We start from the raw sequence: 117,890 nt of genomic DNA, 5'->3' as shown, positions 1-117,890 counted from the left end.
GACGAATATAAGGAGCACATGCAGAAAATACCAGTGCAAACACAAATTTTCTAGAAGAATGGGCATACTATATTTTACTGCACCCTTATAATCAGTGTTGCCAATTTTCCAAGACCTGAAAAAGCACGGTTCAGAAAAAGATAGAAACCGCTAAAAACAATTTAATATAGCTAAAAAAATTTCTACACATTTTATTAAACATTTTTATTTTATTACAAAAAGTTTAAGGTAACTTGGAGGAACTATATAATTGTGGCAGCATTTATTTTCTCTGCGCAAACCATATCTGTAACAATTACAAAATTATATTATATAATTATCAATTTATAAATAAAGTTTACAGCATACAAATTACCTTATGTGCAATTATAAGTTTAAGGTACCAATATGAATTCTGTTCCTCAGTTTTGTTTTAACTATATTCATTTGGCTGAATAGATGATCAACCTCTGTATTGGACCATGGCACAGTCAATAGTTTTATCGCAAAAGATGCCATTCGAAGAAATATGTAATTGCCTGCTGCATCCTTGTAATTTAAAACTTCAGCCCAAAAGCTGACGCTGTCTGCATTATTTAACCAATTTATTAAATGAATATTATTATATTGAGTTAACATTTAATCAATTTTCAAGATAAAATAGCAAAATTCCCGCTAGCCGCTATATTGCACATTTCCCCGCATTTCGCAATTAAAAAACGCCAGAACTGACAGGAAAATAGCTACACTTGCAAAACTGCTTATAATCCCAGTCTGCTAAGCTTGTGAAGACAACTCCCACAACTCCGACTGTGTCCTGCTAATATAAAAAAAATTGTGGAAACTGTGGAAACACTACAGCAAACTACATAGTTGCTAAATCATCCATCTGGCATACAGCTGATGCCAGCGCCCTAAAATCAAGAATAAAAACCATTGTGTAATTTGAAAAAATTCAAAATATTTCACCCGAAAAATGGACATATCGAGAATTCTTGATAGTTTGTTTTTAATTTTTATTACTTTTCTTTTACCAATAGCTTTGGTGCTTAAGATTTATTTTTATTGTATATATAAACAAATAGAAGAATTTTGTAATTGTAAGAAAATTCTAAATTCTTATATACTTAACATCTATCTTATCTTTAAGAAAGGTTTTTAGATTTTAAGAGATTTCATAGAAATTAATTCTAATAATTCTAAAGATAAATTATCGAACGACTTGTTTCTATGTAGTCGACATCTGAAAGTATATTTATAAATACAAAATTAATCAATTTAAATTTCTGATGAACCAAATAAAAATGTACAGAGTCTTATTTTAACAAAAAAAAAAAAAACAATAAAGGATTTTAAATCGGAACCAGTCCAGGTAGTTAACATATTTTAAACGGTTATATTTTTATACATTTTGAACTTTTACTTCTACTTATACCTATTTTTCAAGTGCGACAGGAACTTTGATGTTTTGCCGCTCCGCTTTAGGCTGCGTTCATTTTCACTCCGTTTTAATTTCGGGGCCTGTAAGAAATATCAAAAATATATTTAAACAGAAAAAGCGATATTAATGTATCATGTGTATATTGATATTTTGATATATTTTCACATCACTAGAAATCATGCAAAGCCGAGACTGAAAGCATTCAGAAGTCAATAGAACATAACTATGTACATATATCAAAAAAAGGGAGAACGCTGTAGTCGAGTACTCGTACTATCTGATACCCGTTACTCAGCTAGTGGAAGTGCGAAGGAGAGACTTCAACAGTAACAGTTTTTGGTGGTTTGTGGGCATAAGAGTGGGCGTGGCAAAAAGTTTTTTGGCAAACCGAGAGAAATGTACAAGACTAACAAAATGTGAACAAATATCAAAACATTTTTGAAAAGTGTGGACGTGGTAGTTTCGGGCGGTTTTTGGGCGTTAGGATGGGCGTGGCACCTTTGGGCGGTTTGAGGGAGTCAAGTGGGGAGTCAACATGTGTCTATCTGTCTCGAGTCTGCATGCCGAATCTTAACTTTCTAGCTTTAATAGTTCCTGAGATCTCGACGTTCATACGGACGGACAGACGGACATGGTCATATCGACTCGGCTATTGATCCTGATTAAGAATATATATACTTTATATGGTCGGAAACGCTTCCTTCTGCCTGTTACATACTTTTCAACGAATCTAGTATACCCTTTTACTCTACGAGTAACGGGTATAAAGACCCAGCGCAATTTTGTTAGCTGGGTCGCCGAGTCGATTTGGCTATGTCCGTCTGTCCGTCCGTCTGTCCGTCTGTCCGTCTGTCCGTCTGTCCGTCTGTCCGTCTGTCCGTCCGTCTGTCCGTCTGTCTGTCCGTATGAACGTCGTATCGATTTGTCAAAAAACTTTTTGCCACGCCCACTCTAACGCCCACAAACCGCCCAAAGCTGCCACGCCCACACTTTTGAAAAATGTTTTAATATTTTTTCATTTCTGTATTGGTGTTGTAAATTTGTATCGATTTGTTAAAAAACTTTTTGCTACGCCCACTCTAACGCCCACAAACCGCCCAAAGCTGCCACGCCCACACTTTTGAAAAATGTTTTGATATTTTTTCATTTTTGTATTAGTCTTGTAAATTTCTATCGATTTGCCAAAAAACTTTTTGCCACGCCCACTCAACCGCCAAAACTGTCAGTGTTGAAGACCTCCTTCGCACTTCCACTAGCTGAGTAACGGGTATCATATAGTCGGGGAACTCGACTATAGCGTTCTCTCTGGTTTTTCTCTGGAATCTACATGCTTAATCTCATAGTTATAGTTTCTGAGATCTAGACATTCATATGGATGGAAAGACGGACACGGGCAGTAAGACTCCATTTTTGATCCTGATCAATAATATATCTACTTCATATGATCGGAAACGCTTCCTTCTAACTATTACGTACTTTTGAACAAATTAAGTATACCCTTTTAGTAACGGGTATAAAAATGTCCAGTTTAGAATGTTATTGCCCAGCGCCCTATTATCCTAAAAGTATGCTCACAATATGGAATATAAGTGTACATATGCAGTGGTGCCACTAAGTAGACAATGGTCTAACGCCGCCGAACGGCAAAAAGGTCGAACTGCATCGTGGACTAGAGGGACTCCGTTGGATCTGGATCGTCGCATTCTATAAAACTCACTAAGTAAAATCCTTGGCTTCATAATTAAATTATTTCTTCTGGGAAGACTTTTAATTTAATTTAAAAGTGGTTAACCACTAAATTAGTATATCAACTGTTACTTCATTTAATTGTTTAACTTTTCGGACGAGTCCTAGCCAGGACGTAGGGCTACAAATGCTATTATCCTACCTAATTTTCAATTGTCAACAAAAATTTTTTAAGCTTTACTAACGTAATAAAACAAATAGATCAGGTAATTTTGAATCAAATAACCTTAAAGACCGTCTGATGATATATATACGCTACTTTCAAACCCACCCAAAATAATATGAGCCGTAAACAATTCAGTTTAGATTCCAGTTCACTTTCTCGCACTGCGCATGTTCAGACTTTCGGGGTGGGGCTTATGGTTTGTTGTGCACTGTCTGCATATGGCAACCCTTAGCTCGATGGTGGTGCGTTGTGGCCGTTAATTTTATGTCAGTTCCGTTCTGTTTGGTTTCGTTCAGTTCGAATTGGGTATAATTCGCGTGAGGCTGAGTCTTCATGGAACGCGGCGGTCACATAACAAACTTTCGGAAAAACCACCCACATGTGTGTACATGTGTGTATAACCGTGCATGCGTAGAGAATTTTCTAGCCGAAGGTTTCAGTTGTGAAAACAGACAAGGCGCTGTGACGGATCCTCTAGGTTTTTATTAGTTTGATCCAGTTAAAAGCTGCCTTATTTTTAAAAAACATATCCTTTTTAGACAGATTCGTAAATACATTATCTGTTTCGAATTAGAACTTGGATTAGAAACCAGTCAAGAAACCGAACGAAATTACCATCAAAAATCTTTATTCTGATTTGTGTAATAACTAATGGTATTCATAAATTTGGTTTGAAATGCGCAAAGGAAGACGGATCCGCCTTTATAAAGATCTAGTTTTAAAGTTATTTAGCTTTTAGGTAAGGCAACCGGTAGTAGCAGCTTAATTATAGAAATCAACATCTAAGCCAATTTGTCCCTACCGAAAAATTGGAAAAATATTAGAAAGTGCAAGCCACCCCCCACCCTTTGCCCTCTGCGTATGTGTAAGTACGAACAAATACTTACGTGTACCTATGTTTATGTGTTTACAAAGCAACCCTTAAGGTCGCGCGACGATGGCAACGACAAAAAATATTTTGTACAAATAATAACAAATATACCACTACGAAGCAGATTCGAGAAAGCAAGGACTTGATTGAAAATGTTTAATGTATGGTTTAGGAAAATGTGTTATTATTGCTTGTCTTTTATTTATTTTAACTACAAGCTTTTAAAAATTATTAAAAGTTATGTAAAAAAGACTTAACTCTTCGAAAGCTATAAGCTTTTAAACACTAGTGAAAGTTATATAAAAACACACCATTTCGAAAGCTTAATAAATTGGTTATACATTTTTATTCGTATATAGATGCACTTGAATGGTACCGTAACTCAAGCGTCATCTTGTAAGGAATGGATTCCTTAAATGAGATAATTGACCACCAAACATTTAGCCAGGAGTTAGTTGAAGATGCATCGGAGTTCATCACTGTGGGTCAACAATCGGAGCACACGTCACGTGAGCAGCATATTTCTGAGAAGGATCTGACTATGTCTATGCAAGACATTATTTCCTGTCCCAGAACAGACGCTTTGAGTGGAGGGGTGAAACACCGCCCCGAATCTGCATCTAGGTCGGGATCTGCATCGGGACCCAATTCCGTTGTCATGGTTATAGACTCACTGGGACAAGATAACAGGCAACCATCATATCAAATTGTGCCTCAGCAATTGCAGCAAAGAACAATGTCAATGCCATTCGGACTACTCCAGCAGGATAGGCATCATTTGCAGCATGAGCGTGATGTGAATACCAGCCCAGTGGACTTTGTATCCCCCGACATTAATTTGGATGGGCTGACCGTAGACGCCATCTCCCAGACGGTGCACTCCCAAGAAATGGCGATAAAGCAGGAGCAAAAGCTTCTTATTGTGCAATCCAAGAGTCAGGATCAAAGCCACAGGGGCGTTCGAATGCTTGTAGACGTTTCGAGTGTAAATGCAGGCCTTGGTGTGGATGATATAGATGAGATTTCCTCCGATAACGTTGGCTGCGACGACGAAGGAGTTACGCTGAGCCAGCACCACCAGCATATTTTGGAACAGGAGGAACAATTTGGCATGACAAGCCACCATCCGCATCACCAACATCATACTCAGGTCCTCCATAGTTTGCACCAAAGATCAACTCATTCGGAAATGGGACTGGAGAGTGCACATGGGGAAGTTCTATCGGTTATCGTCCATTCACAAGACAGCGACAAGGAGGACGGCGAGGAAAATGGTGATGGGGATGCAGAAGGAGATGCAGATAATGAAGACGATGATGAACGCGACTCGCGGAGTCGTGAGCAGTTGCTTAGTCACAGCTCGTATCAGACGCTGACCTCGGTAAATGATCGCTTATCTTCGCCTGGGTTTAGTCAAACCTCTTATGCTACACTCACCCCCATTCAACCTCTTCCGCCTATATCAACGATGTCCGAGAAGTTCGCGTACTCTGGCCACATCTCGGGAGGAGACAGTGGCGACACGGATGTCAATGGAGATGATGGAGGTAGAGGAGTCACTGAGGTTGGAGAGGTCATTACCCAATCCAGCGAGGCTGTAGGGACTGTTTCAATATCTAGTAGCAATGCTACCTCCTCTGTATGCTCCAACAATGATTGCAGTTCTTTTTCTGCCCTCACCATGCCCATGGGAAGTGGCCACTTGAGTCTGGGTGTTTTAAGTGGCGTCCAGTCACCATTTTCCCCATACGAAAAGCTATCTTCGTTGATTTCCTCTCCGCCTAATAACTACCTGGTCTCGTGCGATCTACATGCTTCAGTTCCTGGACGCGTTATGTCATCGCACTTGCAGCTAAGTCACAACGGGAAAAAGGAGTCTGGAATGACTCACGAACACACACATGGTCCTGCTGATATCAATGGTGGGAAGTTTTCCTATACTGGTCACATATCCGGAGGTGAAAGCGGAGATACTGATGTTAACGGTGAGAAGTTCTCTTTCTCTGACCATATCTCCGGGGATAGCGGAGATGAAGATGTCAATAGGGAAAAGTTTATATATTCAGACCACATATCTGAAGGAAATAACGGCCCCGACGTCAATGGCGGAACGTAAGTATTTTTTTTGAAGCTACTCTGGTCGTCATAGGTCTTTTGAGTTTGACGTTACTCAGGAAGTGTATAAAAAGCATTTCACCTCCGTAATTTTTTTTTTTTTTAAACTGACATTCGAATAGTTTAAATATTAAATCTTAGATATTAAGCGTGATGTATTTATGAAATATGGCAAGTTTTAGCGCAATATTTGTTACATAGGACTTTATGCCACGTATTTGGCAATATGGACTGTGCAGTGAATGCACCCCCATTTTAAGCAATACTATTTAAAACGATATGTAATATATTTTTTTAGGAATTGGCTCCAGATACACTCTGAGAGGGAAGTGCGTCTCCATATGCCTGTGCCGGCTGAGCTGGAAGCGAGGTTTCACATTTCTTCAGAGCGAAGGACTCGACTCAACGTTCCACCTGCGCGTGGATCCTTAAACCGACATCATGCTCCGAACGCTCCTATCTGCCCCGCGAATTGGAAGGCGGATGATTGGAAACACAGCAACGCTGGAATTGTTAGTTTGACCGCCGATATTCCCGTGGTTGTGTCCCTTACTCCAACACCGCCTCCGATAACAGACGACTCGGTGAGCGAAATTAAACTAAACGAGCGATTATCACCAGGACACAGACAACAGTACTTCCTGGACAAAAGCCAAGAACCCAGTTCCGTAATAGTAGAACAGTGCAGTCCGGGCATTCATGGCACCCCGCACTCGGCGGGTGCCATTCACCAGCAGTCTCAATCAGGTCTCGGAAACGAGTTTCAAGGCAGCAGCCAGCAGGCCAAAGTTTCAGCATGTGCCTCACCAAAGGCGACAGTTTCCTCTGGAGGAGGAGGTTCCAGCCGCAATGCAAATGCCAGTGACATGGAGGAGATCAACACTAAGGATCTGGCACAGCGCATCTCAGCCGAGCTCAAGCGATACAGCATTCCACAGGCGATATTCGCACAACGGGTACTCTGCCGATCGCAAGGCACCTTGTCCGATCTTCTACGCAACCCAAAGCCGTGGTCTAAGCTGAAGTCCGGTCGAGAGACGTTTCGCCGAATGTTCAAATGGCTCCAGGAGCCCGAGTTTCAGCGCATGTCTGCTCTGCGGATGGCCGCTGCCCAAATTCCTCAGCGAGCTCCTTTGAGCTCTGCAGTGACACTTGGGTCTGCAACAGGTTCAAGCAGCTCCACCGGAACCATGCCAACGGAAGTTGAGTCCCATGGCGGCCCTACGATGAACTCAAATGGTAAGAACATTTTGAGTTTCAAGCAAATTGATTTTTCACTACACATTCATTTGAGAAGTATATTATATAGGTATTAAATAAGTACATTAACTAAACACCTACTTTAATTAAAAAAAAATATTTTCTTAGCCGTTTCTCGTACATCTACAGTACATGACTAAGGCATTAGACGAAAAATATACCTAAGAGATACTATTTATTTTATTTATTTAGTCAAAGGTAAAATCACTTTTTACTAAAGATTTTTACTATTTGTTATCTCGTTAATAGATAGATAATAGTTAGATCGTTAATTGATAGATTTACCATTACCATAATTGTGAAAATTCTCAGCAGCTATAGATTTGAGATTAGGCATACAGTTTCCAGAGACATAGACGCAGCGCAAGTTTATTGAGTAATGTTGCCACGCCCTCTCTAACGCCTACAAACCGCTCAAAACTGCCACCCCACAACTTTAAAAAAATGTTTTAATTTTTTTTCATTCCATTCCATAAATTCATTCCATATTCCATAAAATTTTAATTTTTCTTGTTCCCACTTCCACTAGCTGAGTAACGGATATCTAATAGTCGGGGAACTGGACTATAGTATTTTTCATCTTTTTCATCATAAATTGATTGCGTTCCATGTACAAAAGATATTTTAATTTAATTACAGAAAGGGTATATAGCTTTGTCTTGTCCATGTCCTTTCTTATAATAATATATTGAAATCAAAACTACTTTTTGTATTGCACTAATTAATGTCTTAATCTGTTCATCTGGGTTTTGGGCTAACATCAGTTCTCACCAACGAATCGGCTTCCTCGCCCGCATCTACACCTGTCACAAGCGTTTTGGTTGGCAGCGTCGTAAGCTGTCGTCGAAAGGAAGAGCCGCAGATGGAACAAATGCCTCAGCCGAAAAAGCCGCGATTGGTCTTCACCGACCTACAGCGACGAACATTACAAGCTATTTTCAAAGTATGTATAAATATTAGCTTTTTAAACCAAGGTATTGATTGGCTTTCTGAATGTTTACAAAATGTTGAGTCTTTTGTTTATAATAAATCCTTAAAATAATCATGTTATGATGATTAAAATAAATATAATGTTTGCCGCTTATTGTCAAGAGTTTTCGCTTTTAGAATTAATATGCTTTGAAAATACAATTAATAAATACTTAAATGGTTTTGGAAGTTAATAATCAATTATTACTTTACAGGAAACTAAAAGACCTTCAAAGGAGATGCAAGTGACCATTGCAAGACAGCTGGGGCTAGAGCCTACTACAGTGGGAAATTTTTTTATGAACGCCCGAAGAAGGTCAATGGATAAGTGGCGGGATGATGAATCCAAAAGCACTATGCATATGGTACATAACCGACAGCAACCACAAGAAGGACAGGAGAAAGATAATGGCCACACTCATACACAATCGCAAAATGGTCATAATCACACTCAAAATCATACCATCAATAATAGCATGACGCATGACCACTACTCAAATCTCCACACAACAGCTATGTCGCCTCTTGGAGCTTTTGATGAAGAGGCTGATATGGACTTGGAACTGGAAAGTCACGACTTTGATTTAGTGGACGCCGATGACCATGGGGATGCCAATGATCCAAACGGCGACATGTTGTGACAGCATAGCCAAAGCACACGTCGAACGATTACCAAGCCCAAAGTATTAGCTCCGAAGTCTTCGACTCACTACTTCAACAGTACCCGCATTCAGTCTCGTACGCACATGGTTTCTCCAAGAAGAGCTATGGATGTCAATATGGGTCGCATTGTCAGAAAGGAAAACGAAGGTATTAACAACGGGAGCTTTGACGATAACCGGGGTGAGGTCGCGTCGGACCATTTGCTTGATGCCGGACATGTTCCAGATGAAAAGATTACAATAAAGCAAAGCTTTCGCCAAGAAGTACTCGATAAGGAGGCCCATATCTTCATTGATGATATAGCTATTCCAAATTGCTTGGATGATCTGAAGGTAATGATTGTCTGTTAAGGGCAGCCGTACAATCTTCATACTTACGATCTCATTGCATACTGAAACTTTAGTTGTCCAAAAGATTTAGCAAGATTTTCTTTTATACGACAAAAGTTTATTTTAAACTCATATATTTTTAAAGCTGTAAATATATCAAATTTCAATCAATTCTAAATTATGAATTGAGATTTTATTTGTAAAATGTTTGGATCTGATTAACTGCTTCTCTGTTTATGAATTTTTTGATTTTCAAGAAGTAAGGCTAAGAAGGAAAACTTCCGTAGATAAGAATATATTATCCTCTAAAGAGGAAGAATAGTTTCATTTTTAGATGTATGCAATAAAGTACCTACATACCAATAGTCGTCTAGCTATATCGTCTGTATGAAAGTCAAGTCTCCTGAACTATAACAGCTAGTAAGATGAGATTAGGAAAGCAGATTTTAGTGATACCTACGCAGTGCCCATATACACAGTAAAAACCTCACCCTCACACCTTTTAAATAATGTTTTGGTTTTTTAATAAGGTATATTTATCTTGCCAATACCTACCGATATGCTAATAACATTGTGGTTACTCCCACTTTAAAGCGGAAAAACAATTGAGCGAATAACTAAAAAGTTATGACCAATTAGGTAACTGCCACTACGCGGTGGTTACTCTCGAAAAGAGTCTTTTTCCTGCTCCTCCCTCGCAGGGAGTGCCAATATCTGATAGTCGGAATATTTGGCTATAGCTACTTTTCATTTGTTTATGAATCGAAAACAAATTTTACACGCTAAAGCTGCAAAAGTACAAAACTTTTTTTTGCTTTTTATTATAAAATTTCTTGTCATTATGTTAATCATTCTGTAGCCCACTTTTACATACAGCCTTTACATCTTTAAAGTTTAACTGAGTACGCGGAATATTTATAAGTGATTGTAGTTACGCCGAATAATCCTACCGCACCAAGATCTACTTTCGCTACTGCAAAATTTTGAAGGGCCTTGAGCAAACATTATGGGCCACTATCATTGTGTAACATGATATGTGTAGATAGACATGTTTAAAAATTGTACATTTCACAGATATAATATTCCCCACTTGCACTGTAGGTACTTCACAGAATATACCCAGACAGTCAGTTAAGCTTTGAGGAAGCAACTTTGTCGTGTTTCTGCGTACCTATTTATATGTTTAAAAATAATATCCCTGTTTTTTTAACTTAATGAAAGGGAATGAATTGGCCTTAGGCAAAAAGATAAGATGTCATTGGAAAAACGGAAAGGTGTATGTATGTAGATATTAGATTGAATAAAATTGATGATATGTAAATTTAAGAACGCGATATAAAACAAACATCTTAATATGTAAAGAAAACTGTATCTAGTCAAATTTATAAGATAACACATTTCACACAAATATAATGTAGAATTATTTATTCAACTATCTATTTTATTAAACTCATCCACATTATAAAAGCCTATATTGTTCCTTCGTGTTTACCTTTTTGGAAGAAATATTCGGGCCAAAAAATGAATTTAAAATGTCAATACTTAAAATCGATATGGCTAACAATTAATACTTTATTTTTTAATGTAAAAAAGTGTACATAGAAAAATATTCTAAAATCCTTCCAGTTAAGTTTGAGTATAGACTTTTCATAAAAAGCCAGGCGGGCTGCAATAAAAAAACGCAATAAATTCATTTTGAAACAATACCAAAAATTTTAAAAGTACTCAAATGTCATTAAAGTCACTATGTTAATATCTCTAGGACGTATTATGAATAAGAATATGCCTCTTGATGTATGTTAGTCAATTTAGTTTAAATAAAATTTAGTAAACTACCGCAATAAAGAGGTCGGTATGTCTAGGCACATTATTAATTTAGGTATATATGTAAAGATCCAGGCAATGCAATATTAAATTAAAGCAAACTTAATTGAGTATTATTACTGGTGAGAGTAAGGTGAAAGAGGAGCACGCGGAGCAGATGGTGAAACTACCGAATTTGCAAAATGCGATCAGCTGCGACAAAATAAAAGCCACCTGCAAAAAAAAAATCCAATTTTTGGAAGAGTTGATAAATGACCTCGACTGAACCAGTCAAAACACAGACAAAACAACAAAGCACGCTATAGTCGATTTCCTCGGCTATCTGATACCCGTTACTTGCTAGTGGGTGTTCTAGCAATCTATTTAAAAATGTTTTTGTCATAGCTATATAAATTATCAAGGTAAATATTAAAATCAAAACAATCCGAAAATTTTTATAAATATGGGCGTGACAGTTTTGGGCGGTTTGTGGGCGTTACTGTGGGCGGCAACATCAGATAACAGACTATCGCTATTTCTATGTCTCTGGGATAATGCTTTATAATCGAGGCATTCATAAATTCCTTTACAGTAACAACAAAAAAATGTTCAAAAGTGTGGGTGTGGCTACGCGGTAAAGCGTTAGAGTAGACGAGTCAATAAGCGTTTTAACAAATTAATAGAAATTTACAAGCCCAATAAAAAAGACAGAACGCTGTAGTCGAGTTCCCCGACTATCTGATACCTGTTACTCAGCTAGTGGAAGTGCGATGGAGAAATTTTCAGACTGATGGTTGTGGGCGTTAAAGTGGGCGTGGCAAAACGAATTTTGAAAAATCGAGAGAAATTTACAAGACTTACAAAAATATCAAAACATTTTTTAAAAATGTTGGCGAGGGAGTTTTGTGCGGTTGGTGTGCGTTAGGGTGGGCGTGGCAAAAAGATTTTTGGCAAATCGATAAAAATTTACAAGACTAATAAAAAAATAGTAAAACATTTTTTAAAACTGTGGGCGTGGCGGCTTTGGGCGGTTTGTGTACGCTTGCGCTGCGTCTCTGTCTCTAGAATCTGTATACTTAATCTTAACCTTCAAGCTTTTATAGTTTCTGAGATCTCAACGAACAGACGGACGGACGGGCCAGATCGACTAGACTATTGATCCTGATCAAGAATAAGTATACTTTATATTCTCTTTAACGAAAATAGTATAACCTTTTGCTCTACGAATACTCTACGTGAAACGGGTATAACTGAGTTGAAAAGACATATATTTTTATTTGTAAGAAGTCCAGCATTCAAATAATTGGTGTTAATAACACTTAGTAACGATTTATTGTATACAACTTTTGTGTGTGCATTCATACTCATATAAGAACAATCTAACATGTAAGTGCGAATTTTTTAATCCTAAGACTTGAACAATATACAATCCGTTACAAGTACTAGTTTGGATAAGGTACTTCAGTAGAGAAACAAGTTAGGATTCAAGCATAAGCCGTAGTTTTAATGTTAATGCCTCAGATGCTCATACAGGCTTAGAAACTTAACAAAAACTGTTAACTTCTGTGAGCATTTATAATGCAACTATCTATAATTTGAACTAATCTATCTATAATAACAAGCGATAAAATCACGGTCCTGATATTGCACGATGACTCGATCCTCAAATTTTTAGGTGCTCAAAGTCGAATTGTTTTTTTCACACAGATGACGTCACATTTTGGCCGCTATCGATCGTCAGACTAGATGCGCGCATACTTAGCGATGCCAATGATAAGTTGCTGTGGTAAATGACTTTCGGAGACAGCAGAGTGCTATTTTCGGTATCTAGAGCTGGATTGTTAACGTGGCAAAACGCGGCCGATGGTAAAAGGATGTCGGAGCTTATCCCTAGGAGTCCGTCGATCGACAAAGCATTCCCATTGAAGGTGGAAGCGGCTCCGCCTCTGTCGGAGCTATCACTTTCAGTCGGAACGCTGCCGCAGAGATGTGTGCGCGAGCTGACCAGCTTGTTGCAAGCGGGGCATGATCGCGGGGCATTTTTCTCCCGCCGTCGTAAGATTTCGTAGGCACATCTGCAAGGAGAAATCAGGAAAAATTAAAATAAAATATTGTTTTGAACTGATCCAAAGTATGAAAGAAAGCGAAAACAAGTTGGATCTGTTACTGATAAAGTCTGCAATAAATAAAAATGTATAGGGTGTACAGCTGTCACCTAGTTTTTCAGATGAGTATTGAGCAGCTTATCAAATTATTGTATACTTTGTCGAATTTTGGTGCTTGTGGACGCCCGACAGATATGAAATATGCAATAAAACAAACGTGCATCTCTTAGGTTACTATTAAGAAATTCTATTACGACATTTTTATTTTTTGTGAGATCGGAAACGTTGTCTTTTAAATACTTTTCACGGAACCTAGTTTTAAAATATTAATTTTAAAGAAAAATATCTATAAACTTACCTTGCATGAAGAATGTGTGAACAGGGTAGAGCTTCCAAGTTTTCCGGACGAAGACCAAACAACTCCCCACACGCTCCGCAATTTAAGCCTAGCGCAGCATCTGTTTGATTAGCTAATCTAAAATGGTTGTTGTATTGATCCTCGTCGCCTAGTGCCCGGTAGATCAATGCCAGTCGGCAACGAATTCTGCGAACCAGAAACTAAACAACCAGCACATACATATTTATATATTTGACTAGGCATATCAAGCATTTATCTTATTTGTATTACCTTGGCCCCAATTGAGCTAGCAACTTCCAAAAGCCTAGTGTTAAATTCTAGTGGCCTGCAGTTGCAAATCTTGTTCTGTAGACGGAGTGTTTCCAAACAACGAGCGGCTCCGTCCATAGCCTCCATTTGGGCCATACGATCTCCTAAGCTTGCTGACGTACCCATAGCCTGTTCATATTGCCGGAATGCACGCTGAAAAATGTTTTTATTATTGTTTTAACATTAAAGCAAGATAGAATTGTATAGTCGAGTTCCACGACTATCAGATACTCGTTACCTAGCTAGTGGAACTAGTGCGGACAAGAAATTTGACAGTTTGGGGTGGTTTGTGGAATTTAGCAGGGGCGTTGCTAAAGTGTTCTTGATATACCGATACAAATTTGCAAAACAAGTAATTACAAGAAAACAAATCAAAACAAAATAAGTGCCCAAAAACATTTTGCCAGGCCCGCTATAACGACCACAAGCCGCCCAAAAATGCCACGCCCACACTTTTGAAACATGTTTTGATATTTTTTCATTTTTGTATTAGTCTTGTAAATTTCTATCGATTTGCCAAAAAACTTTTTGCCACGCCCACTCTAACGCCCACAAACCGCGAAAAGCTGTCAATGTTGAAGACTCTCCTTCGCACTTCCACTACCTGAGTAACGGGTATCAGATAGTCGGGGAACTCGACTATAGCGTTCTCTCTTGTTTAACTTAAGCCTATCAGCTCCCCAACTAAAGCGAATGCTTGCTATCCAACGCCGATACTCCAATGAGGAGGTATGGACAAGACATCACTGGCTGTTCAAGTTTATTGATATGCACAGTGGCAGTTGAGCTCGAAGTAATGTAAGCATATTCTACCCTAGAACGGACAAAAGCAGAGTGCACGGATAGACGAAAGTACGGTATATCGGTATTTCGCCTAGCAAACCCAAGCATTGCATACGCCTTCGGAAGAATATAATTCAAAAGAGCAGAAAACTGGGTGCAAAATCTCATCTAACAAGGACAAAGGTTCATTATTTATGGAGTAAGAAGAAGCAATTGTTGACAAGCATATGATATATGTAACAACATTGCATTTATTTATATTTAAAGACAGTTTATTTTTAGTGCACAAATTGCAAATTCTGTTCAAATCAGACTGAAGCGAGTCACTAATAGTTTTGTTGTCATAAAGATTTTGAGATCATCTGCGTTTAGCAGTATAATCGTTGAGATCTCAGGAACTACAAAAGCTAGAAAGAGATTATGAATGCAGATTCCAGAGAAATAGACGCAGCGCTAGTTTTTTAACTAATGGTGCCATGCCTCCTCAAACGCCCACAAAACGCCCCAAACTGCGACGCCCCACTTTTGAAGAAATTTTTAATACATTTTTATTTTAATATTAGTTTTTTTAATTTTTATCGATTTGCAGACGGCCACTCACACGCCCAGAAACCATCAAAAACTTTCTCGCCAACACTTGTGAAAAATGTTAAATATTTTATTTTTATTTTTTTCCCCAATTTTTGTTTTTTTCCCAATTTCTACCGATATTCCAAAAAAAATGTTGCATTTTCTCGTTCGTACTGCCACCAGCTGAGTAACGGATATCTGATAGTCGGGGAACTCGACTAAATTTTGATTTTAAATTTATCAATATATGACGACTGTATCATATAGCTGCCAATGGGGAATAGTAGAAATAAAATCATAGTTTCTTATTTGGTGAAAATAATAATAATTATATAATAAACATAATAATAGGAATTAGATATCTTGCATTGGCTGCAAGGCATACGAAAATATACAAGCAGCAATTTGCCTGTGTAAAAGAAGTATAATTCCTTTTATTAGTGGCTACAAAATAATAATACAGTTTTAAAAAATTCGAACAAAATTCAAGTTACACTTTTAAAACATTCATGAGCATTCGTGACCGTCAGAAACATTATAAAAAGTGTACACTCAACGCGAAATACTTACATCCATGTCCATTTTCTTTCGGTAAATGTCGCCCATGACGCGAATACTTCGCGTGTAAGTAGCCTGGTCTCCAGAAATAAGTGAAAGCTTGGTGGCCTCCTGAAACGAAACAATGATACAGGATGAACACATCTGAAGTTTAGTTGATAAATAGGCTTGACAATACCTTACAATAATCTTGTGCATCTCCAAGCTCACCCTGCTTTCGGAGAGACACCGCCATTCGCAATAGAGCTGCTCTATGGTGGCATGAGTTTAGGTCACCGAGTTGGAGGGATCGTGATAAGTCGTAGGCTTTAGAAGCGTATGTAGCACTTTTATCGTAATCCTGAAGGCGTCCGAAAAGCTCAGAGAGCGCGACATACACTTGTAACTCTAGTGATGGATCTCCAATAGCTGTAGCAATTTTGTAGGCACCCTGCAAGCCCTCCAAAGCCCTAGAGAACCCACCCATTTCTAGGTATACTCGTGCAACCGTCAAATGAACAAGTCCACTTCTGCATTTAGTACCGCACTCATTGTAAAGTGAGTGCCTGGCATAGCTCAGCGATCGCTCCAAGCCTCCTAAGCTGGCGTGTGCCCTGCTAAGGTTTAAGTACGTCTCAGCTCGCATATTTGGCGAATCCAGCTCCTCTGAAATTCTAAGACAATTTAAAATGAAAAAAACTGAAAACATTTCCCAAATTTGTGGGCGTTGCAGTTTTGGCCGGTTTGTGTAAAATGTACAAGACTTATAAAAATAAAAAATAAATTAGAACATGTTTCAAAAGGGGGGCCGTGATCTGTATGCCTAATTTCAATTTTTAGCTTTAATAGTTTCTGACATATCGACTTTTATATGGACGGACAGGCAGTCAAGGCCAGGTCCACTCGGCTATTGATATTGATAAAGAAATTATATATTTTTAATATGGGCGGAACGCTTCCTTATACCGATCTTCAGATCCTGGCCCAAAGTAATATAATATGTTCAGCCTTATTATTCTTGGTGGCCAAGTGTAAAATAATTTGGCTTTTTTTATTTAAGGATACGGATACATAACTATTTAGAACTCAAATGTATAAATATACATTGTTATTTAAAAAAATTTCAAATAATGCTATAGCTGCTGTGGCTACTGTTTTAGTTACGAAAAAACTAAACTCATTTTTACATTTTATTCATTGTAAACAAAACGCGCCGTTCTATCGAGAGTGCTTGATAGCTCAAGAAATATATTAAATTATATATTTCTTGGACGGTATTTGGTATTTTTTCGCTATTCATATGCCAAAAAATTGTATAATTTCTTGTTTACACTTCAACTATTTAAGTAACTTGTGTCTTAAGAAATATAAAATCAATGTCAAGATCTCTTCGCTAAAAAATATTATTGAAAATAAGATCTCAAAACTCACCCTAGCTGCTGATGACTAAATTCTATTGCTTCACGAAATTTTCCCCAGTCCATATGTGCTTGATATAGGTATCCCAGTAGCTGAAAGCAGTCCTCTCTTTGGGAGGTCCCTTTTAGTGCACTACGCCAAGTGCGTACGGCCTCCGTTTGATTGTTTTGCTCATATAGACGTCGTCCTCGCTCGATCTGGAGAAGAATATATCTAAATTGGTGATATTTATATATATTTCTATGTGTCATACCTTGCGTTTAGCTATGTACTGTCTTAGGCTTTGCTGGCATGACAAAAAGCAACTGATAATAGAACCTGATCGTAATAGCGCCTGGCTAGTCCATACAGAACGGGATCCTACGTCAGGGCTAGATCCATATCCCGCCAATCTCGAAAAACTCTCATCTAATTGACACAAGTCTGTAAATATATAACTATATAACAATTGCTAAAACATTGATAAAACTCCTGTTCTGTTAAAAATTCGTATAAAGCTTCAGCAAAAATCCGAATAACCGGTTTATAATTAAAAAGTGTTCACTAAAGTTTCATTTTGATTATGAGCAAAGTGCATATTTTTTACACATAGCCTAGTGGTGGAATAAAGTGAAACCTCTTCTAACAACAGCAATGCTTGGTCAGCATTAATTGGGCATGCTCGTTGTGGTTCTGGTCATCTGTTATAAAGTGAAACAAAAGAGAACGGTATAGCCGAGTTCTTTGAAATTAGCAAAACAAATACAAAAATAAATAAAAAAGATTTTCAAAAGTGTATAAGTGAAAGTATTGGGAGGGTTGTGGTCGTTAAAGTGGGTTTGACCAAATTTAAAAATGATTAAAACATTTTTTAAAAGTGTGGGCGTGAGAAATTGGGAAAAACAATAATGACACGAAAAATGCGGGCGTTTTAATTTACAAGACAGATAAAAATATGAAAAAATATCCAAACATTTCGCAAAAGGGTTAGGAAACTTTTGGAGACAAATTTACGCACCGTCCAGTTTAAAGTCTCTAGAAACTACACGCTTAATCTCAACATCTTAGCTTTTCTAGTTCCTGAGATCGAGGCGTTCATACGGACGGAAATGGCTAGTTCGACTGGGCTATTAATCTACATACATACATATGTATATACTTCGTTTCTTTTGCCTGTTATGCATACCTTATTGCTCTATGAGTAACAGGTATAAGGAACTAAAACGCTTAACGTTCAAAAACAACGATAAATAATATCAAAAAAATGGTGTATACCAGACTAGCACAGTTTACGATAAAAAAAAAAGCGAAAGTAGGTACATTCGCAATTTTATCGCGTTGAAAAATTCTAACTGAAATCAGTATTCCCTCCACGTTCGAAAGTTATGGCTGAAAATTGGTTTCAATCACAGTGCCCTTTTTTGAATACCACGATTTGTACATGATTATATGGACAAAACAAATGTTGTGGTTGGGTTTTTTTTGTGTCATACAACGTATAGCGTATGGAGTTTAAGATTTAAAAGAGATGAACACCCATACCCTAATAAAAGCACACCTAATATATTATAAATACTTATTAAATACTTTTAGAGAAGTAATATTCAAACCGTTTGAATTTTCCAATAGGTAACGAGATCCATCAGGTGATGTAAGTAAACGTGTTGCAGATAGATTCTGGCTTGGTGGGATGCTAGGGGAAACATTATATGATGCGAAAGCAAATATATAAACATAAGATAATAGTTTTTAAAAAGGATAAATGTATTTAAATACCTAAGCAGATCCTTGGAATTAATGCTCTCCCATGACATGACAGGCTTCTTTTTTCTCAATCTTTTCGGATCGTACTGAAAATAAAATATTAAATGATTACATTTTTTTATAATGTTACATAGGCGTACTAATACAAATAAATACTTTGTTTGCAATTTGCCATAATGGTCTGATCAAGATCAAGTTACGTTCAGTTGTATAAGACTTCTCCCGATCAACAGCCATTGAACAAATATCAAAACATTTTTTAAAAGTGTGGGCGTGGCAACATGAATCGACAAACTTGCGCTGCGTCTATGTCTCTGGAGTCTGTATGGTTAGTCTCAACTTTCTAGCTTTTGTAATTCCTGAGATCACAGCGTTCATACGGACGGACAGACAGACGGACGGACAGACGGACATGGCCAGATCGACTCGGCTATTGATCCTGATCAAGAAATATATATACTTTATATGGTCGGAAACGCTTCCTTCTGCCTGTTACATACTTTTCAACAAATCTAGTATACCCTTTTACTCTACGAGTAACGGGTTTAAAAACGTTGATTCAAATGTAATATAAATTAGGTACATAAATAAAAAAACATGCAAATAACTATACATAAAAGATACAAATGTCCAGTTTTGACGACAACCGATGTACCTTGAACAAGCAAAAAATTCTTGTTCCGTACAGGAGTTATATGAGTGACCTTGCTCCAGTATTAGCTTATTTCATTGTCACAAATATTTGTGGAATGTTCTGTAATAGCTTTCCAAAAATGAAGTACATGCTCTATTGTCCTGTTTTTACTTCTAAAAGATCGTTCATGCGTTTTACGAAAAACCCGAATGTAATATTACAGCATACCTTTCTTGAAAATATGCAAGAAGAATTTCTTCTTATAACTGTGCGTCCGACAATGTAATAGTCCAGTTGGAGGTTAACGCATCTTGTTCTTGTTGGTGTTCAGCGATTTGACGGAGGCTGCGCGGTGAAAAATTTAATTTTTGTAGATGGTTCAGTGGAACCAGTCTCAACCAGTTCACTCCACCACCTCAACAATAAAAACAAAAAAGGGAAAAAATAAAAAATACTAAACTAACTTCTCTGAATAACACTCAACGAAACTGGTATATGTTTTATTTCAGTTTTCACCTTTCGATTCTATGCCAGCTACATATGTATGTATTAGATGAAGTGAACCGAACTGGCCCACTGTGACTTACATATATGTATATTGCCTGTTATAAAAGAAACTTTTGGAGAAATTTACAAATACAAATAGCTTTAAAAGGGGAAACGCCCTTTAGAGGCTTTGCAAAATCTTTTTTTTTTTTTTTAATCGATATTGCCTCAGAATATCATGTCAGGTTTAAACGCTAATTCTCGAAATTCTGAAGGTGATGCCTTCCGGAAGTTACTGGCGCCGAGCTAGCCCCTCCTTGACGCAAATTGTAAACACCATTTTCTCAAAACCATGTTTTTTAAAATTGTGGTATTGATAATAACAAAACTACAAAACTGATTTTCATCATCTATCAGTCTTTTTTAAGAGCATAAAAAATGAGCTGGATAATAAGGGTAAGGGTTAGAGGGGACAAGTTTGTTCATACAGAATAAACATGTCGTTAAAATCTGCTATCCTGTATCGACCTTTCATGACATTTCATTCATCTATAGGAAGTGACGTTATTGCGGTGCGAAAAGGAAATAAATTTTGTTTTAAAAGTGGTAAAACTTTTACCGAAACTTTTCAATTGGTGAAACAAGTTTATTCCGATGATTGCCTATCCCGTAGCAGAGTGCACGAGTGATTTCAACGTTTTCAAAGTGGACGTGAGGACGTGAATGACGATGTAATCGCGCCTGGAGAAGTCAAAAGTGAAAACAATGCTGATTTGTTTTTATGATTCCACGGGTATTGTCCACAAAGAATTTGTTCCACCCGGCCAAAACAGTAATGCAATATTCTTGAACCTTGAAGTTTTGAAGCGTGCGCCGTATTCGACGTGTCCGAATATCGTAAATATGGAAGTTGGCGTCTGTTGCACAATAATGCGCCGTCTCATCGATCGACGCCTGTGGCCGATTATTTGACCAAAAATCACATTTTAACTATCAACCACTCCCCGTACTCACCTGATATGGCACCAAGCGACTTATACCTTTTCGGAAAAATGCATTTGCCGATGAAAAGAAAACGTTATGGTGACGTAGACACCATTCAAAAGGCTTGCATATTGGCGGTCATACCGGGCAAAGAGCTGAAACACTCGGTCGACTGCTTTTGGCCGTGCAAAAAGCTGTATTAAAGCAGAGAGAGACTATTTTAAATGAAATAAATTGATTTTGCCAATTAAAACCATTCGTTCTGTCTTGCCGTGCTTACTTTGGAACCTACCTTGTACGTTTGCACTACTACCTTTTTAGTGCTGTTGCCTTTATTAAACATCTGACGAAATTATTATCGCGGGTTTGACTGTACTACGCTACTGTATAGAAAAATTAGGTTTGGCCAAGGGAGCTACCTTAAAGTGTTACTCCAGTGTTTAAAAAGTAGTAATTATACTACTACCACATAAGTATATGGATTCGATGAAAAGTATGTAACAGGCAGAAGGAAGCGTTTCCGACCATATAAAGTATATATACTTGATCAGGATTAATAGCCGAGTCTAGGAACCGCCTGAATTTTAAAAAATGTTTTTACTTTTTTTCATTTTATTTTTTGTATTGCCAATATTTTTTCGGTATGCCAAAAATTGTTTTGTCACTCTAACGCCCACCAACCGACCAAAAACAGCTGCGCCAACACTTTAAAATTTTTTTTTTATTATTTTCTTTTTTAATATCTATCGATATGCCAAAAAGAATGTTGAACTTTCTCTTTCGCACTTTTACTAGCTGAGTAACGAGTTTTTGATAGTCGAGGAACTTGATTATAGCGTTCACACTTGTTTGAATGTTGGTGTCCAAGCCATCTGCATGGCGGAGGCCTCTTGTTTACTTTGCATTTATGGTTTTTGGTGGTTGTACTGAAGCTTACTGTTGTGTTTTGATCTTTTATTCGATTTTTATATTGTAGTCGAAAGCGTATTGGTGGAGACGAAGATATAGTATTGCAGGGGTATAAAAGTATAAACTATTTACTGGGAGCCTTTTGTTTGGTGCCTTTTTCGAAATACCTACAAACTTTTATTTTAAGAACCTGACCAAACTCATTGTATTTTAAAATTATATATCTGTTGATTCAATTTTTGTTTTTATTTTTATTAATATATTTAATCATCTGCTTGCCGCATTTTCATTATTACCTTGGCTATTTGTTATGCTCATACATAGTTTTTTCCTTATGCACTTGCTTATGTTACTCCTTAATTTATGTATTAATACATATATATATACAATACATATATATATATATATATATATATATTTGATGCGCTACTATTAAAAACTACATTATACTCTTTTCTCGGTAACATACAATTGCGTACTAGCGTGGATGCAGTGTAAGAATTTTTTGTAATCATATCAAATCATAAACGCTAATCGATCGGCATGTATGTTTTTAAATCATTATGTTTATAATTATTTTGTGCATCGTCATTGTGTTTTAAAAAATTAAACGACAATTTAGATCAATGTTTTTTTTAACGATCTACCGTCATCAATTTCAGCAGAGTCAAATAAATCAACACGAAACGACAATTCAGAATATAAATACTTAACTGGGTGTTTTGTTCTGACTGCACCGCTTACAAAAACCTATTTACAGTGCAGCTTAACAATCGATTTGAAAATTAATCATCAGTGGAAGCTTGCTCATAATAAACTTACTGTGTGCCCTAATGGTGATGAAGATGTTTGTGTCTTGAAACGAAATCATTCTTTAAGACAGTAAAGGCGGGTAGGTAGGCGCTAAGACAAAAAGGTAGTACAAATCTTCAATTCTGTTCACTGTCCAAAAATATGCTGTCAAAAAATGTGTTAAATATCTCATTTTATCTTTCGTTAAGCCCAGTCCTTAAAATTTTCGGAAAGCTGCTCGCTTATAAAACTGTTCTTATGCAATCTTTGTTAAATGAATATGTGTTATCCTTACAATTCTTTATATAATTCTGATTCTTGTCTTATTATGTAGATAATTACGGTTCTATTGTATGAATCTATGTATGTTGTATGTAATGTTCCTTGTAAGTATGATATTAAGTAATTGATACGTAATAAGTAACAGTACGGTCCGCAGTAATATTATCCTGCCAATGTAATAACAACCTGTAATTCTAAAAAATACATTTTCGTCGCTTTAAAGGCTTTTAGTACATTGACAGAAAGTTTTGAATACAGGTCTAAGTAGAGCATATTTTAAGGTATTCACTCATAGAATTGGACTGAATCTAGATTTCGGTTCCCACCTTTCGATCGTAATAAATTCGGTTTAGTGTTCAGGTTTGCTGTGGCAGTATAGAAATATAAATTGCCCGAAAATTTATCAAATTTTTTGATTTTCTAGGCTATATTGCAGTAAATAAACTAGCAGCCTAAAAAAAAATAAGCAAAACATATCAAACACGACGAAGCTTACACGTAATGCACAATATAGGTGTTACTTTTAAAATTAGTCGCGACAAAAGCACAGTTTTAGAACACACCCCACCGATAAAATATGAGATGTTTGATACTGCATATTTTCAATTATAATTTGTAAATAGTTAACTCGCTGTGGCAAGTTTGGTTTTAACCACATGTTTATACGATTAAATTATAGACACGCTCACATGGTCACGCCCTAAATAATTAGATTGTTTACTATATATAGACTATGTATATAAATTGTAACCTTTTTCACATAAAGGTAGCACAAGATGCCTCAATATATATTTCATAAATTACGATTTTTTAATAATTCTTATTTTGCGATATTTTTAATTTTTAGTTATGTTATTTTAAATTTACAAAGTTTATAACGTTTCACCTAAACATTTCTTGTATATAAGTATGTGAATTCTATATGTATATACATATATATTTTATTTAAGGTTAATAATCACTTCTCGATACTGCTTTGTTCATTTACAAAATAAAATGTTATTATTGATAAGGAATTATAAAATAAAACAAAACAATAAAGAACATAGAACATCTAGTTGAGTTCTTTAAATTTCACCTTTACCATATTCAAAATACCTACCACGATTTTAAATATACATGAATGCATACTAAACACATACATAAGTTTCATTTGATCTTATACAATTACAATACTTTTGCGTGGCATTCCGCAATCTGCAATAAAATGTCTTTAAATTACTTACGTCTTATTAACTACGTGTTTTTAGTCAGCGATGCTAATTAATTTCAGTCGAAATATCCTTCGTACAGGATAACTTATTTTTCAAACAGTATAGTGATTTGTAATGGGAAATTGAAATTAAATTAAACCATTCTAAACCCGTACGATTATCTTTTTTCTAGTATATTTTAACTATTTCCTTTTGACATTTCCTTCAGTATGGTAAGAAACAAGAAAATCGGAATGATAATTTTAAATGACGAGTTACGAGGACAGGTAAAGCTATAGCTGTAATGGTTTTGCAATTTCTACATCGCCTTACCATTTTTTGTTATAAATGGGAATATATTATATTTCTGTCCCACACATACAGCTATAAGTAATTTCAGAACACCAGAAGGACACAATAAAAAAGAGCGGTCAGGGGACACTGGCAGTGTCAAATGGCCTTTTGTATTATTCTGTTTCGTAATAGCATTCCTCTCCTTCATCTTTTCTTAGGCAATATTAGTTATATCTAAAACGCTAAATCTATGTTTTAATGTACTTGGTATATTTAATTTCTTTACTTATAAATTCTATTTCACCTTTCTCCTTTCTTTCTGATCTATTATTTTAAATTGTGAGTCGTAGTAACTCAATCAATTGCAATTACATATCAAAATCAATATCAGTAAGCATATCATTTGATTCCAACCTCTCCAATCCACTACTTTTATCACTGTTTATATAGCAATAGCCGGAGAAGAGCGACAAATAATATTGTGTGATATTGGTATTCTTAAAAATAACGTTGAACATGGTAACACAAAATCGAATGTTCATAAAAATTCACCGGTCATATTTAAAAAGGTCGGCTTTCTGGCAAAACAACCCATTTTTAGTGGTTGCGGTGATTTTAACCATTTCAGGTCTATACCGCAACGTAGTTTGAAACGTGCTTTGAACAAAATAATGGATGCCAAGGATCGCAAAAATGCTGAATAAAAATGATGAGTTTATCCAATATGCACGCAAATGGCAAGATTGAATAGATGACAGTGATAAAGTCGAAAAGATCCAGGTCCATAAAGCGAAGAAAAGACCATCCGATGTCGCTGTGCCACTATTATATGTCAGCTCTTCATTTTTAACAACCTCGTTGGGATGTTTGTTGTAATGATGGTGGTCATCTGAAAATATAAATAACATATTAAAAAAAATCAAAATAAAAAATATTCGATATCTACCAATATCGATATAATCTATTCGATATCTGATAAAATACTTGAAATCGGCGTAAAATATGTAGTGTTTCTATGTCCAACGGCCCTTGCGTGTGTTCTTTTCATGTTTCCTTTTCGGATAGTATATATAAATAATAGTTTATTTATTAACAAAATAAAATTGAAAAAATTAAATTGAAAAGTATGTATAAGGTAGGAGGATGATCAGGATCAATAACCGAGTCGCTCTGGCCATGTCCGGTTGTCCGTCCGTGTGAGCATAGAGAATCTCGGGAACTATAAAAGCTAAAAAAGATGCGGCCACGCCCAATTAAACGCCCACAAACTGCCACACCCACACTTTTAAAAAATTAAAAATTGTTTTCATTTCATTCTTTTTTTATCGATATTTCAGAAGATGTTAAAATTTCTCGTTCGCACTTCCACTACCTTAGTAACAGGTACCTGATAATCGGGCTGCCATATTGGCTATGCGGTCAAAATGTAAGCCCCTGTGATATACGTGTTAAAGCTGGCTTTATTAAATCTTCATTTATGGACTTTTTAACCATTTTGAAAAACGAAGAAGATAAAAGATTCCCATTTGTTTAGTCGGAGAGCCTTTATAATAGTTTTCCTACGGGATGAATTTCCTAATTACAGATGCAGTGGGCAATCAAAGATTTTTGGACCTTAAACCTTTTGACGGAAATCAGTTAAATCATCAACTGAAATGCATCTTTCATATGTCGATGAGATTATTTTTAATGACGATTATACTCCTTGGTCAGTTCCAGTTCGGTAATACATATTTATTTTATACCCTTCTTAAACTCTTCGGCTTACTGTTTAGCTGTTTTTAGAAGAGAGGTAGAATGACTCTATTAGATTCAATCAAGGACAGATTAAGAATCTTCTGCATATTTTAAAGGTTAATTTAACAAAGTGGAAGCCCAAAAACGTACAAGCCTGAATTTAACTGTTAAAATATTACGAACAACTATATAACCGTTGAATAAATCTAACCAACTACAAGGCGGACATGGAGAACAAAAACCATTGAAAGCATGATTGTAACTTGATTAGTTTTTAAAATAAAATAACAAAATTAAATCAAGAAAATATTTGAGTAGCACTCAGAATGAGTAATGCACTCATAAAAAGTATTACCTATTTTAAACTTAAAACACAACTTGAAAAATGGTAAGGAGTACTTTTTTGCCTGGTAATCTTCATAAATTCTCAACTTTCTTCATTTTTTAAAGGCCGTTACGTACCGTTTCCGTTAATATTACTGTTAGCATTACCCTTATGGGATGGATAGCTGTGTTGAGTAGGCACATTGTTTATCCGTATCCCAGTTTGGATGTGGTGATGACCAGGGTATGCTCCATTTATTCCACCACGTCCTGGTTGTAGCATATTAATGTTGCCATGACCATGGCCTGGTGTCAATATAATCCCTCCACCACCAACGATTGCAGGTCCAACGGCATTAGTTCCTACATGATTACCGATTATGTTTGGCTGTATTGGTATCCGATTAAATTGATCAATGTTTGAATTAATAGTGGTTGGTATCCCATTAAGATTGCTGTTCCCGCTGAGTGGATTAATTGGTATTCCTGGTGACTGAGGTCCCCCTATAATTACGCCTCCATTTATACCAATGTTGGTTCCAATAGCTATGTTATTGCCCTGGCTATTAACATGACTATCATCATTATTCGCTAAATTGACATTGATGGCTCCTCTAGTGTCTGTACCAGATTTAGAATTGCTTATCGCCTTGGTTTTGTTCTTGTTCTCGGGACCACAACACACTTTAAAGACTACTTTCATGTTATTTGTAGAGCATCGACCACCAATTCTTCGATATAAATCATCCTTAGATGATGTAGCTAAATAAATAGTAAAAATAGTAATATCTTTAAATTGAGGATTCAAAAACGAACTCACAAATAAAGTAATAATCATTTCCAGGTAGGAATTCCAAGCCACCTGGCTGCGGTGTAAATGGCCGGAAAGTTATTGTAAAAAACATTAATTTCTGAGGTTTATCACATATAGCTATTACTCGCGGATCTGCATTTGTTATGCGACATGTTTCATATTCCACTTTAGACACATTGTAAATTATATATTTTTCAGTTTCGTTCTCAAAAGTCCCTGGCTCATATACTGGGCATATTATATGCACCTGGTCGAACTCAAAAGCAAGATTGCCTTTATTAACATCGATTATATGATCTGTGTTATCAATCCGAAATCTGTGGATAAAAGAGAGTATCAAAATTAAATATGTTTTCGGGAGAAATACGAATAACGATTTTAATTAAATAAGTGCAAAACCATTAGTGTGCACGACACTGCGTACAATGATTTAATTAAGAGTTCAGGAAAAATGCGAAAATCAACATTCTAAAAATGGGTACTGTTTGGCCGATAAATCATCTAGACGTTACTATTTAACTTTACTTAAAAGTTTCTTTACAACTTGGCTACGAAGTATAATATGGCGTATAAGTATCACGGATTCTTCACAAATTTTGTGAAATTTAGAGACGAAATATAATCATCGTTGGTACTTTTTATAAATTTATTAAAAAGAGGTTCGCATGATTTGATTTCTAGGTCAGTACCATTATCATTATCATTATCAAACTTTTGGTAAACTAAAATATATCAAACAACCCGTTACCCAAGTATTTGAGGAGTACGCTACGATGATCTTCTGAAACAGACGCATGGCAAGTTAAGATTGTAGAGACTTAGACTTAGTTTCCGAGCCCTCGACGTTCATTAACTCAGACAGAACGACAGGGCCAAATCAAGTCGGCTGGTGATCCTGATAAATACTTTAGACTTTATAGGGTCAAAAACGCTTCTTTCTATTTGTTAAATACTTCTCAAAGAACCTAGTACATTCTGAAAAAAAAGCATACAGAAATGGGGTATACATGGCCCGATGTGATTAACAAAGGTAATTGGGCTATGTGGTATATTCATCTGTACAATAAATAATGACAATAGTGATTCTATCGGAAATGACTAATGCAATGCATTACAAATTGCTAATTAATAATTGTAAATTTATAGTCAATAAGCCATAATTATTGATAATATCAATTATATTTGAATTTACCAATCCCCTAAGCATTTAGTTACTCTTTATATTTTTGTTTTCACATGTACTATTGCACATGCACTAAAACTTAAATATAACGTTAGCAAGCCATAGTTGTAATATCTTAAAACAATATACATATGTAAGGCTAAATACAAAACTGCAATTGTCAATTTCAATTCAATTTAAATTATAATACTGTCTGTTTAAGTACTTACATGCTGTTTGATGTGTTCCAATGCATGTAAAAGGTCTTGGCGCAACTGGACATGGTGGAGAGTAGAACCGTTTCCATACAAATTAAAGTGAGCAGCGTAACAAAGGATGTGGCGCCAAATGTTGGAAATGGAATCATCATTTTCCATCTCACCGGTGATGTCTGAGGCGAAGATAAAAAGCAGTTTCTGTTCTTAATCCTCTTTTTACCAAGAAAATGCGGTGATGCCTTTGATTCTATCCCTGCTTCCACCAGTGCAGATGATTGCTTCGCGGATGGTTGACTTTTACTTGATGAACAAAGCGGTGTAAGGTTGTTGAAAGCTTGAAACTTGCTTTTGCTTTTAGACTTTCGATGCATAGCTGGTTTATTCGTCGTCTTAAGCGTCTTATGGCGAATTATCGGAATACTCTCAACACTTCCTGGCACGTATAGTTTAATGCTTAAAGGTTTTCCAGAGTATAGCTGAACTTTATGTTCCTCCTTATGTTGCTGCTCGCGATGAGTGTTGCAGTTGGGGAAAGCTACCAAGAGCGGTGGATGTGAGTCTTCATGCACTTTACTGGTAGTTAGGCGCCTCTTACATGCCAACATAGTCCGACGTTGACAACTGTCTTGAATCTGAGACTTTGACTGGGTCCAGGAAACAGTAAGACGTAGCTCCTTTGATCGTTCTTGCATACCGCCAGCAATGTCTTCGATGTTAGATCGTTAGTTGCTTGCTTGCTAAATGTCTCGATATAATATACCATAAACCTCCGAATTAAGAATATGTTGACTGGCTACAGCTACATCCGTGTCGTTCCACACCAATGTGTCTTGCTCCATCTGCAACCAATAGAATATATGTTTTCAAAAAAGTTGTCGTCAATTTGTAATTCTGGGCAATGCTAGCTTACTTATCAATTAAAACCCTCAAACTACAGTGTAACTTTCAATAAAATTTAATCACTTTGAACGGCAGTCCGAGTAAAGACGAACCGCACTAATGGATGCGCACTACTAAGCGGTTGGGTTACTATACCCTCATAACTTATTCTTGTAAATGAGTAAATGTTATGAAGTGTGTTTATAGAGTAAGGTGTAATTTTACGTCACAAATGTTTAATATTACAACTTTTGTATGCTGGGGGCGCCTTCGTCACTTGGTTTTCACCCCTTAAAGAGGTTATTTTGTATGATACATTTATTATTTATTAAATTATTATTTAACATTGATATAAGAAATGCCTAAAAAGTTAACAGGAAATGTAACAGATGCTTTTTTAAGCCAAATTCTCCTTTAAAATTTATCTCGCACTTCGGTCAAGAAGTATACCAGACAGATATTACAGAGATTAAAAAAAAAGTGCGACTAAATATTGCAATTCCTTGCATTCGTCGGCAGTCGGGGAAAAGAGCTGTTGGTGCTGATCAAGAATATTTATATTTATGTATGTATATTTACCATACGATCAAAAATTTGCCTCACAGTGATGGAAGTCTGTAAATGAAAGCCTATCACCTCTGCCACGGGGACGTACTGTAATGAGATTTTTGAAAGTTCTTCGCCATAACTTTGAAAAACGCCGTATTGATTTGATTGTTTGCTCACACGCACTTATTTTGTCAAGTCCGCTAGATTTTAATTAATTATATAGCAAATTAATTATATATCAGCAAACCATTTATTAATTCATCGTGGGATACTAAACATTAATATATGTTATGTACATTTGCTATACAGAACCAGAACAGGGTTGGTAATGGCTTGTCTAAATTTAAAAGTATTTATTTACATGCGTAGACATAACACGATCAACCTGTCTTAATTATAACAATATATAGCAGAACGGCACTCTTTCACATTCAATTTATAACCGAACAATCATATTCCTTAAAAATTGTTATTCAAAAAATAAAACATCACCATAGCATTATACAATTGCACATGTATGTATACACCAAAAGACTTTTCTGTATACATACACAGTGACGACACACTCCCCGAAGAGACGGAATAAACTCTATATATGCACAGACATTTTACGTTCGGTGAAATGTTCTTATTTGATACGTTTAAGAAACTGGTACAAATATATTGGTATAACGATAATTAACAAACATAAACACCAACATATATATATGCACAGAACAACGTCTTCCCTTTTAGGAAAATCTATTTCAAAATTACATTTTCACATGGTTAAAAATGTTTCCAAACCGGCTTTTGTCTAAAGAGGAATACTCGAAAACAGCTCATTTAAATTACAGTTTTTTTTTCAAACTTGGACTACATACAAGAATTATTTATATAAATAATGGAGAGCTAGAGCTATTATAAAAAAAAAACTTGTTTAGAGATGGAACATAAGACGATGTTTACTCTTTTTTTTCGATATATCCAGAATTTAAAGTGCATCGATAGTTTTATAAGTAGTCGTTAATGATTTAGACCCTAAGGCCCGTAAGAGCTTATGATATAAGTTAGAACTTTTAGTTTTTATTCATATAAGAAAGGCCAGAATATTGAAACTTTCTTACAATTAAGGAACCGAGAAATTTGAGTAAAACATATAATTTAAACAAAGAGAATTTCTTATACTCTGACTCCGCCTAAAATTTTATTTATTGATTTTATTTATAATATATGGTACCATGACCATTTTGTGAGTTGATAGTTGATTTAATTATAAAGCTTAAACCTAATGTGTAGATGAGAATAATTTTATTTGTCTTATTAAGAATAAATTTATTAACGACTATATAGCTACTGCAGAAAAATATAGAAATCAATTGGTAATGATAGAAACGAAATCAATTTTATTTGTTATTCACCAGTTTTTGTGTGTAATATATATTAAGAAATTATTGTGTTTTGGAGTTAATGTTCATTAAGCAACAACCAGCGATATAAGATCAGTGTAAATACAATATAAGTTGCACCTGATTCGCTGGTGTAACCCGATGTTCGATATATTTTAATGAAATTTCGATTGCGGACAATTCTTCGGCTGTATTAGCTTCCTGAATTGTTAATTTAGAATCATCTAAAGAGGAATTTGACTATCAGGATGGCCAATATTATGAGGCGGACCTTGATTCCCGGACTTTCTCACTTGAGGCTACGGCCACAACTGGTTTCATTAGGATCGGCCGCGTTAACGTAAATATTAAACGCTTACATAATTCGAGTATACCTTTTATTTCAGTAATGTACATATAACATCCCGGACCTTATTGGAAACTCGTTGTTTAGTTCTCAGGAGACGCGTCGGGGAGCCGCAAAATGGTATCCGGACCCTGAGTTTATGAAGCAGTTTAGCGGCCCGGTGATGTATCCAGACGAGGTCACATCGCTCTGGAAAGTGCCACCATGGAACAGTTAGTTCGTAACCCAATCGTAAGTTGACCCTCGAACTAATCGCTTGATTTAATATCTCCACTAGGCAAGGTAACGCCTGTCGAGAAGTCTGTGCGTAATTTGACCTTGAACTTCGGCCCACAACATCCCGCCGCCCACGGGGTCCTTCGTCTTGTGCTGGAGCTGGATGGAGAGGTTTAAGCTGTTAATCGACCACTGGCTTTATAAAAATTAAAACCTCTGTTATTGTAGACCGTCATGCGTGCCGATCCGCATATTGGGCTGCTGCACCGTGGGACCGAAAAGCTCATAGAGTACAAGACATACACCCAGGCATTGCCGTATTTTGACCGTCTTGACTACGTCTCCATGATGTGCAACGAGCAATGCTACTCGCTGGCTGTCGAAAAGCTCCTGAATATCGATGTGCCTCTTCGTGCCAAGTATATTCGAAGTAAGAATACAAAGTAATTTGCTCTCGCCCTAGGCTGTGTGTAGTCGTCCAGTTGTCGGTAAATTCAAAGTTTCTACGATATGTATAAATATTTCAAGTAAGGATCGTCACCATTTCCATAAAACTTCCGAAACTTTTTTTTTTTTAATTTTTAATTACTAATATACTACTTAAAAAAATTGATTTTTAAATGTGATTAGATTATAATGACTTCAAATCTTAAATTGAACGCAATAAATCACATTTTTGGATAAGTAAGCAAAAAAGAAATTCGGCTTTTAAATTTGTTGCCAGAAAAAAAAAAATATTACCTCTATGCACTTTTTTGAAAATATTATTTTCTGCAGCTCTTTTTGCTGAGATTACTCGGATTCTGAATCACATTATGGCCGTCGGAACACATGCCTTAGATGTTGGTGCACTAACACCTTTTTTTTGGCTATTCGAAGAGCGAGAGAAAATGATGGAATTTTATGAGCGAGTTTCTGGTGCACGGATGCATGCTGCCTACATACGTCCTGGTGGAGTGTCATTGGTAATGCATTAGCACACATATTAAAAAATAATATAATTATTTTACGTTGTATGACAGGATATGCCTATTGGTCTAATGGACGATATCTATGAGTTTGCATTAAAGTTTGCCGAGCGGTTGGACGAAGTGGAGGATGTGTTGACTACAAATCGAATCTGGGTGCAGCGGACCGAGGACATTGGGATCGTAACCGCAGAAGAAGCCTTGAACTATGGCTTCAGTGGAGTCATGTTGCGTGGGTCTGGCATTAAATGGGATCTTCGAAAACAGCAGCCATATGATGCCTATCATTTGGTAGACTTTGATGTTCCCATCGGCACCAAGGGCGACTGCTATGACCGATATCTCTGCCGGGTCGAAGAGATGCGCCAGTCCCTAAGAATAATTGATCAATGCCTAAACCAAATGCCTGCTGGAGAAATCAAAACGGACGATGCCAAGGTGGCGCCTCCGTCACGGTCCGAAATGAAGACATCCATGGAGGCACTTATTCACCACTTCAAGTTGTTCACCCAAGGATATCAAGTTCCACCCGGGGCAACATATACGGCAATAGAAGCTCCGAAGGGTGAGTTTGGCGTTTACCTTATATCAGATGGTTCCAGTCGTCCATACCGCTGTAAAATCAAAGCTCCGGGGTTTGCTCACTTGGCAGCTTTAGAGAAGATTGGAAAGCAGCACATGCTAGCCGACGTCGTTGCAATAATTGGAACTTTGGATGTCGTATTTGGGGAGATAGATCGATAATTCTTTAGAGAATGTACGCCCTTCCTTCTCTGTACGAACCTGCTTATAAGTATAAAAATTATAAATACTTTAAAAATCAAATAAATCTTCTGTTTTTCAATTACTCGTAGGCTATGTAATCCCGGGAACTAAAAGCAATAAAAATTAAGACTAAGAATGCATATTCTAGTAACGCCTATATATTACCTTCGCTAGTGTGTAGACAGACAATACTTCTGAATGACTGACAAATACAGAAGATTAGACTTCTTCGACCATATTCTTATTCACACTATATTCTTGCGCGATTCTCTACATAATATGCCATTTAATGAGGTTAAATTATTCAAAATAAAAAGTATACTTTTCTAAAGATACAGATGGTTTATTTTTTGATGAGCGATATGATATGATATGATATGATATTATGATACACCAATCGAAAGGCAGCACATAAACTACAGAAAGATTAAATGGTTCAGGAGAAACAGCAGTGAAGAGGTAAGAGCAAAAATTGTATTAATTGGAGGTGATGGGCATGGTAAGCAATATAATCACCCATAAAATTAAAACAATTCATGTAATGACACTCCATTTAAGAGATATTCTTCTTTTAAATAGATGTAAGAAACCACTTCTAGCAGCTTAAAATTGTACAAGTCAAAATTGTAAAAAGTCAAAGCGAATCCGTATTAAACATTGTACTGAAAAAAGAATGATTTGGTTTAAACCGAAGAAAATGGTGTTACTCATACAAACTTCGGCCTTTGTTTTTATTGGATGGATTCTAATATCCTCAGACCGCAATTTTTCGCCTTTAAATCGACTGCTATGATGAATAAAAATCGAATAAATTATCTTAGCAGATTTTCAATACAGCCCCATTCGAACACTCTCGGTGGGACAAATTAATTTGTTAAAATTCAACTTTATTTCCATGTTATATTCACAAAACTCTTAAAATAATTGTATTCTTGCCAAACAACATTTAAGATAAACCCACGTTTTATATTTAACTATTATGTTGAATCTTCTGTAACATATTGCCGCTTACACTTGCCCGATAATTATAAAGATTTTGTGTTTATAGTCAGATTTATCGACTCTAGTAAGGAAATTTGTAGGACTTCTTCGGATGCATTAGTTTCAATAGTATTATAATTGATGAAATTATTTTTTATTTTATCTAGTGAACTAGCTCTCGTTAATATTAATAAAAACATAAAATTAATTAAGAGAGCAAATACATTTTTTTATACCAATTCAATGTGTTATTATTGAACCCAAATTTTGACAACTTTCAATACTAAATAATTAGTAGCACTAGTTTTTTACTTAGCATACCCAATCTGTACACGATATTTCTTTAGGGAAATTTATCCGGTAGGTGCTTGTGTTGCGCTTTCAATCTATGTTGTAATTGCTATGCATGTTCATCGTACTTAGTAATTTTTTATTCTACGTGATCACATGAAACTTTTGTTTTAAAAACGCGTTTAGCTGTTACTTTAATATGTATTATAATTATAACATATTATTTCTAAAAGCTTTAACAATTTTGTAAACTTGTTAAAGATGTTTCAAATTACATTAACATGAATTAGTTTTGGTATAACTTATCAACTTAAGGAATACATATAATGAGAAGTATGACTTTACGCGGCACAAATTATCAATTTCAATTTGAAATTCTAGTTGTATATTAGCTAACAACAAAAATGATACAAATTAAAATAATAGCAATGTAATGTTCAACTGAAATTGATTAGTGTGAGTAACTGTTTTGCATTGAATATGATGTACTTCTTTCATACTGGGATTAGAAACTTGCGGCTTTACTTGTAATTATTAACTGTTTATTATCAGTAGTTCTCCGCTTTTTTGTTTACTTCTTGTAAATTGGCAATGGCCTTCTATTAACAAGATCCGATTTTAAATGAAAAAATAGGTCATTGCACACACAATTAGGAAAAAAATTAATTTTGTTTGTCATTTCAGATAAATTAAAATTAAACAATATTAAAACGCTGTGTCAAAAAGAACTCCGTTGATGTGAATATTTTGCGAGTTCCAAAGGTAGGAAATGTAAAACAGGAGCACGGCTTTTTCGAATTTTCACTTGTAAAACAAACGATGAATAAATTAAAAATTATTTTTACTTAGTAAAAGGCAAACATTCAGATATTTAGAATTAAAAATTGATTATGGGGTTTAATTTTGTCTAATGTAACTCTTAACTTATTTATGTTTTTTCATTACAAAATTATATAATACTAAAACATATTTTGCTAAATGCAAAAAAATAAACATATTTCAGTGTCATTTCAGCTTAATTAGTCGCATGATTTTTAGTTTAGTTATGTCAGACGTTACAAGCTTTATATATATTGGTATTGGTTGGTCAATCGACATTTATTATTTTTTTTGCGCCTTCTTATATGATTGAATAAATCACGGTATGTTGTTTATTTAAGACTAGTTGACGATGTCGGTAAATTAATTTCGGCAGTAATTGAGTCGGACGATTTTTTCATTTTCTCGCAATAATCATTAAAAATATCTCGAAAGCGTATCCAACATTTCTCCGGAATAGTTATCGAAGTGCGAAAGTTATTTTTCACCTTCAAGTAAAATACACATAAATAATACAATAAATCACCATGCTTTATATAGGAAAAATATATATAAATATAAAATGTTTTGGTTATACTTCGCTTATCCGCATGTAAACCCCTCGATTATTTTGTCCGATATCAAAATAAAAATTTTTATTATCGACCTTCATATGACGCTCTTCCGGTAAATCTCCTTTGAACCTGCTAAGAAAATAGCAATAATTACTATTTGGCAAAGGCACAACAGTTTTATTTGATTTCCAATCGATAAATTTGGTCACAGTAGCTTCTGTCCGACCATTTTCATGGCAATGGCATTGAATATAGTTATAGGATACATGTATCCTATAATATATATATACATAAATGTATGCTATGTTAACTATGATCAAAACTAGAAGTACAAGCCGCACAAGCCTGTCACTTTGAAACAAGCTTTTGATATTTTTACAAACCGTAATAACAATATGTTGGAATGTTATTGATATTTTATATAGAATATTTTAGTCAATTCCTATACCGATTTTGGTTTAAGAACATTTCTCTGGTGTCCATGATACTTTAGCACCTTTTTAACATGTTAGCTCTCATGAACGTTAATATAATTTTAGTGGTGTGTACGGGCTCACATTTTTTGGCTGAAAATTTCTGATTTCAAAGGAAAGGGATTTAAATTAACTATTTTGAATATTCTCATTTTGCAAGTTTTATAAAAAAGAAACAGTGTGATTTTTTTAGGTATAAAGTTTTTAAAAACCTTCCTTAAGGGACCATTTTTGTTATTTCAAATTTAGATGTACTTTACCCTCCATCATTTGCTCCAAACTCTTCTAACAAATCTGTAAGAGCATCACGAAATTCGATCATGCCTTGAGCCGGTAACGCGATTTGAGATCTAGGCCCGCCTCTTGTTATTGTTTGCGACACCTAAAGAAAGAATCAGTTATAACAAAGCAAAAAGATAACTATCAAAATTTTACCCGTAAAAATCGGCCACGCGCATTTTCCTTTAAGTCCAAGTAATATCTTCGATAATCTTTTATCATCATTTCAGATTTAAGTTTACCATCTTCTGGTAAATTGTCGGTGTTTGGTGGACCTGTATAGTGTCCAAAAATTCTTTACTAACTTATGTTTGTATCAAAGTACCCCAAACACTGTTCTTTGATTGAAAAAAAAACCGAGATTTTCACCCGTTACGTTAAAACAAACATACATTTATTTTCCATAAATGATAAGTAATTTATCATAGACCCGCATTAAAATAAAGTTTAATGTTAAGTTCATAGCTTACGCATAATTAAATATTATAAACAACGATTCAATTTCTGCGGAGTTAAAACGACCCCAAAACAGATTCTGACTCTGAAAATCCGTTTTCAATAAATCTTGATGTAGAACACGACTTTTATGAACATTTTTAAATGTAAAATACTTATTTATAGTCATTTTGAATGCATTGTTATTTTTTAGTTATTAATATTTAGGTTATGTGTTAAAAAAAATTAATTAACAACATTTGCTGAATTTAACGAGTGCTAGCATAATTAACTAAGAGGAAACATATCTCATATGGGCGGCTAGGGAAGGCGTGGTCAGATCGGTCTGACACTTGGATATGTTTTTATATGCATCGACACTATCATATGTACGAAATTTCAAAAACCTTGCTTTAAAACTTTAATTTTCGTCGAAAAATCGGCTTGCCGGCCCAATGTGCACTGTATACATATGGGATGAGATTGATATATGAAAGATAACTACTAATATTACAATAAATTTTAAATTGCCCACGCAAGTGGCGGTTTATCCCTAGAGACTTGCGTTGCATATCATTAAAGGACAGTTAGACATTCTAAGCATGCTTTAAACCGTATTATAACAAAATACAGCTGCCTTAGAATAATGATTAAAAATAACTTTTAACCTTTATGTTTTGACCTTTTTTAACCTTTATGCTGACTTTTAAAATAGAAGTTTTTTTTAACAAAATTCCGTAAAATTAACGTTTTGTTGATTTTTATTTATTAGGCCACAAAAGCAGCCACTCTTAGAAATTCAGAACAACTATCACATCTGAGCATGAGCTTAAAAAGATAGAGATAGATCGAGTTTTTTGGAATAATATAGTCATGAATGTTGACAATAAGCATACACATTCTGAGATTACACATGTGTTCTAGAAAATTGCCATAACCACTCTAGCGCCCAGAAAATGGTCAGACCTTACTTTGGACAACGGTTTGGATTTTAACATTGGTCGTGCCATATGCGAATTTGTTCTATCGATATGTCATGATTATTCGGGACATGCCGAAAAGTTCTTGACTTTTTCTTGATTGTACAAAATTTAGCGAAATACCATTTTCGATTACCATAATTTACACAGTCGTTACCAATGAATGTGTCGTACATGATCAGTCTAGTCACTTTCTTAGGCAGGGCCGGCGACAAAGTTTCATTTGGGGTGGTGAATGGATTTGCTTGGACTCCCACGCAATACCTATGCTTTTAGCTTGTTTTTCAATTAATACTTTAAGAAAGGATTTAGTATAAGCTGCCCTAGAAAATACCATCAATGAAAAATAGTTTGCTACCATAAATGATCTTTACTTTATAAGTAATGTAAAAAATATATGGCAATAACAAATAAGAAAACCATTTTTTTTAGTAAAGACTTTTATGAACGTTAAAAAGAATACCAAACAGATTCTAAATGTCACCCAATTTAAAAAAAAACTTCTAAAGGATTCCCAATGATAAATGTGCATGTTAAATTCAAGTGTCTGCCGATTATATATGGGTGTGACAATGTTCTGAAACACTGGCACCGCGTAGACGTAATTAGATTATCGAGCCGGGTTGATCTAGCCATGATCGTCTGACCATCTGTTTGTCCTTATAACGATAAACACTCAGGAGCTGTTAAACGTTAAAATCTACATGCAAATTCCAGTAAAGTTGTTGTTTATAAAGAAATTAAATTGCAGCTTCCCAAAGCAGTTTATTATGCGCATGCATATCTCCACTTCACACAACTTTTTTATGATAAGTAACGAGTGTTCATCTACTTGAAATTGAAAGTCCAAAAATTTATTCCAATTTAAATATGTATAAAATCATAAAGTCTTAAATTTTTTCTTCGGTTTGTGGAGTTAGAGTTACTATAGAACTGTTATTCAAACGGTTGTTTGTCCCGACCTCATTATATGAGCATAAAAACTTCAAAAATTTTTTCTGTGTTGATAAATACTGACTAAAAGCAAGAGAGAATCTATAGTCGTGACTATTATGGACTTGTTATTTAGCTATTGTAAGTGGGAAAGTAATACAGTTAATAGTCTGCTTAAGAGATTGAACACGAAGTGATATTGTACTTTCTAGTACATTTGTAATAACCTTTTAATGGAAAATGATAAGCTATCAAATAAACGTTCGTAGGGAGTTGTGGTGAGTAGATTCTAGATCGTAACGGACGGTCAGACTGACATTGACAGAATGATTCGGAGGGATATGTTAACTTTATACATACATTGGCTTTCAGCACCACTAAGTGCTACATTATGAATGAATATATATACGTAAACTTCTATTACTTCCTATTCTTTTTATTCTAGAAGTAACAAATACAAGAACAATTTAATGTAAATGGAATAGTTTAGTATTCTTAATAGAGTAAAGTTTAATAAAGTATGCAATAACAGAACGGTAAATACCTAGAGAGGCATAGTAATCGCTAAATGACGACAAATGATCGCGAAATTCAGCTGCAGTTGAAAGAGCCAAATAAATTTGACTTCGTCTACCATCGGCGCCAATCTGCAATTATTAAACCTGTTATACATAAAATTCCAACGCTCTGAAGTGTTATCAGCCAAAATCAATATTTTTTGTTTTTAAAACGAAAATTAGTACAAGTTAGTTCTAGTCTGATTATTTACCTCTGCAACCTTTATAAAACGACCTCTTCTATTTTGTTTTACATCCAAATAAAATCGTTTAGATTGTATTTGCAGCATTTTCGTAGCCAATTCCTGTTCAACGCCGCTTCCTCCTGAAATGAAATGATAGTGATATATTCCGATATAACAAATAATGTTGCACTTTATACCTTTTGCAGAAGAATCGAACTCGTTCCTACTTGAGGTACCTTCCATAGTTGCAACATTATATTCTGAAATATTAGAGCTGTTATATATTTATCGATAGGCGGCTCACTTACTTGATCCTGAGATGCCATCATCTCCGCTTCCCAAATCGGACATTACGAGACCACCTATGTAATAAATCTCGAAGCTTGGAAAATAGTTACGCTTCTTTCCTCTTCCGCCGTTAAATGTGAGTCACTCTACTCTTGTGCCTCAACCTGCCAGCATCTAGTTAAAATTATATCCATTCATTTTGTCCAGTGAACAACATTCTCCTGCTTTAAGACCGTTACGAAATAAATAATGTTTAGATATAATCTTAGAAAAAGATTTGTTCAGAAGTGAAACCGAATACGTAATACGTATCAAAACTTATTTCTGCAAAGGCACTATTTAGGCACCCTTTATTAATTATCAATGTATGCTTTCTTAATACTTTAACTATATTGCTCAAATTTTTATTAATTTTTCATTAATATTTATAAAAATTAAGAAAAATTTGTGATTTACGTATATGTACACACACTGAAACGTATATTAATAATATTATATTTCAAATCGATACTTATTAACTGAACAAGATTAATCCCTGAATACATATGTAGACAAAAGTAAGGTATATATAAATGTACATACATACATATGTACACGCCATATGTACATACTTTGAAAGGTCGAAAATGTCTACTTTTTACCTTAAAATGTTCCTATACATGCATCAAAAAAATATTGTTTCAAAGCATAACACTTATCTGGCAATTAATTATAATCCCTTACGCCAGCAAACAATCAGTTGAACTACCCTATTTTAGTAATTTAAAATTTATTTAAACAAACAAATAACCCGATTAGTATAAAAATTAGTTGTTTACATTGTGTGTGTACGTGTTTGACATGTATCAGCTGTTCACCCATCGCATTCGTTGAATTGATTCGACTACCCAAGAAAAGTTTCAAGGTTTTTACATATGTATGTACGCAAATACGGATAGAGCCATTTTACAGACTCATGATTTGAATTCCACAAGGTGCTTTTTGTATACATATCCATCTCAAACTTGAATACAACATTGTTTAAAACAGTTTGTGCAATTAACTGTGAAACATGCAATAAATACGAAAGGGGATCTTTTTTTTTCTTTAAGGGAGCTTCCAAGTACACATATGTATTAGCGCAGCACAACTCAAAAAATGGATACAGCTCATGAAAGCAGGGCTAAAGCCAGTTGCGAATATATAGAAGAGCCTTACGGTTTCCTAAACCTGACATTCCTGACTCATTACTATAACATGGGCTATTTTCACTTCATTCCTTAACTAGAAGTTAAAAAATAATATAATACGTACAACATCGACACACACACGCACTGCCCTTACAACTGACATCGACACTCGCCCATTTTATTTGTTCGTCGGGTGAAACTACAAATTCGTAGGATGAGAACAGATGGAGAATTGAGCCCAACAGGGCTGAAATACCTTAACGCCTTTGGAGGAAGACTGATGCAAATTCGCGTTTGAGAGTGTTTCGAGTCACAGCGAAGGCTTGCGCATGTTGTATGTTTATATGCAGATTTAGTAAAATGCCCTAGTTGGATTTGATTTGACTAACCATCCCAAGGAGAACGCTCGGTACGTGTAGAATCCGGCAGAACGCGTTAGGTTATTTCTCGAAGCTCCGTTGCGAGCATGTAACGAAACACAACGTAACGCATCCAATACGTATCTTGCCGAAAAAGCTCAGATAAACTGCACATAAGTCAGCAAAGCTCCTTTTTCCTAGTCTTTCTATTTGCGGCGTTATTGGTGTCGGTTGCTGTTTGTGGTTCGTCGAGCATGAGCAGCAGAAAGTGGAAAATTATCATAAATCTCATCCAGAGTTCTGTTTTGATTCCGATACAGCGCGATTTTAAGCACTTAGCTGCGAAACATTGTGCAACGGTGCTGTGAGGCACATCCGAACCAATCTGCGGCAAACTACTGTAGTGCGTGTTTGTGGTGTGTGTATTCATACACGACATGTGTGCACATACATATGTCTGCATGTACATTCGAAATTCAAATTATGCAAAATGTGCATCATACTTCGAACGGCAGTTAAGGAGCAGTGCTTCAATCGCGACTTCGATGGAAATGTAACTGTTACGTACTGTGTGCGCGAATTCCCCCATATCTATCCTGTGCCTAAACCGTCGAGCGAAACGTAAGTATATCACCACTCATATACTCGCACATTTTCTACATAAATACAAATACCCGCAAACTTATTTTTGTTGGTCGTCTCTCAGTTCTCTCCTCGTTTCTGCTCATTCTCCTTCATCTCCTCTCGTTGCCAGCTGCCACATCCACTGTGGAAAGCGAAAACAGAAACAGCATCTCTTTTGAACCCACAGATATACATATGTAAAGCAGGTACATATGTGTATATATATACTTATATGTGCATATATTGTTCACATAACAAAAAACGAGAAGAGTAGCGACTAGTCTATTATTTTTTATTTTGGTATCGGGTCTGTATTTCGTATCCGTAAATCCGAATCCAAATTGTCGGGCACAGCACCACGTAGCATATAAAGAATAGTATAAGTAAAAATAAATTGATACATACACTCGCATATGTATGTGCACACATGTTCAATGCACTGCCAATGCTTTTAATTCGTACATACATATGTATTTGTCTATATGCATATTTTGACTAATATTAAAAAATATCAAACTGCCCTTGTAGTCGGAACTCCGACTTGTCGGGTTCAAAATTGACTGATCCCTTTAAATTAATTTGCGTACCTGTAAAATCATACATTGCTGACCATAATGCTGGACAATTACTTTCGTTCCTCCTTTTGTACATATCTCGAAAAGAGAGATTCTATTAAGAAAACTGTAGTTCTTTCGCTTGTAAAGTAAGGCAGAACAATGAAATTATTGCTCTGTTTTGATCGGCCCTGCATTTAAATTCTTTGTGACCGGGTTAAGGGCTAAAAAACAAACTATTACATGACCAAATTGAATTATCATACCAATTTGGTTAATAACGAAAAACATATTTCAAACCCGCAGCACGGATTCAGAGGAACAACACTCAATTTTGAAAACTGCTGTTATCTGCTATTCGTGATAGTCCGAATTTTATTAACTGAAATATTAGGAAAAGATAGAGTGCTTACATGCACAATTAGAGCGAACGATTTCGCCGAGTTCCTCGACTAACAGATACCCGGTATTCACCTAATTGGGGGCTAAAAGGAAATATTAGAATTAACATTCTGAATACGAATGGGCCTGGTGAAGCAAAATGTACTATTGTATTCGGCTTGTGTTTTAAGCGTTCCAAAAAAGTAAATTTTATCGCATTTCCGGGTAAGCTTTGTTCACAGTGATAGCAAGAAAGTTAAGAGTTAGCGTGTTAGCTGCGTTGTTGCCGGCATGAGTTCCGCTTACAAAAATTCATTTTAAGGTTGTCTTCAATATATTTCGGTTGTACGACCTTGTGATTGCGATCAATAATATATATTTTACAGGGTCAGAAACACTTCCTTATACCTGTTACACAGTCTTCTATTACCCCCTTTAGTCCACAAGTAACTTATGAAGCAACGCCATAACAATCATCACACAAACATAGCTAAATATTAAGATTTAGATAATCATAAGGTATTAATCAAAACAATAGTGAACGGAATAGTATATTTTCTAAACTTTTAGATACCAGTTACTTTCTGGAAGCGGTAAAGATATATTTAAAAATTGTGTTGTCATAGGTATAAAATTGGCAAGAAATAAAAAAAATTTTTGAAATTGTGGGCTTACTAATTTTTGTGTTTTGCGACCGTAAGAGTGGGAGTGCCAAAGTGTTATTGGCAAGATAAATAGTAACAGTTTTGGGCGGTTTGTGTGTTGTGGTTTGGCCGAAGTCATTGTAGCAACTGACTTTGTGAACAGGGTTCCTGTTACCTCACTTACATGTACGTATTTATATAAATCAATAATATAATAATAATAATATAATACATAAATATAATATAATCAATAATAATATAATAAATCCGTCTACTGCGAACTTGGGCTGACAATGATGCCACATTTTAGATCAAACGATCATTCTATATGGGCGATACATCTTAGCAGCCACAATTTGTAAAGACATTTTTCTTATAAATTCGAGATTTAAAAGTTAAACAATTTCGGTAGGCCAGCTTGTGTCACGTATGGTATATATTATCGGCACGCGGGTAATGAAAACATCGAGTAACTAAACTACATATTGCCTCCCACAAAATCATCTCTCAAACACATACGAACTCACGGCTTGAGCTTTTTTGAGAGTGCGTACTCATTTGGCTGTTGTTTTTGATTTTACTAAACTTTCTGGTACAGTAGTTTAGACTCACACACATGTAAACTCAACATCCGTGCATCCGGATTTATACATATGTACGTGCATACAAATGCAAGTACGCGCACATACTCAGAGCTTGCTACTGCCATTTTTCGCTTCGTTGCATTTTTAGGCTCTGCTAAATATTATGTGTATGCATATTTGTACTATAGGTGTCTCATAAGGAACGTTGATACACAGATATGCAATATATATTTATTATATATTAACAAGGTAACAGACTTCAAAAAAATAATTCATGTTTGATATTTGCAGTAAGCAAAGGCCTAAGCTTCTAAGTCATTAGGTTAAAGCGAATAATTGAAAAGGAACAACCAACATTTTATTGATCGGTTAAGACAAGTTGATATGTATCGTGCAAATATCAATTTAAATTGATTGCTATATATTTTATATATGTCATTCGTGAATAAGATACACATGAAACTCCATTTATATAATTCAGAAACCAGGCTTAGAAATAAAGGTTTGTTTTTATGTCGATTTTTTGTTATATATTTCATCGTTACAAAGAAATAATAAATTTATTTAAAAAGACGTCCTTAAAGAACCTTTTACATATACTTGGGAAATTGCGGATCAATAACCCTCTTTGGGTTTTTTTTATTAGAACGTTTTTCGTGGCCATATGATTAGAACTTAACATATTTTAAATTCATTAATATGATAAAACGATGAAATTATATTCGTTAATTAGTTACAAGCATAATTCTTTAATAAAACAAGAGAAAACGCTAATGACAGTTCCCCGACTATCAGATACCCGTTTGTCAGCTAGTGGAAAGTGAACGAGAAATTTCAACAATTATGTAAAATGCCGGTTCAAATAAATAAAATGAAATTAGAAAAAACTATTAAAGAGTTTGGGCGTGGCTAGTTTAGTCGGCTTCGGAAATATGCGCTGCGTCTATGTCTCTAGAATCTGCAGACTTAATCTTTCTATTGTAGTTTCGAGATCCCGACGTTCATACGGACAGACAGACAGAAGGAAAAGCTTTTTTCTCCCTGTTATATACTTTTCCAAGAATCTCGCATACCCTTTTACTCTATGAGTAACGGGAGCAATATTAATATTTTATGCTTATTGGATACACAAAGGACGAGATACTGTATTTACTTAATATTACAATCGATACTCCCGTAAAGGGACTTATTGTATTCTATGAATAGTCTGTAATAGTCTTTTTTCTATGAAAGCAATTACGACGATTATTGTAAACGAGTTACGGGTATCCCGTTGTTGAGGGACTCAAATATATACTAAAACCTATGAGAGGCGGACAGAAAGGTCTATAAGCATAAGTATGAAGTATCGGCATACACACTTTAATTCTTTATAACATTTTACAATCATATTATATTTCCTTATATCTTCTAATTTAAATTAACTGTTTGTGTTATTTATTTTTAGGCAGGCTTATAGCGCATCTGGCACATAACACGGTTCACAAATAATTTTTCAGAACCTACGAAATTGATATTCGATAAGAATGCTTCTGAAAGTGATTGAAAGCAACCATAGTTTTCTTCCTAAATGGACGGTTATTAAATAGGATATGCAAGAAGAAAGTGGAAGTATTCCACTCTTAAGTAGTTCCTTAACTTACACGCCTACAGTAGCATCATTAGTCTTACGGATAACTCTAATACAAGGAGCTAGATCATTTGCTGCCACAAAATATATCATAAAGGATCTACAAACTTTTAATTTTGTTTGGTCTGAGCAAGCAATAGTTCGGAAGGCAGTAAAACCAATTTGCACTGTAATGGCATCAGAGGTGGATGTAAGTTCGGGACCTGAAGATGGAACCGTATTGACATTGATGCCATTAACCCCATACCATTTAGAAAATGGCAACAATGAATCAGGCAAGTATGTCTCTGGCGTACCGAATAATCGCAAACGACTGAGGCTGTCCATTCTTGAACAAAACAGCATTCAAAACAATGAAGTGGACCATGAAGATGACGAGCCCAATATGGACCAGAAATCAAAAATGTCAGACATCAAGTCAAATGAATATCCTGAAATGGAGAAGCATTTAAAAGCCAACAGTAAGATCGTCATTGAAGGGACAACATCTATAGGCAACTCAAAAAGAAAAAGTCCAGAAAAAATAGTGCCATTCGATAACGACTGCTATATGCCCCCAGAGCAGGCACTAGTTACTAGCGTGGAGCTAGTCGTTCCAGCCCCTCAAATTTCTTCGACGAGCACACCAGACAGGCAATCTGAAGAGCCCAAGCCAAGCACTCTGGTCGAATCCTCGACTACATCGTCTTCGACTATTGATAACAAATTGCAATACAGTACGGCTGGTCTGTATAGCTCTACTAGTTCCGCAAGTATATTAGCAAATGATAAAATCGTTGGTTGTGCAAATGACTCTTCCAATTTGAACTTAAGAATTCCTACAAAGTTAGTAGTAACGACAGCAACAGGTGATATTTTGCTGGATGATCGAAGGGCTTCTTTATGGACGCCTCACCATGACCAGTCCGGCCAAGGGCAACAACACATAGAAACAGCATCGACTGACATTAAGCAAGAGCCTATAAATGTAAGCTCGGAGCTGTCATACCACCATCAGAATCGTCACTCCGAACTTTTGCTTCAAATCGAGAAAGAAAGCTCTAGTTCATTTTCACAAGCTATTCCTATTCCAATGCAGGATCACAATAATATTGCAGCATCGAGCCAATTTGGCCAAACAGTAGCGACTTCTAATATGAACAGTCAATTGCACAATAATTTTTATGCGCAAATGATACAGCCGCAGCCCCTTCTTCAAAATCAGCATCAACAAAGCATGCATGAACACAGTCCTCCCCTTCAGCAGCCTGCAAGCTATGCTGGCTATATCACTCATTATCAAAGCTCTCCGATGTTTGGTGCCCATCAAAGTGAGCTGCACCAACGTCATAACCAACAGCAGCAACCTCTCCAGCATCTAATGGACTGCCACGGGCATTTACATCAATCTACTCATATTTCCCAACAACATCATTTGCCACAGCAAATCCATCAGCACCAACATCAACAGACACAGCAACGCTTGCCATTGCGCGAAAACTATCATGATCTTATTATGGATGATTTTCATGAAGAACCAAGCCATGCCTTCAAATTGTAAGTAGTTACACAAGTTAAAGTATTTACACATTGTTAGGCTGCATGGTATAAGTATAACAAATAATTTTTTTATATTTTTAAATTTGGAGCTTTAATTTTAATTTACGAAATAAATTTTGTATATTAAAAGTTGTAATATGACTAATATGTATTGTTAAGAATGAAAATTAACCAAAAAAATTTTTTTATGGTATATTTGTGTTTGGTTGAAAATCAATAAATTAATGAATTTTTATTTTTTTTTAATATTCGTTTTTAATTTTGCAGAACCCTTTCTCCAAGCAACACAAAACCTGAGAATCAAGATGACGGTTATGAGACAAGTGCTGGCGACGTTTTAACACCAAATTCTCATAGTTCGTCAACACACTCCGTTACCCCTCAGCATCAAATGCAACATCCGAATATCGTGCTTATGCCGCAAAACCAGAAGAAGCCTGATGATGTGCAATTAACAACAGTTCCACTCTCTGGTGATTCTCACACCGACCACAATGCTTGCTCATCAAACGGTAGTCAAGGACATGTTCTTGCCTCCCAGTCTCATCTAGAACTGAGTGGGGGCACTCGATGCTCAAGTCATGCCTCTGTTGTCGATCCCTACAGTTTTATGGGTGAGGAGTTGCACATGCATTCACCATCACATCGTCATTTGGAGGCGGTCACAACTGGGACAGGGCGGTATGGGATTTTAGTATCAAATGATACTCCCGAATGTCTAAGCGGAGAAATATATCGACCCAGTCAACCAAGTTCAAATATTTTGGAACAAACTGATAGCTCTCAGTGTGACATAAATTCCAAGCCAATGCCAAAAAAAAGGGGGCGCAAAAAGAAGATAGTTGCTGATTGTACTGATACCACACAAATGACAACTCCAGCCGATCAACATAAGTAAGTCGATAAATTGATATAACTTTCTGAGCATATACAAAACCCAAGCCTATGGAACAGTATAATTACTTCACAGTTTCATATAGAAACAAAAGAAAATGCTATAATCGAGTTGCCCGACTTTCAGATACCCGTTACATCGCTAGTGGAAGTGCGAGCACGAAATTTAAACATTTTCGGAATATCGGTGGAAAATAGGAAAAAAATAAAAATATTAAATGAACAAAATTTCAAATTTTTCAAAAGATTGGGCGTGACAGCAAAAAGTTTTTTGGCAAATCGATAGAAATTTACAAGACGAATAAAAAAATTTAAAAAAAATAAAAACATCTTCATCTATTGAGCGGTTTGTTGGCGATAGAGTAAGCGTGGCAGCATTTGGAAACAAACTATGTCTCTTAAACCTGCAAGTTTTATCTCAACAATCTAGGTTTTATAGTTCCTAAGATCGAGGCGTTCAGCCAGACAGACGGGCGGACAAACGGATATGGCCAGTATTCTTAATCAATTCTGCCCTTCAGTTTGGCAAAGAGAGAGAAAGTTGAAATTAAGTAAACAGCATGCGCTGGGCAAGTTTGTCTATTTGAACGCTTATAAACCGCCCAAATGAACGCGCCTTATAGGTAATAAGAAGAGTAAATCATTTCCGAGCCTATAAAGTATATACAAAATCAGGATCAATAGTCGAGTCGATCTGACAATGTCTCGGAAACTATAAAAACTGTTTGTCACGCTCAAAATTCCACGCCCACACTTTTGAAAAATGTTTTGATTTTGTTTCGCTTTATTTTGTCTTCAACTGTCAAGCTCAAACATTTGAAAATAAATTTTTGAAGCAACTTTAATCGATATGCCAAAAAAATTCTAATTAAATTCCACTAGATCAGTAATAAAAAAAATAATTACTGCAAGCATATATAAAATTCAACTTATCAAATCTAACTTTTGTACTTCTATTCAGTTTATAAAACACTAAAATCTGTACAACTCCCTCCAAGTTTTTAAAACACTTGGATTTAAAGACCATGGCCATGAGATCAGAAAGTCTAGGTGGAAGATTTTGTCCTGCACTTTATCTGTCGAATTTATAAGTAACCATAAATAAAGTCCACGCTCTACGTCTTTCTAAAATGTTCAATAAATAAAATAGTTTTCGGGACCAAAACCTTTATTTCTGCTGTTTTAAAGAACCCAGTGTAAAAACTAAAACTGGGTTGTATATATTAATCTACTAACATTTGCAAGATCGAAATCGCAGAGAAATTTGTTTATTTTTTATTTTTAAATCTACACTAACGTTTAAATTTTGCCAGATATTTATCCATTTTCTTTAATTGGCGCCTAACTATTTAACAAATTATCCTTACAGGTTGATTCTAGTTTCGCAGCTTGCTTGGTTGCAAGATATTATTTAGTTGAATTAGGTATGTTGGCTTATAACGATTTCGTTACCTGTGCATCAGTCTTCTATCTATACCCAAGGTACAGTCACGTTGATTAAGACAATGTAGGATTCTTAGTTTCTTAGTTGCTGATTATAAACAAGAAACTTTCCGTATCAGAGTGACAAGGACATCCGCATAACTTTGCATGCCTGTCTCGAATTTTTATCAGAAGGTCGTTCACGCCAAGATTCCACAACAGGGGAGAGATGACTCCGAGAGAAATGTTAATCAGCCGGCAACTAAGCAAATAGCCCAGTCAAATAAAGTCAGTTCTGGAAAGATCATTTAATTTACGGTCTGAAGTATGTAATTGTCTTATATAAAATGATCTCTAGCAGCCTCTCATCCATACATATGACCAGTGACCTGGTGGTCATATTTATATATATGTATATTTACGAATTCAGAGTTGTGGTTGTAGAATGGATATGTTACTAAAGTTATTAATTTATATCGATAATTCAATCTGGCACACCTTTTAGCAAAATAACAAGTATCTAATAGTACAGGATCTCGACTTAAGCGTTTCTATGGTTTTTTGTATTAATATAAAAGGGATTCACAAAAAACAAAGCATTGATGTGTTTGCTTCGTGCTATTATAATATAATATTTTTTAGGGCATCTGGTGGCAGAGCAGGCTGCGAAGATGGTTCTGCCGATCAAGCCGTAAAAACCAAGGAACGCAAAAAACATGACAGATTTAATGGAATGTCCGAGGAAGAAGTGATAAAACGGACGATTCCAGATCATCTATGTGATAACCTTGATATCGTTATAGTGAGTTGTAAATTTCGGGTTTAAAAATGGCAAAAACTTAAAACTTTTATCTAAAGAACAATATTAATGCTTTTTCCCTTTTATGCTTTACAGGTCGGAATAAATCCTGGGTTATTTGCAGCATACAAAGGACACCACTACGCAGGTCCAGGCAATCACTTCTGGAAGTGTCTCTACTTATCGGGTCTTACTCAGGAGCAGATGAGTGCTGATGAAGATCACCAGCTGATAAAGCAAGGAATAGGATTTACTAATATGGTTGCTCGAGCCACGAAAGGATCTGCTGACCTTACAAGGAAGGAAATAAAAGAGGGAAGCCGAATTTTGCTGGAAAAACTTCAAAAGTTTCGACCAAAAGTAGCCGTTTTTAATGGTAAACTAATATTTGAAGTGTTTTCGGGAAAGAAGGAATTTCACTTTGGCCGCCAACCTGATCGCGTCGACGGCACTGATACAGTAAGTATTTTTGTCGATTAGCGTTATTTGCAAGGACTTATGTAAATCGAAATAGCGAGAAACCTGCAAACCATTTCTAAAATATGTTGGAATATTACTTTAATTTCTTTACCTCAAACTCGCCGAAATTTGTAATTATAACACTTTTCTTTGAATTATTTTTGTTTAAATTTTTTTTACCATATAACTTATTTTTTTTACGAAATGTAGTTTAATTTACGGTTTTTGTTTCTTATTACTATGCTAATTATTGTAGTAGCAGATGTCATTGTTTCGTCTGGTGTTACTCGTAGAGTAAAAGTCAGGCTAAATTCGTTTAAAAGTTATAACAGGTTGAACGAAACATTCCCCCTTTCCAAAGTATATATCAGGATCACTAGTCGATGCTTGTATAAACATCGATGTTCAAAATATAAAACGTTAATATTTTTTAATTCTTTTTTTTCCAATAGTCGCCTACAATCTATTCTAAATTGTCCGCAAAAACATTTTCGCTCGATATTTCAAAAACAATTGCTCCAGGGCCACGACTTTAACTAAGTAACTGGTATCTATAAGTCGACGAATTTGATTATAGCGTTCTGCTCATATTGTATTTTAGTAAGTAATTTTGTTGTCATGGGTATAGCTAAAAATAAAAAAATAATCGAAAGAAAATATATTTTTTAAAGGTTGTTTTAATTTTTTTTTTAACTATTAAGTAATCTCAATTCAATGAAATTTGGGAATATTATAACAATACGATTACATATAATTTGTACATTTTTTCATATCAATACGCAAATTCTAAAAATTTTATTATGGTATAGAAATCGTTGGCATAGGAAATTGCTTTGCCCGTTCTTTGCCGGCACACGTACGGCGGAAACGTTCTGGGGCCTTTGGCACGTGTCTTCAATAGGTTTTTGTCGTTTTTGCCGTTCAGATGATGTCCAATCGTCAAAGACATAGACTACGCTTTTCAACTATTTATAGAAAGTATTGATAGGAATGCAAAATTGTATTTTATTAATAAACCTTTAAATGTTATTATGTTGTTAAAATCTTTTATGCTGTTCTGTCTTAAAAGCTTTTTATACCAGTTACTCGTAGAGTAAAGGCAGGCCAGCTGACAGGGAATACGGGCCCGGGGGGAAACACCCTTCTGTCTCCCTTATATGATTTAAGTTATGTTAAACCGGGCCCCCTCAGAAGTCCGGGCCCGAAGGTAGCGTACTTTTTGTTTTTGTGAAAATAAAGTTACTGCAAAGGTATTTAAGCTTTACGTTGCAGAGGAAATCTTCCTCTCTTGTTTAATAATTTTTTAACAAGTTTTCCTGACTCTATTAATGTTGTATATTTCAGTTCATTTGGGTGATGCCATCATCATCAGCGCGTTGCGCCCAGCTGCCGCGCGCCGCTGACAAAGTACCGTTTTATGCGGCTTTGAAAAAGTTTCGGGACTTTTTGAACGGTCAGATACCCCATATAGATGAATCAGAGTGCGTGTTTACGGATCAAAGGATTCGTCAGTGTAGCGAACAGCAACAGGTCGAAGTCAATGGTAAAATCAAGCAAACACTTCAAACTTCTATAGGCGATCATCCATCCAGTTTAACATTAGTAAGTAACTGTAGTGGTTCAATGGCAGGGGATGCAAAGTGTGGAATTGTTGCCGAGGAGTCAGATCAGGTTCAATCTGAAAAAATTATGCCCCAAATGGCTCCCACTGTGTCATCTTCAAGTAATGCAACTGAAGGGGAATCGTTTTCCTATACGGGAGAAAATAGACAGTTACTCCAAATGTCTAATCACAATCCTTCAATTAATGAAAGCAATTACTTATCCGTGTTCGGTTCTCAGCAGTCCTTGCCGCAGCAACCACTAGAGAAGAAAAAACGAGGCCGTCCAAAAAAAATTAAGGGGCAAGATGTTACTGATCATTCCGTGGTTGGAAAAGTTGCTATGGCCGGACAGCATATACCCCATCCCGATTTTAATAATATTCTTAACCTTTCATTGATATCTGGAGGCGGCAGCATTGAAACGCCAAAAAAAAAGAGAGGCAGACCAAAAAAACTTAAGCCCGCAATTGACAACATATTACCAGTTAAGCAACTGCAACACGGAAACGCTAATTTAAACACAACCGCAGGAATGTCGGCAGTTTCAATGCATCCACTCTCCATGGAGCATATTGCAGCGTCTCCGCAAAGCAGTCATCAAATGCCGCCAAACTTGTACAATACCCCCCCACCGTCGCACCTATTGTACACGGCATCGGCATCACCTATGGCCTCTCCTGCCCTTAACTGCAATTACACTCAAGGTCATGGACATGGAACTCCACCGGTAGGGCAAGTGACTTCGGTTGCTCAGGGGACTTCGCCCGTCATCGATACGCAAAACGACCATCTTCCTCCACAGAAGCAATCCCAGCATGGAAACCTGGACGGTGGACTAGATATGCGTGATCATCCGCATTTGGGCGAAACCCCTCCGCCGAGTTCGCCAAATCTGTGTCCAGCTGTCGATTTCGATACACCAGACGAACAATCAGACCCCCAAGCGGGCTCACGGGAGCAAAATAAAGCCGTGGAATTGGATCATCAGCACCCTCAAATATTGGAAAAGGTCCAGTATGATAGCCCCACACCTGGTACCGAGGCGAACACAGCTCATCCTCAAGAACATTACCAGCAGTGGCTTTCGCCGCACCCCCACCAAAGTAATCAACCAGCACAAAAACTGGCACACCGGCAAAACCATCCCCATATGCAGCATTTCCATCAGGAGCACACGGATAACTGGCAGCGTTACGAAGAACAGAGTTCAAATCCTTATATGGTAATCTCTGCTCACCACCATCATTTGAGTCCACGACTGGGAAATCAAACCCATCAGAATTCCTCTCCATCAGGACACATCGGTTCAGATGTTGCTCATAAAAGCTTATGTGGACTCGAATCGCTGGTTGATCAAATACCAGCAATAAGAGAGCAAGATTGTAGCAATATACCACCAGCGACAGTAGCGGCAGCAGCGGCTGCTGTTGAAAGTCGTCTCTTAAGTTTGCAGCACCAAATTCCACATCAGCAACATCAGCTGGAACCACATCAACCACAACACCAACAAAATCAACAGCAGCAACTAAAGCAATGCAATCAAGAGGACTCCGCACAGGGAGAATCTTGTAGAGCTACAAGGGAGAATAGCAATGTGAGCAATAACAATTTCTCGGTAAGCAGTCTAGTCGCTTCTGTTTCGTCTGCAAGAACTGACAACGCAGCAGTATATGGCAACGGAGAAACAAAGGGCATCGATGAAAGTAGCCATAATAACAACAATTTTGGCAACAATATTGACTATGCCATTCATAATCAATCGGGTTATCATCATCATGCACCTCAACTGATTGGTAGCGCCCTAGGCACAAATGTTAATAATTCTGAGCCTAATATTCATACGATTTCCCATCCTCATCCACCTCACTCACATCCGCATCCGATGTATGTGGACCAAGCGCACCACATGGCACATATCTCATCCATAAATGTAAATTCTATGTATGGCCCGGCGTATGGATCCCACCCACAGCATAATACAGGAGAATATGCGGGAACACACGGTCACTATAGTCTTAGCGGTAGCGTTCAGACTACTGGACCAACAAGTACTTCAACTTTACATGTTCCGAGTCCAAATTATCCATTTGGACACCACCCATATGGTCATACGCCACACCAAGCAAACTACCCAGGCTATACTCATCCACATACTCACCATCACCATAGTCATTTGACCGTGTTTGATCACTTAAAGCCGTCCGACATAAGTGGATACGGCGGTTTTTGATTTAAAGAACAGGAAGAGGAATCACTGCAACCGATTTAATCGCAACGACTCGAATACAGCGACTTGATGTGAATGTAAATCTTTTACGATTTTGCGCCCCGCCGCATCTCAGCAATATTTATCAATCTCTGGCTTTGCCGATTTTACTTTAAGGAATTTTTAGATCTTATATATAATAAGATAACCAAAGACTCCGCCTAATCTAATTATTTTAGCTTTACTTTCTAAAATTACAAAATACTACAAATGATAATGTTTACTTAAATTATATACGTAACTTACATAAAAATATGATCCCGAAACAATTGTTTGTACTTAATATAAATCATTTAAGAATACTTTATTTTGCACACACACAAATATGTCGAAACTTACTAGTATATAATAAAGTTTTAAAACCATATACAAAACAGAGTCATTTGAACCTGTAACCTACTAGCACTATATGTTACAGTTGTCAACCCAGTTCATGTAGTAATATTCAAACAGCTGTTTTGCCACTAGAATATTATATGCCTTTTTATTATTTTCATTTATGGTGCATTTTTTACGGAGATATTTGCAAAATAACGGACAAAACGGACGTATATGGTACATCCACAAACATGGCGTATAGCTACAATGTAATTTCGTGTATTTATATAATGCTATAAATATCGGTTTTTTTGGGTAATATTTCCTTAAAAAAAACACGTTATTTTAAAAGCTTAAATGTTGCACGAACCTAAAGTTGTAAAAAAAACATAGAATCCGTTTGCCTCCAATTTGCGTTTAAAAATGCCTAAATTAACACAAATTTTTTGTGAACACATTTAGAATTCGTGCATTCTAATCAAGTAAAGTTTTTGGTTACCATAAAATTTCTCTTTTCTTTAAGTGATAATGGTTGTGTTCGCGCTACGTTTTATAAATTTCTGAGGATTTTGTTCATCTAGCTATAAATTTCCACAAACCTTCGAATGCGTTTACGATAGCCTGGGTGTGTGTGTGTAATTTTTCTAAATATGGTCAATTTTTAAATGAATGTTTTTGCAATGAAAAATACAATTGTTTTCAATTAACCAGATAACAAAGTAAGTCTTTAGACATAAGTCGTATCGGACGTAATTAAAAAACACGTATCGAGATAGATTTTAAGCATAGCTATTGTAGAAATTTAATGTATATAAGTACATTATAATATTTGTGTAGATTTAGTTTTCCTCTATTAGCATACTACATCTACAAAAGTAAATGAATTTTTGTGAATATTGGGAGTTTTAATAAAACATAACCTTTTAAATTTATAGAACAAATTATTTTATGATTAGCTAAGTTACTTAATTTTTGGTTTTGTACATATTTATCTAAACAAAAAAAAGAGTTTAAAAGGTGCAATCAACAAACGAAAATATTTCACAAATTTAAAGTAACCTAAATTTTATACAAATTTAAATATTTTGTTATTAAACTTTTGTTATAGTACCAATTAACATTTTGTTTTATTTATGTGCCCCTAACTTATTTACTCGTAATACTATTGTAAACTTCGTTTTTGATGGAAAGTTTGAAATAAATAGTAATAAACAACATTAAAATAATACAAGATTTCTGTTTTCATACATTAAACATTTTCGACTCACATATCAAAAATCTGGTCTCAGCGTTTTTATTAAATTATGCTCTATAAGGTCTATATATGTATAACCATGCAGTTTAAAAGGTTTTTGTTTTTCGATAATTAAAAAAACAAAAGTTCATCACGCTTTTTGTAAATGTGTACTGTGGTTTTCTGATACTTATAACCTGATTTTAGATGGTAGGTTTCGCCCTTTTCACTTTGCAGGGGGAAAATTGTATATTTTTGATGAGTATACGAGTATATATAGAATACTTAGTATATAAATTTGAACGGGATGGTTCATAACTAATGAAAAAAATGGGACCTTTGTCGTTTTTGATCATTTAATTTGGTGTACACCAGTTATTTGACAGTAAAATCGGGCAACTGTATCTTTTAGCTGTTATAGTGAAATAGTATACCTTAATTAATATATCTTAGCAATAAAGCTTTTTTTTTGATACAAGATTGATTTACATTTCTTGTTTTACTCGTTAGTCGCACAGAATAAAAGAGTGTAAGAGATTCGGAAAAATGTATGTATCATGTAGAAGAAACCGTTCCCAATCCTATATAGTATTTAACGTTGCAATGGCAGTCCGCGCAGTAAGAGGTTTAATATATATTTATTTGTAAATTAGAATCAATAGGGTAGCTGATCTGGCCATTTTCGTCTGTGTGCCCGCTTAGCTTATAAGCTATAGCGTTAAGTCTTTTTGTATTTATACCCGTTACCCGTAGAGTAAAAGGGTATACTAGATTCGTTAAAAAGTATGTAACTGAAGAAAGAAGCGTTTCCGACCATATAAAATATATATATTCTTGATCAGGATCAATAGGCTAGCCGATCTGGCTGTGTCCGTTATTATGCTATTAAGTATACAAAAATATATACATACGTATGTTTGGAAGCAATACTGAAGACTGTGACGAATTGTGTATATTTCGTGTAAACAAATATTTCATATGGTATAGTGTGGACGGCCAGAGTCTAAATCCCCATAATAGACTTAAATAAATTGTGCGTGGCAAATTGTATTATTCTTTATTTTTATTTGGTAAGTCGAATTCGATGTGTTATGTCCTTTTTCTTAGATTTTCAAATATTTATATTGACTACACGTCCAATACCTTCACCTTTTGCGTTAGCTATATTATTGGCTATTGCCTTTTACGATGTTACCGTCGTATTTTCAAACAAGAGAGAACGCTATAGTCGAGTTCCCCGACTATCTGATACCCGTTACTCAGCTAGTGTAAGTGCGAAGGACAGTTTTTGGCGGTTTGTGGGCGTTAGAGTGGGCGTGGCCAAAAGTTTTTTGGCAAATAGATAGAAATTTACAAGACTAATACAAAAATGAAAAAATATCAAAACATTTTTCAAAAGTGTGGGCGTGGCAGCTTTGGGCGGTTTGTGGGCGTTAGAGTGGGCGTGGCAAAAAGTTTTTTTGCAAATCGATAGAAATTTTCAAGACCAATACAAAAATGAAGAAATATTAAAACATTTTTCAAAAGTGTGGGCGTGACAGTTTTGGGCGGTTTGTGGGCGTTAGAGTGGGCGTGGCAGCATGATTCGACAAACTTGCGCTGCGTCTATGTCCCTGGAGTCTGTTTACTTAATCTCAACTTTCTAGCTTTTGTAGTTCCTGAGATCTCGACGTTCATACGGACAGACGGACAGACGGACAGACGGACGGACAGACGGACATGGCCAAATCGACTCGGCTATTGATCCTGATCAAGAATATATATACTTTATATGGTCGGAAACGCTTCCTTCTGCCTGTTACATACTTTTCAACGAATCTAGTATACCCTTTTACTCTACGAGTAACGGGTATAAAAATAGCAAGGAAGTTCAAGTACTGGTTTTACACTCGTTATACGAAACTGAAAAATATTTTACTAAATATAAGGCACGGTAAAATAAAAACCGAGTACTTAAATATTTACAAGAAACAGATTGAAAATCGGTATCTCCTTATGTGTGGCATCTGTTTATTTAAAGCTAGAGATACACGATTAGTCCATATAGGCGCCGTAGGTTTGCCTTATGACAAACTTAAGGTAAGAAGTTTTTTAACCGATTAAATGAGGTCCTAGTGAACTCCATATTGTTGACTCCAAACAGGTAATCCTTGTAAGGATCATTAAATTCATTATGGACAATAGACGAAATATGGTCAGAAAATTTAAGTTAAGGGTCCAGAAGAACACCAAGATTATCACCCACTTAGAGTGTTTTGGGTGGACACGACAAAAGGTCATAACTTTACACTTCAAGCCATTAATGTTTATTACGTTTTCGCGGCACCATGTTTGAAAGTTATCTAGATCGGACTGAAGGTTCGAATCGCTTTTATTACTAAGGGAAGGTCGTTAAGAAATAAAGTAAAAAGGATCGGACCAAGGTGACTACCTTGTGGAACGCCGGATGTGACACGGAGAATACAAGAAAGACAATTTTTAAAGACATTCCAATTTACAAGATCAACAGGGAAACCTAATAAATCAAGTTTCCTAACCAAAAGTGAATGATTAACAAAATTAAATGCTTTACTAAAGTCAGTGTAGACCACATCTATCTGTTTGAAGAGATTTTTTTTTGAAGCCCTGTATTACGAAGAATGTTGGCTCCAAAAGGTTAGTGGCTGTTAATCTGCGTTTCTTAAAGCTGCCATGGTGATATATTGACCTACAAAGGTGCTGCAAATGAGGAGGATACTATTGCTTAACATGTTATGTTAGGCGTTCCTCTGATGATATACGCGCAAGAAAATACAATTATTTCTGGTTCATATTTTTATTTATAATTTGTATTTTTGTTTATAATTTATAATTTTATAATATATGCACATCTGCCAATTATTAAATATATAGGAACTTTATATTTTTTGTTATACTTCCTACATTTGTAAGTTTTACCCAGTATTTGTAGTAACTCTGATTAATTCATAAGTTGACAATAAAATTACTTATACGCTTTTGTTTACTTATATAGGATATAAGAAACATTTGTTTTTGTATGGTGAATATTATTTCAATGAAGACAAATTCCGAACACACAAAATATATGTAAGCTGTTAAAAACAAAATAAATATGATTTGGATGTCTTTGTCCAAAATCAATTTCTTAGAAACAAAGGAAAAAATGAGTTTGAAAAATTTTTTTTTAGTAATTTTTGTGATATGTTATATATTTATACATACATACATAGATCTGTATGTATGGTGGCTATCAATTGAGCAATGAATGTTCTGATATCATCTTAAAATCTCATATTATTTTGTGTGTTGCTCATGGGAATCATATAATTTTGAAATAGATTTTCTTATGAAAAAACTCAAGTTTATTATTTTAAATTCATAGCTTTATAATATATATAAGTATATATACATATATATATGTATATATCAGAATATATATATAAGTATATATATCTTTATATAAATAAGTGGAAATTTATATGTATATAATTATATATATATAAGTATATTCAAATAAGTATAAATATGTAATATATTATATATATAATATAGAATATGGACTGTTAGTCTGGTATTCTGTCAAATCTATTCATATCTTCTTGGCAATTATGAAGGCTTAAGTACGTATGTATGAAAATAATTCTTGTACAAACTGAATATGGGATTTCAAACATACACATATTTGCAATAGTCTAACCATAGAATGGCCAAATGTCTAATTTCTATATAAATTGCCTGTCATAAATTTAAAATGAGACGAACTGAAAATAATGTCATATATAGTATTCCTGAACTTACAAGTAAATATACATATTTGTATTTCATTTCATTAAATTCTATAGGAACTTCTTAGTAGATTTTCTTATGTTTCCCAACATATGTTTTATTTAATTGCCGTTAACAATAAACTTATACATAAACAAATGCCAATAAATGTGCATGATGCAAAATGAAATCAAATAAATATAAGACTGTTTTAAAAATTTTTTTTTGTTTTTAAAATAATCAGTCAAATAATATTTTATTTAAAAATTTTGCAACTGTTTATCCTATTTAATTATTTGTAGTTACATTGACAAGGAACATTTAAAATTAAACAAGTAAGTAAAAGTATCATACATGCTGAGATTTTTCTTTAAATTCTAAGTTTTGTATTGGAAGAGTAGATAAAAACGTTATACAATTGTGAAATAGTAACTCCGGTCTCTCCTAGAAGTTTACGTTTGTTGTTTTTTCTTTAAACTTAAGGTATAAGCAAATATATGTTTGGAAATAAAAATTGATTTAATAATTTTGTAACTGTGAATGAATTGCTTAATAGGTCATAATAAATATTTAACAACTGTTATATAGCTTGAACAAATTAATATTTTAACTAAAGGCCCTTTCCCTATTTTTCTGTTCTTCCTTTTCGTACGAAAATTAGAATTTGCAAAATTTGAGTATGGTTTCAATGCAACAAGTATGCATTGCTGGATAAATTATTGGCACGATTTTCTCAGCATAATAATGACGTAAATAATATCCTTTTTGTTTATTCATGTACAGTTTTTCTAAATAAAATAGGAACCACGTATGTATATATTTCAGCTTTTATATTCGGCATACTGAAGCAGATCTTAGTATTCATTGGCTACACTCTAATATAAAAAACAAAGGCATAAAGCAATTAAATGCTAGGAACTCAGTTTACATTTCACTAATTCTAATTCATTATGTATGCATCTATATAATATCATATTTTTGTTTTGCAGCTACTTGTTATTATAACTTATCAAGATTACGCCCTCTATCTTGAATTGTTAAGGATTGCCTCAATTGTGTATACCTTAAATTTATTACTAATTTATATTTCGAATAGTTAGGAACGCTTCCGTATAATTAAGAGATTCTTACTAATGTTGAAATAGGTTTTCGCAAGAATTCCATACATATCATATTCATTTGAATGATGGAATGTCAATGTTTTTATAAATTTTTTCAAAATAGGAACTTTTTAGTTTGCTTAGTATGGTTTGTTTTTTTTCGTATTTTTGTAGTGTACGTATCTTTCGTGTCCATTATGCAATTATTTTTCCTTTTGTAGTCTGCAAGTAAGAATATGTTTAAAGAGCCAATACAAATTTGAGTATATTAACTTACCTACATTTTACCCAGTATCCACGGTTAGAAGGCCATATAAACACTCAGATTTACTTTCCACCTATAACTAATAAAATAAGAATTACTGATTTAGTTATCAGCCATTGAATATAACATTAGATGATTGCGTTACACTACTCCAACTGAATCCTTTTATTCAACATTAAATTTACAAACCAAAGAATTATAAAAACAACAAATATATAACAATAAAAACGCAAGTCAGTAATACAAGAATTTTAATAAAATGAAATGTTTATTTTTGTACATTTTTCATTATATTAATGTGATGTGATTATTGTGTTTATTGGCTTATACATTTATAATATAATGATATTTTAGCACTAATGAAGTGTCAATATCGGTATTTGAAGCACCAAAAACATAATTTGCAGTATTTTTGAAAACATGTCTATTATTTTGCTAGGGGCGCATCGAAAATGGAGAAGAAGACAACACGCCAAGGAGATTAATGGAGAAATAGTATGTAGTGTTTTCTCGACCCTTAAAGTGCCAAAAAAAATATTTTTGCTACATGACATTTTCCTTACTTAAAAAAAAACCTTATACTAAGAGTAATTTTTCTTTAATTCTACTTTCGTGGTTTTTCACACGCAGGCATACATACATTATTTGCTTACACATATCCGTTTTTAATATAAACTATTTTGTAAAATTTTAATTTGCGAGGCGTTAAAAATATAATTCTACTGGTATTTGATTTTAAACATAATGAAAACTATCAATTTCGGTGTGGGCAGCAAGCAAAGTAAAACATCTTTAATTACAAATAAACAGAAAAAGCTAACGTATTAAAAAAATAATAAACAAGCTTAATTTTAATTTTTAATCTGATCAACAGATAAGGTCAAATAGATGTTTTTTGTATCTTCCCGAAACTCTTACCGGTGATATGGTTTCGGTTAAATAGCTGCTGCATAAGTTCCTGATTACTTGCGATTTTACCCGCATCTTCAGGGACGGCTTCATTAGGCAAATTATGATGGATATGGCCCTTGGAATCCCCACCATTAGTTTCATAGGTAAGCACACAGTTCCCTTCGGCAATAGCATCTGGATCTTGTCTAGGTGTATGAATAGCGTGACTTGTCGCGTTTGACACAACATGTTGTAACAAAAATGCCTTTGATAAGTTATAAAATCGTTTTTCCCTGTCAGAATCGTTGTCATCGCTTCCACTACCATTGCTCTGCGCATAGAGCTCGGTGGTTTGTTCGAGCAGCTTCTTCATTTTGCAAATATGCTCGACACTAAAAGCATGCTTACGGATGTTGACTTGAGTGACTTGGCATAGCTGACAGTCCTGCAGATTTGTTTCGTGGTCCGTTTCCACGGCAACGCCGTTGGATCTTAGGTCGCTAACAACCTCCTTTCCGCTAGAGCCATCGTAGCTATTATCGTCAGATATGTGTGCATAATGTCGCTGATTTCGGGATTTTTTGTCTTTGGCCCGTGAATTTTGAAACCAGACCTTAAAGTATAAATTAAGTGTATCGTTGTAATTGAATGTATGTATGTCTGGGCATTTTAATAAAGCTTAAAAGCTGTATTAGATGTTGAATTATTTACCTTTAGTTCTTTAAAACAATCTGGAAAGCACGACTTAAAAAAATCAGGTGTAACCCAAAAACGGTTTAATTTGATTGCCTATCATTTATGGGTAAGTGTTGCATTTTCACTAAAAAATGAAATAAAAATTTTAAAAAATGAATAACGGAAATTATAAATAATCTTAGTATAGTAAATATTTACAACATAAAAATCAAGAAAGCAAAAAAGCTAACTAAAACCAAGGTTTATATACCCTGCAGCACTAACAAGGGAGAACACTATAGTCGAGTTGCTGGACTCTGCTAAAATAAAATAAATTAAATATATTTTTTCTACCCGTTACTCGTAGAGTAAAAAGGTTTACTAGATTGGTTGAAAAGTATGTAACAGGCAGAAGGGAGCGTATCCGACCAAATAAATTATATATATTCTTGATCAGGATCAATAGCCGAGTCGATCTAGCCATGTCCGTCTGTCCGTCCGTATGAACGCTAAGATCTCAGGAACTACAAAAGCTAGAAAGTTGAGATTAAGCATACGGACTCCAGAGACATTGACGCAGCACAAGTTTCTCAATTTATGTTTCCACGCCCACTCTAACGCCCACAAACCGCCCAAAACTGCATAGCTAAGTAACGGGTATCAGATAGTCGGGGAACTCGACTATAGCGTTCTCTCTTGTTTTCATTATGTTATTTTCTTGTCTGTCCGTCTACGTCGAGATTTCAGGAACTATAAAAGCTAAAAAGTTGAGATAAACAATCAGTATCAGATAGTCAGGGAACTCGACTATAGCATTCTTTTTTGTTTTTATAATAAAGTTTTCTTACTCGGTAGACATGAGGTATTTTTTTTTATACCCGTTACTCGTAGAGTAAAAGGGTATACTAGATTCGTTGAAAAGTATGTAACAGGCAGAAGGAAGCGTTTCCGACCATATAAAGTATATATATTCTTGATCAGGATCAATAGCCGAGTCGATTTGGCCATGTCCGTCTGTCCGTCCGTCTGTCTGTCCGTCTGTCCGTCTGTCCGTCTGTCTGTCTGTCCGTCCGTATGAACGCTGTGATCTCAGGAACTACAAAAGCTAGAAAGTTGAGATTAAGCATACAGACTCCAGAGACATAGACGCAGCGCAAGTTTGTCGATTCATGTTGCCACGCCCACTCTAACGCCCACAAACCGCCCAAAACTGCCACGCCCACACTTTTGAAAAATGTTTTGAAATTTTTTCATTTTTGTATTAGTCTTGTAATTTTCTATCGATTTACCAAAAAACTTTTTGCCACGCCCACTCTAACGCCCTCAAACCGCCCAAAGCTGCTACGCCCACACTTTTGAAAAATGTTTTGAAATTTTTTCATTTTTGTATTAGTCTTGTAAATTTCTATCGATTTGCAAAAAAACTTTCTGCCACGCCCACTATAACGCCTACAAACCGTCAAAAACTGTGTTTAAGACTCTCCTTCTCCCTTCCACTAGCTGAGTAACGGGTATCAGATAGTCGGGGAACTCGACTATAGCGTTCTCTCTTGTTTAATTTACAATAATTGACAGGGTATATGTATGTATATAAGCTTCGGTGGTTCGTCACGCTTTTTTTTCTTGCTATATAGAACAAATCATATTTTAAAAGAAAAACACATTATGTCATTTACAACAAATTTTTTTTTGCCGTTATAATTGAATGATTGTTCTAAAACACCAAACCTAATGTAACCAAATATATGTTTTCTGAACATAACTTATGTAGTATGTACTCACTTGAACTACGCGTTTCTTTAAGTTAACTTTCTTAGATATCTCTTCAAGCATTTTTCGGCTTGGATTTGATTCGGATTGATAACATTCATACAAAAAGTTCAATTGCTCCGGAAGTATGGTTGTTCGTAAGCGCTTATTTTGCTTCGATGAAACGTTAACCGGAGACACAGAGGACCGTTGCTCCATTTCATTGGAATTTTGAATTGGTTCATCTTTTTGGCATGCTTTTTCATCATCATTAAAAGTTAAAGTCTGAGAGTTGTTCTCTATCATTGTGGCATCCAGAAAGTCCTCAAGATTATGTAAGTACTGCGACTTTTCCTTTTCATTTTTTTGTTTGGATCTTGTGCATAAATACTTGTTATCATTATCAGTTTCAATTAAAGAAGATTCCTGTGGAAACTCTTCTTTTGTTTCACCCGAAGGGCTACCATTCGTCTCGGTTAAATCGTTTTGACCCTCGTTAATGCTAATATTGTTGTTATTAATATTTTCCACTTTGTTTTTGGTTATAGATAAGTCGTTTTCTTCGCTTGGCCTGTCTATGCGTAATTGCTCCTCTCGTTGTAGTTTTGTTGCCTGCTCCAATGATGTTTCTCCAATATTAGGGGCTTCATCCGACGCGGGTTTTGGCATTCGCGACGATGGTTTGTAGCCTGGGAGATCAGGGATTATTTGGGGCGAGGCAACTAACTGAAAAAACTTTTTCGACTCATTAAGTTGGTAGTACTGGAGTAAAAACTCGATGGTTGGCTTTTTACTGGAGCTAAATATATGCTGTGGGCTGGATTTTGACTCTTCATGTGTGCGATAGTACGATAGTAAAAAGTCATAGTTACTGACTTTCTTTAATTCGCTCTGTTGATAGAAGTTAGTTAAGAAATCAAGTTCAAACTCGGACTCGTTCCCTTGTTCTACTTTCTTATGTTGTTGTTGCATGAGGAACTGCTGTTTTAGTTCAGAGCTCGTTTCATTCTGCATAAAATATTTGTACAGAAATTCGTGCTTTTTATGTGAAACCTCAATCTCCGACAAAGACTGCATTTCATCTGCATTGGAAGAGCAGTCCGAGTATTTTCGTTTCTTTGTTGGCGGTGGTTGATGGTGTGGCTGCTGCTGTTGAGCCGCTGCTTGTTGTAGACTTTGCAAAATGCTGCCGAACGGTCCGAAATGGGCTTCAGGGTTTGTGTTCTGACCAGCATCTGAAAAAATGTTTCCTTGATTCATCAGGTGTAATAGTTGATGCTCTCGCAATTTTTCCAAGTGATTAAACTTAAGATCACATTTGTCGCAATCAAACTTGGGAGGGCGTTGAGGATGATCTAAACTGTTGCTGCGTTCTCGTTGTGGTGGCGTGGGGGTCGTGGAAGGGCTGAAATCAGTAAGGGAAGAAGACTTTGCAAACAAATGCTGTGGCGAGGGCAATGCGCCAAATGAATGCTGTGCGTACTGTCCCGGCAAAGAAGCTGCCGAGCCCGGCGTTGACAGAGTTTGCGAAACAACAGCGGTGCCTGGTTGACCTATGCCTCCATGGTGTATATCCATGGAAGAATTAGAATCCTCTGAGCTCAAATTCTGCGCGATTTGAGCAGCAGCTATTTGTGCCTTGGCAGACTTTTTATTATTTTCCTCTTTGAAGCAGTGATTTTTCTGATGACGAATTAGCTCGTAGTACCTTTGAAATACCAAGTTACACTTTTTGCACGCATAGTTAATGTTCTGTTTCTTCGTCTCCTCATTTTCAAACAGGGTATTGTTCGGCTGGTTTTCATAAATCTTACGTTGTTTTTGTCTGGCGTTTTGAAACCAAACCACTATAACACGTGGAGACAGTAACAAGAGCTTACTTAAATATTCGAGATCGCTGTCCTTTGGATATGAGTTGTTCTCAAAGAACTCCTGCAAAACCTTTATTTGGTAGTCTGTAAAACGTGTTCGATTAGCTCGCTTGCCACCTGATGTCGATGATGAGGAGCTCGATGAGTTCGAAGAGTTGCTTTCAAACTGAGCACTAATACTGCCTGAGGTCGGCATTGGAGCTGCGTTCTTTTCAAAGGTTTTGCCAACAGTCTGCAAATTTTTTGGTGGTCCCATGTTACTACCCATGTTCTCCAATTGCTGGTTAATTAAATCATTCATGCTGCCATAAATATTTCCGGCAGCTCCACTACTCGGAGAAGGGGGGCGTGACATTACATCGGAGCTCCCACTTTCTGATTTAGTTTCAAATATATTTATTTGCTGTTGATTTTGACAATGGGATGCAAGAGCAGAGCCCGCTAGCAAAGATTGGTCCTGGACTGTATCCGCGTTTTGATTTGTCAAGCACTGTTCTGGGGGATCCGTAAGTTCCTGTTGGTGTTTTAGAAAGCTAAAAGTAGGGTGCTGCTTTGTTTGGTATGCAGAATCATTTGCACCGATCATATCATCCTGCGGCTCTGATTTTATTTGCCCGTCAACAGAACATGGCAAGACCTGGTCCTTGCCCCCGGGCTGTCCGAAAAATATATTGTTGCCTAAATAGTCGGATATGTTGCCGCTAGAGGTTGTCGATTCTGGACGGGATACGGGCATTGAAACTGCAACGGTCGTAGATAATGTAGCAGGTCCTGTTGCGATAACTTTTCCCGCCGCAAGTACTTTTGTAGTTGGGCTTTCCTTAGAGATTAAATTGGCATTACCAGATGGTGCTAATAAAATTGTTGATGCAGTAATTGGCGCTGTTACTGCGACCCTACTAGTATCATTTAAAGGTGTAACTTTAGCTTGACCTGTACGTTCGTACTCTTCTATATTCAGAGTTGTCGATGGTGGATTATTAAAATTGTAAGGAGAGTCCTTATTGCGTTGTCTTTCCTTAAATAGTGTGTTTCGAAACCAGTGTTTAACCACCTGCAAAAACAAATTTTGTTCATCTCTTCTTTCACTCAATCCTGAGCACCCTTACCTTCATTGGTAAATTTGCTTTCTGAGACATCTCCATAATGCTCTCTTCGCTTGGCGAATTATTTATATCGAAATGGGCCCGCAATATTTTTAGCTGATCATCAGTTATACGCGTTCGAGCTCGTTTTTGATTGCTAGCCAGCTGTAAAAAAAATTATTAATAAAAAAAGATAAAATAAGGCTCATAAACGTTAAAAATTGTGTAGTGTACGAAAGATACGGTTTCTGACCCTTTTTTTTATCACGATAACCAGCCGATCTGATCTTAATAATTCGATTTCTTCGTTCGTTAGTCTATTAACGTCAAGATTTCGGAAACTAATTACATATAAAAACAATGAAGTTCAAATTAAGCAATGCATGCGCTCCAGCCGCCCAAAACTGTATTTTTTTTTACCATTTTAATCGATATGCCAAAAATATTTTGGGCACTCTAACGCAGAGTTTTAAAAAATGTTTCAATTTCCTTTAGATTTTACTATTTTATTTACCAACTTGTTTCCCTACGAAATTTTGGAGATTTAAAACTAGTATTTGTTATATCTAGCAAACAATCAAAAAATTATTTATCGTCTTTAAATTATAATTTGTGCAGGCAGACCAAATAAAAAAAAACCGACAAAAATGTTAATTTTAAAAAGTTCTTCAAAGTCTTGATCGTGTATGTATCGTGATATGTAAAGGAAGATATGGTATTTATTGAAAGTTAATACTTAAATAACATACAAACATAATATATGTCTGTAGATCTATCCGTATTTATCTAAAAGTATATTTTTTCAGTATCAAAAAAGTATATTTTTTCAGTATCAAACAAGAAAGAACGCTATATCCGTATTTATCTAAAAGTATATTTTTTCAGTATTAAACAAGAAAGAACGCTATAGTTATTATACCCGTTACGCGTAGAGCAAAACGGTATACTAGATTCGTTAAAAAGTATGTAACAGGCAGAAGGAAGCGTGTCCAACCACGAAAACATAATGACAATAGGTCTATTAGACAATACTAGCAGTCTTAGACGATTAAAAAGATTTCACACGCTAGACTTGTCACATAGATTCGAAAGTTAAGTTTAAGTGGAAAATGTAAATAAATGTAAATATTTACATATATATATTGTATGTGCTCATTGGAGCTCAATCAATCCTGTCAAGTATTTTTAGGTGCTATATAATTTGCTTATTGTCATAGTTCTAAGACAGATTGCAAAATAAATAAATAAAAAAAAAAAAATGTCCGTCCGTCTGTCTGTCTGTCCGTCCGTATGAACGCTGAGATCTCAGGAACTACAAAAGCTGTTTAGATATTTTTTCATTTTTGTATTAGTCTTGTAAATTTCTATCGATTTGCCAAAAAAATTTTGCCACGCCCACTCTAACGCCCACAAACCGCCAAAAACTGTCAGTGTTGAAGACTCTCCTTCGCACTTCTACAAGCTGAGTAACGGGTATCAGATAGTCGGGGAACTCGACTACAGCGTTCTCTCTTGTTTTATAGTTACTCACATGGCTCTTAGACTTTATTACCCGTAAAAGCATTAAAAACATAATAAGAAACTGATTCCAAAGAAACATTTATATTGCAAGACTGAAGACTAGTGTTCTAAAAATTTGCAACCGAAATGAATAAAACCAAGGAAGGAAATTATACCTTACAGTAATTGTATTCAAAAAATAAGAGAGAACGGTATAGTCGAGTTCCCAGACTATCTGGTACACCTTACTCAGCTAGTGAAAGCGCGAAGGAGAAATTTCAACACTGACAGTTTTTGGACGGTTTGTGGGAGTTAGGGTGGGTGTGGCAACATGGGTTAACAAACTTGCGCTGCGACTCTGGAGTCTGCATGCTTAATCTCAACTTTCTAGCTTCAATAGTTCCTGAAATCTCGACGCTCATACGGCCGGAGGGACAGACGGGCATAGACAGATCGACTCGGCTATTGATCCTGATGGAGAATATATATACATTATTTGATCGGAAACGATTCCTTCTGCCGGGTACATAGTTCTCAACGAATGTAGTATACCCTTTTACTCTGCAAGTAATAGGTATAAAAGTGGAACAGTTGTATTCAATCATAAACTGATTTTATTCATATTCATAAAATCAGTTTATGATTGAATACAACGAAACTATAATTCCTGTTTAAATATTGTTAATTATTTTTACGACAGTTCCTATGGCAGCTATATGATATAGTCGTCCGGTTTTGATTAAAATAAGACCAAAACTGAACTATAATCGAAAAAGAGGTAAATATGTAGGTGTATGGCAGCTGTATGGTCCGAACCATCCGTTCTAATTCTGGCATTAATACGTTTAAATATGTTTTAATCTTATTTAAAATATATACAAAAATATAATTGCAGTTGAGTGTGGAGTGTCGAATGAGGATTTAAGAATTATAATCTTAATATAATACCTGAGAGCTAGCGTTCACAGTGAGTTGAGTTTGAGCTGGGACTGTGATAGCTTTAACCGAGTCTACTGGTAAAGAACTGACACCACTGGTCAGTATCTGAGTATCACCTAGTACTAAAGCAGATGATGCGGTTGAGGTTTTAATGCTGTTATTTTGCGCTGATGATGGAGATACTGCATTACCGGCGGCATTGGCTCCGAATACTAAGGGGGGTGCTAAGTTCATGAAGTTAAGGGACATCAAGTGGTGAAATTGCATTATATTAAGCATGTCAACTGGGTTAATTGAAAGTCCTGATGCGGCAGCTACGGCTCCAAATTGCTGTTGCATATGCTGAAGATTTTGTAGACCCTTAAACATTTTTTTTATTAGCGGTGTAACCTTTATGGATTCAAATCACTTTGGAAAATGGAAATACCTGCAAGTGATGGGAAACCTCTCCAGCGGAAATCGACAGAACTTCGGGATGAAGGGCTCCGGTATCTGAGTTACACTGTTGTTGCTTGAGTAAAGCCGCGAATGTAGCGAGGTATTGTTGGTGAGATTGGGAATCGAGAGATATTGGAGTAGGTGACAATTGTCTAGTTTCTTTGTTTAGCTGCGACTCCAATTGAAGCGGTGAGACATCACTCACTGAAACTTCTAAAACAAATCCAGTTTTTTTCTATCGGAATTCTTAGTTTGTTAGTAATGAATTGGATTTACCTCTTTCTACTGCATGTGATTCCGATGGAAAATGCTTGTGGGTCTCCTCAGTATTTAATACCGGCGTCTGAGGACTGTTTGTCCTAGTTGATGGGGTTACCTCCTCAGCGTGTGCTTGCTCCATGTGCTTCTGAAGCGCCTGTGTACTGCGAAAGTTGCGTTGGCAAAGAGAGCACTTTGTAGCATCCCGCATCGTATGGTAGAGCATATGCGTCGTAAGTTTTTCTTGGGTTTTAAATGCCAAGGAGCACTGTTTGCAACGGTACTTGTAGACATGGCGTTCCGAGATAACCAGGCTCATGTGTGAGTCTTGAAAGTGGCTGACCATAGCTGGAATGGTCCTGAAGCTCATGAAGCAAGGACGGCTGATATGGCTGGTTGCCAGACACAAATACTCCCCGTTTTGCAAAGGAAAATGCTGATTCTGTTGCGCATGCTGAAGTAGCTGTTCCTCGTGCTTGAAGCTTGCCTCACACTGATGGCAGAAGAGCCCTTGCAAACCCACTGAGAGGCTTAGGTTAGCTGAGATTGATTTGGTTGGACTAACATTGCAGGTGTTTTCAATAGATGTTGGTGCTCTCTCTAGCGTATTTGTTTTTGCAAATGGAGCTTTAGCTGAGGGGCATGCTATATCTGTGTTCTCATTTTCTTTTTTCCAAGCTTTCTGATCCACCAGAAGTAAGAGCCGAGAAAGACCATCTCTGGTAACGCTATGAACGCTTGTTAAATGGGCCTCCAAATACTGTTTTTCCCGGAAATGGTTTTCGAGGCACAGTGGACACTGTACCCCAACCTGAGATTCTGAAACTTTTGGCGACTCTTGAGCTGCAGATTCCGTCACTTGAGAAACTAAGTCTTTAGTTTCCTCCATTGATGTCATACGATTAACCTCCTGTTCGACGGGCTCTTGCTTAACGGCAACAGGACCGTCACTGACATTCGTATCTAAGTCCTTATCTTCCTCTACGGTCGGTGGATTTATAGCAGCGCATCGTTGATGCACTGCAGCTAGAGCAGCTGCTGCCACAGCTGTTTGAAAAGCCTGCAGAGCAGCCGTGTTTGTTGGTATACTTATAAATTCATCACTTTCAGCACATGAGTGTTCAGTTTCAATATGAGACGCAATATCGCTTTTAGATTGAACGAAGTATTCGCAGAGATTACATTTGAATACTGTTGTTGGGACGCCGGCATCAAGGTTATTTACGCTTGGAGAAACAATTTGACTCAAATTCTTGTCGCAAGATGTTGCGCAACTTGAGGGAGATGTTGGTGAAAACATACTGACATCCGGAATGGCAGGGACTCCAGCAGCAGATGATGCCTCAGCATAGCTGGTATCCGTCGTGGCGTCATTGGTTGTGGCTCTAGCCAAATTAAGGCCAGATGCAAAAGAAACATCTGCAAAAAAACACCGTAATAAGATAAGGAAGGAAAAGAAAATGAATCGATGAAATGAATCTTAATAGATACGGTAGAGTTACTCTTACAATAAGGGAGTATAACAGATTCGTTAAAAACTCCACGTCCGATTCTAGGACAGCTACGCAGCATACGTTTATTTTAACGAAAACAAAACTAGATTCGGCAAGCCGATGATGTACTCTTACAATAATTATATATTTAAAACTAGAAAGAATGCTATAGTCGAGAGCCCCGACTATCAGACACCCGTTAGTCAGGCAGTGCAAGTGCGAACAAGAAATTATAAAATTTTCTCAAATATCGGTAGAAATTTGAAGAAAATAATAAAATTAAATGCAAAAAGATTTTTGCAAATTAAGAGAAATTTACACTATGTGAAAAAACGTAAAAACATTTTTCAGCGGGGCAGTTTTTGGCGGTTTGTGGGCGTTAGGGTGGGCACTCTCTGATAGTCGAGGAACTGGACTATAGCGTTCTCTCATGCTTGCACTAAATTTTTAATTTTTAATTTTTAATTAATAACGTCGATGTTTTAGATTTTTAACGAAGGAAAATGTTTTAACTATTTTAAATTTAATTTGCTTTTAGACGTTTATAAACTTGAAGTAAAGATAATAAGGTAATACTAATTAGTTAACCTCAATGTAGTTGTCAAACAGACCACTAATAATGGAGCAGAGCTCACTAATCAACAGAGAAATGAATAGAATAGAAAGCGAGTGTTCAAGATCAAGCGACAAATGGCAACAAAGGGGAGATATTGACCGGCAATCGCAGGGAAACAGCTTTTCAGATCCGCAGGCACAAGTCTCTTTAGCTGAAGCGAGCTTGTACTGACGGCAAAAATCTTTTGGACCTTATTGTCTACATTCGCCAGTATTTCGTTTTGCATATAGACCCGAGACACCCTATATCAGTGTAGAGCAACGTGTGTAATTATCAACATCTAAAAAGGAGTGGGCGCTGGTGAGCTTATGGTAAGGGGCAAGGGCAAGTACGAATCTGGCCGGCTTCATATTAATGTGGTGCGGAGTACTGCTATGTGTTCTGCCATATCCGTATGTGCGCAAGAAGTGGCGGCGGAGCGGCGATTGTTTGTTGTGTCTCTGCGAGGTTCGGCCTCACAGTTCGGGGTTTGGGGTTCGGCGTCGCGTTGGTGTTCTGTGGTTAGGTGCTATGCCTGCGGTTCGGCCCTGCACGACGCCGCGCATCTGATATGAGAATCTCACACTGTGGAGTGGAGTAAATTTGTTTGGCCTTTTGGATTGTGGGCTTCGAACACCCATGCCCAAGAAAAGAAAGACTAGCCTGAGTCTGGGCTGCAGACTGAGGTTGAGCCTGGGCCTGGGTCTGAGCCTGAGCCTGGGCCTGAGACTGAGACTGAGGCTGAGACTGGTGTGGAGCAAAGTGTGCACGTCACTAATTGCAAATTCGATGGATACACATAATCGTTTTTGCATTCTTAAGTAATTTGTAATAATTTCCTTAAGGGTCAGCGTCAGCGTATAAATCTCAGAACGCATATAAGTCGCTAAAGACGAGAGGGGGCGAAGACGAGCGGAAAGACAGAGAAGAATTTACGTAAACGCGTCGATGATTCGGAGCCCAAAACGTGAGGACGAGGCCAGGGCGAAGTCGCAGGCGAAGACGATAATAATCGAAGAGCGGGAAGAAGAAATTGAACTGAAATCAGCGCTTAATGATGAGTTACGAACGAACGAACCATATTATACAATGCAATATGGTTATGGTCTGTGGAAGAGGAGACTTTGGAGAATCATAAGGAGCGTTTGTATTTATGCTCAACAGCATTTGATATATACTTGATGGACAAGCAAACCTAATATACCTACACAAGATTCCTTTGAACTGTGTATTATACAAAAATGTCTATATATTTTGTTTATGAACAACTTTGTGCGAATTCTCACTTGCACTCCCACTAGATAATATTGATCTCAGTCTGAAGTTTGCAACGCAGCGAAGGAGACATTTGTCAGCATAAAAACAAGATAGATCGCTATAGTCGAGTTCCCCAACTATCTGATACTCGTTACGAAGGAGAAATTTCAGCACTAGCAGTTTTTGTTGGTTTGTGGGCGTTAGAGTGGGCGTGACAAAAAGTTTTTCTGCAGACCGATAGAAATGTACAATACAAATAAAAAAAAAACCAAAACATTTTTCAAAAGTGTGGAAATGGCCAAATGCACTCGGCTATTGATCCTGATCAATAATATATATACTTTATATGGGCGGAAACTCTTCCTTCTGCCTGTTACATACTTTTTAACGAATTTAGTATACTCTTTTACTCCACAAGTAACGGGTATAAATAGGAATCGGAATAAACGAAATAAAAATTTCGTAGTTATAAAGTTATTGGATGTATGTGCAAAGCTGTCATAGGGTGTTTTATTTCAATAAATTACCTAAAACCAAAAAAAAATATATTTGAAAATTCTTATTAAGGATTACATCTCATTTGTTAAAGTCCGAGTGAAAAAATTAGAAGCGAATAATAGATTACTTTTTATCATACCCAATTTTTTAGACCCGTTTCCCGTAGAGTAAATGTGAATAACAGGTAGAAAAAAGCGTTGTCGAGACTCTATAAAGTATAATTATTATTCCCGTTACTCGTAGAGTAAAAGGGTATACTTGATTCGTTGAAACAGGCAGAAGGAAGCGTTTCCGACCGTATAAAGTTTATATATTTCTAATCAATAGCCGAGTCGATCTGGCCATGTCCGTCTGTCAGTCCGTATGAGCTTCGAGATCTCAGGAACTACAAAAGCTAGAAAGTTCAGATTAAGCATACTGACTCTAAAGGCATAGACGCAGCGCAAGTTTGTCGATTCATGTTGCCACTCTAACGCCCACAAACCGCCAAAAACTGCCACGCCCACACTTTTGAAAAATGTTTTAATATTTTTTCATTTTTGTATTGGTCTTGTAAAAAAACTTTTTGCCACGCCTATCTAACGCCCACAAACCGCCCAAAGATGCCAAGCCCACACCTTTGTAAAATGTTTTGATATTTTTTCATTTTTGTATTAGTCATGTAAATTTTTATCGATTTGCCAAAAAACTTTTTGCCACGCCCACTCTAACACCCACAAACCGCCAAAAACTGTCATAGTTAAGACTCTTCTTCGCACTTCCACTACCTGAGTAACGGGTATCAAATAGTCGGGGAACTCGATTAAACCGTTCTCTCTTTTTTTGCGCCCGAATTTCCATCCATATCCCAAAACGAATGTTGAATTTTCTCGTTCGCACTCCCACTAGTTGAGTAACAGGTGATAGTCGAGGATCTCGACTATATCGTTTCTTCTTGTTCCTATATGTATCTAATCATTGCAAGGGTATACAACCTTCGGCTAGCCGAAGCTTCCTTTCATGTTTTTTTAAAGCTAAAATACACATACATTGGCAATTACTACCGAAATATCTTCCAATTTGAATTTTTTAGTAAGAAATAATAATGTGTTCCAACATACCTTCATTGTCCATGATCCATTCCGTCACTTTAAAAACTTCGTTTAGTGCGGGTATTTCTTGGTTTTCACTGCGACGCTGCAAGCAAATAAATTGCTCGACTTGCATGTGTCTCATTCCCTTTACATGCTGGACCATTTCATGTAGATTCGTGGCGGTAACGTTGCACAACTGACAGAGGAGCAGTTTCTTAGACGACTGCAATTGCTGATCTTCATCCGGACAGGAGCATTGAGGATCATCTTCCGCCGAGCCCGAGGACTTATTGTGCATTTCACTTTGCTGAACAATGTACAGTAAATGCTGGAATATCATTCGCATTGTGTCGTGACGCATCTGTTGTGTGTGCAGGCCCAGCTTCTGAATAGAATTGGTGTGGAAGTCACAGCAGTTGCACTTAAGTTGTACTACATTTGCGGCAAGCTGTTGTTGATACTGCATTTTATACTCATTTCGGGGACCGCCCTCTCTGATGTGGTTTATAAAGTTAAGCTTCTGTAAGTGCTTGTCCGTCTTGCTGTGTAGTTGAAAATTTGCCTTGAGATTCGTCTTGTAGTTGCACAGCCGGCATATATAGTTGTTATTGTGAATAACCATTATTTCGGAGGATGCACTGGAGGATTGCCGGGATCGATCTACCAGCAAATGCTGGTTCATATCGTCTAGGTTGTTCGTACTGAAGCAATCGCAGATTAGGCAGCTGTAGAAGGCCGTGGGCCACTTATCTGTTTTTGTCAGGGGATGAGGATCCCCTGATAAATCGCCGGGCACTTCGTTCAAGTGGCTCATTCCCATTGCCATTCCTAACCCCAAGCAAGCTCCTGTTCCATGACTGAGCTTCATTGGCTTGGGAGAAAAGGAAAACTGATCCGTAGTGCTCACGGGTGAAGATGAGGGTGATAGTTTGGTATTAGCTGTCTGCTGATGTTGTTGTTGTTGCTGTTGGTGAAGGAGCTGAATCATAAGGGCTTGGTTGTACGCTAGATCCGCCAACGCAACCTCGGGCATAAAACTTCCGGAGCTATGACCAGCAATATTCCCAGTGACGCTTTGTTGTTGTTGCTGTAAGAAATTAAATGCCTGGATGTGCTTGATGTTATTCTGCAGCACTGCCATGTTGTGGGTGTGCTTCTCGCTGGTCATGTGAATGCGCAGGTTGCGGGCCACGGAAGTTTCATAGCTACAGATGTCGCATCGAAATGAGGGCTTTGGCTTTGTGCCGCCGCTGTTTGTACTGATTCCGGCAGTAGCATTGGAACTATTTGCTCCAGTGGCGGCCGGCGTTGCGTTTCCGCTCAGGGATGCATTGCTGCCGACAATGTTGGATGAGCCGCTGCTTGCGCCAGAACCGCTGTTGGATGGACCTGCAGCAGTTACTTGGGGCGAGAGCAGCAGTTTGCCAGTCGCCGCTGCAGCAGCCGCAGCTGCAACCATATTTTGAGAGCTGTTTAGTTCCTGCATGTTGTTCAGATGTTTGTCCGATTGCATATGAATGGAAAGATTACCCTTGGTGGTCGTGGAGTAGTTACAGATTTCACAGCGATACGGCTTATAACCGCAAGAATAGGATTCTCCCCGTGCCAGCCGAGGATGCTGTTGTCCTATCCCAAAAGAAAATGGTTTAAATAAATTGATAATATGGTTTAAAATCCTTTTACAAATTATTTCCAAGGTATGTATGTATAATGTTAAATACTCATCCGTAAGGGAATGTTTTCGGCCTAAAACCCACTGTCAAAACCAATAACATAAAAGGAGCTAGCTATGAAAAGCAGAATTATCGTTAACACTGCAGATGAAATTATGTTCTTTTTCTCAAATTATTGGATCCTTTAATATTAAGAAAAACCATGTTGATTATTAATATTATTATTTATGTCCTGTGGGAGCTGTATAATATAATAGTCCAATCCGATCCGTCCTTCTTATATATAAACTACTAGCAACAAAAAGGAGGCATCTAAAAAAGTTTGCTGCAAATAGCAAATAATAGTATACGTAAAAACAATCGCACGAATGGGTGGTGAGTCCAACAAAGGCTGACTTGCCCCGCTTGCATGAGTATACAAACTATAACATATTGTCATCAATAAATTCGAGAAATCGGAAAAAATAATATAATCCGTTATTCTACGTTGTAATTCCTACAAAGGCCCTATATTATATGTAGTAAATTTGGGAAATATTTAGAAATATTTAAGTAAAGTTAACGGACTTAGTACCTGCAAGGCAATAACCACAGGCACTCTCCCCATCAGGATGTTTTTCCCTCATGTGGATCTCCAATGTTTCCTGGTATTTATAGTGCCAATTGCACTGGGGACATTTAAGAGTCTTGCAGGAGTTGCGAGTAGACATTTGCACGCCGCTGTTTAATCGAGCTGAGTTTAGAAGCATTTCACAGCTGGGGAAATTGAAAATAAGCAGAGTAATATAATAATCATTAAACAATGAAACATACTATGTAAAAGAGAGTCAAAAATCTGTAAACGATTTAATTTAATTAGATTAGATTTGACTTAATTAGATTACTATTTATTTATTTCCTTCTCAATATTCCTTCCGGCTGATATTTAATTTGAACAGTAACTCAGCTTCTAATGCAGGGAAGGCACCTTAAAACATTTATTAGTAGTAGTATCATCGCTACCTAGCAAAGTGACAAAGCTGTTCGCCTCGACCCAGGCGACACCATTCAATTGTAACAATTGGGGACCGGACGGCTAGGCGGTCAGAAACATTTATTAAGTGAAATCAGCGCAATTGGTTTAATTTTTGTTGGTTCAGCCGCCATCATAAATTTACGCCACAGCAATATTAAACTGGCCCCTCCCTGCAGATCATATCATCATGACAAAGATTCCCAACAAGCTGTTAATTGAAATATACAGGCATATTATATATATTTATGGGATCGGAGACTAAAAGTAGTGTGTCCCTTATTAACAAGAACAGATTCCACGAACTCCATTTAACAATTTATGGTGGTATATTCATATCAACTTATTCGCTTTCTGTTCGCATTGGTAAATATAAACATTACCCTTTTAATTACTATATTCTATTTAATAAAGGTTACAACCTAAATGTTCGCCGTGAAATAAATATTAAAATGTAAGAGTGGAAAATAACTAGTACACCTGTTGGTTTGCTAAAACATAATTGCATTTGTCGGAGTTAGGGCTTTTCAGTTACTTTGCCATCATAAACAAATTCGACACCCTCAAAACGTCTCCACAAATTCACCAGGAAATATTTTCAGTGGTATTTTAGGTATTTTTTGTCAAAGCCGGGTTGGGATTTGGAAGTAGACATATTTATTCAAGTGTGAAGCAATTAGTGGGATCTAACTAACCGGAGGGCTTTTTATCATCAACCCAATTGTCATTTGTGTTTAAATGAACAGCATATAAGCCTGTCCAGCGGGCAAGTAATCAACCTATGACGTTCCCGCTGTTGGCCTAATGACTTATTGTTCAACAGTGGCAAAAAGTTTCCGGCTACAGTAGCAAGTCCGAATATCCTTAATAATTGCGCATATTACGGCATTATGAAGGAACTTAATATTTGCACCCTCCACGTGGTATATGCGGTCCTCAAAGGCAACCCTTCACCAATCAGCCATCAAATGCCTGCAGCAAGGGCCACGACTTCCCATCCACAACAACCTATCCATCCCCCGGAATCGGACAGAGACCCGAACTGCTACTGCATAATCTATTTCTTACCGCGCACAGTCTACTCCTTGGGGACGACCATTGATGTGCTCGGAACAGGCGCCGATTGTAAAGCTGGATGTGGCGCTCGACGCATTTCCAGCGCTGGCCACCGAGGAGGTGCTGGGTGATATGGCCAGGGTAACACTGTTGCTGCAAGGTGAACGATGTGGGGTTTGCTGTGGCTGAGACTGAATCTGCAGTTGGGGCAGAGATTGGGAAATCTGGTGATGTGAAGAAGACGGTGACTTTGACCGCTGCTGGATGTCGAAAAGCTCGCAGGTTTTACAGTCCATACTTTTGAGGTCGGGATGATCGGGACATGGGCTTGGAAATAAGGAACTCTGGTGCTGATGTTGCTGCAGCTGCTGTTGAAGGAACTCTGTGATCACCTTAACCCGGTTCTCATTCGATTCGTTGGCGGCCAGCGCTGCTAAAGATGCATGGAAGGAACTGACTTGAGGAGTGTATACACCACCTGTTGTCATGTGCTGCAGTTGCGAAAAACCTGAGCAGGGAACATCCGAATCATTTGTTTGAGGTGATGTGGACATAGAGCCAATCTTCATTTCCACCTCTGACGAAGACGACGAGGGTGGCTCTGTTTCTTGGTTGCAATGTGTTGACTTATGGTTACTTATATTATCAGTACTGGGTGATAAGACCTCCCCGGATGCGTATGTCGATGTAGGTGAACTGGTTGAGGAAACTTTTGATAGGTTATTAGTCTTTGCTGTTGCTGAGTTTAAGGAACCAAATTTCACAGTTAATTTTCCCGCTACTTTAGGCGATGATAATGGGAGATATGCACTAGGTGCCGCCATTTTATTACTACTAGTGTACTGATCCGTTTCAGACTCTTGCTCCCGGTCCTCGTTAAGGGGCGGATTCTGCTCAGTCTCTTGCTTATTTTCGGGCTCGAGTTCGGAGTCATTGCTGATGACTGGCTGCGGAGACAGAGGCAGAGCTTGGTCACTGCCCTCAGTTGCTGTTTGAAGCTTCTCGGTATCATTGCTGTCAGTAGAGGCGTCTTTACCCAAGGGCTGTAGAAATGATATCTGCGGCTTTTCATCCATATTTCTCTGAATAATGGCACTGGAGTACTCGCGATTAAGTAGCTGCTGGTCCAGCTCTTCCAAATTGAGTCGGTGTTCAGTGTTTGCATGCAAGCTAAAGGACTTAACGTTGCCAAATGACAACTTGCATATAAAACACATTAAAATTGGTTTCTGGATTTTGAATGCTCTGATTTGTTCTTGGCAAGTTGAGTTAGCATCTTGCGCGGACACCACACGAAAGGAATGGATTTTCGGACTCGATTTGTAGGAAGCGCCTACTGAGGATTCATCTTCCTCCTGCCTTTTGTTTTCACTTTGCTCTAAAGGTGGATGTTCTATTTCATTCTCTCCCTGCCCACGATCTTTACCCTTTGACAGGTTCTTTAGTGAATCCGATGTTGAAGCATAACAAATTTGGCCAGACCCTGATCGACCTACATTGGCATTATCTGTGGCTATGATGTATGCGCTGCCATCAAGATTGTAAACTATTTTCCCGTCAAAAGTTTCCACATCAGAACTGGACATTAGAGAGCCGTCGTCATTACCATTATTGGACCTGAAAAATAGTTTAAAATATACATTTGTAGTAAGATAATAAAATATTTATTTATATAATTTATAATTTGTAGACTAAGAGCAAGGAATGTTTTATAAAAATCAGTTCGAAAAAAATACAGTACAATGCGATTCTAAGTCTAAAACAAGAGAGAACGCTTTAGTCGAGTTCCCCGACTATCTGATACCCGTTACTCAGCTAGTGGAAGTGCGAAGGTGAGTCTTGGCGGTTTGTGTGCGTTAGAGTGGGCGTGGCAAAAAGTTGTTTGGCAAAGCGATAGAAATTTACGAGACTAATACAAAAATGAAAAATATGAAAACATTTTTCAAAAGTGTGGGCGTGGCAGTTTTGGGCGGTTTGTGGGCGTTAGAGTGGGTGTGGCAAAAAGTTTTTTTTGGCAAATCGATAAAAATTTACAAAACCAATACAAAAACAAGAGAGAACGCTATAGTCGAGTTCCTCGACTATCTGATACCCGTTACTCAGCTAGTGTAAGTGCGAAGGACAGTTTTTGGCGGTTTGTGGGCGTTAGAGTGGGCGTGGCAAAAAGATTTTTTGCAAATCGATAGAAAATTACAAGACTAATACAAAAATGAAAAAATTTCAAAACATTTTTCAAAAGTGTGGGCGTGGCAGTTTTGGGCGGTTTGTGGGCGTTAGAGTGGGCGTGGCAACCTGAATCGACAAACTTGCGCTGCGTCTATGTCCCTGGAGTCTGTGTGCTTAGTCTCAACTTTCTAGCTTTTGTAGTTCCTGAGATCTCGACGTTCATACGGACAGACAGACGGACAGACGGACAGACGGACAGACGGACGGACAGACGGACATGGCCAAATCGACTCGGCTATTGATCCTGATCAAGAATATATATACTTTATATGGTCGGAAACGCTTCCTTCTGCCTGTTACATACTTTTCAACGAATCTAGTATACCCTTTTACTCTACGAGTAACGGGTATAAAAACATTTTTCAAAAGTGTGGGCGTGGCAGCTTTGGCCGTTTTGGGAGCTTTAGATTGGGCGTGCCAAAAAGTTTTTTTTCAAGTCGATAGAAAATTACAAGACCAATACAAAAATGAAATAATATCAAAACATTTTTCAAAAGTGTGGGCGTGGCAGCTTTGTGCGGTTTGTGGGCGTTAGAGTGGGCGTGGCAACATGAGTCGACAATCTTGCGCTGCGTCTATGTCTCTGGTGTCAGTATTCTTAATCTGAACTTTCCAGCTTTTGTAGTTCCTGAGATCTCGACGTTCATACGGACGGACAGACGGACATGGTCAGATCGACTCGGCTATTGATCCTGATTAAGAATATACATATATACTTTATATGGTCGGAAACGCTTTCTTCTGCCTGTTACATTCTTTTCAACGAATCTAGTATACCCTTCTACTCTACGATTAACTATTCTAACTGTTCATATATGCTAACTATTCATATATGCTAATTATCTCATAAAAACTTCGCTAAGAAATATATAATACTATAGCTACTTTTTCGGGCGTAAAGTATGCAAACGGTTAAAAGGAATAATCTAGAATATACATCTTGATTAGAATCCTTATGAACGTCAAGGTCTCGGGAACTAAGAAGCACGTCTATTTTATTATATGTTATCTATATAAAATTGATGATGACAACTCCTATTTAAAAATTTCAGATTTGCAATTTTGTGACTACCATTTTTATAGCCATTACTCGTAGATTAAAGGTGTATACTAGATTTGTTTAAAAGTATGTAACAAGCAGAAGCGTAAAGATCTGGCCATGTCCGTCTTACTGTCCGTCTGCCTGGCCGTATGAAAGTCGAGATCTTAGGAACTATAAAGCTAGAAAGTTGAGATTAAGCATGCAGACTCAGATTGTTGACCCATGTCGCCACGCCCACTCTAACGCCCACAAACCGCCAAAAACGGTCAGGGTCGAAATTTCTCCTTCGCACTTCCACTAGCTGCGTTACGGGTATCAGATAGTCGGGGAACTCCACTGTAGCGTTCTCTCTTTTTTCATTTGTTTATTAGTTTTATAAATTTTCATTAATTTGCTAAAATAAACTTTTTGCTACGCCTTTTCTAACGCCCACAAATCGCCCAAGACTGCCACGCCTACACTTTTAAAAAAAGTTTTTATACCCGTTACTCGTAGAGTAAAAGGGTATACTAGATTCGTTGAAAAGTATGTAACAGGCAGAAGGAAGCGTTTCCGACCATATAAAGTATATATATTCTTGATCAGGATCAATAGCCGAGTCGATCTGGTCATGTCCGTCTGTCTGTCCGACCGTATGAACGCTGAGATCTCAGGAACTACAAAAGCTAGAAAGTAGAGACTCGGCATACAGACTCCAGAGACATAGACACAGCGCAAGTTTGTCGATTCCCGTTGCCACGCCCACTCTAACGCCCACAAACCGCCAAATACTGCCACGCCCACACTTTTGAAAATTGTTTTAATATTTTTTCATTTTTGTATTTATCTTGTAAAAAAACTTTTTTTCTAACGCCCACAAACCGCCCAAAGCTGCCACGCCCACACTTTTGAAAATTTGTTTCATTTTTGTATTGGTCTTGTAAATTTCTATCGATTGGCCAAAAAACTTGTTGCCACGCCCACTAAAACGCCCACAAACCGCCAAAAACTGTCAGTGTTGAAGACTCTCCTTCGCACTTCCAGTAGCTGAGTAACGGGTATCAGATAGTCGGGGAACTCGACTATAGCGTTCTCTCTTGTTTTTTTTCTAATTTTTGTTGGTCTTGTAAATGTCTCTCGATTTGCCAAAATCTTTTAGTGTTGAAATTTCTTCTTCGTACGGGTATTTAAATGTTTGGGAACTCGACTATAGCATTCTCTTTTGTTTTTATATAAATTCTAAATTTCAGATTTAATTAATTAGTTATGATCAAAATATTTTTTAAAAATCATGACTCGGTGATAACCGGCATCTGATAGTCGAGGTAAGGGCTTTTTAATATCCGTTTCCCTGTGAGAGAAGATGATATCCCGTCACAGCTTATACGCATACCTTAAATTATGGTCTCGTTTGTACTGGTGTAGGCACAAATAGAAAAGTTCACTGCCATGTGGTTGTGAACAAAACAAAGGAAGTCAAGGTTTCGCTGCTGTCATCCCCACCACCGATCCGCATCCGTCCCCTCTCAGATTCGTTCGGACTATTCGCGCGTGCCTTTTTGTTGTATGTCTTTATTTCTCTGGAGTCGTTGTTATCTGTTCTTCATATTCCTCAACTGGTTTCACACAGTCGGTTTTGCGGGCTTAGTTTGCTTATGCTTATGTAGCCAATACACCCACATACAAATTCCGTGATATATCAACCACCACCATCATCACAGCCTGGTTTTGTTTCGTTTTGAATTTGCTCGCAAGTTCGAATGCAGCTTTCGGTTTTAACTGTGGTTTTGGCTGTGCTTCCAGTTGAGATTGCAGTTGAGTCCGTATGCAAAGAACTCTTGACGTACTTTGAACCCAGGACGGCAGCCTGAGCAGTGCGTTTTCTCATCGTACCTTTAGCGTACAGTATCGTTTTTATCACTTCTTCATCAGGACGGCCAATTCCGTGGTGGTAAGGATGACTTGCCAAATATTCTTATTATTCTTGTTATTTTTGCCATTAGCCATAGGTTTTTTAGAAGACTTTGTCGATAAGTTTATATAAAATTATAGGGCTGCTAAAATCAAAATTGAATATTAAACAAGAAAGAACGCTATAGTCGAGTTCCCCGACTATCTGATACCAGTTTCTCAGCTAGTGGAAGTGCGAAGGAGAAATTTAAACACTGAGTGGGCGTGCCAAAAAAATTTTTGGCATATCGAGAGAAATTTACGAGACTAACAAAGATGTGAAAAAATATCAAAACAGAATTTTTTATCAAATCGATAGAAATTTACAAGACAGATGTTAATACTGATCAAGAATATGTATACTTCGTATCTTACATATGTCAAAAATATGTTTTCTATTTGCAGATATGCTTATATAAGTTCATTTCATGAATTAATTTCTGTACCGTTTGCATCACTTGCCCAACAATGCAAACAATTATTTTAAATTACCTACTCAATGACTGCTCCGTGTAATGACTAGAACGTTGAACTCTGTCCCATTTGATGTGTGATTATAGAGAAGTTAAGAAATAAAATCCCACGGTTCAAATTCGAGGTTTATAGACTACAGAATATTTGAGACACTAAAAAAGTATCCTCTCAGAATATTTAAAGTCATTATTTCTTAGAAATTATCAGATAATATTCTCTTATTTAGTCAACGCCAATGTAAATAAAAGTACCCAAAAAACATCTTAGCGAAGTAAAAACTGATAACTTCTACATATGTTTTGTGCAGAAAAATTATATTACACTTGACTTTATAAATACATTTGCTCATATTTACTTAACCGACATACTGCAACATAATATATATTTGTCAATATAGTCTTTATCTCTATTAGAACGCCGATCTACAATCTTTTTGGAAAAGATTTACAAAGGCACATACAACTCCAAAAATATATGATATTTGCGGACGAATAATAGTCACATTAAGCGCCTTTTTACAAATAATTTGAAAACACCGTTTTAACGACAAAAAGCACGCTTCAGTGGCTAAAGTGGCTTATAGTGGAGCGGACATACGGCAAAAACTGTGGGTTTTTAAGTAGCAGATCAAGAAATATTCAGCTTAAGCCGCTTAATAATAAAAAAGTGAATTCAAGACTTCAAAACAAAAATTTCATTCAGAATGACGGAATGACAGAAAGAGACAAACGCTTTAATTTCGAAAAGGCGTTTAAAATCTTGTTTAAAGAATATCTTTTTAAACGGAATATCATATTATTATGCCTATTTTGAGTCCGAATACAAAGGTGTTCAAAAGTAGTAATGTGGCACCAACCTCAACAGCTCCGATTTTTGAAATCTTTGTTTTCGTTCTCCGACCCAATGTGAAACCTTTTTAGCAAAGCAATAGTTGTAGACAATAATTTTAAAATCAAATCATATTTTAAAAGTCAATGAATTATTAATATTTGCGATAAGATTTGCGAACATCAAGATCAGATAGCTGACATGGGAATAATCGAAAAATAAATGGGAATAAGGTATTTCGTTGTTTTTAATCATAAAGTGTTCTAATTCGGTATACCTCAGTTTTGACATGGTTTAGTTATTTTTGATCATATAGTGTCCAACTAATATATAATTACTGAAAGGGTATACAAGTTTAGGCTTGCCTTAATGGGTTTACTGTCATTTCTCTTTTTTTCATGCCATTCGGACTTACAATCCAATCTAGAAAGATTTAAAATATGGTGCCATGATAACTTACTTAACACAAATGTTAATAATTGACTTTGTCTTAGTGGGTGCTTTTTATTTTGGACTAAAAATCTTGGTGTTTCTTTTTTACCCAAAACGTACATTTTCAGATCATATTTCGTTAACTGTCAATAAAGCCAGGGGTGTGTTTGGTTTTATGAAAAGGTAGTCAAAGGAATTTGAAGACGCTTACATGTCTAAATTCTTATGTGAAATGAATAAGAATCTTGAGTATGTATCACAACGCTCAGATTAAATTAGGTGCTAATTATATTGCTACCTTATTCCAGTATAATAATGTAATATTACTTACATTCCTTAGCCAACCATAGAACGATGCTTGGAACAGTCTTTATTTGTTATCTCATTCGTGGGGAAGTTGATGTATTTTTTTTGGGAGTCGAGCCTCGGTCGGTTGGGCGAGAGTTGTGTTATTTATCGTTTGGTATTAGAATTCAAATTTATAAATTCATTTTATACCCTTTACTCGTAAAAGTACTAGATTATTTTTAAAACTCTAACGCCCACAAACCGCCCTAAACTGTCACGCCCACACTTTACAAAAATGTTTTTACATTTTTTAATTTTTTTATTAGTCTGTCAAAAATCTTTTGACTTGCAATAGATTTTTTACCACGCCCACTCACACAAAAACTCACACAAAAACTCCCACCCCCACACTTTTAAAAAATGTTTTGATATTTTTTCACATTGTTATACCCGTTACTCGTAGAGTAAAAGGGTATACTAGATTCGTTGAAAAGTATGTAACAGGCAGAAGGAAGCGTTTCCGACCATATAAAGTATATATATTCTTGATCAGGATCAGTAGCCGAGTCGATCTGGCCATGTCCGTCTGTCCGTCCGTCTGTCTGTCCGTCTGTCCGTATGAACGTCGAGATCTCAGGAACTACAAAAGCTAGAAAGTTGAGATTGAGTATACAGACTCCAGGGACATAGACGCAGCGCAAGTTTGTCGAATCATGCTGCCACGCCCACTCTAACACCCACAAACCGCCTAAAACTGCCACGCCCACACTTTTAAAAAATGTTTTGATATTTTTTCATTTTTGTATTGTTCTTGTAAATTTCTATCGATTTGCCAAAAAACTTTTTGCCACGCCCACTCTAACGCCCACAAACCGCCCAAAGCTGCTACGCCCACACTTTTGAAAAATGTTTTGATATTTTTTCATTTTTGTATTGGTCTTGTAAACTTCTATCGATTTGCCAAAAAACTTTCTGCCACGTCCACTATAACGCCTACAAACCGGCAAAAACTGTGTTTAAGACTCTCCTTTTCCCTTCCACTAGCTGAGTAACGGGTATCAGATAGTCGGGGAACTCGACTATAGCGTTCTCTCTTGTTAGTCTTGTAAATATGTCTCGATTTGCCAAAAATCTTTTTGCCACGCCCACTCTAACGCCCACAAACCGCGAAAACCTGTCATTGCTGAAATTTCTTCCTCGCACTTCCTCTAGCTGAGTAGTGGGTATCAGATAGTCGAGGAACTCGACTATAGCGTTCTCTCTTATTTTTATTTTGCCATCCGTTAAATTTTAAAGCGCTATGGTCTTAATAATATATAAAAATCTACGATGTTTTACCTTCAAACGAATTTGCATGCGATTTCTTGGCTAAGTGATTTCGAAGGTATCAACAATTGTGGTAGCAATCGTACACTCAAACACAAATGACATGTGTGAGTGCAGTGTGCTCACGTGCAATTACACGCACACACAGTATTTAAGTTGTCATCGGAGCCAGAGTTACCATTAAATAGGTATAATGCAGTTGAGAAAACGCATTTCAGATAATTGTCCAGTCGAAATGGGCTTGGTAATTACCTGGCTCGTTAGGGCTCTATTTTTTTCTTTTGTTGTCATCGCAGTAATTTGTATATATTCTGAGCGACCGCACGGAATGCCTAATAAGTAATAACGTGGGCTTCAGTTTTATACATACACAATTTATATGCGTATGTGATTCTGTTTTAAATAGAGCTTCAATAAGTCAAATATATTTCAAAGATTTTTTGACTTATAATGAGATTTAAAGTTTTCACCTCTCGTTCTTTGTAATATTATCCAAATTTCAAAATATACCATCGCGGTAAGAAAGTGAGTGGTCGAGACTCCAGCGAAGGCGGTAAACCTTAAGGTGCTCTTGAGCAATACAAGCCCAAGGATTCGATAAGGATGGTGGTAAGGGAAGGTACACTCACCAAGTACAATACTCAATCGGCATGTCTGTGATTGTGTTCACTTCTTTTTTTTTACTAAGAAATCGTCTTTTGTTCTCAGAGATTCAGCATAAAAAGTTGCGAATATAAAACAAAAGTGTCACTTGCCGTGGGTCTGGAGGTACCAGACGACGATGTCCGAGGCTGAGCTTGCATTGTTATTTTCCTTTGTCGCTGGCTTTGTTTGTGTTGATTCGTTTTTAGAAGTATTTATTCATGTATGTATGTGTGAATGTATATGTGCCCATTTGATTCTTCCAGAGTCTCACAATCATTCATTTCGGTAAGATCAATGAATCGATACGATATACCTGGGGAGGCAAAGGACAGCGACATAAAGGAAATCAGAAGGCGAAAGCTAAGCGGTATGAGTTCCTGGGATCGAGACGAGATCACAAAGTTTCACTTGATGAACTGTTTTCAAAATTTACGAAGGGAGTACAGAAAAAAACCAATAAATTTACTTTTAGCGTTCATTAAAATTGTCGCCGATTGTTTTCGCTGCATGAATATGTTAATTGCAGGCTGGCCTTCGATAACGAGGTAACAACTGCATGCGAAGTTCGAGTAATACTTTTGTCATACACATCTCCAGGACAAAAAAATGCAAAAAATTAAATACTATTAAATTTAAAATAAACTTCAAATACTTCAATTTTGATTTACTTTTTGTATTGAAAACAGTTGCCTTTAATGAATTTACATTGTTGGCTGTATTTATAATATAGTAAAAGAACGTATATGAAAATGTATTCAACTAGAAATGAGTAGTCATAAGTCGTGTTGGTGAAGTGGCAGTTGACAATTTAAATCCCTGAATTCATAAATAGCAATGACCAGCACACAGGATGAAGACAAGGATTTCTACGGGAATTGGAATTTTGACTCAAAGAACTTCACTGGCTCAGAAAAGAAGTAATACAGCAAAAATGAAAACACACACGCATATATACAATATCAAAAGGGGACAAAACAAAGATGAAGAAAAATGTATTGTGTTTTATTAAAGGAATTGTTTTCTGTGCCTTATTTTTCTCAGAACAAAGTGATGTATGAGCTCCATAGGCTGAACACAATACGTATCTTGTGAGTAGAGACTGGTACTGTAGTCGAAATTGGATTGGGGATTGTGATTCTAGCTGGTTTGAAAAAACAGAAAGGGCGGGACGGTTGCGCTGTTAAGCCGTTAAATCGGGGCGACAGTGTTTGGTGAACACTTTGTAACTATGCAACCGTAGAACCTCACCGTGAGTTGCAGACCAGCGGATCAATTGTTGAACCTAACCGAATTGGTCTAAAGAATTATTATGATGACAATCTTTAAAAGATATTTTCAGACATATGTACACATTTTTGATAATTGTAAACTAGAATATTCGAATTCTTTAAACACAATTTATAATTGTATTATTTAATATTAGGTAGAACTTACCAAGTTATTGAGTCAATTTTATAGTCACCCCTTAACAGACTAGGAGTTTTCTGAAAAGAAGAAACTAGCATTTTAGGTTATGAATTAACTAATAGAGAGAACGCTATAGTCGAGTTCCCCGACTATCTGATACCCGTTACTCAGCTAGTGGAAGGGAAAAGGAGAGTCTTAACACAGTTTTTGGCGGTTTGTAGGCGTTATAGTGGGCGTGGCAGAACGTTTTTTGGCAAATCGATAGAAATTCACAAGACCAATTTAAAAATGAAAAAATATCAAAACATTTTTCAAAAGTGTGAGCGTATCAGCCTTGGGCGGTTTGAGGGCGTTAGAGTGGGCGTGGCAAAAAGTTTTTTGGTAAATCGATAAAAAATTACTAGACTAATACAAAAGTGAAAAAATTTCAAAACATTTTTCAAAATTGTGGGCGTGGCAGTTTTGGGCGGTTTGTGGGCGTTAGAGTGGGCGTGGCAAAAAGGTTTTTTGGTAAATAGATAGAAAATTACAAGACTAATACAAAAATGAAAAAATTTCAAAACATTTTTTAAAAGTGTGGGCGTGGCAGTTTTGGGCGGTTTGTGGGCGTTAGAGTGGGCGTGGCAACATTAAGCAACAAACTTGCGCTGCTTCTATGTCCCTGGAGTTTGTATGCTTAATCTCAACTTTCTAGCTTTAGTAGTTCCTGAGATCTCGACGTTCATACGGACGGACAGACGGACGGACAGACGGACGGACAGACGGACATGGCCAGATCGACTCGGCTATTGATCCTGATCAAGAATATATATACTTTATATGGTCGGAAACGCTTCCTTCTGCCTGTTACATACTTTTCAACGAATCTAGTATACCCTTTTACTCTACGAGTAACGGATATAAATATATATGGGTAAAGCAAGGCTCTTCATACTCCTTTTTATACCTATATATGTACTAAATCGCAAAACTCTATCTTATAGTAATAGTACAGTAGCCGACTTTTTTAGCAAACAAACTCAAGTTCAATGTCCAAAAAAGTCATTGACATATGCTAAGTTATGTAAAAGTAGATACAACGACTTTGGTAGCACTTGCTCACAATACCAAAAAGGTGTTGAAGTATTTTAAATTCAATGAGCATCACCTAGTTTTCGTTAAATTCGGAAATTACGGGATGGGTAAAAGCAGAGCACGTACTTTGGCAATGACACCCATCGTGACAAAGGGATACTTTTGATATTGAAGCAGCTTTACCGCTTTAAAGTTGTGCCCGCAAACACCGGACACGTACGCATGAAAGCTAAATAAATTATTTCTGTAACACTATGTATACCCTTTCAGATATATTACTATATCTTCATATTATAATATATATTATATTATAATATTATTCTTACTCATTTAAAAAAACAAATTTTCCAATAGTTCTCAATTTCTATTTATCAGTAGCGCCGGAGATTAAATTGCATCAGTCTTTAGTAACAAACAACTCTAGATTTCACGCCAGTTAAATTATTTGTAATACTTGTTTTGTAAATGTTACTTTTATTTTCAAATTACTATTTATTTTCACTAAATTGGAAATCCAAAACTTTTGGATTGACTCTGACAACTTGATCAAAAGGGTGTTTTATACCGTTGAAAGGGTGATTTAATTTATACACCAGTTTTATGATGATATATAATATTGATTTTTATTTCAAAAAAATCTGAAGAGTATTTAAAATATGTTGATATGCAGCATAATAGATGCATTCTAATATTGATATGCACTCGGAAACTTAATTAAAAACCAGAGAGAACGCTATAGTCGAGTTCCCCGACTATCTGATACCCGTTACTCAGCTATTGGAAGTGCGAAGGAGAGACTTCAATGCGTCTATGTCTCTGGAGTCCACTGCCTAATCTCAACTTTCTAGTTTTTATAGTTCCTGAGATCTCGACGTTCATACTTACGGACGGACGGACGGACGGACGGACGGACGGACGGACGGACAGACGGACATGGCCAAATCGACTGGACTATTGTTTCTGATCAAGAATATATATACTTCATATGGTCGGAAACGCTTTCTTATGCCTGTTACATACTTTTCAACGAATCTAGTATACCCTATTACTCTACGAGTAACGGGTATAACAACCCTATAGTCGAGTTCCCTGACTATCTGATACCCGTTACCAGCTAGTGGAAGTTCGAAGAAGGCTCTTCCACACTTACAGTTATTGTCGGTTTGTGGGCGTTAGAGTGGGCGTGGAAAAAAGTTTTTTGGCAAACCGAGTGAAATTTACAAGACTAACAAAACAAAAAAAAAATATCAAAACATTTTCAAAAGTCTGGGCCTGGCAGTTTTGGGCGGTTTTTGGACGTTAGAGTGGGCGGTGCAAAAATCTTAGTTAATCCGAGATCGAAAATACTCAAATCGGTTTTCTGGGTGTGTTCATGAAAAGTATTTTTTCTATTACAGGTAGTAGTCGGAACGGACTACTATATCATTTAACTACGATAGGTTTATCAGAAAAAAATTAAAATAAATTATTTGTTGATTTTGTTAATCTTCATTCGGTACCTGAATCATTTTGACCTCTCCCGCTCTAACCCCCACAAACCGCCCAAAACTGTCATGCGCACACTTTTCAACATTTTTATAATTTAATTTAATTAATTTAATTTAATTTAATGCAGAGTTTAATACTTTCTTTCGTGAATTAAATTCGTTTCTTATTAAATCAAATATTTTCCTCCACGTATATATTGGTAGCTGGTATGGTGGGGAATGCTTTCCCCAAGCAAGATTGAGAATATATATACATTTATATAGATCTCTTTTGTTTAAAGAAAAAAAGTATTATATCATGGGCGAGCATAAATTTGTATAAAATGTGGTATTCTTTTTGCATACCTGCATTATAAATATATTCAGAAACCCTAATTAAATAAAAATATTGTGGATATTTTTCTATGTCTCAACTTCGACGATTTTTTAAATATAAGCAAGATTTAAATCAGTTAAAGATGATTATATAGCAATGAAAGCGTTATAAGCGCAGCGGAAGTTGTCGAGACATTACTTCACTCATAATTAAAAATGATTATTGCTGAAAGGGCTGGGCTAAATAAATTAAGGTGAAGGGTTTATATTTTCTTGGGCCATGACTAAGTACAGTTTGTACTGTGTGGGCGCAAAGATGAACAGTACGCTCTTACATAGTGTTTTTTAATAAATTTCAGTTTAAATATTATAAATATTATTAAATATTGTTGATAAGCATTCTTTCTTTTAACGAATCTAGTTTGCTCTTAACTCAATGGGTCGGAAACGCTTCTTTCTACCTGTTATACCTGTTTGAAAATTTATTTCATGATAAGATGGCATATACAGCTTTTAAAAGAACATTTCCTTTAGAAAAATAATAATGTGGAAATCATGAAAAATAGTCGGCTAAATATTTTCAATGTTTCTGTATTTGAAATTTGTTAACAACTTTACATCTCATCACTTTTCCAAAATCCATCCATAAACTGAAAAGATCGCGTTCTTTTTACATACATGTACCTACCTCCCAAATTGTATACAAAATACATTTACGCACAAACATATATTTTATCAAGCGCCATTCCTTCCCGTATTTACTTTAGGTTTGTGATATAAGGCGAAGAAGATAATGATAATGATTCGCCAATTTAATAATTATTTCTCTAATAATTATAAGGTAACTGTAATTATGGCACATTAAAATAGGAATTCGTTGGAAATTTTAATTTCAACAAAATAGCGTTTGCCTGCCGAGAGTTCAATCTTCCTTCTCTCTGTTCATGTTCATTTCAGCTGTCGTTAGCACCGCTCTTTGGTCGGTAACGAGTTTTTTAATAGTATTAATTTTCTTTCAAAATGTAAGACTTTAACAATATGCATATCACTGTGCCCAGAAGAGTGTGCGAAGGTGAATATTATGTATACACAAAAAAATAAATAGTTGCTGTAGTTAATCATAATGAGTGAAACTAAGAGATTATATAGTTTATGAGGAAAAGTGTGAATGTAAAAATTAAAAAAAAGTTCTAACAATACCCACAATGAAGATAAATAAGTTATTGTTACTATACGCCTCAAATGACAATGAATGGCACGCTTCGTGAAAGAGCACATACATATTTTGATAAAAATATTGTATTTTCGAAGGTAAATATAAAAATATTTACAGTTACAAAATATTTATGGTTACCGATAGAGTATTTATTCTTATTCAGGATCACTAGCTGAGTCGATCAGGCTATGTCCGTCTGTCCGTACAAACGCCTTGATCTCAGGAACTATTAAAGCTAGAATGTTCAGACTAAGCGTGCAGCATGCATTAAGCTTCCAGAGACATACCTAGAAGCAGTGGAATTTGTCCACTAACGCCCACAAACCACACACAAGTAACACGTCCACACTTTTAAAAAAAGTTTTAATTTTATTGTTTTAATGTTTAAATTATGTTGTGTTTTTTATTATTTTTTTAGCCAATTTCTATAGGTAACCAAAATCATTTCGGCCACTCCCTTTCTAACGCCCACAAACCTAGTAAAACTGCCACGCGCTCTTCTTTCTTGATTTATTTTCCATTTATTTATTTGTTTTACGACTAACTATCAATACGCCACAAAACTATAGAAATTTCTTGTTCGTGTTAACACTAGCTGAGTATCTGATAGTACATATCTACACGTAGTAATACAGCGTTTAATCTTGTTTGAATATATAATATCGGTTGAAAAATGTTTTATAGAATTGTTAAATGTTTATCGATTTGCAGACACCAGAGACAAAGACGCAGCGCAAGTTGGTTGACCCATGTTACAGTGCACTCCCCGCAAAAACTGCCACGCCTACACTGTTGAAAAATGTTTTGACATTCTTTCAATTTTTAATAACGTTGTAAATTTCTTGTTTGCACTTCCACTAGCTGAGTAACGGGTATCTGATAGTCGGGGAACTCGACTATAGCGTTCTTTCTTGATTTTAATACATTTTTTTTGTGTTTTTGGTTCTACATATATATAAGATCTTCAATATATAGAACGAAACAGTACGTATGTATAATACGTACGTATAAAAAGTTCATAAATTTTTACTACATTTTTAATAATTTCGTATAAGTAGAAGGCGAACAGCAGTGGTTTAGGAGCATTTACTTAATGCAGTAAATTCCATCGCACACATGTGTTTTTCTTACTGCAAGTGATACCCTTAGAAAAGTAACATATACCTAGAACACGACAATATAAACAGCAACAACAAGACGGGAACGGACGAATCCTTTATTGACCGTAAAGATAAAAGCACCACTAACTCAATGAAACGGGAAGTAGGTGCTAAAACACACGCACATGCTGACGGAAACACAAGACCAGCGCAAGCCAAACAAAAACACAAGCCAAGAAGCATGGACAAGTATACAAAAATTCGGATATGTATCTTGACCCACTCACAACTGTCGACTGGCACTTGCCCCTCACGTGAGTCAGTGTGGGTATGCCTCACCGTTGGGAGTTTTGAGTGCAGTTTGGTTGTTTGAATGACTTAATTGGATGTTTTAAATATAAAGAGAGTAATAATACACGTGTAGTAATATACATGTGGTTAATTTGCCTAAAATCATTTTAAAAGTTATAACGCTTTAAGGAAAATTTTTTAAATTCTTATGAATGTAAACAAACATATTTTCTTGGTCGGATTCAACAGCCTAATCGATTGGTCTTTTTGCATATACATATGTATGTCATTAAATCTCTCATTTTAAAAGCTGTCAGTGTTTTTCGAATCTATTAAAATGCTGTAGGGTAGAAAAATATAATAGTAAGCGAGACTGAAAGCTTAATTTTATATATGTATTTCAAATGTTGCAAATTTTAATAAAATCACAGTTATTTGATTCCGTAATATGAAGCTCAATAGAGAGATCTTGACGTTTATCCGTATATAAACAGCATGTTTAGATTGTCTTAGTGTGTGATGCTGATCAAATAAACATATGTATCCTTCGTATTGTCGGAAACTACTTTTAAATTAGTATAGAATACTTATTTTAGAGTAGTGTATCTAGTTTAAACTGCAGTCGAACTTTGTTTTATTTAAGAAGTAATAGGTTGCGACTTTCAAAAAGACTAAACCAATTATGAATCGTGATATTATTTAAACCTACTTTTTGTTAGCAATTTGTTGCCCTTCTGATATCTTAGCCAGTGTTTTCTGTTCTACACTGCACAACATATTTTTTAATGTTGGTTAATTTTTAGTATTGGAAATAGTGTCGATATAAACCAAGTTGTGCCACAAATCGTTTAGTAGATATTAAGTGACTTTTGGGTAATGAGGAATGAAATGAAAATGTCGATTTCCAATATTTCGGAACGGTAATCGCGCTATAATCTGCTAAAGAATATGTAACTATTTGTCAAAAATAATGTAGGTAGTACATAGACAGGAAAATTTATTTGACATTTCGACACGATTTCGAAATTATATATGTAATTACTAAAAAAATAATATTAACAACAATATACCTACTCTTGCGAATGTATTTTGTATTCACCTACAAAATTTACACAAAATAAAATTTTTGTGTCACGCATTTAAATGATAGTAAGATGCATGTGTTTCTGAAAAAAGCTCGATGATTCTTCAGTGTTTCAATCTCATCCATTTCTTTCCAACTCTCTATATAGCTCGACCAATTAAAATACCCGGAGCGCTGCTGCTGCGTGTATGTGTAATCGTAATTAATACAGTCACCGAGGGGAGAGCAAGAAGGAAAGATGGGACGTGAGGGTGGGGATGTGGGGGGTTGCGGGAGCACTCAGCGCACATTAAAACGACCAATCAGAAGATGCTATGCGGTAGTCGAATACCGCAGTGGTGTGCGAAGTGCTCAGCTCACACGCCACACACACAGGCACATGCTCTCCGTCTCTGTCCGAGCGCGATTTATATGGCACTTTCCGTGTGAGTAAAAAGTTTTACGTGAGTGGGGCGAGGGGGAGTATACTAGCACATGTGTGTATGTGGCACATGCATTATGTTTGCATATGAGAACGCAGTACAAAGATTTAGCCAACAGGCTCACATCTGTATGTACATGCATATGTGTACACGTACATATCAGTACACATGCGCTTGGAGAATATTTAATGGCCGACAATTACATATGATATGCAGATTTGTATCGCAAGGTCTTCGTCAGTCGTCGGTCGTCTGGGGGTGAAGCCAATTCTAAGTTTGAGTCGTAATCAGAGTTAGAGTCTGCATCGGCCCACATCTTACGCCACGCCTATTTAGCTCGTACGCTTGTTTTGTTTTTAACCGAACTTTCACACTCCCATCCACATTCATTGACGCGCAGTGTGCGCGGGATTAGGTTTAGGGTTACCAACGAGAGAACTAAAATAATTGAGAGCGGAGGATAGCAAGCCCTTAAAACACGAGAGAAAGGAAAGTCAAGCAAACGTTAGAGAACACGCTTCAGCTTCAGCTTCAGCTCTCCACCCAAAGCCTATTTCATTTATCTAAACAACCAAAAACAATGAGAACTAAATCATTGCCACAGCACTTTGTCTCGCTTGCACTCGCATGCGTGCATACTGTATGCGCCCGCATATACATAGGTGTGCCAGCGCTCACTCGAAAGAAAGAGATGCGAGACAAAGCTGCGGAGCGAAATTTTCGGTCGCTGGCGGTAAGGGGGATTGGAGCTGGGTCGGTGCTCGAGGTTGCGTGAGTGAGGGTTGGGAGAAGACTGAAAAAGCGAGAGAAAAACTCTTAATTTAATTAATATTGAGAACATAAAGGAAAGAGCGGAAGATACAGAGAGTGCAACTTCGTTATTACCAAGGCGGATGAATCTGCCTCTCTCTCAGTCACCCTCAGTCTTTAATCCTCCCTTCTCGGCTCAAAATCACTTTTGCCATTTGAGAAACTTGCGCCACCGCAACAACAGCAACTGAACGGCATCAACAATAAAACAGGTTTCCAACGCTCGGCTTTGGTTTCGGCATCTGGTTCGGTTCGTTGTCGGCTTTGTTGCTAATTTCATCTATTTTCATCCATGTTGTTGTTTGGGCCTCATTTCGCGTACCCCTTTCGTCTGTCAGTGTGCGTGTATGTCTCTGCGCGGTAATTGTAATTGTATGCGCACTCACGAAGCGGGCCTTGGTAGAAGTTGAGACCGATGTGGAGACAGAGGCTGGGGTGCCTGTAGGAGACGGAGACACCGTGGCGACCGGTCGTTCGGCTAGGTCCCAGGAGAAGATTCGCTACGCCCACAATCCAGCACCTCTCCCTTTCCTATCAGCGAACGGTGAGCGAGTACAAATATAATGTATATGTAAATAAATAATTTATACATAATGCGCTGCTTGCGCTTGGCTTCGCCACTGACTGTATCTCGGCGTCTCGTCAGCCCCAGAATATGATGATGGTGTCTCCTTTCTGCATATTCTCGGCCCTCTCCAAAAAGGGCCTTCGTTGGGGCTTCGTTGGGGCTAGTCGTTGTCGTCGTCGTACCTTATGGCAACGTTGGAAAGCAAAGTACTTCGAGCTGCGGGTGTGGGTGTGAGTGTGGTTCGAGCGACAGAGACGGGAGGATGAGGCGCTGATGGGTAAATGGAGTACAAGACGAAGATGGAAATATGAAGCACACAATTACCCGAACGCGGTATTTCAGGGAGCAATGGGACATACATACATTTCGGCCTCTTTCTGTTGTTGTGTTCCTCTCCCTTCCCTATACTGTTTTTTTCATATTTCGCTGCTCCGAGCAAATTTGTATTACAATTGTTCCTACGATTTTTAAATCATTAATTTTTTGAGACAAACCACCCTTACTATTAAGACTGTTTATTGTTGAATCGGTTGACGTCCTCTGACTCTACGCTGTGTTTAATACTTTTTAAAGTTTGAGCATCTTAAATTGATTAGCATAGGTCTAGAAGTTTATTAACATAGAAAAAGAAGTACACCTCTCCCCCGCACCCATATATTGGTGACCAGACGGGACCAAGCCGTCAAAAGTGCCCCAAACCATCACCAGGTTATTTACCCATTCAACATATCTACACTTATATGCAAAGAGCAGACATATATTCGACCTATTCATCCCCACTTCAGAACTCCAAAAGATATACTTACACCTACACTCACACACGGGCACGGCTTGTAAATATTACATGAATGTTCATACATATGTACACCTACATATACACACGTATACAAGTCGAATACTACTCATTTTTCAGAAGGGAAAACTCTCGTTTGTTGTTTATTGTGATTCCACAGTCTTTTTTATTTTAATATCGTTGTTCGTCATTATCGATTTTTGCGTCTCTCCTTTGAAATTTGCCTCTTTCCTTCGCAACGCGAAGAAGTGGCCCAGGGTACAGGCCGATCTAAGGTCCTGATTGAGGGTTGATGGTTTTTTAGATACCCACAAAATAACCAAATGTAAGTGTATGTACATTAAGCCGAGGCACAGACTCGGCAATATAAGCAGCAATTAGTAGGAGGCATACATAATTATGAACTAATCCGCAAGGAGCGTAGACTCTATACTCTTTTATGTACCTATTTACTTTCCTTTAATTGGTTCAGACGCGAGCTCGAGTATTTCACACATAACCATCAATATAAATATATATGTATACATAAGTGCTCTTGTGCATGCACTGGGTAACGAACAAGAAGAAAGTAAATAACTACCAAGAGAATATCCAGAGCGTGTGAGAGAGACGGTTGGAGTGTGGAAGCGTTTGAGCTTAATTGGTTGTCCTAGTAATTAAAATTTTTCCAAAGCGAAGGTTTCTCCTTTCTTTTTATGGACAGAGTGTTTTGGCGTGGACGGTGGAGGAGTTCTGCTGGCGGCAACGAATCGCGTATGCCGATTCCAAGCCAGTGACAACGCCAATGGGGTGTGATTCTAACGGCGTCAATTAACGCTGTTCTCTAAACCAACCACCCAGCCACCCACACATGACGAACGACACAAACAGCAAAGCAAATACAACCACAGAGGATTGGGGCGGCAGGTGCAGAAGTGCGGTAGAGTCGGCAAAGAGAAGAGAAAATGCGAGGAGGAGTAAGTAGCAAAACGAAACAGAAGGAAAAGGAGGGGGAGCCGCGGACTTTAACCAGCGACAACCGACCAATCAAGTCGCGCTTTGGCGGTTGTCGCACTCAGTTGCTTTACTCTTCTTTTGATTCCGTTTCCGCTGTTTCTGCCATGTTTCCACTGTTTCTGCCCTTGCATCATCAGAGATTTAACAGCTAAAGAGCGAGGAAAATATGCTCTCTAAGCTTCGCTCTCGTCATCATCGCTTTTGTCTGTTCTGTGCTTAATTACTAGACTGATTTAGTTCTCTGCTCCGCTTTGTTCTTTTTTCTGTTCGGCTCAGCTTATTTCGGTAAAGTTCGACTCGTTCGTTGAACCAACTCGAGTCCCCAAACACAAGTGACTTCTAATCCCATTCCACCTAAATGTGGCAGCTTCATTGTCATTGGCTAATTAGAAGTCTTCTAATAATTAAACGGTTCCAAAGGGTGACTTGCCGTGATGAACCAATAGCTTTTATTTGGTGCGCTTAGCAGGAGCTTAGTCTCTGCAAAAAAATTATTTTTGTAAATGCTTGGTTTTGTCTGTCGTTTTTAATGTAAGCTTTTATATACAGAATATATGTTCTTTCACACAAATTGTCCTAAATTGTACGTCTCCTTTCCTACGAAATGTATTAAAACATTCCCAAACTGCATGTAGTATGTACATACGGTGAAACGAAACGGACGACTACATAATAAATGGGAAAATAAAAGTACCTTCGTTTCTCGGCAATAATTTATTTCAGATTTATTTTGATGAAAATCGAAACCCAATCATATATCTTATCTAAGCTCATCTAATCATATACTAACATCGAAACAATCGGAAAATGAAATTGAAATTTGTATACAATGGACCGATTTCACCCAAACAACTAGACAAAATAACCTTGGATATATTGTACTCACCTGAAGTCCTTATGAAAAGTTGAATCCATAAGCCATTAGAATTCTGGTTCCTCATATGAGGGTATTCGATTTTCGTCGATTTCTGCTTGATGTTTTTGTGTTTGCACATATGCGTTTGTTTAGACTTGGAGTATGTTTCGTTATTAGCTAGTTCAATTATGAATTACTTCAAGTCAGCGGCGATAGTTTGTACTATGTTATGTTTTATCTTTAGGCTTATATATTATAGGAACTTTTGAATCGAGTGGTTGTAGACGTTGGCGAGTTAATTAGCCGTGTGGCACCTAAAGAGTAATTTTTTTAACAATTTCATTAATATATTTTCCTGAATTTTTCATCTATTATAAGTTTTGTTATGGACACGAATTGTGCAAATTTGTTTAAATATTTATTATTGCAATATGAAGTAAATCTATAAACATGGTATCAACATATTTTACTGATTCTCAAATATGTAATTTTTAAATGGATAACGTTGCTTAGGGTCTGCGGTCTTAATTTGGAATTTGTGGGAAACTATTATATAGAGACAGGTGGTAAATAGGTAGGATGTTAGGGAGTAGACGACAGGAAACCTTAAGGTTCAAAAAGAACCCAATTAAGTTAAAACCCCGATGTGCAAGTGTATGTATATACATGTATGCGGGTGTAATTGCCGTGACCAGTGGCAGGTGACAGTCGAAAGGTGATCGACCTACTGCAGCCAGTTGGCAACACAAAAGTGGTTTCGCCAAGGACTCGATCGTGAATAGGTCCGATCTTGATCACTTTCGATATTTTGTATTGTTGTGTATGCTTGTTATTATGGACCAAATATGTAGGTACATATCTGATGTAGGAAGATCAAAGGATTTGCAATGGCTTAAAAGGGTCTTCACACATACACTTCTAATTATACAGAAATGGGTGCTGATAACTAAGTTAAAACCCTAATTTTTTGGTACACTTGTATTTATATCTGCAACATTTGCAAGTCTATTTCAGGATAAGAAAACCCGGCGAATTAGTCGATTTGAGTCCATAGGTAGGTTGTGAGAGCGTTGGAGTCTAGGTTCGGTGAGTGTGTTCGCACGCGTTACGCCCACTGATTTAATTTGCCTCCTTCGGTTTTTGCATTTTTAATATCAACACTTTTACTCCAAGTTGTCTGCTTATACATATAGCAAACGAGACTGTTGTCTCTTTTTTATACACAAATTTTCACACACGCACAGTCACATTCACAGACACAGTCACAAGAGGGAACTTCTGCTACCTTTCCCTCCCATCCCTTGCAATCCGCCCACCCCAGTGTAGACAGCCCGACGAAGAGGGGAGAGCTATCATGACAGAGACAGAAATAGAGACAGAGCGTTTTTGCATACACTTTTCTCGTGGACCACGTGCTCATTAAATCGCTGAAGGCAATTCATAGAGAACATCGAACAACCGACTAGCACGGCACAGCACCCTTTTCCTGTGCCTGTGGTGTGCTCTTTTCAGCTTCTTTTCTTCCTGGGACTTCCTTTCGCGCACCCTAGATGTGCTCGGCTCAAAGCAGCTCGGCATTACTCGGCTGGGATCGTTCGGCACTTAATGCAATTAAAAATAAAAAACTATTCCCGGAAGAAATCCGTTTTCGTCAGCTTTGATACATGAAGTAGTTTAGGATTCGCCATCTCTTTTTTCTAGAATTGGAAGTGAATTCTGCTCTTGTCCGCGAATTGAAGTTGTTGTTGCTAGGCACCCATACCCGCGAGTACATACGGATAAGGGTGAGTGTATTGTTTTGTGCACAGAACTGCACCGTTAGCATGCACCCATACAATATATGTTCAATTTGATTTAGCCATGTCGCACCAGCAAACTGAATTTTTACAAAAACGTGCCGTAGAATTGTTTTCTCTTTGTTATAAGTTATTCGAATCGAATGTATCCATTTGCAGGTGGTGGCAGGAAGTGAGGCTGATCTCACACTGTAATTGATTGAAACTGGTCGAAAGGTTCACTGTGTTCTTTTGCATTTTGCCATTATACGTTTCACATTTTGTTGTGATACACTGTTCGGTACAACGCAATTCAAGGAGTGTAAATGGTGAGCGGTGGAAAATTAAGTAGACGCGCAATAAGAACGGAGTGCGTTGGTAACGAACTTTATATAGATATCACTATTCGCAGCATTGGGATTGGACCAGAAGTGAGTGATAACACAGGTAACACATTTCAAATCACAGTTGGTTTCACTCTTTGGTTGTTGTTTTCTCGCACTTTTTACGTTTTGGCGCACTTTAACTGCGAATAGTCACAGTCACATTTAGACTTACAGTCACACCAACGGCAAATATATCATAATGGAGATCTACAACGAAACCGCATCTTTCAGAGCCCAAAACTCACCATCCGTCCCGCATCTGACTCATTCAACGTTTTTTTTCGACTGAGCTGAGAGGCAGGCTGACTTGTTTACTTGCTGCTCAATGCGCTCCGGCGCTCTCGAGCTCTGCTCTCCGAAGCCGGACCGAGCCGAGCAAATTCGTGTCATGCGTATAAAGCAAGATTGAAGAGAGACTGGGAGACTCTGGGAGATTTCCGTAATGGGGTAATTATTGCCACGCAGAGTGGTAATTACGATAGAGCGAGACGGAAGATGATGTGATAAAACGGTGTACCAATGTGCTTTATGCTTTCACAGCGAGCCTCTCTTTTCCTTATTTAATTTCTGCCTGTTGGCGTGCATGTGTGTGTGCCTTTGTCTTGTGTGGGTGCAGCTTGGCAATCATCTTTCATTATTTTTGTATTATTGCCGACGGATGTTTAAAGTTCCAACACTGCAAGTTCCACATCCCATTGTCTGCAGAATAATCAAAAATATTATAGTAATTAAAAGATATATTTAAAACGATCACAATGCCTCTTTTGAACCGAAATATCTACAAACATGTTCAACATGCTCAATCTTTAAGAGTAGATAATTTGTAATTCTAATTTAAATCAAGAGAGAATGCTATAGTCGAGTTCCCCGACTATCTGATACCCGTTACTCAGCTGGTGGAAGTGCGAAGGAGTGTCTTCAGCTCTGACAGTTTTTGGCGGTTTGTGGGCGTTGGAGTGGGCGTGGCAAAATTTGTTTTTGAAATTTGATAGAAATTTACAAGACCAATACAAAAATGAAAAAATATCAAAACATTTTTCAAAAGTGTGGGCGTGGCAGCTTTGGGCGGTTTGTGGGCGTTAGAGTGGGCGTGGCAAAAAGTTTTTTTGCAAATCGATAGAAATTTACAAGACCAATACAAAAATGAAAAAAAATCAAAACATTTTTCAAAAGTGTGGGCGTGGCAGTTTTGGGCGGTTTGTGGGCGTTAGAGTGGGCGTGGCAACATGAATCGACAAACTTGCGCTGCTTCTATGTCTCTGGAGTCTGTATGCTAAATCTCAACTTTCTAGCTTTTGTAGTTCCTGAGATCTCGACGTTCATACGGACGGTCAGACGGACGGACAGACGAACATGGCCAGATCGACTCGGCTATTGATCCTGATCAAGAATATATATACTTTATATGGTCGGAAACGCTTCCTTCTGCCTGTTACATACTTTTCAACGAATCTAGTATACCCTTTTACTCTACGAGTAACGGGTATAAAAAATGTGTATATACAAATGTATATATAAATATTAATACCTTAATTCGTATCACGTTGTCATTATATAAAATTTTGTAATATATTCAAGCCGATATATTTAAACAGATTATTAATTTTTTTAGAGCTGTTAATTGTGAAGTAAATCTGTATACATACATATGTGACCCTACATTATAATTATGTTTATTTAGGATCACTAGCAGAGTAGATCAGGCATGTCCGTTCGATCGTCTGTATGTTCGTCCGTATGACCCTCGAAATCTCGGGAACTAGAAAGAAGTAAAGCAAGTATTCACGAACTTAATAAGGAATCTTACCATTTCTTCACAGGTCTTTGTAATCTGTTGGCCTTAGTCTCTGACCTGTTGGTCAAATATAATAAAAAATAGGCCGATAACGAAATAAAAAGAAAATATACATACCTATTACTCAGCTAGGGGAAGAGAAATTCAACATTTTGTCGGTAAAATTGTCAACAATGTCGGTAAAAATTACGAAAAAATGAAAACAATTTAAAAACTGTGAGAATGGAAGTTTTGGACGCCATGTGGACGTTGCAGTCTGGAATCTGCTATTCTCTCTCAACTTTATAGTATCTGAGATTGAGGTGTTCATACGGACAGACGGGCGGAAATGGACAGATCGACTCGGCTAGCGATCCTAATCAAGGATATTATATATGGTCGGCAACGCTGCCTTCTACCTGATACATACTTTTCAACGAATCTAGTTTACCCTTTTTCTTTACGCGTAACGTGTTTAACAAAAGAGAACGCTAAAGACATGTTCCTCTACTTTTAGGTACCCGTTACGCAACTAGTGCGAGTGGGATCGAGAATTTGTACACCAAAAGCCAGTGCCCATGAATGATGTTATTAAATTGGTAATATGTTTTAAGTTTCTTTATTGAAACGGCCCAGTAGGTCTAATAAATTTAAAAAAGTGGTAAAACTGTCCCGGCGGCAAAGGCTTAGATCAACTTCAAAACTTTACATCTAAAACAAGAGAGAACGCTATAGTCAAGTTCCCCGACTATCTGATACCCGTTACTCAGCTAGTGTAAGTGCGAAGGACAGTTTTTGGCGGTTTGTGGGCGTTAGAGTGGGCGTGGCCAAAAGTTTTTTGGCAAATAGATAGAAATTAACAAGACTAATACAAAAATGAAAAAATATCAAAACATTTTTTAAAAGTGTGGGCGTGGCAGCTTTGGGCGTTAGAGTGGGCGTGGCAGCATGATTCGACAAACTTGCGCTGCGTCTATGTCCCTGGAGTCTGTATACTTAATCTCAACTTTCTAGCTTTTGTAGTTCCTGAGATCTCGACGTTCATACGGACAGACAGACGGACAGACGGACAGACGGACAGACGGACAGACGGACAGACGGACAGACGGACAGACGGACGGACGGACAGACGGACAGACGGACGGACATGGCCAAATCGACTCGGCTATTGATCCTGATCAAGAATATATATACTTTATATGGTCGGAAACGCTTCCTTCTGCCTGTTACATACTTTTCAATGGGTTTTCATGGGTTAACAAACTTGCGCTGCGTCTATGTCTCTAGAGTCAGCATGCTGAATTTAAACTTTCTAGCTTTTATAGTTCCTCGACGTTTATACGGACAGACAGATGGACGGACATGGCCAGATCGACTAGATTCTGATATAGATCTATGTGGTCAAAAACCCTTCTGCCTGTTACATACTTTTCAACGAATCTACGAGTAACAGATATAATGAAGTTGACATATGGATTGAGAGTTTTAGTTTCCATCCAAACACACAAAACTAAAATGGTACTTTAATTTCTATCACTTTTTGCATATGCAAAAATAAATGTAAACAAACGAAATTTTACTGTTCATTCGCACATGACAATATCTACTTTACTAATGATTGCTTATATGTACATATGTATGTACATTTGGACGGTTATAACCACTTAATAACAATTAACCGTAAATTTTAGCTAGTAATTGTTAAGAAAAACCTTGTTGTATATATAAATTATTTAAGATAAGTAAATCGAATGTTTGCGTACGTGCTTGTGATACTAGTCAACGAATCTCTTACTGAATTGCATGTATGTATTCTTGCATACCTAGATACATATATAAAATATATATCAAATATACAACGAATTTTTTGGCGCTGGAAGACGAGTTTCAAAAATAATAATAAAATAATAGATAGTATGAATATACAGCACATATGTGGATACATACATATGTACATGTAAAAGTACACTCAATGTCGCACGCTCAGGATTTTGCATTTGCAATATACAGCATAAAAATACATATTTACGCAGTAGTCCGTCGCAAAATTCGCGTCTGCGTTTACACTTTTAACTAGAAATGAATATAACACGCATGTCAGAGGGAAAAGGAATAGATAAAACCCTTTGTGACACTCACTCTCTTTCGTTTTTTGCGCGTTTACTCTCGTTTTTATATACCCGCTAATGCACGGCAAAGTATTAGAATATGCATATGGATATACCCATATATATAAAAATATCTGGATATTTTGTCTATACCAAAATTTTTGCTGTACGCTTTGGCTTTGAGGGATTGATAAAAGAAAGCTTTTCATACTACTATATTTTTGCTCCGGATATGGCGGCTACGAGCTTATTATCTTCTATTTATTATACCCGTTAAAGGTATACTAGATTTGTTGAAAAGTATGTAACAGGCAGAAGGAAGCGTTTCCGACCATATAAAGTATATATATTCTTGATCAGGATCAATAGCCGAGTCGATCTGGCCATGTCCGTCTGTCCGTCCGTCTGTCCGTCCGTATGAACGTCGAGATCTCAGGAACTACTAAAGCTAGAAAGTTGAGATTAAGCATACGAACTCCAGGGACATAGAAGCAGCGCAAGTTTGTCGATTCATGTTGCCACGCCCACTCTAACGCCCACAAATCGCCCAAAACTGCCACGCCCACACTTTTGAAAAATGTTTTGAAATTTTTTCATTTTTGTATTAGTCTAGTAATTTTCTATCTATTTACCAAAAAACTTTTTGCCACGCCCACTCTAACGCCCACAAACCGCCCAAAACTGCCACGCCCACACTTTTGAAAAATGATTTGAAATTTTTTCACGCCCACTCTAACGCCCTCAAACCGTTCAAAGCTGATACGCCCACACTTTTGAAAAATGTTTTGATATTTTTTCATTTTTATATTGGTCTTGTGAATTTCTATCGATTTGCCAAGAAACGTTCTGCCACGCCCACTATAACGCCTACAAACCGCCAAAAACTGTGTTTAAGACTCTCCTTTTCCCTTCCACTAGCTGAGTAACGGGTATCAGATAGTCGGGAAACTCGACTATAGCGTTCTCTCTTGTTTTCTTTGCATATTGAAATTTTTAGAAAATCCAGTATTTGCTATCCGTACAATTAATATTTTATATATCCATCACCAACCCAGAGCTAACAGACGAAACACTCAGGTGTCCATGTAATTAGTATATGTATGGCTTTCATCAATGTGGATGGTATTGCACGTAGTGACGAAGCGCTCCAAGAGAGTGCGTAGGCATATGTAAACTTTTAGGGTCGGAAACGCTTCCTTCTACCTGTTAACTTTTTTTATCTAATATTCTCTTTTACTCTACGAGCAACGTATATATCAACTTACACCGAATCTAAAAAATACATAATCATAGGTTTTAAATGAATCAGTATCTCTACACATAAATTTGACATACAGAAACTCGATATCGTTTATTACTTAAGTCAAAATCTAATGTCTAAAGTCTCAAAATTCTAATAGGCCAAGACCTCGGCTTTTAACAATTATTGCGTTAAGCGACCTATTACCCAAAGGATGGGGAATCGGAAGAAGCTTAAGGAAATATGATGAGCTGGAAAGCTTTGAATCGACGAGTGCACCGAAATTCGGAATGTATTGTTTGGATTAAAAAAAAACAACTTTTTCGTGTTTATCTTATGTCTATGTAGAATTACCGCGTTGGGTACACATAAACATACAAACTCAGATATGCAGTATGCAAACGCTTTTGTGTTTAGATATTTTAAGTAAATACAGGTGAGCAAACAAGTTTTTAACGAGGTCTCCGTTTTGACTCTCAGTTAAACTTTTGTTTCCGTGGTCAATGGATTTGAAAATCAGGGGTTCTTGTATTTGAAGTCGAACAGATCAATATTTAAATTATTCATAGTTATGCCATTGCACGTGCATTCGTATTTGCTGTATTAATCCCATAAACCATGTAACAAAGTAATAGTCATGTCGATCTTTGCTTGTTGGCTTTAACCCTAATTTTTACATGAGAGGTTAAGTATAATTTAAAACAGGCCGGATCGGACCACAGGTCCATAGGATTATTAAAAAAAAAATGCAGTCTGAGTCTCAGAGTCTCCCTAGAGTCTGAATCTCCTAGCCTTTATAGTTCCCGAGATCTACTTTATAGCGGTATTAACCCCTTCAACATGGTACACCCATGCCAACGAATAAAGTAAAGCCTTTTTCTATACGGTAACGGGGTGAAAAAAATAATTGCTTAAGCGGTAAATCAATAAAATACCAATATATAATATTTCTGCAGAGATAATAATTTAAGATAGTAACATATTGAATAAATAAGTAGTCTTTCACAGTCAAAAAATTCGTCTGCCACATTTTTTCTTGTTTTTTTGTTTTCAAAGTTGAGCTCTTTTCCTTTGTTAAGTTCTCGGCATGTGGCCCGACACTTTTAAGTTGGCCATCCGACAATTTATTGATATGATACGACGATTGTTCTGTTTTTCATTGACGAGAGGGCTATTCCAACTGGATTATTTGAACCCTTTAGGATTAATACTATGATACCTCAGGACGGTTAAATTTACTGTTTGTACCACAATTTAAAGTCGAGTGATTTGGTTTCTTGTTTGAAAGATTCACTTTCTTACCCGCATTCATGGACTATTCATTTTGACCAATCGCATGAATAAATTAAAAGATACGTAGGTTGACGTTATAAAGAATAGAACATCGGGATGTGGACTACGATCACGTAGTGATCGAGATTGTATGACAGCTACATACATATACACGAAATAAATAAAATCCTATTCGACTCAGCAGATGATTCTCGAAACGAATTTATACATACAGGATTAAAAAAACAACGACATGAGGATAAATGTCTTCTAAGCCTCTGAAACCAAACTAACCAATTCCTATATCACGAAGTTTTAACTATATTCATTGAATTATGTTACAAGTAGAAGGAAGTATTTCCGACTCTATTAAGTATATGACCATATATTCTGGATCAAAATCACCACCCGAGACGATCTGGTCATGTCTGTCATTTTATCATTTATCTTGTCAATTTCATTCGATATGCCAAAAACATTTTTGACCACTTAAAGCCCACAAGCCCAAAACTATTACTATTATTACTTTTCAAAAATGTTCTGCATTTCTATCAATAGGCCAACAAAATTGTGATATTTCTTAAATTTTAACAACAATTAGCTTTTAATGTAGAAGCATCTGATTTATCAGTTTATAGTTAAAATTAATTACCTCAATAATATACATATATAGTGCATCTAATTTATAAAGGAATATCTTGCATTAAAATATCAACTTATCAAAAAAACTTTAAACAAAATTAACGTTTGATCAATCAAAACTTTAGTACATCAGATACGTATACCATTCGTTATTTATACATCTTTTTCGTATCTTCTATGGCAAACACACCTTAGCTGGCGTTAGATGAATGGACGGCCCTTTGTTTGACTCTTTCTGAATGAATTTAAAATAATTTTACATATTTAAACTTCGTTATCATGCTAGCGGACAGCTGCTATTGGGCACTTAGTATGCCATTTCCATAGGTAAGGTATACCAAATGTAAATTACTACAGATCCCAGACTCCAGTCTTAAAGATAATCAGAAAACACTATATTACAATTTTTTTAATATCTGAATTTGTCGTTTTCCTTGTAGCGAATGAAAGCAAATAAGACTTATAAACAAAGCCGGCTTTCGTACATATTATATTCTTATAAGTTGTACGTAAGAAAAGACGTAGTGGAATGAAAAAATGCTACTCCTCACAGTAGACGAGGGAATTTTATAATATAGTTAAAACATTTTTCAAAAGTGTAGGCGTGGCAGCTTTGGGCGGTTTATAGGCGTTAGAGAGCGCGAGGCATCACTTGGAAACAAATAAGCTCCGTCTATGGCTCTGGAAGATGCATGCTTCTCAACATCTCAACATTCTAGCATGTATAGATCTCAGGAAGCTAGAAAATTGGGATTAAGAAAGTTTGTTGACCGATTTTGCCACGCCCACAACCGGCCAAAACGGACACGCCCACACTTTAAAGAAATGTTTAGATATTTTTTCATATTTTATTTGTCTTATAAATTTCTATTGATTTTTCAAAAAACGGGATTAAGAAAGTTTGTTGACCAATTTTTCCAAGCCAACTCTAACGCCCACAACCGGCCGAAACGGACACGCCCACAATTTAAAAAAATGTTTAGATATTTTTTCATATTTTATTGGTCTTATAAATTTCTATTGATTTGTCTTTTGACTGTTTACCACTGTTTAACGCCCTTAAATCCCATAAAACTAGCACGCCAAAAGTTTTAAAAATTTGTTAAAATCTTTTCATTTTATTGTTTGCCTTTCCAATTTCTATTGATATGCTAAACAAAAGTTTGGCCACGCCTACTCTAAGACGCCTATACACACTTTTGAAATTTTGTATTTCATTATTTTTTTGCCTTTTTCTATTGCCAAAAATATTGTTATCATTTCTTGTCCGCACTCCCCCTAACTGAGTCGGGGAACTCGACTACAGCGTTCTCTCTGGTTTTTATAGTGAATAAGACAAATCACGTTGTCTAAGGCAAGTAATGATTATAGTTCTAAACTTCTACCATCCGCATGTGATAAATTTTGTCCCAAAGCTAAAATAAATCCGTGGTCCATACGGGCAAAAAGGCAACAATTGAGCGGCATGGATTTTTATACCCGTTACTCGTAGAGTAAAAGGGTATACTACATTCGTTGAAAAGTATGTAACAGGCAGAAGGAAGCGTTTCCGATATATATTCTTATATATGTACATATATATATATTCTTGATCAGGATCAATAGCCGAGTCGATATGGACATGTCCGTCTGTCCGTGTGAACGTCGAGATCTCAGGAACTATAAAAGCAAGAAAGTTGAGATTCAGCATACAGACTCCAGAGAGATAGACGCAGCGCAAGTTTTTCGATTCATGTTGCTACACCCACTACAACGCCCACAAACCGCCCAAAACTGCCACGCCCACACTTTTGAAAAATGTTTTGATTTTTTTTTGTTTTTGTATCAGTCTTGTAAATTTCTATCGATTTGCTAAAAATCGTTTTGCCACGCCCTGTCTAACGCCCACAAACCGCCAAACACAATAAGTGTGGAAATTTCTCCCTTGCACTCCACCAGCTGAGTAACGGGTATCAGATAGTCAGGGGAACTCGACTATTGAATTCGTTAAGTGGCAAATTAAGAAACGACTTATCCCAAGTGAATGCGAAAATAAAGCTATGCGGGCTTTATCTGTTATTATATTCCTAATTCCGGATGTCAAACACCTACATGGAACTACGGTTGCCACCCCCATTTTTAAATTCAAAGGTCTTTCCAAAACAATTAAAACGGAAACAATGTTCTTCATACAATTTGGTAGGGGTTGACCGCAGATAAGGTAGTTAAGTCTTTTCAGAATTTCTGCCACCTTGACCAGAACTGCAAGCATAATTATCCATTTAACGTTGTTTAATTAATTTAATTTCCGTGTTTGTTTAGTTCAGTGGACTTTGTGCCATGGTGCAGTGGTGCAATAGTGCCATGTTCCTTTTAAACTTCATTCCAGGTCTCAGATTTGTTCTATAATTTCGATTACAGTGGTACCCGATTCCAAAAATGCCTGTAAAATCGTTATTTGTCGTGGATACTAAAAACTAGATACTCAAAACAAGAGAGAACGCTATAGTCGAGTTCCCCGACTATCTGATACCCGTTACTCAGCTGGTGGAAGTGCGAAGGAGAGTCTTAAACATTGACAGTTTTTGGCAATTTGTGGGCTTTAGGGTGGGCGTGGCAAAAAGTTTTTTTCCAAATCGATAGAAATTTACGAGACTAATACAAAAATGAAAAAATATCAAAACATTTTTTAAAAGTGTGGGCGTGGCAGCTTTGGGCGGTTTGTGGGCGTTAGAGTGGGCGTGGCAAAAAGCTTTTTGGCAAATCGATAGAAATTTAAAAGACCAATATAAAAATGAAAATATATCAAAACATTTTTCAAAAGTGTGAGCGTGGCAGCTTTGGGCGGTTTGTGGGCGTTAGAGTGGGCGTGGCAACATAAATCGACAAACTTGCGCTGCTTCTATGTCTTGGGAGTCTGTATGCTTAATCTCAACTTTCTAGCTTTTGTAGTTCCTGAGATCTCGACGTTCATACGGACAGACAGACGGACAGACGGACGGACGGACGGACGGACAGACGGACGGACAGACGGACATGGCCAGATCGACTTGGCTATAGATCCTGATCAAGAATATATATACTTTATATGGTCGGAAACGTTTCCTTCTGCCTGTTACATACTTTTGAACGAATCTAGTATACCCTTTTACTCTACGAGTAACGGGTATAACTAGACTGACTTAACAATAATTATACCCGTTACTCGTAGAGTAAAAGGGTATACTAGATTCGTTGAAAAGTATGTAACAGGCAGAAGGAAACGTTTCCGACCATATAAAGTATATATATTCTTGATCAGGATCAATAGTCGAGTCGATCTGGCCATGTCCGTCTGTCCGTCCGTATGAACGCTGAGATCTCAGGAACTACAAGAGCTAGAAAGTTTAGATTAGGCGTACAGACTCCAGAGACATAGACGCAGCGCAAGTTTGTCGATTCATGTTGCCACGCCCACTCTAACGCCCACAAACCGCCCAAAACTGCCACGCCCACACTTTTGAAAAATGTTTTGATATTTTTCATTTTTGTATTAGTCTTGTAAATTTCTATCGATTTGCCAAAAAAACGTTTTGCCACGCCCACTTTAACGCCCACAAACCGCCCGAAGCTGCCACGCCCACACTTTTGAAAAATGTTTAGATATTTTTTCATTTTTGTATTAGTCTTGTAAATTTCTATCGATTTGCCAAAAACTTTTTGCCACGCCCACTCTAACGCCCACAAACCGCCCGAAGCTGCCACGCCCACACTTTTGAAAAATGTTTAGATATTTTTTCATTTTTGTATTAGTCTTGTAAATTTCTATCGATTAGCAAAAAAACTTTTTGCCACGCCCACTATAACGCCCACAAACCGCCAAAAACTTTCAGTGTTGAAGACTCTCCTTCACACTTCCACTGGCTGAGTAACGGGTATCAGATAGTCGGGGAACTCGACTATAGCGTTCTCTCTTGTTTTATAATTGCTTCTTCTCGACTATCCGACCTACAGTAATAGTTGATGATTTTAATGAATATTTAACAAATTATGCCCACCACTATTTACTCATTATGAAAATGAATGATATAGCATGATATTGTCAAAATTGTATTAAGGTAATTAGACATTAGCAGCGTTACAATTCTATAAAGGTAAGCCAAAGTAAAGTGAAAGAAAAATGTTAACCTTGAATATTTTTTCTTATAAGCATTAATAAATAATATATATTTTGGGATAAACACATAAAAGTTAACAATTTTGATTGAAACTGTAGAATTTCTATATATATATGTAAAGTACACAATACATACATGTATTACTAGATTTTATTATTTGGGAGCAAAAATAACTTAAATAGATCAAGCAAGTATTCCTAGATGTAAACACTTTTGTGTCTTAATAATTAATGCTATCAATTCCGTTAGCCTTAGGGAAAACCGGGGGTGGATGGATTCGTGAATAGATTTCGTGAATATGAATTCTTATTCGCAAAAAGAGAATCAGCAGCCAGCAGAAATAATATGTCGATGCATGTATTTCGAGTTCGCTGCTTGGGAACAGTACGTGTCGCAGAACGCATAGAGTACTTCTCGTAATTAGGCTCTCCAGTAAATCAATGGTTACTTTGTGGTTTTTATGACCACTTTGGCTTGGGGGAAGGGATAATGTGTCTTATGGTTTAACCAAATTGAACGCGAATATGCCACCATGTCGAAATTAATTACAAGTCAATGACACTGCGTATTGAAGAAGTCGGTACAGTCACTACGAACCTATTATGGGTTTTCCCTTTGAATACGATGAATATATATTACATATTACTGGAATCGATATTTGTTCGATTTTCAAATAAATTATACATACTTTGATGCCGTCACACACTGCATGAGTGATAATTTGTGTTCCTTTTTTTTATAATGGAAGATAAGCAAGGCAGGAAGCTAGCTTTTGTAAGTCCATTGGTAATATCATATCATATTCAGGTCATACAATTATATGATACTGATCAGCTTTTGCGAAGCAAAATTATTGTACACACATAATTGATTACACATAATTATACCCGTTACTCGTAGAGTAAAAGGGTATACTAGATTCGTTGAAAAGTATGTAACAGGCAGAAGGAAGCGTTTCCGACCATATAAAGTATATATATTCTTGATCAGAATCAATAGCCGAGTCGATCTGGTCATGTCCGTCCGTCTGTCTGTTCGTCCGTAAGAACGTCGAGATCTTAGGAACTATATAAGCTAGAAAGTTGAGACTCCATGTTGGCAGGCCCACTCTCATGCCCACAAACCGCCCAAAACAAAAAATGTCCACACTTTTGAAAAATGTTTTTATATTTTTTTGTGTCTTGTAAATTTCTATCGATTTGTAAAAAATAACTTTTTGGCACGTCCACTTTAACGCCCATAATCCGCCAAAAACTGTCAGTGCTGAAATTTCTCCGTCGCCCTTCCACTAGCTAAGTAACAGGTATCAGATCGTCGGGAAACTCGACTATAGCGTTCTCTCTCGTTTTTCCTAGCACCACGGGTAACGGATTTTTGATAGCCGATAAAATCGAATATAGCGTTCTCGAATGTTAACCCGTTACTCATAATGTAAACGTGTATAGTAGATTCGTTGAAAAGTTTGAACATCGTTGAAAAGTCGACATCTCGCAAACTTTAAAACATACAAGGTTAAGATTTGTAATACATTTGTTTCAGATGGTTTCCATGCCCACTCAATCCTCCAGAAATCGCCCAAAACTGCCACGCCCACAGTTTTAAATTTTTGTAACAAACATATGTAGAAATTTCTTGTTTGCTCTCCTAACTGTGTAATGGCTATCTGTTAGTCGAGGAACTATTTCGATCTCTTTTGTTTTGTTTTACATTACATTTAATTTGATTAGAATAGGCCTTTTGACTTACAGACTTTCGTCAGTAGTATTTAAATAACATTCAAATTGCCGTGCTTAGGCGGTGCCACCTGATCACTTTTCAAAAGGTTAGATTTATAGACATCCCTAGTTTTTCGTTTTGATGGGATTGCAAAAACGCCGGCTGGAGCAAGCAAGTTCGCTTCATCGATATTAACGCAGTTAAACGTATATCTCAGCACGCACGAACGACAAGAGGAAGGTGAAACAGTTGTCGACGCAACACACCCCCATCACCAAACACCCTGGCCAGATGGCCATCTCGGCAGCCCATAGAAATGTTAGGCAGGCGACGTACAAATTAAGTTCCTGTAAATTTCCGGTTTGCATCGAGGTAAATGAAACAAAGGCAATTAACGTGATTCGTGATCCTGATGCTGACACGATGACTGAGATACCCCTCTCAGCGACCTCTGCCACCTTTTCCTTTCACTCACTAAAAGCACAAGTAATCGCAATCAGAAAACGCAAAGAATATGAAGACCGCGACGTGTGAATAGAACTGCTAACTGACTACCGATTTGAATACGAACGAAATAATATATATATATGCTAAAGTCGAGTTCCCCGACTGTCAGATAACCGCTACTCAGCGAGCGTGAAATTTCTAGACTATCGGTAACAATTTTCAATAAATTTT

General features: G+C 36.7%; 7 protein-coding genes and 2 long non-coding RNA genes across 47 annotated transcripts; 4 read left to right on the top strand and 5 right to left on the bottom strand.

Moving 5' to 3' along the window:
• Positions 1–1,305: 1,305 nt before the first annotated feature.
• On the bottom strand, positions 1,306–3,582 carry LOC120322135. Of its 7 annotated transcripts, none has more exons than XR_005561896.2 (2): positions 3,438–3,582; positions 1,306–1,500 (listed from the first exon to the last, which is right to left on the bottom strand). It is a non-coding gene; the product is annotated as an uncharacterized LOC120322135 (long non-coding RNA). The 7 variants fall into 7 exon arrangements; XR_005561895.1 differs by having other exon boundaries at positions 3,393–3,489; XR_005561900.2 differs by lacking the exon at positions 3,438–3,582 and adding an exon at positions 3,309–3,417.
• LOC6523734 (homeobox protein onecut) lies at positions 3,580–11,469 on the top strand. 4 transcript variants are annotated; one of them, XM_015191379.3, is made up of 5 exons: positions 3,580–3,713; positions 4,563–6,315; positions 6,617–7,557; positions 8,343–8,521; positions 8,763–11,469. In XM_015191379.3, exons 2-5 carry the CDS (start codon positions 4,607–4,609, stop codon positions 9,186–9,188), a joined length of 3,255 nt encoding a protein of 1,084 aa, XP_015046865.1. In that variant the 5' UTR covers positions 3,580–3,713; positions 4,563–4,606; the 3' UTR covers positions 9,189–11,469. The 4 variants fall into 4 exon arrangements, with proteins under 4 accessions (XP_015046865.1, XP_039232881.1, XP_015046867.1 ...); XM_039376947.2 differs by having other exon boundaries at positions 3,615–3,723; XM_015191381.3 differs by lacking the exon at positions 3,580–3,713 and adding an exon at positions 3,789–4,071.
• Positions 11,470–12,645: 1,176 nt separating this feature from the next.
• Positions 12,646–20,145, bottom strand: LOC6523733 (43 kDa receptor-associated protein of the synapse). 3 transcript variants are annotated; one of them, XM_015191375.3, is made up of 10 exons: positions 20,029–20,145; positions 19,179–19,252; positions 19,013–19,095; positions 17,677–17,846; positions 17,436–17,620; positions 16,204–16,678; positions 16,038–16,136; positions 14,076–14,267; positions 13,806–14,005; positions 12,646–13,417 (listed from the first exon to the last, which is right to left on the bottom strand). In XM_015191375.3, the coding sequence occupies exons 2-10, from the start codon at positions 19,214–19,216 to the stop codon at positions 13,042–13,044; spliced, it is 1,818 nt and encodes a 605-aa protein (XP_015046861.1). In that variant the 5' UTR covers positions 19,217–19,252; positions 20,029–20,145; the 3' UTR covers positions 12,646–13,041. The 3 variants fall into 3 exon arrangements, with proteins under 3 accessions (XP_015046861.1, XP_039232884.1, XP_039232885.1); XM_039376950.2 differs by having other exon boundaries at positions 17,677–17,874; positions 20,029–20,098; XM_039376951.2 differs by lacking the exons at positions 17,677–17,846; positions 19,013–19,095; positions 19,179–19,252; positions 20,029–20,145 and having other exon boundaries at positions 16,204–16,670; positions 17,436–17,563.
• On the top strand, positions 20,144–21,526 carry LOC26535674. 6 transcript variants are annotated; one of them, XR_005561894.1, is made up of 3 exons: positions 20,144–20,291; positions 20,842–20,892; positions 20,963–21,526. It is a non-coding gene; the product is annotated as an uncharacterized LOC26535674 (long non-coding RNA). The 6 variants fall into 6 exon arrangements; XR_005561893.1 differs by having other exon boundaries at positions 20,960–21,526; XR_005561892.1 differs by having other exon boundaries at positions 20,144–20,742.
• Positions 21,527–24,877: 3,351 nt separating this feature from the next.
• LOC6523732 lies at positions 24,878–31,338 on the bottom strand. Of its 6 annotated transcripts, none has more exons than XM_015191363.3 (7): positions 31,180–31,331; positions 30,454–30,528; positions 29,756–29,834; positions 29,008–29,701; positions 27,622–27,932; positions 26,940–27,563; positions 24,878–25,629 (listed from the first exon to the last, which is right to left on the bottom strand). In XM_015191363.3, the coding sequence occupies exons 2-7, from the start codon at positions 30,454–30,456 to the stop codon at positions 25,289–25,291; spliced, it is 2,052 nt and encodes a 683-aa protein (XP_015046849.1). In that variant the 5' UTR covers positions 30,457–30,528; positions 31,180–31,331; the 3' UTR covers positions 24,878–25,288. The 6 variants fall into 6 exon arrangements, with proteins under 6 accessions (XP_015046849.1, XP_015046852.1, XP_015046860.2 ...); XM_015191366.3 differs by having other exon boundaries at positions 30,454–30,623; positions 31,180–31,328; XM_015191374.3 differs by lacking the exon at positions 31,180–31,331 and having other exon boundaries at positions 29,008–29,530; positions 29,591–29,701.
• A 637-nt stretch (positions 31,339–31,975) lies between these two features.
• On the top strand, positions 31,976–34,253 carry LOC6523731 (NADH-ubiquinone oxidoreductase 49 kDa subunit). Its single transcript, XM_002099570.3, has 6 exons — positions 31,976–32,151; positions 32,245–32,369; positions 32,435–32,544; positions 32,602–32,803; positions 33,151–33,338; positions 33,396–34,253. Exons 1-6 carry the CDS (start codon positions 32,060–32,062, stop codon positions 34,083–34,085), a joined length of 1,407 nt encoding a protein of 468 aa, XP_002099606.1. The 5' UTR covers positions 31,976–32,059; the 3' UTR covers positions 34,086–34,253.
• A 719-nt stretch (positions 34,254–34,972) lies between these two features.
• Positions 34,973–42,448, bottom strand: LOC6523730 (transcriptional activator protein Pur-beta). Of its 10 annotated transcripts, XM_015191356.2 has the most exons (10): positions 42,307–42,448; positions 42,175–42,249; positions 40,902–41,105; positions 40,791–40,853; positions 40,621–40,733; positions 40,396–40,498; positions 37,660–37,778; positions 37,485–37,606; positions 36,775–36,883; positions 34,973–36,685 (listed from the first exon to the last, which is right to left on the bottom strand). In XM_015191356.2, the coding sequence occupies exons 3-10, from the start codon at positions 40,942–40,944 to the stop codon at positions 36,530–36,532; spliced, it is 828 nt and encodes a 275-aa protein (XP_015046842.1). In that variant the 5' UTR covers positions 40,945–41,105; positions 42,175–42,249; positions 42,307–42,448; the 3' UTR covers positions 34,973–36,529. The 10 variants fall into 10 exon arrangements, 8 of the variants coding, with proteins under 8 accessions (XP_015046842.1, XP_015046841.1, XP_015046846.1 ...); XM_015191355.2 differs by lacking the exon at positions 42,175–42,249 and having other exon boundaries at positions 42,307–42,445; XM_015191360.2 differs by lacking the exon at positions 42,175–42,249 and having other exon boundaries at positions 40,902–41,102; positions 42,307–42,444.
• A 157-nt stretch (positions 42,449–42,605) lies between these two features.
• Positions 42,606–57,353, top strand: LOC6523729. 4 transcript variants are annotated; one of them, XM_015191353.3, is made up of 7 exons: positions 42,608–43,030; positions 46,644–47,105; positions 47,169–48,362; positions 48,633–49,259; positions 51,324–51,483; positions 51,577–51,939; positions 53,284–57,353. In XM_015191353.3, the coding sequence occupies exons 2-7, from the start codon at positions 46,789–46,791 to the stop codon at positions 55,771–55,773; spliced, it is 5,151 nt and encodes a 1,716-aa protein (XP_015046839.1). In that variant the 5' UTR covers positions 42,608–43,030; positions 46,644–46,788; the 3' UTR covers positions 55,774–57,353. The 4 variants fall into 4 exon arrangements, with proteins under 4 accessions (XP_015046838.1, XP_015046839.1, XP_002099604.1 ...); XM_015191352.2 differs by lacking the exon at positions 53,284–57,353 and adding an exon at positions 52,392–52,600 and having other exon boundaries at positions 42,606–43,030; positions 46,644–48,362; XM_002099568.4 differs by having other exon boundaries at positions 46,644–48,362.
• Positions 57,354–62,503: 5,150 nt separating this feature from the next.
• LOC6523728 (zinc finger protein 2) lies at positions 62,504–104,703 on the bottom strand. Of its 6 annotated transcripts, XM_043207206.1 has the most exons (12): positions 104,570–104,703; positions 102,194–102,477; positions 91,179–91,228; positions 80,567–82,171; positions 79,061–79,242; positions 76,841–78,439; positions 71,916–73,316; positions 71,629–71,852; positions 71,211–71,561; positions 68,787–68,927; positions 65,840–68,731; positions 62,504–63,995 (listed from the first exon to the last, which is right to left on the bottom strand). In XM_043207206.1, exons 4-12 carry the CDS (start codon positions 82,138–82,140, stop codon positions 63,372–63,374), a joined length of 8,988 nt encoding a protein of 2,995 aa, XP_043063141.1. In that variant the 5' UTR covers positions 82,141–82,171; positions 91,179–91,228; positions 102,194–102,477; positions 104,570–104,703; the 3' UTR covers positions 62,504–63,371. The 6 variants fall into 6 exon arrangements, with proteins under 6 accessions (XP_043063141.1, XP_043063139.1, XP_039232878.1 ...); XM_043207204.1 differs by lacking the exon at positions 91,179–91,228; XM_039376944.2 differs by lacking the exons at positions 102,194–102,477; positions 104,570–104,703 and having other exon boundaries at positions 62,504–62,570; positions 63,410–63,995; positions 91,179–91,242.
• Between the last annotated feature and the right edge of the window lie 13,187 nt (positions 104,704–117,890).

This window comes from Drosophila yakuba, chromosome 4 (genome assembly GCF_016746365.2).
Source record: "Drosophila yakuba strain Tai18E2 chromosome 4, Prin_Dyak_Tai18E2_2.1, whole genome shotgun sequence".
NCBI lineage: Eukaryota > Metazoa > Arthropoda > Insecta > Diptera > Drosophilidae > Drosophila > Drosophila yakuba.
The sequence above is the reverse complement of the archived record's forward strand: the minus strand, read 5'-3'. Positions and strand labels throughout refer to the sequence as shown.

What these genes read in the sequence shown, in the direction of transcription:
- LOC6523734 (XM_015191379.3), top strand. Translation starts at nt 4,607, where the DNA reads ATGGATTCCTTAAATGAGATAATTGACCACCAAACATTTAGCCAGGAG. An exon ending in CCCGACGTCAATGGCGGAAC is followed by an intron (nt 6,316 to 6,616) that starts GTAAGTATTTTT and finishes ATATTTTTTTAG; the next exon opens with GAATTGGCTCCAGATACACT. An exon ending in CCCTACGATGAACTCAAATG is followed by an intron (nt 7,558 to 8,342) that starts GTAAGAACATTT and finishes GGCTAACATCAG; the next exon opens with TTCTCACCAACGAATCGGCT.
- LOC6523733 (XM_015191375.3), bottom strand. Translation starts at nt 19,216, where the DNA reads ATGTCATGGGAGAGCATTAATTCCAAGGATCTGCTTAG. An exon ending in CCTATTGGAAAATTCAAACG is followed by an intron (nt 17,847 to 19,012) that starts GTTTGAATATTA and finishes ATATATTTACAG; the next exon opens with ACTTGTGTCAATTAGATGAG. An exon ending in ATGCACAAGATTATTGTAAG is followed by an intron (nt 16,137 to 16,203) that starts GTATTGTCAAGC and finishes GTTTCGTTTCAG; the next exon opens with GAGGCCACCAAGCTTTCACT.
- LOC6523732 (XM_015191363.3), bottom strand. An exon ending in TCTTAATTCGGAGGTTTATG is followed by an intron (nt 29,702 to 29,755) that starts GTATATTATATC and finishes CTAACATCGAAG; the next exon opens with ACATTGCTGGCGGTATGCAA. An exon ending in TGGAACACATCAAACAGCAT is followed by an intron (nt 27,933 to 29,007) that starts GTAAGTACTTAA and finishes TTTTATCCACAG; the next exon opens with ATTTCGGATTGATAACACAG.
- LOC6523731 (XM_002099570.3), top strand. Translation starts at nt 32,060, where the DNA reads ATGGCCAATATTATGAGGCGGACCTTGATTCCCGGACTTTCTCACTTG. An exon ending in TTAGGATCGGCCGCGTTAAC is followed by an intron (nt 32,152 to 32,244) that starts GTAAATATTAAA and finishes CTCGTTGTTTAG; the next exon opens with TTCTCAGGAGACGCGTCGGG. An exon ending in GTCCTGGTGGAGTGTCATTG is followed by an intron (nt 33,339 to 33,395) that starts GTAATGCATTAG and finishes GTTGTATGACAG; the next exon opens with GATATGCCTATTGGTCTAAT.
- LOC6523730 (XM_015191356.2), bottom strand. Translation starts at nt 40,944, where the DNA reads ATGTCCGATTTGGGAAGCGGAGATGATGGCATCTCAGGATCAA. An exon ending in CGCGTGGCCGATTTTTACGG is followed by an intron (nt 37,607 to 37,659) that starts GTAAAATTTTGA and finishes TTCTTTCTTTAG; the next exon opens with GTGTCGCAAACAATAACAAG. An exon ending in TTTGGAGCAAATGATGGAGG is followed by an intron (nt 36,884 to 37,484) that starts GTAAAGTACATC and finishes CTATTTTCTTAG; the next exon opens with CAGGTTCAAAGGAGATTTAC.
- LOC6523729 (XM_002099568.4), top strand. Translation starts at nt 46,789, where the DNA reads ATGCAAGAAGAAAGTGGAAGTATTCCACTCTTAAGTAGTTCCTTAACT. An exon ending in ACTCCAGCCGATCAACATAA is followed by an intron (nt 49,260 to 51,323) that starts GTAAGTCGATAA and finishes AATATTTTTTAG; the next exon opens with GGCATCTGGTGGCAGAGCAG. An exon ending in ATAACCTTGATATCGTTATA is followed by an intron (nt 51,484 to 51,576) that starts GTGAGTTGTAAA and finishes TATGCTTTACAG; the next exon opens with GTCGGAATAAATCCTGGGTT.
- LOC6523728 (XM_043207204.1), bottom strand. Translation starts at nt 102,222, where the DNA reads ATGGATTCAACTTTTCATAAGGACTTCAG. An exon ending in CAAGGAGTAGACTGTGCGCG is followed by an intron (nt 79,243 to 80,566) that starts GTAAGAAATAGA and finishes CAATTTCCCCAG; the next exon opens with CTGTGAAATGCTTCTAAACT. An exon ending in ATCACATGCAGTAGAAAGAG is followed by an intron (nt 71,853 to 71,915) that starts GTAAATCCAATT and finishes GATTTGTTTTAG; the next exon opens with AAGTTTCAGTGAGTGATGTC.